Below are 144179 nucleotides of genomic sequence, written 5' to 3'. Positions count from 1 at the left end.
TTTTAGAGAGCCCCGATTTACCACATTGTGCCTATGTATGGTATATGTGCACGGGAGTAGAAGCAGATGCATCATGTGAAAGGACACATACCATGAATGCAGCCTACATAACCAAGCCTGTCAATCAATCAAGAGAAGCATCCACACTCTGCCCCTTAGCTACCAACTCCTCCTGTGCCCCATAACAGGAAGCCCAAACAATAAGCAATGCTCTTAGGCACTCTGGCTCAAGCCATCTGCTGTTCTCTTACAGAGTCTCCTACACTGCCCCTTTAAATAAAATTCCTTAGTGCCTTGCTATTTGTATGGACTGTTTCAATTCTTTGCATAAGATGCCAAGAATTTGAAAACATCTCATCCAGACAGGACCACTGGCAACAGCTTTGAGCTGTGAGAAGACATGGGTGAAGTGTCAGTGCCTATTGGTAAATGAAAGTAGCCGATCTGAAAGTGTGACACACAAACCCCAGTGAACACATACAGAAGTCCCATTCAGAGCAAACGGTAGATGGAATGTGCCCTGTTCCATTGTAAGCCGTTTCTTAAACTTAATGACCTATACCTTAACTACAGATATCAATAAAAGAAAAGCACTGTGCCTGGGTCTCACCTGTGTCAATGACAACTGGATACCTGAGATAACATTTATTCTATTTTAGTCATTGTCTCATAAGAAAGAGAAAGAGTGCTCAAGTCGATTGTTATGAATAATAAAAACAGAGCTTTCATGCTGAGAATAAACCCATAGCCTTGCATCTGACAAGCAGGAGATATATATATGTGTGTGTGTGTGTGTGTGTGTGTGTGTGTGTGTGTGTGTGTGTGTGTGTGTGTGTGTGTGTGTGTGTTTGTGGGGTAGAGGACAACCTGTAGGAACTGGTTCTCTTCCTCCACCTGTCGAATCAGGGTTCAAATGCTGGTCATCAGGCTTGGAGGCAAGTGTTTTTACCTGCTGAGCCATCTGCCTGCCCAACAGACAAACATTCCAGAGTTCTGCTACATGTCTAGACTTGAGTAAAATGTTCCAAGTTCCAACATCTTAGTACACAGAACACAACTCCATTCAATTTTTATCATTAAGAGATTTAAAGTCTCTATACCTCATTTTAAAGCAAGCTAATTATTTTATATTAGTTAACTTGGGACTTTGGTAGTGGTCTTTGTTTGTTGTGCTTTGAACCCTTACTGTATGACAAAAGTTAAAAACAAAATATCTTAAAAGTAAATCACATTGTGAGACTGGAGAGCATTTGCCATTCTTCCAGAGGACCAGGGTTCAGCTCAGCATCCACATGGTGACTCACTCAAAAATATAGGTGCATGCATGCATGTATGCATACACACACACACACACACACACACACACAACGCATGCACATGAACAGACACTAAATGTAAAAACGGAGGAGAAAGGAATTATGTGCAACAAAAACACTTCCCACAAGTGTAGCATAAAGTACTATTCTACTTTGCTTTCTGCTGCTTTGATAAAACATGAACCAAAGGCAAGGTGATGGAGAAAGGATTTGTTTCATTTTACAGGACTGAGTGTGAGAAGCCATGGCTGGGGCTGGAGCAGGAACCTGGAGCAAACTGAAGAAGAGGCCATGAGAACATATGCACTGAGGGCTTGCTTCCCAACAGCCTGCCTGGTTTGTGCTGCAGAACCACCTGCCCAGAGGAGGTACCATCCACGATGGGCTGGGCCAGGGGATGTACCATCCACAGTGGGCTGGGCCCTCTCTCTCTTCCATCATTAATCAAGAAAATGCCCCTACAGACAAATCTGATGGACACAATTCTTCAACTGAGGCTCCATCTTCACAGGTGACTGGTTTGTGTCAAGTTGACAAAAACTAGTCAGCATTCCTAAACAGAACAACAATGGCCTGTGCTGTAAGATCAAGAATTGACAAATGGGACCTCATAAAATTGCAAAGTTTCTGTAGGGCAAAAGATACTGTCAATAAGACAAAAAGGCCACCAACAGATTGGGAAAGAATTTTTACCAATCCTAAATCTGATAGGGGACTAATATCCAATATATACAAAGAGTTCAAGAAGGTGGACTCCAGAAAATCAAAAAACCCCATTTTAAAAAATGGGGTACAGAGCTAAACAAAGAATTCTCAAGTGAGGAATACAGAAGGGCTGAAAAGCACCTGAAAAAATGTTCAACATCCTTAATCATCAGGGAAATGCAAATCAAAACAACCCTGAGATTCCACCTCACATCAGTCAGATGGCTAGGACCAAAAATTCAGGTGACAGCAGATGCTGGTGAGTATGTGGAGAAAGAGGAACACTCCTCCATTGCTGGTGAGTTTGCAAGCTTGTACAACCACTCTGGAAATCAGTCTAGCGGTTCCTCAGAAAACTGGACAAAGTACTACCAGAAGATCCAGCAATAACTCTCCTGGGCATATACCCAGAAGATGCCCCAACTGGTAAGAAGGACACATGCTCCACTATGTTCATAGCAGCCTTATTTATAATAGCCAGAAGCTGGAAAGAACCCAGATGCCCCTCAACAGAGGAATGGATACAGAAAATGTGGTACATTTACACAATGGAGTACTACTCAGCTATGAAAAAGAAGGAATTTATGAAATTCTTAGGCAAATGGATGTATCTGGAGGATATCATCCTGAGTGAGGTAACCCAATCACAAAAGAAATCACTTGATATGCACTCACTGATAAGTGATATTAGCCCAGAAACCTAGAATACCCAAGATACAATTTGCAAAATACAAGGAAATCAAGAAGAAGGAAGACCAACTCATGGATAGTTCATTCCTCCTTAGAATAGGGAACAAAATACCCATGGAAGGAGTTACAGAGACAAAGTTTGGAGCTAAGACGAAAGGATGGACCATCCAGAGACTGCCCTTCCTGGGGGTCCATTCCATAATCAGCCACCAAACCCAGACACTATTGCATATGCCAGCAAGATTTTGCTGAAAGGACCCTGATATAACTGTCTCTTGTGAGGCTATGCCAGTACCTGGCAAATACAGAAGTGGATGCTCACAGTCATCTATAGGATGGAACACAGGACCCCCAATGGAGGAGCTAGAGAAAGTACCCATGGAGCTGAAGGGGTCTGCAATCCTATAGGAAGAACAACAATATGAACTAATTGTACTCCCAGAGCTTGTGTCTGCATATGTAGCAGAAGATGGCCTAGTCGGCTGCTATCACTGGGAAGAGAGGCCCCTTGTATGCCCCAGTACAGGGGAATGCCAGGGCCAGGAAGTGGGAGTGAGTGGGTAGGGGAGCAGTGCAGGGGGAGGGTATAGGGGACTTTTGAGATAGCATTTGAAATGTAAATGAAGAAAATATCGGATAAAAAAATTTAAAAAAGAAAAAAGAAAAAAACTAGTCAGCATAGCTAACTCTCTTGAATGTTTCCCACAGACTCGGGGCAGTTCATAAAAAGTAACCACCATGTGTGTGTTACAGCTTCAGGAGAGCAGGACTAAGCTTGCACATCGCCTCCTGTGAAAGAATTAAACAATCATAAACACTACTTCCAAAGGTAAGTAAATTATTCCAGTCTCTGGCTGAAGAATGAAATTTAGCTATAAATACTTTTAGCAACGTAATATCTGGAAAACTCCAAATAGCCACTTGTGTCAAAATAAAGTTTGTTTTTTTTGTTTTTATTTGTTTTGTTTTTATTGATTGATTGATTGACTGATTGATTGATTTTTGGAGACAGGGTTTCTCTGTATAGCCCTGGCTTGATTGATTGATTGATTGATTGATTGATTTTTCGAGACAGGGTTTCTCTGTATAGCCCTGGCTGTCCTGGAACTCACTCTGTAGACCAAGCTGGCCTCAAACTCAGAAATCTGCCTGCCTCTGCCTCCCAAGTGCTGGGATTAAAGGCGTGCGCCACCACTGCCCGGCTCAAAATAAAGTTTTAAGTAATACCAATAATTAAGAAAGCATGGTTGTTAGTCTTTATTAGTGCTTTCAATGAACTTTAAAAGGTAGGTAGCAATTAAAAATTCCCACAGTTCTGATTTTTAACGTTATAAGTATACTTGGTTGTTTATAGCATAACTTTCTAAAGATTTTATTATTTCACATCATCTCTGGGATGCAAGATTTGATGCAAAGTGATACCACACATTACAGAGTTGACTTTTATAACCCTGATGGGCTTCACTGAGACAACAAATTGTTCCACACTTTCTATGAACCAGTTTTTCGTAGGAAACTCAGTAAAATCCCTCTTTCAATTTAGCATTAAGACACTGAAAGATCTCATGTTTACTTACAGATAAACTCAGGAGAACTGCTAAATGTTTACAGGCCTCATGTACACATACACCATTCACATGCATGTGCACATGTGTACAACAGTGGAATATGCCACTTCAGGTCAGCATTCCATGACTTCCCTATCAGTGACCGGTCTTACTGCCTACAATTTCAAACCCAGGTTTGTATCTCAGTCATAACACAGCTTTGGACAGAGGTTGTTGCTGGTCAGCACGATTGCTCCCCTTGTTTCTTTTTACGAAGGAGATCAAACACAACATAAACCAAGCCAAACCCTGAGCTACTTCAACTCAGCCCATGGCAGGAACACAACGTTTCAACATTCACACTTTACCTCCCAGGACTGACACGGCTGGTCCTAACGTGCATGCTTCCTGCCTTGCAAATCAGGAAAAGAAGCACTCTGGTCCCCGGCAACTCCTTCCAGTCTTAGACAGAAAACTTAAAAAGAATAACAGGGAAGTCGCCTTGGCAACTGAAATCAAACTTCCAAGGCTAACAGTCATGTGCAGCAGCTGAATGTATCGTCAAGACAATGCTCTCCCATGGTGAACTCTTTTAAACATTGGCTTTTATGTTCATGATGTTTATTTATGTTATTATTTGTGTTTTATCTACTGGCTCGTTCTAAAGACTAAAGTTGGTACAGGCATTTAGAATTCTAAAAAGCAAATAACTGGACCCAAATTATTAGGAGTAAAGGCCTACTTCTGAATTCTTTAGTTACAAACTCAAAGGGTGGGGCATAAGTGGGTTCACACACACACATACACACACACATACACTTGGCATACCACACAACACCACAACTAAACAGCACACTATATGGTTTAAAAAATGGGAAGTAGCCCTTTAAAAAAAAAGTCTATATCCAGCCAGATAAATTCCATGTGGGATTTTTTACAGTAGCATTCACTCTTCTAACTGTACAAATCACAAACACCTGCATGTGATGCTTTAAGCATTTATTTTCATTATTTCAACCTAACTGCTCCATTGTTTTAGGAAAATGTCATCTAATATGGTAATGTTTGTGTGAAAATATAAAGGCTTCTCTCCAAAGAAGCCTAATGGGTTTCCACTACCTTCAGAGAAATGACTTTTCTCAAACCAAAATAACAAAAGTTTAAAAGATGGAACGAACATTCAACCCTGACAATATGTTAGAAAGCTTTGAGTGTTTTGGCTTCAGAAAGGATATAGCATGCCCTTGACATTTCAAGATAGGAGTCCTGACATCTCTGCCCACGTTAAAAGTGTCCCTCGGTTTACACTTAGTAAGGTGTCAGTGTCCCTAAGGAGCCAAGGCTTTCTCAGAATTGCACTTGCACTTCATGTCAAGGCTCCTCATGCGTACTTTCCTACACAAGTACTGTTTTCATCCAGCTCCCTTCATCTGATGGCCTCTGAATTGTTTCCATGATACTGCTCATACAACCACACGTTGGGCAACTCATACAGTAGAAAATGTACTGTCTGGTGGCTCTGGAGACTGAAACCCAAGATCAGTATGAAAAGCACTTCCACCCCTCCCTTGATGCCGAGCGCTTTGCACACTCTTCCATTCCTTCACACCTAATAGCATCAAACCATTCTGCCCTCACTGCACACACAAGTCTTGCTGTGTAGATGTCCACACTGCCTCTTTTTATACTTTCATATACACGCTAAAGACCTCATGCAGATTAAATGCACAACAACCCCATCCCAAAATAAGGTGACAAAATAAGGTGACATTAGGAGGAACTGAAGCTTCGGTCTTCCATAGATTAACCCGGGGGTGGGGGAAGAGAGTGGGTGAGTCCACAAGGCCACACATGGCAGCCATTTTCCAGTTGTGTTGTGGATTGGGTCTAATGCTACTTTCATTAATCTGGACCCCCAAAATAACACACAGGAATCTGCATGTCTGCATGTAAGATTCTACGGGTCCCTACCCCCAACTGGCTTTGATTGGTTAAAAAAAGTTGCCAGCTGCCAATGGCTAAGCAGGGAGGCAGAGGCGGGATTTTTAGGATTCCCGGGCAAGGAACACAGGAGAGAGGAGGCATATTAAATATAAGGCTGCGTGTGTGTCTTTCATTCAAGAATCCAGAGCATTGAGGCAGGACCAAGGAACTCTCTCTGCTACTGGGCTATTAGAGCAGATTAATCATCAACAGCAACACAGTTGGGAGCAATGGTAGAATATGTGCTTCCATGTAGTAAAGCCCTGAGTTTTATCCCATCAATGTGAAAACAAACAAAAAGCTACCATCTCCCAAGGACTCCCATGCCAGAGCTAACGACTGAATCTTCTATGCCTAAAACAGAATTTTGCACACAGCTCAGCTAAGTATATTGAACAAATGAGTGAAGAAATGAATGAGACTTCTTTGAAGAAAAGGAAAAAAAAACTGGAAACCAAGAGGGTGGCTAGGCTGAATCATCAGTGAGGTTGAATATTGCCTTCCTTCATGGAATTAGCATGAATTAAGATTGAGTCCTGGAAAAACCCTAAGATACTCTATGCTCTGTGACCCTCTAACAAAGAACCAGAATCACAAGCATCAGAACCTCAAAAATACCTAATAGATGTCTGTGCATACTGTGTGCTTTCTTAAAAACAATAATGAGACAAGGGTGGCAGACGACTTCAGTTTAAAAAGCTCAAGTACTAAGTACAAAACACATCAAATACAAGACCACCAGCCTGGTCCATTAGAGCATGGTCTCTCCGCAAAGCAGTGCTTCAGGTCTACACTGGGGCGTGTTCCTTGGTATAATCTTTTTAAATAACCAACCCTTTATTGATAAACCCCAATATGAACCAGACTTCATAGTAACATGAGAATCACAGGCTTCCATTTGCAGTGACACGGGTTATCTCAGCAGAGAACACCCACACGAGGAACTCGGTCTGTCCACTTCTCCTAATCAGCTCATTCCAATCCTCTCCCCGTGGATTTCCTGGGTGTGTGGCTTTAAAGTACTGTATGACTATAAACTTTAAATCCAAGCCCTGGGTAGGTCTGCATTCATTATGACAGCAGCATCTTGAAATGTTGAGTTATTACCGTCAATTTCCTCCAGTCATTTATTGTAGCTGCCAAAATGAAATGGTGCACCTTTAAGGCAATACTAAACTGAAGAGCGAGTAATAAAGTCTCTTCAATGTTTCATTTATAAAAGCTTATTTCTCCACCGTCACATTTTGTACACCATCTCAAATATATATCACTTTGTGAAGCTGACATTTTGCAGGCAGTGGTGCTGCTGCTGAGATACATAAACTTCTAGGCTTACTGGGAGAAGGGAGTAAAACCCACCATCATCTTTCCACCTTTTAAGAACCAGGGTCTGGAGAGATGGCTCAGTGCCTAAGATCACACCCTAGCCTTGGAGACCATACAGTTCAGTTCCCAGCAACACATGGCTGCTCACCACTTACTGTCTCCAATTCCAGGGGATCCAACACCCTCTTCTGGCCTATTCGGGCCCTGTGCACACACAATACCCATACACGCAGGCAGGCAAAACACTCACACAAATAAAATAAAAATAAATCATAATGAACCAGAAACTGAATCGGATGTGGTGGCATCACCTGTCCTCAGCATTTGGGAGACAGAGGCAGAAAGATTTTTCTGACTTTGAGGCCACCTTGATCTTCACAGCAAGTTATAGAACAGCCAAGGTTACATAGTGAGAACTTGTCACGAAAGAAAATGAAAGAGAAAGCAGGGAAAGGGAAGGGAGAGGGGAAGAAAGGGAAGGGAGAGGGGAGGAAAGGGAAGGGAGAGGGGAGAGGGGAGGGGAGGGGAGGGGAGGGGAGGGGAGGGGAGGGGAGGGGAGGGGAGGGGAGGGGAGGGGAGGGGAGAGGAGAGGAGAGGAGAGGAGAGGAGAGGAGAGGAGAGGAGAGGAGAGGAGAGGAGAGGAGAGGAGAGGAGAGGAGAGGAGAGGAGAGGAGAGGAGAGGAGAGGAGAGGGAAAAGGGGAAAAAAGGGAAAAGGGAAAAGGGGGAAAGGGGAAAAGGGGGAAAGGGGAGGGGAGGGGAGGAGAGAGGAGGGAACTGGCTGGATCTTGGCAGGGAGACAGATGTGGTTACAAGTTAAAGTCTATAGCTTTACTGTAGCTGCCCCTCTAATTGACAACTTCACTACTTTGGGATGTATTTTAAATTGCGCTATAACTGAGGACAGTGTTTGCTAGCATGCCTGAAGGCCTGATTCAATATCCAACGCCACAGAGAGGGCAGGGGACAGCAAATATGTCTAACTTTAACTCTGTAAAGACACAAATGTCAGGCTGGAGAGATGGCCCAGTGGTTAAGAGCACTGACTGCTAGTCCAGTGGTCCTGAGTTCAATACCTAGCAACCACCTGGTGGCTCACAACCATCTGCAATGGGGTCTGATGCCCTCTTCTGGTGTGTCTGAAGAGAGCAACAGTGAATACTCAAAAATAAATAAATCTTTAAACAACAACAAAAAGATACAACTGTCAGTGACAACTGTAAAATTCTTACTAAACAACTTATGGTTTATAGTTCCAAAACTCAAGTCTTAGATTTAGAATGTAAGGAAAGAGAAATATTCACATTTAATAAAGTATATCCACTGCATATTCACACAAGCTAGGAAGAGGCACTGAAACATCTGGACACCGTCAAGCTCATGAGTCAAGCCACTGAAACATCTGGACCCTGGACACCACTGGGACCATCTGGGCAAGCTTAGTCACTCTGCTGTGAGGGCCAGTGCCTCTTTTGCTTCCTGTTGTTTAACAAAGTCCCAACAAGCTCTTGGAATTTGTTGGTTTAAATTTAATATAACAGAATCATAAATGATCAATCCAAAAGTATTTTTTTCAATAACCTACTTAAGAAAAAAGTGTCTACCTTCAGTACACTGTTTTTAAGTACTCATGTTTCTAAACAATTTTAAAAGTTGTAGTGTGTCCACTTTAGTAACTTAAGTAGATTTTTATACTTCAGTTTCTTAAAAACCCATCTACATGTTTTAATCTTTAAAACTTTATTTAACATATTCTACTTCCCACTCTGTATCTTTGAACAAGAATTTTTAAATTAAAATATTAAAGATTTCATTTAGATCAATGTCTACATGTCTGCGATTCCTCCAATTATGTTGATTCCCAAGAAGATTAATAAAACATGCAACTAACACCGTCCCTTTCAGAACAGCATTACTCGGAATAAACTGTTACCAATAACTACTCTACACTTAATAAGTGAACCCTCCACCTTGTATAGTTCTGGCTAAGGCCAGTGAGGGTAACTTCCTATGATTTCTGGAAACTCTGAAATACTGAATTGAATCAAGACTACTGTTCCATAACGCTTCAGAAAAACAACGCAAGGGCTACAGACATCATCTCTCAAACCTAGACTTGAGCACAGTGTGTTGGCCTGTGATACACAGATAACCTAATAAACTGTCACAGCTCCTTGGTATGTTGTAATAATTATTTCAAACTCTATAATAAAATAGAACAGACTTAAAATATTTTATTTCTACAAACGCATGCTGAGAGAACTCGTTAAAGATATCCAATTCCGTGGGACATAGGCTGGGTGTTCACAAATACCTTGGTTAATTATTTTCTGCAATTGTGAAAATTTCCATTAAAAGCTCTTTTCTTTATGAAATTTAAAAAGAGAAATACAAGACCCAAGTTTCTTTGCAGCGAATAACATTAAAAATGCATTCTACAGTTATCTTCATAAAGCACTTATTTCTCTAATGAAGTTACTTTCACTATTATCAGAGAATTAAAATGGCCCAGAGTGAAATAACTACAAATGCTCATGAATGTTCTTTCACATCACAAACTATCTGATATCAGAGCTGAGACTTTCTGCATCTATTGACTTAATGTTTATGAATCAGATTTTAGCATGCCTTACAAAGTCCATCATAACTTCAGACCAGTTCCACTATCCGCTACCTAATAAAGAAATTCATATATTAAAAGTTAGTCACAGACAATTTCTACAACTCTAATTCTCAAGAACAACAACAAAAAAACCTTAGCTATCCTTGGCACTTCTACACATGACTATGTGGGCCTAGAGAAGCAAGGTTATATGAGCTCAGACATTAATAAGTAGAATTCATCATAACGAACACCCTGGAAAAATAAATCAGAATGTAAATATAATTTGATTCCTCCTGTGCCTAAGGGGCAGTATTTAATAAAGAAGATATTTCAAAACATCCACATGGCTTAGGAAATACTTAGTCAGAAAGATTCTAAGAGTGAGACCAAGAGAACAGAGAGCCGCCATGACTCATCAGCCTTCTCTACCTGGTGGAGCTGCTCACACTGCCTCATCTGGAGGGCTTGTTCACTCACGCAGTGGACAGCAAGAAGCATGTGAGCTACCCAGCTACCATACTTATTAAAAGGGAATCAAGCCAAAGCCAGTCAGGACATACAACCGTGTTTTCCATCAGAGTTAATGAGAACATTTTATTTTAAATGGAACATGAAGAATTAAAGTACAGCCTTAAGGTTTCAATTTTGTACTTTGAATATCAAGACAGCAATTACTCCAAAAAAAAAAAAATCACAGAAACATGTTGAACTAACTGAACAGAAAACAGAGTGGGTATTTAAGTCACTGTATTTCTCATCATTACTGAAAACAAATGTCCTTACACCTCCAGTCTACAGATAGCACACTTCATAATATCATTGTTCATTTCAAACACTACAAATGTTTACAGAGAACATTTGGATTTCACAACTGCTTATAGAATATCTTACAATATTAAACACATCATGATGCTTTATATGAAAATCAACAAAGACAACTTAATCTTTCTCAGCAAAAAAAAGATTCAGTATCACAAATGTAATGTGTAAATTTATACATGAATTCCAAAAGGAATCCATTTAAACACCACATGGTCACATAACTACATTGTAAACTGATTAAAAAGGATGTACTTTTTGAAAACATGTACATCAAAACCAAAAGATTAGTGTTTGCTTTTCCCTTTATTAGCCACTTTTGGTGTGCTTTTTGCTTTGGGTTCCCAGAGTGCGTTCTTGACAAATCTCGAAGCAGCACCTCTGTCCAGCTTGGCAGCCTTCTTCTTGTCTGTTATTTCTTTAACTCTGTTCATGTAGACTCTGATTCTTTCCTTAGGAAGGAAAATAGAAGACAGTCATTTCCTGAGCTGTTCAGCATCCCAGGTTTATCACACACTTTCTCAGTGACAATCAACAGTGAATCGTTATTGTCCATTAAGTCCATGGAACTAGAGAGTGCAATTGCACAGGATAAACATGTCCCGTGCTTTCCTAGAGCTGACAGTCTCGGGGAAAGGCGTATTTTATTTTCACGTTCTTTCAGTGGGCATGAGGGTGCACCCGCAATCCCAGCACTTGGAGAGCAGAGGCAAGGCTTCAAGATCAGCCGGTCTGAAGCCAGCTTGGGCTGCATATGACAATGTCTAAAAACAGCAATGACAACTAACCCAACATTTTACAAGTCTTTTGAACTCTTCCAGGAAAAAGCTCACACTAGGATATCACTATAGCAATAAACAGTAACTGGCTTATAGATGGCACTACTGTTTTAACCAACATTAACCTAAATTCTCAGTTTAACTATTTTGTATCAGAAGAGTAAGTTATAAATCTAAGTTCTCCTACACTTGTGCCAAAAAATTAACCTCTCCCACCACTTTTCTAAACAGAAAATGGGTGGGGCATTATTTATATCTATTTTATGTTACTGTCGAGTGTCATATTAAAATAGGCAAAATGAAAACATGAGATCTTTTATTCAATTTCATAATCTCGACTGATAAGTATGTAAAATGTTCTAATAAAATATACAGACTTTAAAGGTAAGGACACAGAGTAGGCTTCTGGAGCGCTTTGAATCTCCTGAGAGTATTATTCAAAATAAGTAACTCTTACACATCAAGTGCCGAAAGAAAGGCGATAAAAACTGTAATACAGTAAATGATCACTGCTTAGGAACAAACAAGTTTCATTAAAGTAAAATGTGAACATAAATTGTAAAATACAGAACCTTACAATTGCTTCATTATCAAAACTGACTGCTCCTGTAAAACCTCTCCAGTACAAGTGACCACCAAGGCAGCACTTGAACCCTGGCCCCACCCCGGAGCCTGCCCTGTTACTGCTCTGCCTACGGAGTCCACGCAGCTCCTCCCTCTCTGCTAGTCCGTCAGTCTTTCCTCCCTTCACCATTAAGACTGGACACTTTATCCCGAGACTCCAACTCACTCTATCTGCTCTGTTTTTTTTTTTTCTTTTTCCCCATAAAATGCTTTTTTAGCATCCTGCATAGTTGAGATGCGAAGTGTTTATTATCTTATTATGGTTACTGCGTTTGCCTTCATCCCAAGAGCGGCATCTGCCACACCTCTGTTTTTTCTCTGAGGCAGCATCACTTGAAAACAATGCCTGCTCCTTAGTAGCCATTCAAATGCCACTGAATAAATAAGGTGACTGTTTTCCTGTTTGTGATACATGACAAATATCAAATCGATTTCCTCTAATTGTGCAATCAATTAGTAATAATATCTGTCGCAAGGTCAAAAAAGGGAATTCACTTAAGAATGCTTTTTATTTGCTAATCCTTACCCAGAAAATTAATGTGCTCTCCATAAAGTAGATTCTGATGAAGAATGAAGATAAATGGTCTTATCCTTTTATAAACACAGTATTGAGTACTCTAACTTTATGTTGAAAATAATTTTATAAAAGGACACTAGTGGAAAACTAGACACATAGTCTGTACTTCTAAAGCTAGTAGCATAGGTAACCTCTCTTAAAATTTTTTTCACAACCGTTTTATTTAAGCATAAATTTATTTTTCCCTCAAGAACTCAAATAGAAAATATTCTAGTCTATACTTTTTTTATATTTTACATTTGAAATAAAGATGCCTCATTTTATTTTTAAGTAAATTACCTATGCTTTACTAACTGTAACTAACACACATTACTGACTACTATAAGCTTGAAAACAGAGATATAATTCCATGCGTCTCACATATACATGTATATTACATTTTATGTACACAAAGAATAAATTTATTAAAACTCTTATTCATAGAGCCAAGTCAATAAGGTAACTATTAAGTTTCACTTTTATTTTTCTCCTTCCAATTGGATGATTTGATTTAATATCTGAAGTCAGCAAAAACTCCGAGATATTAGATCCTATTTGTACTTATTTGTACTAGATGTTGCACTTATCCATCTACGTGGAATACAGAGACAAACCTAGAAGATTTATTACAGGTTGTAAATATGTCATTGATGCAGAACTACTGGACAGTATACAGATAGCTGGTGCCAAAAAAGCTTTTAGCTTTGTTGCTGAACTGAATTCTTTACTGCTGAGAAAATGAGTTAATGGAGAAATTGAAAGGTAGGAGAGAAATTTCCCCATCTCTGATAGTAAATCAACTGGAATACACTTTTAAGAATTGTGTAAGTTTTTTTTTTCCTTAAGTAGCCCTGGAGATGACTAAAATTTAAAGAATTTATAGGAAAAATAATATGAAAGCTATAACTAATTATCAGAATGCTGCCATTCCCTACTGACCAGCATGATGATGGCCGTGCGACTGACCCCGAGAGGTCACTGAGACACATAAATTGGGATGAGTGACAGGCATCTTACCAGTTCCTGCTTCACTGGATGCTCTTTGGGATTAACTCCTTGAGTTGCCAAATAAACTGTAAGAGAGAAACCGCATGAAAGAAAGTGGTGTATATAATGGTAAAAGTGTTATAGTAAAAGAAATCCTAGTTATTCAAGAGGAAAGTTGCATAGTTAATTCGACTTCAAATTATCTAAACTATGTGTAGCTTACAGGCATCCTTTATTCTGAAACATATGACCAATAAGATTACTATAAAAGACAATTCTATGTCAACTACTAGTTCTTAAAAATAAGTCATCTTTGACACAATAATACACTTTCTAATGAGCTACAAAGTAACATACATACCCCAAAACATTGAATTTAAGGTGTATGCAGAAACTAAATCCACCTTTGCTTGTTCCAATGGGTCCAACTAGTAACACAAAGAAAGAGAGAAGAGGGTGAGAGACACATAACCTCTGTGAAGCACGAGATGACACGCTCAATTGTCTCCCACTTCAAGGCAGTAAAGCATGCTTTTCTCACTCCCTGTGATTCAATAATAAAATGATCTAGAAATAATGTGCACAAAGTTTTCTTAACCAGTGATTCTTTTTGTTTACATCTGAAACTACATTTTAAATACAACCTAAACACTCCTGAATACCCTTCTCTGCTCTTCTTTGGATTCATAGGGTTTTTTTTCTCATTGATACATACAAACACCCAAATATAACAAGTGATTTAATTTTTGCTTTAAAAAAAAAAACACAACGTGCTTCTGAATATCATTTCTGAGGAAACAAGAAATTTGTACAATCCAAGAAAAAAATTATAAATTACAGCAATTTCAGATTTATAATCTGGACTTTTATATCAAAAGTAATTATTCAACATAAGCATTGAATATGACTCACTTAAATGTAAGAAGCACACGAAATGCTTGGCAACTCTAAAGCCAGAAGAAACAATTCCATTACTGTTCTTTTACTGCACTGTTTCCAGAACCAATAATATCATTAAAATACATAAAACATCAAAGATAGAATCTGCCAAAAGCAATGTTGTGAGTGTGCCTTGCTCTTCAAAGTCAAGTCCCCATGCAGAAGCTTTGTAGGATGGTCTAACTAAATGCACTCCAACACTTCACCTAAACTCCTGCAGAAAGGCATGTCAGTGCTAAGGCGCCATTTCTTCCTAATGTTCTGTCTTATGAAATTCATCTGAGATTGTAGATTTTAAAATACCTTCTGCAACAACTCGTTTCTAGAAACAGCCATCATGGTCTTCAGCATGTCGTCCACAGCACCCAGGGAGCTCTCCAGGGCTGTTAAAGACTCGTGAATTTCTACGGGATAATCTTCATTCATTTCTTCACCTGCCATTGTGACCAACTGGGGGGAAAAAAAACTCTCAGAATTCATACTGGAGACAGAGCTTTAGAAAGAAAATGAAAAGACCATTTACTTCTGAGTAAGGTAAGTCAGTGAATCTTAGCATGCAAGTCCAGAGGAGCAACCTCCCAGCCTCCCTTGACAAAATGCATGGGGAAAGAGGGAAGACTCCATACCAGCCACACATCAAGCCCTAGAGACTTTCACAGCTCTGACAACATAACCACAACACCACATATCAATACGCTAAACCCATGTTCAACTGGATTCAAAGGTACATGCACTTGGGAAGTAGAGCGAGGGGTTCCGGTCTAGGGGCCCTTAGCTATAGGCAAGTTCAAGGCCAGTCTCTGCTCCAGGAGACACAATCTCAGAAATAAAAATAAATGGGGGACGGGTACACTTTTTAAAGCATCCTGTTGAAAGCAAAGATTTTTTTTTAAATGGAAGTCTGATAAATTCATCCTATAATGTCAACAAAGTGAGTTTCTCCAAAAAATTCTAAATTTTACTTAGCTTTTTAAAACTTAGATGTTGTTCTAACCATTCCTTGTATTAAACTTAAAAAACAGAAATCCTAGATATAAAAAAATCTTTATCAACTAACACTAAAATTACTTTTCAAGCTCAAGCTCATAAATGGATGTATAGTCCCAAGCGTTTTAAAAACAGCTGAGTGACAGCAGGCGGGGCTGTTAATGGAAGCAGGTCCCTGCGCTTTCAGTGTTGCTTGGACACTGACTCTGTTACCTTGGCTAAATCATCCACTGCTCTGTGCGCTTCGAATTTTTTATTCATAAAGTAATCTAGTTGGTCTAGTTATCTGTAACATTCATTATCAAAAGTGTGGATAATTCTGTTGTGTATGAAATCGTAGATATATAATGTCATTTAAAGATATATACTGAAGGTCACAGTGAAGTCACCTAGCAGCATGAACCTATTGTAAAAAAGTAGTCTTCATAAGTAACAAACCAAAAACTTATATAGGAGCATTATAACAAGGTGGAGAGTGGGGAAGTCACACATTGAGTCTTAGAGTGGATCCAGTCCATGCAGTAACCTGCAGTATCCTGCACAGTTGCTGACCAAACACTCATAAATCTAACATAGTCAACGAAGGCTGAAATTTTGATTATATTACAAATGGCCTTCTTTAAATCACTCTAAATTCACTGGAGGAGGGGCAGGGTAGCTGCTTGGGAATTGAACCAAGGGCCTCATGAATGCTAAGTTGTGCCCTACCACTAAGCTATACGTCTAGCCTCAAAATATAATCTCCTCCATGTTTATCTGATTCTTTAAAATGTATCCACGTGAAAACCCATAGATCAGGTCTAAGTCCAAATAGAGTATACCTGCCACACAAAGGAAAACAGAGTCTCTTTGAATCAATTTAACAAACACGCAGAAACTACACTTAACTCCCCCCAAAAACAGAAGCCGGCCACTGACAAAAGAATCCAAGTAACTAATAAACATAAAAGTACTCAACTTCACCAAAGAAACCGCAAGAACGAGGTCCCACTTTTCATGTGTCAAACAGCATCGAATACAAGCAGAGGTGGCCACCAACAGGCCCTCTTCACCATCAGCAGTTTGATTTAATTAAGCCTTTTTCTGAATTTCATATTCCACTTCAAAATCAGTACATTTACTTCTCGGAAACATAATTTTTCTTTTTTTTTTCATCAAAAATGAACTATTTATTATAGGTACTAGGACTGAAAATAAAATATTGACTGGGTTTATCTATACAAAACTTCACTAACAACTTAATTATGCTTTTTAACTGTCAGTGGACCTGTGGATCTGTGACAGGTGAGGAGTTTAGCCTGATTATTACTCCTAATGGATATGCATGTAAACATTCTCTGTTGTAAACTTCTATTTCAATTTATGATTTGAATTCTATGTGTGAATTTGTGATGAACTTTCACCATGTGATCATGTACTCTGAGAGATGTAAAAGTACTGAGGACAAAGAGAAGAGTGTGAAGAAGAATTTTCTCTTATCCCCCTTTTTCATTCATTCTGATTTCCCTCTTTTCTTAGAGAGCTTTCATAGGAAACTTAGTAAATCGCTATAATGACTTTTCTTTTTTTATGCACAAAATTCTTCAAAAAATTGTATATTTTGTATACTATATTCAAAGACAAAAAAATTAATATAAAATGTGCATAGGCTATGTGCACAGGGCAAATCAAACAGAAATCAAATGTATACAAACTTGTGACAGTCACTGCAACATCTCATACATATTACAAAAATCACTGTGTTTGCCAAATTTGGAAAAATCCCCAAATCCAAAATGTTCCTAAACAGGTGAGACAAGGTATGCACACACCACCTCTCTCAGATGTGAACACAGGTGGAATAAATGTGTCATCTGTACTGTGACATAGCTCAGTGGGTAAAGTCACTTGCAGCCAAGTTTCACAGCCTGAGTTAGATCCGATCCCCAGGATCCTCACGGTGGAAGGAGTCAATCCTTCAGGTTGTCCTCTACACATGTGCACATGTACACGTGCACGCGTACGATGAACGTTATATAATACACCAATATGTATATATACACATATGCACCTTTAAAAGACAAAAGCATCTAATTTTTCCCACACTAAACTGGTTTTGCACGGTGCATTCATTGTCCAAGGACATGGAAAGGTATCACCATGATGGACAGCCTGTAGAGACAACAGTCACACTCCATGACTAGTACTTCCTTTATTCTATACATGTCAGCTCCACCAATTTGTCATTCTTTTAGTATCCATGGCAACAGAAGCTGCATCTCTCAAAAGTGTGTGCAGGTTCTGCACCATAATTCTATTCTTATAATTATGTTTTACACAGCATTACCTTAGAAAACTATAGTGAAATTTATATGTAAATTTTCAATACTACTGTCTTGGCCAAGCAACGATTCTGATGTTACCTGTAATCTTCAGTAAAATCTGAGAACACATTAAGCTTCCTTTTCTAAAGTGTGCTAACCTCTAAAAGCACATCACAGAAGTTAAATGGCTAAGTGGATAAAGCTCATGAGTACTCGCGCTCACACACACACCACCACCACCACCACCACCACCACCACCACCACCACCACCATCACCAAGCTTGAAGACTGGAATTCAGATCTCCTGTGTGTGGAGGGTACCAAAACATGGAATCCCCTAGCAGTCTAGCTGGACTGGCTGGAGTCAATGACTCCCAGCTTCAATAAGAAACCCTGCCTCAATAAACAAAGTGGAGAACAATAGAGAAAAACAGCATCGCTGGGCTTCTACGTACACACATAAGCACATACACTCACATGAGAACACACACCTGCATGAAACCACACATAAACACACAAAAATACATGTGCAAAAGTCTAGCAATAAAAATTATATAAATTACAAGGCTGGAGAGATGGCTCAGCAGTTAAGAGCACTTCTCATCTTCCAGAGAACCCAAGCTTGGTTTCCAGCAGCCAGTTTGGGCAGCTCACAACCATCTGTAAGTCCAGCTCCACTGGGTCCTCTGGCCTCTGCTGACACCCACACACATGTGACAAATACACAGAAAGAGACATGAGCACAAACACATGAATAAATAGAAACATTTTAAAGTACATAAATTACAAGGACCTGTTAAGACTGGAGCCACACCAGAATCAACTTCTAATTTAATGCTTACTTCAACATGTTTTCAAAATGAAAGAAAGAAAGCAGCAAAAACTATCTTCTCAAAAATGTGGGGCTTGTTTTTACAATTACCTCTAAAGTAATAATAATACATAAGGTTGTGATGTAGACAAAATAAATATCAATAAAACTCTTAAAGCTATACTCCATTAGTAGAATGCTCAAAGTACTAGTTCATAATATTAGTTATTATTTAAGAAAGTGGAAATAACAAAGAGGTAATCCACTGTAGACTATTCAGAGCCATACATGAAGAGTCAAATGCTTGCAAACAAGTGCTACTGTTTACCCATAGAACTTTTCAAAGTTAAAAACAAGAGAAAACTGCATCCCTATAGGTACCGGAAAGCATCCACAACATCTCTGATTTGGGAATTTCACTTCTATTACTAGAAAACAACAAAAACTGTTCACACTGTCATCTTATCTTGTAACAAAACAATTCAGTCTATCAATTCCACCATCCAGAAGTAGTTTTCTAAAGTTCAATAAGGATAGCTGTCATTTATAAATAAAAACTAACGTTGATACTTAGTTCTGTCTACTCTTAGTCCAAACAGGTTAATAATTACACCACAGACATCTCACCAGGGCAAATACACCTTTTCCAAGCCAAAACTAAATTGTAGTCAACACATTTTAAGTCATTAACGCTATCTTCCAACAGAAATTTGAGCCACGATGAAATTTTCCCAGATGACACTGAAAAATTCCTCTTAATACAATCCGCTACAGCAGAAAGCTGCCGGCCCGGCCCGGTTTCCCACGCCTTTAATCCTAACACCTAAGAGAGGGAGGCTGATCTCGGAGTTCGAGGCCAGCCTGTTCTACAGATCGAGTTCCAGGACAGCCAGGGCTATACTGAGAAACTGTGTCTCGGAAAAGAAAAAGTAAAATTAAGGAAACCCTTGTTTCAAAAGGGCTAACACTGCCACCGCAAGCATTCCGACCTTGGGCGGAACAGGAAGGGCTGCACGCAAAGTTACTTTTTCCACCTTCCATTTTGTCTCCGTTTAGATTTGGAATCAGCTAGAAGCTGATGGCGTTGGGTGTTTTACTTGTCGCTTTTCAACCTCTGAAAGGCAACGTTAACAGTGGCAGCGAAATGAAGACGGTATTGACAGAGAAACTAAAGGCCAAAGCAAAGCCCGAGAGCCGCCACTGCAGGGACTACGCTAGAAGCGAGCAGTCCCGCTCGGCTCCTCCCAGTCGGCCACAGGACGGACGTGATCCCGGGGTGCGGGAAAAGAGACTGTGACGGGAGCACGACAAGCACCCGAACGCGGTTCTGCACAATACCTCAATACCGTGGACGCCTGTCTCCGGGAAATAGGTCGCACGATGATGACGCCATGACACGGCTTCTGCCTGCCGCCCGTGCGTCTCTCCCGGTCGTGCGCGTGCGCACTTCAGTCCCGAGGCTTGCCCCGCCTCTGTCCATCCAGGAGCTAAGTGCAGTGGTCTGTCTGTCTGTCTGTCTGTCTTTCTTTCTTTCTTCTGTCTGTCTGTCTGTCTTTCTTTCTTTCCTTCTTTCCTTCCTTCCTTCCTTCCTCCCTCCCTCCCTCCCCCCTCTCTCTCTTTCTCTTTTTGACACATTTTTTAATTAACTATTTATTTACATTCCAGGCGTTACCCCCCTCCCGGTCCCCCACCCAGTTCCTCACACCATTCTGCTCCCCATCATCTATCTCCCCATCCCCCATTATTGGGGCCTCAAGACCCTTGGGAATTGGACCCATCTTCTCCAACTGAAGCCAGACTAAGCAGACCTCTGCTACATAGGTCCCAGGAGGCTGGGGAATGGGTGGCACTTGGCTCAGCCCATGTATGCTGCCTGGTTGTTGGCTCAGCCTCTGGGAGCCCCCCGGGGTCCGGGTTGGTTGAGACTGCTGATCTTCCTATGGGGTCACCCTCCCCTTCAGCTCCTTCAACCCTTCCTCTAATCCAACCGTAGGGGTCTCTAACCTCAGTCCGACAATGGTTGGGTGTAAGTATCTGCCTCTTTCTCAATCAGCTGTTGGTAGAGCCTCTCAGAGTGGACAGCCATGCTAGGCAAAGAACTTAAAGGTCTCCCGCCAAGGTGGCAAGATTGGAGTCGAAGGCCCTGGCATTTTGTCTAGATTAGGCTTCTTCAAACTGAATGTTCCTTACACCTTTGTCCATTTCTTTGCTTTGATGGAAGTTGGGTCCCTCCGGACCAAACTGTGCACCTCAGATTAATCTTTGGAGGGGCTTCCCTAATATAGTGCCCGATACCTGGTTAGGTGATAGTTATGAAAAATAGTTTCAAAAATTAAATGAGGGTGTGAAGATATGAAAAGTACAAGTTCATATTTTGTGTTGTTTTTGTTTTTGAATGGGTCTCACTGTGTGATATAGCTGACCTTGAATTCAGGATTATCAGTACTAGGGTTACAGGCCGTGCCATCATTCCTAACTGTGTTCGATAGTTTTATGTCAACTTGGCACAGGTCTCCTGAGTGGAAGGAATCTCAATTAAGAAAATGCCCCATAAGGTCAGGTTGTAGGCAGTCCTGCAAGGCATATCATTAGTGATTGACAGGGGAGGGCCCAGCCAATTATGCATGGTGCCATCCTGGACTGGTGGTCCTAGGCTGTCATAAGAAAGTAGGTTGGGCAAGCCATGAGCTCCTGCCTCCAGGTTCCTGTCCTGTTTGAGTCCCTGCCTTTACTTCCTTAGGCAAGAGCGGTAATATGGAAGAGTAAGCCCTAACCCCTTCCTTCCCCAACTTGCTTTTTGGTTATGGTGTTTCCCTGCCACAATAGAAGCCCTAAAACACTAACAAGGTTTTTTTTTTTTTAATATGTATGTATGTATGATGTTTGTTGTTGTTCTTCTTCTTCCTTCTCCTTCTCCTTCTCCTCCTTCTCCTTCTCTTTCTGCTTCTTCCAAACTGTGCCACCATTCCTAACTTACGTTTTTCGCTTTTTTTTTTTTTTTTTTTTTTTGGTTTTTTTGAGACAGGGTTTCTCTGTGTAGCCCTGGCTGTCCTGGAACTCACTTTGTAGACCAGGCTGGCCTCAAACTCAGAAATTCGCCTGCCTCTGCCTCCCGAGTGCTGGGATTAAAGGCGTGTGCCACCACGCCCGGCGTAACTTACGTTTTTTATTTATTTTTTAAATCTCTGTGTGTATGCCTGCAAGTGCATGTGAACATGCCCTACAAAGGCCAATAAAGAGAACTGGATCCCCTGGAGCTAAAACTACAGGGGGCCATGAGCTGCCTGAAAAGGGTGATGGAGACAGAACCTCAATCACAGAAAGAGCAGAAAGCCCTGTTAACCACTGTGCCATCTGCAGTCCCTAGTTCTTTAAATGATAATTTTTAGTATACATAAATCACATTCAATTGTTGTAACAGGATCAAACAGTACAAAAACTACATATCACTCAATAGTAGCAAACATGAAATACTACATGCCTGTGAAGTCACTTTAAGCAATCATCCTGCGATTCTTAAAGTTCTTAATGTGGTCATGATTTGCTTCTACTTTGCTTTGCAGTTTGCAGAGGTTAGTATATAAAATGTTCTGTTGTCACGCTGTAATAAACCACATAACACAGCAACACTGGTAGGATAAAATACTTTAAAGCTGTTTCAATACAAGGCATTTCTACCATTTGAGTCTCAGCAATGGAAATCTAGTCTTCAGGCTTAGTGATAGACACCTTACCCAGCTGAGTCATCTCATGGGTCCCTCAAATTAAACGTTCATCTAAGATGATATAACACTATATCTTCAGTATTCATCATCAACATCTATGCAGTCCGTTGTCAGTTCCAACAACATCGATCATTTAATATTAACTTTTAAAGTTACTAAATTTCATTTAATTACCACTGAATTACTTGGGGGTATTCTTGTGGATGATAATCAATTACAGATTTGGGGATGAAGAGAGTTGAGACAGGGTTTCTCTGTGCAACCCTGGCTGTCCTGGAACTCACTCTGTAGACCAGGCTAGCCTCAAACTCAGATCTGCCTGCCTCTGCCTCCTGAGTCCTGGGATCAAAGGTGTGTGCTAATTACAGATTTTACACATTGCTGGAGTCACAATTTCCTAGCATTAAATTATCTCAAACTGTTACTATTAGCATGACATTTTGTAAAGCTCCTGTATTTTGATTAAATGCACAATTCCAGTAAATATTGTACTTTGGCTTGTGGTTGTTTCAAAAGTCCATGCCAAGCCCAAAGTTGATAGATAGATAGATAGATAGATAGATAGATAGATAGATAGATAGATAGATAGAAGACTATTATTTTTTAGAATGACTTTCAGGCTGTGGTCCAACTAATCCAACAATATCTGCCTATGAATGGAAGGTTCAGGCAAGAATCCAGTACATGTCTCAACTGGTCTTCAGAATGCTGAAATCCTGAAGATGTGGGCTCTAATGCCAGTAAGGAATAGTCCTGGTAGCAATGGCAAGAGCAATGAGGCAAATATCAAAAACTTCTCAGCAGGTGTGGTCCAGATTAAAGGTGGATCGTCTCACTCCAAATGATTTAATTACTAAAACAATTCAGGCAAGTAGTGTAATCCTAGCATTTCAGAGGCAGAGGCAGGCCGATCTCTGAGTTTGAGGTCAGCCTGGTCTAGAGAATGGGTTCCAGGATAACCAGAGCTACACGAAGAATCCCTGTCTCAAAGAAAACCAAAAGGGAAAAAAAAATCACAGGTATGCCTAGTCATTTGGGCTTTAGTTAATTCTAGACGTAGTCAAGTTGACAACCAAGAATAACCTTCACACCACTCTTGGATGTACATGCAAAGGACGCTTCATGCTACCACAGAGACACTTGCTAAACCATGTTCATTGCTACTCAATTCATAAAAGCCAAATATTGGAAACAATCTGGATATCTTTCAACAGAAGAATGGATAAGAAAATGTGGTACATTTACACAATAGAGTTTTACTCAGCTGTTAAAAAAATGAAATCATGAAATTCGCAGGTAAATAGAACTAGAGAAAATCATCCTGGGTTAGGTATTCCAGACCCAGAAAGACAAATATGTCATGTATTAGATGTAGATATTGGTATGTAACAAAACTACAATCCATAGAACTAGAGGGTAGGTGTGGTGGATTGAATATTTTTGGTCCTATTAGGAGGTATGGCCTTGTTGGAGCAGTTGTGGCCTTGTTGGAGGAAATGTATCTCTATGGGGGTGAGCTTTAAGACCCTTCACCTAGCTGCCTGGGAGCCAGTCTTCCTCTAGCAGCGTTCAGATCAAGATATAGAACTCTCAGCTAGCTCCTCCTCCTAGATCTCATTAGGTAAAAAAAAGAGAACAGATAGTTACAGGTGGGGTTGGGGCTGGGATAGGAAGATAAAAGTGGGGAGAGGAAGATGAGAATGCATGAGGGAATGTGGGTGAGAAAGCCAAAACTGAGGGCCATTTGAGAGGTAACATGGAAACTGAATCAGTAAAAGCTTCCTAAAATATAGACATATATGAAGGTGATATAAATGAAAGCACCAAATAACGGGGGAGACTGTCTTAGGTTCTCTAGAGTCACACAACTTATGAAATGTCTCTATATATTAAAGGAAATTACTGGAATGATTTACAGGTTGCAATCCAACTAACCCAACGATGGGCAGCGGTGAATGGGAAGTCCCACGAGGCTGGGTATTTCAGCTCATCTTCTGTATACCCTGGAATCCTGACGAAGTAAGTTTCAACAGATGTGCTGGAAATAACTACAAGCAGGCCAAGAAAGAAGCAAGCTTTCCTTCTTGTGTAGTCCTCCAGCCGAAGGTATGGGCCAGATTAAAGGTGTGTTCCTTGAAACTTGCTCTGTCCCAGGATGGCCTTGAACTCGGGGATCTGCTTGCCTCTATCTCCTGGGATTAAAGGCATGTACCACCTTGCCTGGGCCTAAGAATTTCATGGACAGTATGCCTCAAGACCTAGATCAAAAGTCTGTGTTTCCAAACTCAAGATCTGGATCACAGATGTGCCATCCATTTCTAGATTGTAGTTCATTCCAGATATAGTCAAGTTGACAACTAGGAATCACCATCACAGGGGACAGAGCCCCAACAGGCTATCTCTTGTCACCAAATGAAGCTTCCAGTACAGGATCTGGTTACATCTAGATGAGTTGTTTGCCAAAGAAGATCCCATGGGAACCCCAAAACAACCCAGACTGTTGCCAAGACTATAACCTGTTCTCCACAAACTGAAAGCAAGGCCCTCTTATTGAAAATAACACCAACACATCTCACTGAACACAAAGATGGCTGTGGGAAGGGGAGAGTCAGCTTTCTTCAGGTAAATGTCTGGGAAAGGTTACCCATGCTTCAGTAGATGGCCTATACCAATGCACCTATGGGCAGCATCCACTAGACTTGGTGGGTTTAAAAGTAAAAGTTCATTCAAAATAAAACTTCATGAAGTTGAGAGAGAAGAGAAGGGAGGGGAGGAGAAAGTTATCAGAGAAGTGGAAATGGGAGTGGATTTAATCAAAACATTACATGCATGTATAAAATCCAGTTTTGTTTTTTAAAACCTTTTAAAGTGTTTTTAATTTATTTTTATGTATATGAATGGTTTGCCTGCATGTATGTCTGTGTACCACTTGTTTGCCTGGTGACCACAGAATCCAGAATAGGTCATCAGATCTCAAACTGGAGTTATAAATGGTTGTGAGTTGCCATGTGGGTACTAGGAATCAAACCCAAGTCTTCTGCAAGAGCAGCCAGTGCTCTTAACCTCTAAGACATCTCTTTGAACTCATGTATAAAATTACTATACAATAGAAAATAATTTTAAATTTTTTTTTATTCTAAAGAAATTGATTTTAGGGACTGAGAAGTTTTTTGGGTTTTTTTTGTTTTTTTGTTTGTTTGTTTTTTGTTTTTTGTTTTTTTTTAAAGTGCTTGCTACGAAAATAAGGATCTGACTTTGCATATGGAGCAGCTACATAAAATACCAGGCAGAGTGACTCATGTCTGTAACCTCAGCACCGAAGTAGATATGGGATCCCTGGGGTTGCTGGTCAGGCACTCTAGTCTATCAGTGAACTGTGGGTTTGATGAGAGACCTTAGCTCTAAAAAGTAGAGAGAGAAAACTGCCATGCTTCCTTTTAAGATCTCATAGGATGCTTCCCACCTAATAAAATGAAAACAAGATATTTATTGGCATAATGAAATAAAGGTATGTATCAATCAGAATGAAAATTTCTACCTCAGATAGGTCTGTGTTCTTTGCACATCTACAATGTTTACATCAAAATCAATATGAATTTACCGAAATTAAAAATTGATGCTAAAGGAAAACCAAAAAACCAAAACTGAAAATGCTTGTTCCTGGAGCTGAAGATTTTATGCCACAGACAGTGTGAGCCATGTGTGAAATGCAACTGCATACAGTGTGTCTGAGCCTATGAAATCATGATTCCTCACCTAACATTACAAGGAAAATGAGAATTGTTACAAAGGAAAGTCATAAAAGTGTGGAATTACACTAGACACTGAAAGTTCAACCAAGTGGTGGATGTTCACGTGCCCCACTGGTCCTCAGCCACCATGTGTTCACGTGGCCCCCGGGTCCTTAGCCAGTGTGTTGTTACATGGCCCACAGGTCCTTAGCCACTTATATGTGTTGCTTAGAAGTATATGCACTTATCTCCCTTCTATGCTGTTTGGGTTAGGAATGTTACTAAACATGTAAATACTCAAAATGTCAACGAAATTTTCACCTTTTTTATTATTGCAAACAAACTCGTTGTCCTCTAAACTGTGTCAATGCATGATGTTTCTAAGACATGGGTGGCAGACTGTTTTTGAAAAACCACTCAGAAGATCTCCAGTATGCCTAGACGAAAACACCCCTTCTTAGCAGTTGGTTTTTTTCTTTAAGCACCTCATGCCCCTGAAAACTCCCCAAAGCATAAACTCTGTTTATATTGTGAACCATGACCCACAGAAGAAACTGATCGGCCAGAGCTGGTGGTGAAAGGGAAAAGATCACACAGAAGGTATTATTTAAGGGATTGATTTTAGCATGAAAGCAATTTGTGAATGAATCTGAAAGTATGATTTAGACTCCCATGTTGACTTGGACCTAAGATTCATGATAAGTGAGTTCATTTATCTTGAAAAAATCCTGTAACAATTCTAGCTAGTACAGAAAATAACAGACTGGTAACTGTACAATAAAACCAAATATTAATTACTCTTGAATCCTTCTAAAACACTGTATATGTACTACTGAGCTTTTCCATATTACACATTAACTTTTTTCTAGTCCTCACACTTGTGACTGTAGTCCTCTGTTTATCTGAAAGCTAAACAACTAAAGTTGGGTAGGAAGGACTATATTTCTCAGCAATATTTTTCTATACTTTATTCTATAAGGTCGATGCTGTATTTTTGTAAACTCAAGCATATGAAATGTATTCTCCCTCTCCCTCTCCCCCTTCCCCTCTACTCCCCCCTCTCTCTCCAGAGTCTCTCTACTGAGTCCTAATTGTCCTGTAACACTCTTTGTAGACCTGACTAGCCTCAAACTCACAGAGATCCACCAGCCTCTGCCCTCCAAGTGCTGGGTTTTAAAGGCATGCAGTGGAATTTTTCAGCTTTGAGTCAACCCTCTGCTTTTCAGAATGTCCTTTTCTCTGTTATGTTTGCTACATGCATTTCCTAACCCTCAACAAACACCTTTCCTCAATTGCTAAATAAATAAACGGCACCTGTGTTTCCACATTTTAGGTTGCTGATCAATAAGTTTCATCTCTTTCTACAACTGTCGTGCACCATGTGGCATTTTCTCCCATGAAGAGGTAGTGTATATATTCCAAAGCTTTGATTCTGAGTTTGACTACTTGAATTGTTGTAGCCAATAAGATAACAGTGGGTATGATACAGGCTTATGAATCAGTGGATAATGTCTTGGGCTTCTATCTTCCCCATGAGTATGTTAGGTTCCAACAAGCACATTGCTCCAGGATGAAAGACACGTGGAAGCCAGCCCAGCCATCCACACCTCTATCAGCCCAAAGCTGACTCATAACCCATCCCCTAGCTAAATGTGTGAGTCCAGCTACAACCAACAGGTAGGACAATTTAGAGGGACTATCCTTCATGAAAAGTAAATGTACTGATGGTCCTTGACTTATGAAGAAATTTTGTTCTGATAAAACTAAGATAACACCCACAACTCAGGAGTGAAGCCTCTATAAATGGGAGAACATCTATCTGTGTAATGTATTATTAGCCTGTTCAGTCTCAGTAACAGAGGGCCAGGAGCTGGATGGTTTAAACAACAGAAACTTTCCGCATGTAATTGTAGAGACTAGAAGTCTGAGATTTTCTCCTTTACAAGTTTAAGGGAGCCCCAGGAGACACTATTTTCTCCAACTACATGGAACCATCAGCCCTCTTTCTACGAGATCAGGCTGCGTCCTGACAAAAGCCCCATTCATCTTTGAGTGAATCATCATCATGTTGTAAACTCTGCAAGACCTTAATTAAAGAATAAGAAACACGGGGGTGTTTATGAGGCTGTTATGACATGCCTAATGTGCCCAGGGAGTGTCACAAACGTGAGACCAAGTGCTTCCAGACTGCTCCTGCCCATGTGTTAATGGTCAATTAGACTGGCCTCCAAGGAGACTTTGTTATTCCAGTTGTTAGTGTTAAATAACTGTTTTGTTTGAGGGATTTGTCCCAGGCTCTGAGGGCAATAGATTCTAAAATTAAACACAGTTCATCTTGCTCACCCTCCCAAGTTATCTGGGAAAAGTTGGGCTAGAGTTTGTGAACCTGATCTCCAGGACCACAAAGCAGCAAGGGCATTTATTAAAGTACCAACAGCTGTACTGAGAAGTTTTGTTTTGTTTTTTATTTATTTTTATTTCACTTGCATTGGTGTTTTGTATGCATGTGTGTCTAAATGAAGGTGTAGGATCCCCTAGAACTGAAGTTACAGGCAGTTGTGGGCTGCCATGTGGGTGCTGGGAATGAGACCCAGGTCCTCTGAAAGAGGAAGTGGTGACTTTAACTGCTGAGCCATCTCTACAGTCCCTCCTCAGAAATTTTATAGATAGATTACTGATTATGACAGAATAGTTACACTTGAAGGAAAGCCAGGGTGTTTGAATTTTCATGTTCATGATCTCACATCACTATTCAAATGAATATTTTTCTACTCATCTTTGCTTCTTAAAACACTGGCTAGAGTTCATACATGTAGGTGAATGGAAATTGATTATATTTATCTTTAGTAGAATTGTTTAATAATAAAGCAGTGGATTCTTGTAGTCACATCATCACATAGTTTTAAATTAATACATTAAGCATAAAATGTAAATAAAAGATAAACCTTCTGAACAAAAAAGTGGGCTAGCAACCTATTCCATGTTACTCTGTGAAAGAAAACAGTCAAGAGAATATATATTCTAAACATAGAAGCACAGTTCTACCACCAAAGGAATACGAGAATGCAGATCCACAGGACAGTTTCAGTGGAGTAAAAGCCCCGAACACTCGTCAGGCAAGGTTTATTGAAAGTGGCAAGTTGGTGGGTTGGTGAGCAGGGGGAGTGGGGAGGAGATAGGGGGTTTTTGAAGGGTGTATTAGTCAGGGTTCTTGAGAGTCACAGAACTTATGGATAGTCTCTATATAGGAAAGGAATTTATTGATGACTTACCGTCTGCAGTCCAATTCCCAACAATGGTTCAGTCGTAGCTGTGAATGGAAGTCCAAGGATCTAGCACTTACTCAGCAAGCAGGCGAAGGAGCAAGAACAAGACTCCCTTGTTCTAATGTCCTTATATTGTCTCCATCAGAAGGTGTAGCCCAGATTAAAGGTGTGTCCCACCACACCTTTAATCCCAGATGACCTTGAACTCGGAGATTTAATCTTCTGGAATCCATAGCCACTATGGCTCAAGATCTCCACACCAAGATCCAGATCAGAAACTTCTATCTCCAAGCCTCCAGATAAGGGTCACTGGTGAGCCTTCCAATTCTGGATTGTAGTTCATTCCAAATATAGTCAAGTTGACAACCAGGAATAGCCACTACAGAGGGTAACCAAGAAATTTAAATAACGAAAATATCTAATAAAAATGTAAAAAAAAATAAATTTAATTAAAAAAAAAAAAAAGAAAGAAAACGGCAAGTGAGGGGTGAGTGTTTCTAGCCTGGCAAGCATCTAATTGGGTGCTTCTGTGGCCTTTACCATAATTGGCTGGTGCTGGGAGCCAAACCATAAACTTGACTTCTGCTTTCCTCTGATCGGCTGTTGTTAGACAGAGGCAGGCTTGTAACTTGGGAGTGCAGATTTCTTGGGGGAATAACCTAGAGACTGATGCTAGACATTGAATTTGTTGTTGAGGGTAACCTGGAGACTCAGGTATTGTTGGTGGGTAGCCTGGAAATTGGAGCTAGGTACTGGCCTGTTAGTTTACTTGAGTTCAAACTTAGGTCAGGTTCTCTAAGATAGAATCTGAACCCCCCAAAAAATTGTGGACTCTCACAAGACTCTGGAACACTAAGTAAGCCTTTAAATCATGTGTATGCAAGTATGCCTATTAGAGGTGGTTGTGACTAGTCCAACATGAACTCAGATTATCTGCAACAAATAATATGTTCATAACTACTGCGCTGCTTTCTAGCCCTGAAATGTTTACTATCCATGTATTTATTTATTTCTTCTGTGTGTGTTGGTCTAATATGTATCAAAATGCTCCTGTAGGGATCAGAAGACAACTTGTGGGAGTTGGTTTTCTCCTTCTACCATAAGGGTCTCAAGGATGGAACTCAAGTTGTCTGGTTTTACTCACTGAGCCATCTCAGAAGCCCTAAGTTTCAGTTTCTAAAATGAGAGTTAGATGCTCAGAAAAAAAAAATCTTCAAATATTTCCAAGCTAAGTTTGATAGAGAAAATAATTAACAACAAAAGTTGAAGTCTTCAACTCTTGAGTCAGACTCCCTGCATTTCAACCTATGTTCTAGTATCAGTTTCACAGTGTTGGTTGAATTATTTAAATCTGTTCAAGTTATCTTTTATTACCTGACGTAATCATCTTGGAGGCTTGCTGCCCCTGTCAGCTACTCTATGCCTAGTCCCTGTAACGTCTAGCTTCTGTACAATGTTATCTAGACCTAGAATGCTTTCAGCTTCTAAGAGCTGTTGCTGAATAAGCTTACCCTTTCTAGCTCTTTCTGATCCCTGGCTCGTTCAATTTAGCTGTTCTGGCTCCAATCTCTCTCCAAGCTGACTGATTCAATCTGGCTTCTCTTGGCTTCTTCTGCTAACTCTGGCAATCTGTTCTAATCTCCTGGCTTCTTCCCATTCTCTGGCTCATTCTGTCTTGTCTGTGTGTAGCTTGTTCTCTCTCTGCAAGCTGCCTCTGTACAACTGCCCCAGTAAAACTGTGCCCCCTTTCTATTCTCTCTCTTAAATAGCCTCTCTTTTCTCTCTGTTTTCCTGAGATTTGGGCATATCCTATTCTGTCAAATCTTTCTCGGACTCATCACTTTGTCTGCAACTCAGTTAGACATCACTTTCAAACAAGGATGTTTCCTTCTACAAACTAACTTTACCTTCATTGTTTGGGATGAAAGGTATGTGCTAAGAGTAGTTCTGTTCCAGCCAGGGGGATTAAAGGTGTGTTATAAGACTGAGTCACACCATAAGTAGAAACAGGTTTTTCCAGTAAACAACTCAATCTCAGTGTTCATACTGTGACCAGATATCCCTCAAAACAAACCCTTAATCATTTCTATTCCCTCACTTCTAAAACATAAACAATATCATTAACTGCCTTTGAGGTTTTTCCTAAGGATCAGGATTAAGTATCTATGCAAAATTGCTTAGCATAATTCTTGATGTATAGTATTTATATATGTATATGCTTTGTTTAATGTGATACAGGGTCTTGCTATGCATCTCAGACTGGCCTAGAACTTGTGACCTTTTGTTTCCCAAGTTTGAGAATTATAGACATACACCACCATGCCCAGCTTTTTGTACAGCTCTATATTTAAACAAATGTATAACTATGAAGCAGTGATCCTACATAGACAGACTTTTATGGCTGATCTTAAATGTCTCACCAAGGCTCATGAGTCAAAAGGCTTGATTGAGTTGATAGCACTATTAGAAATCAGCAGAAGCTTAATGATGTGGGGCATAGCTGAAGGAAAGGAATCATGGTGCTGAAGCATTGTTGGAAGTCTTGTGGAAAGGCTCTCCCAGGACAAGGAAGAACCCATGTCACTGAATCAGATCAGTACACACATGTGCAGCCTTTTCCATTCCTATGTCCTCAGTATCTATCTTAGTGTTCCGTTGCTGGGAAGAGACACATGACCAAAGCAACTCTTATAAAAGAAAGTATTTAATTGAGGCTTGCTTATATTTCAGAGGTTTAATCTATTATCACCAGGGCAGGGAGCATGGTGACACGCAGGCAGGCATGGTGTTGGAGAGCTGCAGGCAGCAGGAAGAGCTTGGCTTGTGCTTTTCAAATCCATACCCCCTCTGCCCCCGCGCAACTTCCCCTTCCCCGTAGGCTCATAGATTTAGATGAGTTGTCCCCAAGGAGTAGCACTGTTAAAAGGTATGGCCTTCTTAGAGTAGGTGTAGCCTAGTTGGAGGAAGTGTGACACTGGGGTGGTTTGGGGGTTAGAAATACTCAAGCCAAGCCCAGCGTTTCTTTGCTGCTGCCTGCCAATCCAGATGTAGAACTCTCAGCTACCTCTTGAGTACCACGTCTTCCTGAATGCCGCCATGCTTCTTATCATGTTGGTAATGGCCTGAACTTCTGAAACTGTAAGCTAGCCCCAACTGAATGTTTGCTTTTCTAAGAGTAGCTATGGTCATGTTGTCTCTTCACAGCCAGAGAAACACTTACCAAGACAGAAGTTGGTGGCTGGGTATTACTGTGACACGCCTGATCATGTTTCTTAGTGGAATGTGGACTTTGGATTAGGAAAGAAGTTAAACTCTTTTAAGTGGAGCTTAATGGGCCATCCTAGCGGGAACGTGAAAGACAGTGGTGCCGAGAGTAATGCTGGCCTAGCTCAAGAAAATTTGGACAGATAGAATATTAGTAAGTGGCCTTAAGACCATTCTTGTGATATTTTGGCAATGAATATGGCTGCTTTCTACTCTTGTCCAAAAAACATGCCTAAGGATAAATTAAAGATTTTGAATTAATGGCATTAGCAGAGATTTCAAGATAGCCTAGTATTAACTGTCCTGTGGTTATTAGTAATCACTCTTATGCCAATCTATAAAGAAAAGAAGCAAGATGAGCATGGAAAAAAATTTTTTAAATGTACAGTTTGAGGAGAAGGGGGACAACCAGGAAGTATAATGGAGCTAGGTCTAGTGCTCATGGAAATGAAAAGTTTAAAGTAAAGCCTGATGCTAAATAGAATAAGGGGAGTTGTAACCTCAGGGCAAGACCCAACACAGCAAAGCTTTCACCTTGCAAAAAGGAATTAAAGAAAAACTTGGGCAGTGAAGGAAACCATGAGGCTTGTAGAAATGCAGTTGAAACAGTCTCTCCAGACAGAGGGAAGAGGCTCATGAGACTCATAAAGGAAACAACTCAGAAGTCTCAGAACTTTCTTGAACCTATCAAGATTCACAAGGCTCTTCTACGAGGTCATAAAAACAGTAAACAACTGCTGGGATCTGTGGCCTTTTGCCAGCCAACCTGCCTGGTAGAGATTTTATAACCAGGTGCCTCTGCATGTACAGAGAGTTCCAGGATTGCCGCTTTCATATGTTGTCACCTATGCTAGTGTTGACTCTTTGCTGATGATGTTCCATCTGAGATGACATCTCCCCAGGAAAAGTCACACGTCATCCTTGTGCTATAGTTGCCTAAAAGTAGAAGTTATGAGGTGGTTTAAAACTAATTTTGCCTGGAAAACTAGAAATGTAATTATAAAGAAATATGGAAAGGAATTTGAAAGCAAGTAAGAATTTTCTGAACAGTACAGAAAGACTTCTCAAGAGTGGTAGAACCCTTGGCAGAAGAGTATAAGCACAGAGTGCACTGGGAACAGTTTAGAAGAACATGAGCATAGGACTGGTAAGAACTGAGAAAAGATGAACTGGGGCAGACAGGCGTGACGGTCAAAATTCTAGGGTCACAGCAAAATGAGTGTTTTTTTTCACCTGCTTGACATAGTTGAGTGGATTACTAGGAAGTGATCCCACATGTTAGCATCATAGCCTGCTGTCTGTTCCTAGTCAGACTTTTCCTTCAGTATTCAGAAGTTAAATCCCACGCTAAACAAAACATCAGAGTGGGCAAAGCTTGTTTGAATCCTTCCTTTTGCAAATTACTCAATAGACAGCCCTATTGCCACTTGAATGCCTCCCGATGTCTATAAGGAAGCTGGTAGTACAGTATGGCCACAGGCCCTACCATTCTTGTTCTTCCAACTCATCACAACCCTGATTTCTGTTTAATAATGTGGTGGTTTGAGTATGGTAGGCCCAGGGAGTGGCACTAGTAAGAGGTGTGGCCTTGTTGGAGAGAGTGTGCCACTATGGGGGTGGGTTTTGAGACCCTCTTCCTAGCTGCCTGAAAGACAGTTTCTCCTGGCTGCAGCCAGATCACGATGCAAAACTCTCAGCTCCTTCTCTAGCACCATGTCTGCCTGGACACTGCCATGCTTCCTGCCATGATTATAACAGACTAAACCTCTGAAACTGTAAGCTAGTCCCAATTAAATGTTTTCCTTTTGAGAGTTGCTTCGGTCATGGTGTTTCTTCACAGCAATCAAACTCTAACTAAGATAAATGACAAGATGGGAAATGAGCTAAAAATAAATAAATAAATAAATAAATAAATAAATAAATAAATAAAAACCTAGTTCCCACTGAGATTCCAGTCAGAATCTGTCTTGGAATTACATTCTTCAACTGTCACTATGGACCCCAGAAACAGTCTCAAATCTCAGTTTTGGACAGCTCTAAGACCCACACCTTTCCTCTTTTCTCCTTTTCTCCATCCTATCCCTCCCACCATTAGAATATAATGCAACCTGCTCTCCCAACTGTAGTGGAATTTTGGCTGGTTTGATCTTGTGCATGCTGCTACCACCATTTTGGGCTCATGTGTGCAAGTGTGCAGCCATGCCTGGAAGATACTGTTTCATGGCATACATTCATTCCTTCTTCCTTGATGATCCCTGAGCCTTGGGGAGAGGTAGTACAATGCAGTTGTCCCATTTAGAGCTGAACACTCCACAATTTCTTCTCTGCACATTGAATGGTTCTGAGTCTCCATAGTAATTACCAGCAAGTGCAAACAAACAAACAAAGCCTCTCTGATGGAGTTGATCAGCAATATTGTGTTGCTAAAAATTCATCCATATTGTATAGGCTAGTTGTATTTTTTTTCATTCCTATTGATGAACTTTTTGTTTCCAGTTTGTGCTATAATAATGTTTAAGTAAGCATGCTTGAACTCAGTGCAAGAATTTCATTGCAGGATGTTAGAGAATGTTGAATTCTTTGAAGTGATTCAAAATTATTTCCCAAAGTGTTTGTACCAGTTTATTCTTCATCCTGTGTAAGGGTTCTTAGCCTTGTCTAGAATAGGTATTGTTATGCTTCATGGTGATTTGGAAGCAGTGTAAATGGTACATCATTTGGTTTCCACTTGTATTTGTATATTATTGCTGTGGTGGTTATAAATCTTTATAAGATTTGGGTTTTGTTTATGTGTGTGTGTGTATGTGTGTGTGAGAGAGAGAGAGAGAGAGAGAGAGAGAGAGAGAGAGAGAGAGGGAGAGAGAGGGGGGGAGAGAGAGGGGGGGGAGAGAGAGAGAGAGAGAGTGCACCTGTGCACATATGTTCACAGAGGTTAGAAGAGGCTGTCCAATCCCTGGAGCTGGAATTACAGGTACATGGATGTATTTACTTGTTTTTCCATGAAGAATTGGGTCTCAACTGAATATTTGATACTGTAAGATATAACACTTTCTAGTATTAACTGATATTTTTATTTCAGAACCATCACTCTGAACCATAAACATTGTACAAAATAGCAGAGGTATATTTATGCCATTTTAAAGATGGGTAGAAAGTCTATTCTAGTTCTAAATTAAGTTTCACTTAATTTTATAACTTAAGCTAGCAACTCAAATAGCAACTTTTCAGATTAAACATTCTAATACAATGTAGCTCAAAGATATACCAATTTGACATTTTCATGCTGAGGAATAGTGGTAGGAAAACATTAAGCCTGTAATGTTTTCTGTAAAACAAACATTATTCTCTCTCTCTCTCTCTCTCTCTCTCTCTCTCTCTCTCTCTCTCTCTCTCTCTCTCTGTGTGTGTGTGTGTGTCTATGTGTGTATGTGTGTGTGTGTGTGTAAGGTAGAAGTATATCTACTACATATATGCAGGGAGGGATGCAGTTTCTAGGTCCAGCCCATATATGATCTTTGGTAAATGGTGTCTATCAAGAAAATCATCTATTTCAATTAGATTTTCCAATTTTGAGGTTTTGGGGGTGTAGTTACAGTCCTTGTTTTGGGGATTTCTTTCTAGTATCTCCTGTAAGGATAGATTAGTGAAAAGATATTGTTAAATTTTGTTTTGTCATAGAATATCTTGTTTTCTCCGTCTATAGTGATTGAAAGTTTTGCCGGGTATAGTAGTAGTCTGGGCTGCCACCTGTGGTCTCTTAGAGTCTGCAAGAAATCTGCCCAGGCTACTCTGGCTTTTAGAGTCTCTGTTAAGAAGTCAGATGTAATCCAGCAATACCTCTCCTGGGCATATATCCAGAAGATGCCCCAACTGGTAAGAAGGACACATGCTCCACTATGTTCATAGCAGCCTTATTTATAATAGCCAGAAGCTGGAAGGAACCCAGATGCCCCTCAACAGAGGAATGGATACAGAAAATGTGGTACATCTACACAATGGAGTACTACTCAGCTATTAAAAAGAATGAATTTATGAAATTCCTAGCCAAATGGATGGACCTGGAGGGCATCATCCTGAGTGAGGTAACACATTCACAAAGGAACTCACACAATATGTACTCACTGATAAGTGGATATTAGCCCAAAACCTAAGATACCCAAGATATAAGATACAATTTCCTAAACACATGAAACTCAAGAAAAATGAAGACTGAAGTGTGAACACTATGCCCCTCCTTAGAAGTGGGAACAAAACACCCTTGGAAGGAGTTACAGAGACAAAGTTTGGAGCTGAGATAAAAGGATGGACCATGTAGACACTAGCATATCCGGGGATCCATCCCATAATCAGCTTCCAAATGCTGACACCATTGCATACACTAGCAAGATTATGCTGAAAGGACCCTGATATAGCTGTCTCTTGTCAGAGTATGCCTGGGCCTAGCAAACATAGAAGTGGATGCTCACAGTCGGCTATTGGATGGATCACAGGGCTCCCAATGGAAGAGCTAGAGAAAGTACCCAAGGAGCTAAAGGGATCTGCAACCCTATAGGTGGAACAACATTATGAACTAACCAGTACCCCAGAGCTCTTGACTCTAGCTGCATATGCATCAAAAGATGGCTTAGTCGGCCATCACTCGAAAGAGAGGCCCATTGGACACGCAAACTTTATATGCCCCAGTACAGGGGAACGCCAGGGCCATAAAAGGGGAGTGGGTGGGTAGGGGAGAGGGGGTGGGTGGCTATGGGGGACTTTTGGTATAGCATTGCAAATGTAAATGAGCGAAATACCTAATAAAAAATGGAAAAAAAAAAAAAAGAAGTCAGATGTAATTCTGATAGGTCTGCCTTTATATGTTACTTGGCATTTTCCCCTTGCAGCTTTTAATTTGTTCTTTATTCTATAATTTAGTATTTTGATTATGATGTGGTTATTTAGTGTTGTGATTATTATTTTCTTTTCTGGTCCAATCTGTTTGGTGTACTGTAAGCTTTTTGTACTTTATATCTTGTATCTTTTTCTTTAGGTTAGGGAAATTTTCTTCTATGATTTTGTAGGAGATATTTTTCTGGCCCTTTGAGCTGGGAATCTTCTTCTATTTTTATTGTTAAAAAAATAAAATAGGTTTGATCTTTTCATAGTGTCCCAATTTTCCTAGATATTTTGTGTTAGAAACTTTAGATTTAGCATTTTCTCTGACCAATGTATCAATTTCTTCTATTGTATCTTCTTCCGTTGAGATTCTCTCTTCTACCTCTTTTATTCTGTTGCTGATGCTTGTGTCCGTAGTTCCTATTCTCTTCCCTAAGTTTTCCACATCCATGATTGCCTCAGTTTGTGGTTTCATTATTGCTTCTATTTACATTTTCAGGTCCTGAACAATTTTGTTCATTTCCTTCAACTGTTTGATTGCATTTTTCAGTATTTCTTTATATTTATTCATTTCCTCTTTAAATGCTTCTATCATCTTCATAAGATTAGATTTTAGGTCATTTTCTTTTGCTTCAGGTGTGTTAGGATAACTAGGGCTAGCTGTAGTAGGCTTTTGAGAGGCAAATGTGATAACCATTACACTATGGAAACCATACTACCCCGGGTCTTTTGTTGTGTTCTTTTTTGTTCTTATTGGGAGAGTGAAATAAATAAAAACACACAGGCTAGCCCAGCTTTATTCAGAACTAAGTTAAGGCAAAATCTTAGTTTGTGTCAACCTTTCCAGTAGGATCATTATTACTTATAGAAAAGATTAAACAAAAGCAGAAACTCGAAGTATAAATTATGTGTGAGCTATCAGGACTGGGAGGCTCTTGTCTTTCCTGGTGCCAAGGCTTCAGGCTGCTCTCGCTCTGAGGTCTCGGCTTCCTGGACACATTCACACTCTGGATAGTCTACTCTTTTGGGGTCCCTGTTACACTATCTCAAAATATCATAGCACCTCCTCGACATGGGACCAAGACTTTAGCCCATAAACCTTTGGAGACACTTGTCTAAACCAGGAATTATCTTTACTGGAGAGATTTAAAAAAAAAAACGATTTAATTATTTATTATATGTAAGTACACTGTAGCTGTCTTCAGAAGACAGAAGAGGGCGTCAGATCTCATTACGGATGGTTGTGAGCCACCATGTGGTTGCTGGGATTTGAACTCAGGACCTTTGGAAGAACAGTCAGTGCTCTTACCCACTGAGCCATCTCGCCAGCCCTACCGGAGGGATTCTAATCAACTCTCTCTAGAGACAGGCTAGCAGTTTCTCCTCTGACTTGACTCCTCTGTGTCACCCTCAGCTTCAGTAATCTAAACACAGACAAAAAGGAGTGTGAAGCTTGTCATTTCTCCAGTCTAAGACAGGTCCCTGAGCAGACCTGGAAGTTTCATTCAGGCCCTGGTGCTTCTATAGACTGTGGCTTCCGGGGCTCTTCTTGGTCAGTCTTCTCAGGGCTCTGCATTGTGATAGCTTGGGAATCCAGAGTCCCCTTCCCTGCGGGAGTCACAGCATTATGTTGGAGCATTGTTCCAGAGCCTTGATTCAGTCAGGTGTGGGTCAAATTAGGAGCTAACGGGATCCTCCTTATTACAGGATCCCGCCCCCACCCGGTGTGAATGATATCTCGTACCAGATAAGGGCTCAGCAGATCAGACACCTTCTTATCTGCAGGTGGAGAGAGCCAGAGCTCTGCTCCAGTTGCTACCTGGCTCACTCACCTCCCCTCAATGCCAGTGAGCTGGTCTTGCTTGTGCAGCTGTTCTCAGATCCTACCTACTTAAATCAAGAGGTTCCTCGATTCTCAGGGGTGAAGGACACGTTGGAATAATGTAGGCTTTCAGGGAGATCAAGAGATTTAGATCCGGGATCAGTCTATCTCCAGACAAATGAATTGGAGGGAGTGTCTCTGAGGAATCTTCCAGAGCTGACATCCACTGACAATGAGCTGAGCCAAGATAAAATAAGAAACAAAGAAGAAGACATGGTGCTGAAGTGAGTGGGAGGGAGAACTGTGTCTTCTTTTCTTTGCTTTGTTTGTTTGTTTGTTTGTTTGTTTTTCGAGACAGGGTTTCTCTGTGTAGCCCTGGCTGTCCTGGAACTCACTTTGTAGACCAGGCTGGCCTTGAACTCAGAAATCCGCCTGCTGGGATTAAAGGCGTGTGCCACCACCGCCTGGCTGAGAACTGTCTTGACTACACAGTTGTTTAATGGGTTTCATCTGAGCTGGATGGTCCACAGACCCACAGGGCAAAGTTGGGGGCTTTTAATCAAGCTTGCTAGTGTAGGGATGGCTGTAGAGAGTACGGCTCTTTCCCATGTAAATCTGGAGCAAGGAAGATGGGCAGAGATCCCAGCATCATTCGGGAAGGCAACTGATGGTGTGAAGAAGTCCTCAGTTAAAGACACTACAAAATCAGAACTTCCCAGTAGAGGAGTCTTGAGGGGAATGGAGGAATGTGATATTCATTTTGTAAAACAATTACTTGCTTTAGAGACAAACACAAGTCTTTTCCCTAGGACAAATGCATTCCTGGTGCTAGACATCAGATTGGCTCTATGTGGCAAAGATAGAGCTTTTTGTCTACGGATCCCATCACATCAGAACAAGCACAGATGTCATGAGGCTTTTTCATGAGTTTGTGTTTTAGGGAGAGATTCTCCTTAAGAGAATTTCTTGGGGTTCAGTTTGTTTTGTGTGTTTTCTGGGAATTAAACAGTGCAGATTTTCCCAGCTGGATTTAAAAGGTTAAAAATCATGTTCTTTTAATTTTTTTTAAATCAAAGGTCTGCAATGGAAAATCACCCATGAAGAGGCTGGGTAATCAGTTAAACTAAAGTTTGGGCTTCACACCATCATCTCTAAGACAGAATGTCACCAGGACACAAGTGGTGAGAGGCAGGTCGCAGCCCATTTCTGAGTATCTTGGCTCCAAAGACTCAGTGGTTATCAGAAACTTTTTGGTTGTTACTAGCGTTGAGGTGGGGAATAAAAACTCTGTGTTGTACACCTTTTAGACATCCATGAGCAAACTTTTTTTCTGTATAAATGCAAACTGCACCCACTTAAGTCACCAAGAGAAGTGAGTTCAGGCAGGTGCCAGCACATGCTGGGTTGGGAATGGCCTACGGTTGCCTTAAGATTCTTTAGTGGGTTTATGCAGTCACCAGAAGCACGCACGGTGTTCCTCCCACACTTGGCACCCGCCTTGGGACTGACTGCCCTAGTTGGGGTTTGAAAGAAAATACAAAGGAAATGTGAATTTACAAGAAAAAAAAGTTTAGGCAAAAAGGTCGTTTCCTGTCATGTTCTCTACTGCATTGGGCTTTTATCAACTGTGCACACAACATCCTGCACATCTGTCAAAGGGAAGACATAGAAGTGTGGAGCATCTGTGTTTTGTCTGCACCAGATGATAGAAAGGTCATGAAGGAGTAGTGGGTACCTAGCCACAGATAATGAGAAACCTCAAGAGACAGCACTGGGTCCCAAGCCCCAAAGTGTCTATAAAAGCACAAGCTGATACCATCCCAGGTTTTGCCCCCTGGGTGAACTCAAGCAGACCATGCTTGACTATAGCAGGATCTGTTTGTACCCCCTGATGTCCCCATCCCCTCTACCTCCACACCACACTCCTAGTTTTTTACCTACTATTTCAATATGCACTGAGCTGGTTGAAGCAGCTGTGGGCCTTTGAAGATTATACCTGGCCAGTGGCTCCGCTCCAGTCCCACTGTTTCTGGACTGTTTCCATGGGAACAGCCTCTCCCCACATGTTCCTGCTGCTATCCTTGAGCTTTTAAGAATGGTCATGATCGCCTCAAATAATAGTGTGGCCAAAGCAATGCCAATGAATTATGAAGTTGGCCATAAAGAAACACAGTTTCCACAGATTTCTCTTGAAATCTTGTCACCATAGTCAGGGATGACAATTGTCCTCCTCAGATCTATACCCCCAAGTCTGTATGTTAAGTGACAATTTATTAAAAGAAATTCCTGAAATAATAGTGAAACAGTGGAAGCAGGGCATCACTAATTGTTTTGGTCACTGTTCTGCGGCTGTGAAGTGGCGGCATGACCACAGCAACTTACATAGGAAAGCACTTAAGGGGAGCTTGCTCAGTTTCAGAGGCTTAGTCCATCACCATCATAGCAGGTAGCATGGAGGCATGCATAGTGCTGGAAAAGTAGTTGAGAGTTACATCCTGATTCACAAGCAACAGGCAGACTAAAAGAGGCTGGGCCTGGAATGTGCTTTTGGAAACCTCAAAGCCCAACCTCCTCCAACAGGCCAAACCTACTCCAACAAGGCCACACCTCCTAATTTTTTCAAACAGTGGCTCCTTTTTGACTCAAATATACAAGCCTATGGGGATCATTGTCATTCAAACCACCACGCTAATACAATTTATTTTTATTTTGTTTTTAATTTTCAGTAATCTCTGTGTGTGTGTGTGTGTGTGTGTGTGTGTGTGTGTGTGTGTGTGAGTATATGTCACGTGTGTGGATGGCTGCAGAGGCCAGAGCTGTTGGATTCCCTACAGCTAGAGTTACAGGAGGTTGTAAGCTGTCTGAGGTGTATGATGGGAAGCCAAATTGGTCTTCTGGAGGAACAACAGGACTCTTAGAGTCATCTCTCCAGCCCCATCACCAACATGCTATTTACAGAACACAGTACCGTAAGCATGACTACTAATGACTCGGAGTTTAAAAGAAATTTAGAAAACACTAAGAAATAGTTTTAAAAGAAATAAGCAAAAATTTTACGGTGAGTTCAAGGGTCAGATTCTGGAGATTAAGAAGTAGGAAGCCAAAGCCAGGGGGGGTGGCACACACCTTTAATCCTAGCGCTTGAGAGACAGAAACATTTACACAGCAAGTTCCAGCACAGCCAGGGTTACAGAGAAATCTGAGGGAACCGCGTATAGTGGCGCACACTTGAGGCAGAGTGAGATGATAAAGAGTTCAAGGCCAGTCTGGGTTCAAAACATAAACAAAATATACCCGGTACCAAAATAAAATAGTACAAACCAAATACTAGCTGATAAGAACGCACGGCAGCAACGTCATTGATGACAGCTTGTTCTTCCTCTGTGGTACTGAAAGACCCCCGAAGTGAGACCCTTACTCAGGCACTCAAGTCCCGGGACAGCCGCGTACCCAAGAAGACACTGAGACCATACATAAAATGTAGAAGGTAAGATTTAATAAAGCAGCGACATGAAAGCACACAGACCAGAGCTCTGGGGTCGAAATAAAGCAGCAACATGAAAGCACACAGACCAGAGCTCTGGGGTCGAAACTCATACACCTAGTGGTGTAGAGGAGAATCGACGGTCAGCCAAAATTTTTCACAGGCTTATATAGTAAAACTCAAAGGGGGAGAACTGGGCAGGGAAAGTACAAGTTTACATCACTAGGGAGTTCTGCCAAAGGAATCTACGTAACTAAGGAGTCATGTCCTATCAAGGAATCTACGTAACTAAGGAGTCATGTCCTATCATTTGGCAATGTACCCGGTTCATTTTGAGGTTGTTCCAGGAGGCCTTTATCTCAAAAATGTTTTTCAGATGGGAGGGGGTGGGCTCCGAGGTAAAAAGTTCATGTTCTTACAAGAGGCCAGTAATTTTTCATTCTTCAGTACAAGGTAATTCTACAACTGACATCTTAGACTTCATGAAATAAATTAATTGTTCTAGTTAAACCTTTCTCTATCATCAATAACAAATACTCGAAGCCAGATTCTCATATATTTTCTATTTTTTTCTTTTTTGAACATTGGGAGAAAAATCCAAGCGGCCTTTTTAAAGATCAATTTTATTTTTATTATATTATACTTACAACTCCGTTCCTTTTAGATGTGCTTTGTATGTGTATGTGAGCATGCTGTGCACATATGTCAGTGGTCAGGGCTGAGTGGCTGTCTCTTTCCACCTTACTATGAGTCCTCAGAACTCAGGCGTTCCTCCTTCATAGCAAGCACTTAACCCTCCACAGCACTGTTCTATAAAAGCATGTTGGGAATAGAGCTCATTGGTTTTGTAAATATGAATATTATATGTCTCTGCCCCTTTGAACTGAGCTGGGAGACACAAGGTTTATTGCAGGTATGATTAATCCAGTCCTTCCGGAGGCTCAGCTTATGATGTGGGCCAGTGAAACTAAGGTGCACTTAACAAGGAGGAAGAAGGGAACAAAGGGAAAGAATCAACGCCTCCAAATATTTTAAAAACCTGTTTATTTTAAAATATATATTTTAAAGGTTTGACAAAAAGGTTTAAAAACAAATTCAATCTTCAACGGCTCGTCATCACTTACCACAGTCAAAAGACAACTAAGGCTGGTATCTGAGTAAACGAGAGACAGCTGGAAGTCACAGTATTTTACCAGTTACACTGCTGAAAACAGTTCTCCAGGCTGGCTAGTCGAACCGTGTTCTTCTGGAGCTTTACAGAGCAAGTGAAGTGACTCCGAGTAGGAGCACAGTGTACAGAGAAAGCACAGAGCTATGCAGATACAGAACAGACTTAAATACACTTAAATAACAACTACTGACTTTGGCTTTACATTTTTTTTTAATTTAAAAACAATTTTTTTTTAATTTCTAAGAATGTGCATGTGTCTGTGGGTACCACTGCCCAATACAGCCAGAAAATGGTATGAGATGCCCTGCAACTGGACTTACAGGAATTATAAGTCACCTGATAGAGATACTGATGATCAAACTTGGGTCTCATCCAACTATATTTAAAGGCAGAGTCTCACTATGCTGCCCAAGCTAGTCTTGATCTTATGGACTACATTGATCCTCCTGCCTCAGCTTGTTAAGTAGCTGGCACCACAACTCCTGGCCCTAATGTTTCTGAGTAGAAACATGGGGAAAAGGAACAAAGCTGGTGCTGGTGTGTGGGGCCTTCACGTGCAGCAGCATGCTGGTCAGGCCAGCAAACACCCAAAGATGCTAGAGGCTGGCTGGCTGGCTTTGTGCCCATGGCTGTCACTCATCACTCAAATCCAACCGTCTTCAATGGGGCCAGAGGATGCAGAACACAGATCAAGTTACAGTTCTGTGAGCAACCCTCTGGACAATGTCAAGTGTAAAGTCTGAGTCAAATGGTCTGGAGCTTTGTAACTATCAGCACACGCACCATCTGGTCAAATGAACTACAGACGCAGAGCCCCCTTTTGTCAGGACTCCAGTCCAAACTGGAGATGGGCTGAGTAGACACGGTCACGTTCTGCAGAAGGCTGACGGAACCTGCGACTCCCATCTCCAAGCCCTCGGAATCTTTCTTTGACCGCTGAGTTGGGTATTCACTAAAAGACAGGAGCAAAGGGGTAAGAGTGAAAGCTTGGCGTTCACGGGTGGATTTTTATATGTAAGCTTCAGTGACTTTTATTTCTCAGCTGATGGCTGAAGCAGCACTTAGGACTTTCCAATATTGACCTTACACGAGTAAAGGCAGAATTTCATCCTCGGGCAACGGTGACTTTTCCTGCAAACTTCCACACAGCACCTCTTTTCAGCATCTGCCTGTGCTTCTCTTTTAATATGAATGCTATAGGTTGGACTGACTTGGGGCTCTCCATAATCTTTTGTTGTAATTCTTTCTGAAATTTGGATGGCCAGACACCAATGGGCAATGTGTGTACCACAGAAAGGGCTGTAAGCAACAGTTACAAAAGCTCATTTAACACATCCACAAAAGACTTGGTACCATAGCCACCCAGAGGCCACCATGCAGACCAAGCCTGAGTGCCCTGTCTGTACTATGCAGTGGGAGTGACACTGGGGAGACAGTTTAAAAACCACTGCTTTCACAAGAGAGAAAGTAATGCTAAGAACATCTGATTTTTTTCTTTTCTTTTTTCTTTTTCTTTTTTTAAACAAAATTTTAAGCCAAGAAGAAGGAAAGATCAGCAACTAAATAATACCTGATAGAGATCTGAAAGGTGGGAAAAAAGAAATCGCCTTCTCTCAGACACATTTTAAGGCTCTAAGGAACACCTCCTCACAGGGACCTTCAGAGCCCACTGCTTATCATGACACTCTGTGAATGCAAAAACACTGCAATCAACCAAGCAACAAAACAAACCAGACCCAGAGGCAAAGAGGCACAAAGCAATCAGACACAGTAGAAATGGAGAAGCCACAGGCAGAAAACATGCTCTCTTCCTTTTACGGCCAACATTATTTTACTTAAAAGGAAGAAAATGTTCACACTCACATACATACACATACACTCTCGCATGCAGTGGCACATATCTGATACTTTCCTCACATCTCTTAGTAAAGTTTGCAGTTATTTAGTATTAAAACATAAAGCAGTTGCTGGCCAGTCAGGGCTACATAGTGAGACCCCAGCTCAAAAAACCATAACAATAACAACAAAAGCATAAGTAATTGCTTCTACTGTCTCCGCACTGCCTACGTAAGACTTCTTTTTTTTGTGTTTTTTAAAGTCTGAAAGCTCACCTGCATCCTCTCCCGCAATGCCTGGGGAAGCACCCGTGAATGCTGACAGCCTGACAGCACTGTCAAGGCAGAGCGATAAGCACAATCCAAGCTCAAGTGCACTCTATTTCAGCCACTTCTCTCTGCTGGCAAAAGCTTCCCCGCAAAGCTCCAAAGCAGCATTTACAAAGTACACAATCACCTGCTGTGATAGTGATTGATGCTCACCCTAAGGTAACCTCCAGGAATGGGACTGATCCCTCCCTGGATAAAGTGCTTCCTCCACAACCATAAGGACTAGATTTGGTTCCAGAACCATGTTAAAAAAAAACAAAAAAAAAACCAAAAAAACAAGGCTGCCTTGGTACTGCCTGTGATCTTACTCCTTAGCACCCATTAAGATAGCCTAGCCATAACCAGGGAGCTCCCAGTTCAACAAAGAAAGTGGATACTGATCAAGAAAGACACCAGATGTTGGCTTTGGGTCTCCATATGGACACACACACACACACACACACACACACACACACACACACACACAGATACAGTGGTTAATCTTGAGGGAAAAAAGCCAAGAAATACACTTCAAATTTCTTAGTGCATATAGATCCAGCCTTATTAACATAAAGTAAAAAAACAACCTAGCTGCCACTCTGCCCACATGTGGAAGCAGTCTCAAGAAATGGGGAATCAAGGAACAGGCACAGCTTAGCTAATGAGCCTGGCAAAGCCTAAACTGCAGTGAGACTGGATTAGACCCATGAAGGAATAAAGGGCAGAGGTTCCAGGACCAAATGATCTATCTACCCAACCGCCTCGCAGAACACCTAAAACACTTTTACTGCTTCCTACTGACAGAGAGCACAATTTACAATGAGACAAGGCTTATTTGTTTGGTTTTTTTGTTTCTTCCAAGACAGGGTTTCTCTGTGTAGCCCTGACTGTCCTGGAACTCACTTTGTAGACCAGTGCTGGGATTAAAGGCGTGCGTAAAATGTTGTTTCAATCAAAAGCAATCACAAGTTTGTCAGTTAACATAGCTCCAGTTCTCTAACAAGTACTATCTGACTCAGCCCTGTATTCAGCTTTTAACAGGAGCTTAGGGAAGGCTTTGTAAACTTGAAAGCCCGAGCCAGACTGTAAGTACTGTTGTTAGGTTTTGTATACTAGTAATCAAAATATCCTTCAATTGTAAGCTTGTCATTTTCTGAATAATGCTTAACGTTTTCAAACTTTCAATTTGTTTAAAGACCTGCTTAACTGACAGCCAACCTAGCACTACTTCAGTGTCTCCTTCCTTTTATTTATTGCTTATTTTTTGAGACAGGGTCATATCCTGTGGCCTAGGCCGACACAAAATCCTCTTGGCCCCATCTTCTCTGTGCTGGGATTAACAGTGTGAACATGCCCATCTATAATTTCAAACTTAAGGGGGTATGTGTGTGGAAAATCTTAAATGTTTCTAAGTAGTTCTCATAGAGAGAAACATAACTATGACAAATACATTTATTGTGTCAGAAAAGGGCAACTTTTTATTAACTGGAAAAGAATCACATCAGTAAAAACTATTTTGAAAACTAGTTACATAACACCTAGAAAATGAGCATCCTGGCATTGAAGTAATCAATTTTTAAAGGAAAAAAAAAAAAGAAAAATTCATCAACTCCCGCTTCACATCCACAAATAACTTAAAAAGACTTACTACTTCCAGAGGTGAAGACTCCCAGCGCCTCCCGTTGTCAGAAAGATCTCCCTGTTTTGAGGCAGGTGCCGGACTTGCCATACAGTGGATTTATGGGCCTAGTTAGACATACACACATGATGTTAAAGACTAAATGGAAGCCCTGAAGAGTAGACTCTAAGACAAAGAACTGTAGCCACCTTTTCTTCATCTGTTACTAAAGAGCACTTTTTTGTTGCTTTAATTTTAGCCAGCAGTTTTGCTGAGGAGTACAGTCTGGGTTAGCAGTGGGGCCTGTTGGCACCTTCCTGACTCAAAGTGTTTCTATCAAATTAGTAGGCCTACCTTTGTAAGTGACCTGACTATTCTCTTGTGTGTTTTCACTACAACATGTCACTCAAGCTTCTCTTCCCGAGATATGCCCGGGCGTGGCTTTTCTAGACTCAGAAAACTGCCTATGATGTCAGTGAAAATGTGCTTTTGGTATAGTATTTTCTTTCTTCTACTCCCTTAATTCCATGACCGTGTTTTTTCATGGTGTCCCAGAGCTCCCTCATGTTAGACATAAAAGACCCTAAAGACTCTACCAGAAAATTGCTAAACTTAATAAATACTTCCAGCAAAGCATCAGTATAAAATTAACACACGAAATTCAGCATCCTTTCACTTTCTAATAGTGGTTTTGCTAAACAAAAACAAAAACATAAACCGCCAACTGAGTGTGGTGCAGACCTTTACTCCCAGCACCCAGGAGTTAGAGACAGGCTGACCTCTGAGTTCGAGGCCAGCCTAGTTTTCAGAGTTCCAGAACAGCAAGAATGAAATCCCCCAGCATCTCAATGAGGGGTTGCAAAAAATGAACGGAATGCCATAGCATCCAGCGTAGGGAGGGATGGGACATAGCTTCTCACTTCCTGAGAACTTGTATATTTGAATCTTAAGGAAACAGCCAACCTGTAGCTGCTTTCTTTCTTATATTCAGGCAAGAAGGTAACACATCCTGCCTGTCTCTTGTAAGACAGGATATTTCAATATGAATTTTTTATATGTACTTTATTCCAGACATCTTTTGTGTGTGTAAATTATTGTCCCTTTGTTTTTCTTTCCTTACCTGTTTTCCTAATCTTATAAACCAACCATCTTCCCCACTAAAGCTCAAGCAGAAGCTAAAGTATCAGCAAACAGAACATTGCTGGATATCTCTCACTTTCTAATCCAGTGTTCCAAAGCAAGTTCACTTACTGCAGCAAATGATAATATAAAATAAAATGATACAGTGAAAATGATGTTTCTGGAAAGTACACTGTTAGTTATTAACAGAAACAATATGTATTTATTAGAATATACCAGGCTAGGATTTCCTCATCAAATTCTTGGCATCAGCAAGGTATTTTTATTTATTTATTTAAAACTATAAAATAAGATTCCAGGCTAATCAAGATAGTTATAATAATCAGGAATTATAAAGCTGGCAACCTTTAGAAAAGTAATCTACACAAACCACTTCAGATCCCACAAGTACATGGCAGACAGAGGAAGCCGGGAGACTCATTCTAGGTACTATCTAAAACAAATACCACCCTTCTCCATAGAGAGAGTCCCTCCTAGTTACCTTTTCTGTAACAGAAGCAAAGCCCTTGGTAGGATGCTGTGTTCTCATGTCGAAGACGTGGAACTTCCCTTCTAGAGATGTAGCTACCAACTTATTCATACTGATGTCCTTTCTGTCAAATTCCAAGCTGCATACCTGAAAGCAGAGAGCATCTGTCACTGATAGGCTCTCATTCTCTTTACTTTTAAATAATGTATATGTGTTTATGGGTTTTGCCTGCTTTCATATATGTACACCAGGTGTACACTTGATGCCCAGGAGGCCAGATGAGGGGTCATAGTACCTGGAAGTGGAGTTACAGATGGTTCTGAGCCACCATGTGTATGCTAGGAATCAAACCCAGGTCCTCTGAAAGAGCATTCAATGCTCTTAATCACTGAGCTGTCTCTCCAGCCCTTGTTGGCTCTCTTAAGTTATCTGAATGGCTTAAAAATGAAAAGACCATAGAGAAGTGGTTGAATAATCATTAAACCTTTTGAGTTAATTTAATCAGTAAAGCCATCTGGGTTCCCATGCACAGCAGAAGATCACAACCCACTGTTTTCATTATTTAGCACTGCCTTCAGAAATCAGAAAGGAACCAAGTTCCTTAATAAAGCTCACAAACCAAAGTCCAAAGATATTTGGTGAAGCTTTTCCTAATCCAGCAAGAAAAAGGTCTCTTATTTACTCAATTTAACATCATCCGCTGGTCCTCAGAAGGGCAGGAGGACAACTCTGTACAAACCACATCTGATATGTGTTCACTTTCTTATACTTTGGTTGTAAGCTTAGCCTTTAATGGTTGAGCCATCCCTCCAGCTCATGAGTTTACTTTTTTAAGAAAGGATGCATGGCAGCCATTAGATTCGAGGTGGTTTAGCCCAGTAAGGTTAACTTTTGGTAGAAGACTGAAAGATGGGTTAAGAGAAGGGATCTGAGACCTCTGTTGTGCTTGGAGGTAGAGAGCAGGTACAAACATGCTCAGTGATGTTGGGAGAGGACAGAAATGCACATTACCCCATTTTTAATGTTTGTCTCCCACCGCAGTGACATGTTCCTGAGGTCAAACAGCTTGATGTCCCCATTGTCATAGCCAGCACAGACAACACGTTCTTCTTGATTATAAGCATTGCCTGGAAATCAAGATACATTTCAGGGCTTCATAAATCCAAGGTAAAGGCTGCTAGGAAAAACAATCTAATTAAAAAAAATTACACTGGGGCTAACCCCAGCCATCAGTCCTAACAGGAGATGAGGAGTACTAACTTTTTTTTTATATGCTTACTAGAAACTCTATGACAAAAGTCTACTTGAAAGTGTTCAGTGGATTCTAAACAGAAAGGAAATGCTCTCTCAGGCTCAGATATGACTTAGGGCTTCTTTGGTGAGTATGAGCTCTATAATCCACGCTGATAGCTGCAAAGACAGAGCAACTACAGCTCACACGTAGTAGGGCCTGCGAAGATAAATATGCTTATGCTTCTTCCTCATTCCTTGGTGTGGCCATATATGAATGCAAATACATTTTAAAATTATTTTGCAGAATAGTTTTCTGGTTACCCCACCTCAGTAATGAGGTGGAAAGCATTTTTAGTTGTGTAGATGACCATACCTGGAGTTTAGAATGTTTTTTAATTTCAGCATGCTTAACTCCGGGACGGTTTTCCTACATAGCTCTCACAGAATGAGAAGATGTGAGAGAAGAGGAAGGCCCTGTCAGTGTGTGGTGCTACCTGGGATACCTGGCTCCAATGTCTTCATTCTCAGCTGCCTCCAGCTTCCTCCTCATAAACTCCAGGCTTGCATTTCTACTGTGCGCTCTTGATGGTACCAATATCTTGCTTTTCTAGGTCCCAAGCTGACCTCAGCTTATTACTGTCCCACTGCTTGTGGGACTTTTCAATGAACAACGTCTTTCTCTCCATTATCAATCTCATGAGCATCTTGGACAGAATCCTTTACTCTGTTCTCCATTTGAAGTACACAAAACTGTAAATACTACTTATTCTGTATCTGTCTTATGACTCATTTTCATTGCCTTCTTTACCTGGAGCCCTGCCTAAAACTTTTCAACTCATCACCATTATGCCTTCCCCACCCCACCACTCAGCACCAGTGACATCCTGACAGCTCAGACCAGATCATACCATGCACAGACCGTCCAAGGCAGACCACTACCTCCCGGCCCCACAAACAACTATGGTTAGAGCCATCTTTGTGGCCAGTTGCTCCACCATCTCCTTCTAGGGAATTCTGAAGTTATTCCCTATGTTGCAAATTTTTCCCAATTTCAGAGACAGAAATCCTTGGAACCCTTGTTCAGAGATCAAACTGATCTTTCTCCCTCTGTGTGTCTGTGTCTCTGTCTCTGCATGGACAAACACCTCTCGCCATGTTTTATTACTTATGCTTTACACGCTAAGTAAAGCAGATGTCAGCCCTTCTTCACTAAACCATGTGCTGCAGGCCTCAATGACCACCCAGTTTCACTGCTGCATGTTCACAGTATAGTAATTAAAGCAATCCAAAGTTGGGCAGCCATGGAGGTGCCCACCTGCCTCAGAAGGCTGAAGCAGGCTGAAACAGGCTGAAGCAAGAGTATTACTTGAACCTAGAAGTTTGAGGCCAACCTGAGCAACATAGTGAGATCTCGTCTCAAAACAATAAAACAAAACAAACAAATAAACAAAAATAACAAAAGCCAGGTGTGGTGGCACATGCCATAGTCCCAGCACCTGAAAGGAAGAGGCAGGCAGATCTCTCCAGTTTGAGGACAGCCTTGTCAAGAAACCCCACAGGTTTAAAACTAAATATGGAGCTGCATGCAGCAGTACATGCCTGTTATTGTAGCTACTTGGGAAGGTGTGGCTAGCCTGGCCTCTGGCCTGCATCTTTTACAGTCAAAGACAAGCAGCAACACTGACAAGATCAATTCACATTACAAGTATATTAATACAAGGTTAATTAATTTCAGACTTATAAGAAATAATTATGTGGCCAGGCGTGGTGGTGCACGCCTTTAATCCCAGCACTCGGGGGGGCAGAGGCAGGTGGATTTCTGAGTTCGAGGCCAGCCTGGTCTACAGAGTGAGTTCCAGGACAGCCAAGGCTACACAGAGAAACCCTGTCTCGAAAAACCAAAAAAAAAAAAAAAAAAAAGAAAAGAAAAGAAAAAAGTATGCAATGGCATGGCATGACTATTTTCTAGAAAGTAAACACTATGTAAAATGTAATTTGAGATTTTTTTTTTTTAGGGTATCATCTGCATTTGAGGCTTTGCTTAACCCTATTAATGGCATTTGGTACTAAACTAGGTCAATATTATCAATTAAACTAAAAACTATTGTAATAATAGTAAATATTTTCAACACTATGCACATTCTAAGAGCTTTAGTGACATTACTTCATTGGTTCCTCAACACTATTAAGCAAATTCTATTAGCTACACTGTACATACAGTAATTTCCCCAAGGCACACAATAATAGCACAGTGAAGATAAAATCCTAGCCCGGGGCTGATATTAAGTCTATGGTACCTGACTGGACAAATCTCAGAACAGTCTACAGAACAGGCTACCGGAGCCTGCCCATAATCTCCTGAACCGTGATGAACCTGAAGTGCAGTACCTTGTCAGTAACTTACCAAATGCCACGGTCCAACAGTCTCTCTTGTTTTCTCCTTGTGCAGGTTCCATGTTAGCGACAGGATCCTCTTTTTGCCTTGGGTCCCACACCTTTACAGTTCCTGTCATAGATAAAAGGCATTGGCAAAATTCATAGTGACTGATCACACTTCCTGTTTGTTTGCGTTCTCTTTCCACAGTTATCTATATACGCGACAATAATTGTTACAACATCTGTAAACTATTCATGTTTTTTCTGACTTCAAAATGGTTAAGTTGTACTTGATACCAGACACAACTCCATGTTAGTATTAGAAATGATTCCTAAATCAGAGAAAACCCAAAAGTATTCCTAGGCTATCTGTAAGTTTTGAGGGACACTCAAAACAGGCCCTATTGTCTGGGTTAGTACCACATACATACAAACACACTTAGAATAATGGGAGTATCATTTTAACTTTGCTTTTCTTACTACACATATAACCATTGATTGGTTCTTGTCTTATACAGAAGAATAAGGGCTGTCACTACATTTTTATATGGGGTTCTAAAGGGCCATTTCAGCTGCTAGCGAGGCAGTTCATGGCAGAGTGACCAGCATGCATGAGGTCCAGTTTCACTTGTTGACACAGAAGAAGAAACAACCCCATCTGCCTCACACAGAATTAAGCTTAGCTTTCCCGCAAAAGTTAATGAGGAGGGAATATTAATAAAATTAGATTAAACTAAGTTTCAACCCTCTTATATTAATTCATATTATAGGATTACTAACTAGTAGTGTAGTTAGTAATCTACATAGTAACTAGTGTCATAGCCTACAATCAACATGATTGCATGTACTGAGATGGCTAAATGGCCTACATGTGAACATGAACAGGGAAGGGAAAAAATACCCCTGCAAGAGACCAGGGATAGAGCTGTCACCAGAAAGGCTACAGTCCTATGTGGAGGGGACTCCCACAGTTCTGACAGAGATCACCATCTCAGCTACGGGTTTGTACAAGTCATTAAGAGCTTTGTAAGTTTTCCACACTGGAATTGGCAAAGAACATAAAGACAATTCAAAACACAGAACTAATCAATACACAGGCACTGACACTAGCACACATGGAGACGGAGGACAGTGGAGAAGGAGGACAGTGGAGATGGAGGGCAGCTTCTAGTCTACAAACTCACAACAGGAAAAAGCAATGCCAACCACTTGTAGTCCCTCATCCACTATAGCTGGCCAGGGAAATGGGTACTATGGGTTATTTAGAAATACATTCTTTTTTCTTTTGTTTTTTCTTTTTAAATTGGATGTTTTCTTTATTTACATTTCAAATGTTTTCCCTTTCCAGGTCTTCCCTTCAGAAACCCCCTATCCCATCTGCACTCCCCCTGCCTCTGTGAGGGTGCTCCCTTACCCACCCACCCACCCACTCCCGTCTTACCGCCCTGGCATTCCCCTACACTGTGGCATCAAACACCCTCAGGCACAAGAGCATTTTATAAATCATAAAATATCCCCCAGGACTTACATACATCACTTCTTTAAAACTTCAAGCCTCTATCCTAAGAACACCCAGAAACCTTGGAATGGTTGTTACGGAAGCATGGTATGATGTTACGGCCACACGATGGAATGTTACAGCCATTAAGCTAAAGAGCTACGGAAGCATCTGCATCTGCAGACCTCTAAGTACGGGGGAGAAGCACAATGGCAATGGCAATGGCAGCACGATGAACTACTCGCCATCCACGTGCCCCACGGAGCTCCCATGAAAAGTCATTCTAGCACACCTCTGCTCACCAGTAACTATTAGAAAGTGATAGCTCATTTTTCTTTTATAGTAATCTTTTGAGAGCAACTGACGCATCTCCATATGAGACAACAAAACGTGGGCCCATTAGTCATCCAAGCTGGGTCTGTTGGTCCCTGAGGCCAGTGCTGGGATGCTCATGGACACATCACAGAACACGTCTTCAGGTACCTGTCAACCTGACAGTCTGCTAAGTAGTAACTGCATTTTAGAAAGAAGATGAGAAGCTGCCTCACATATCCCATGGCTGCTTCAGAAACCCTCGAAGACTTATAAGTATTTCAAACTCAGCTCATTGTTAGTTGTTGAACTAAGTCCACATTGAAATATTCAGTGCTGGGTCTCTCCCTGCAAATACACAGAAGCTGGAACTGAATGAGAGATGTGCAATAAAACTTGTCTGTTATAATGCAGATGCACAAATAAATGCAGATGTATGGTAGATACAGAGTCAAGCCAACCAGAGGATTCTGTGTGCAGAGGATATGGCAGCACACAGAGGTTCCATTAAACATTTGCTCAGTACTTAAGACTGACTCACCATCACGGCTGCCCGTCACGATTTCAGGGGCTCCTTCCCCAATTCCAAGTCCACCTACACCATCTATGGTATTTATGATTTCTTTGTGGCCCTTTACAGAATACACTGGCATCTCTGGAGCTTCCAAGTTCCTAAGCAGAAAATACATAACTGCTTATCACATGGCCTTAAAATACATAACTGCTTATCACATGGCCTTCAAACCAATTAAACTAAAATACATAACTACTTATCACATGGCCTTAAAGCCAACTAAACTAAAATCAATAAAAACAAAAAACAATGCAAAATGGACGACTTTAACCTAAGACAGAGGCTCTGAAAACACTAGAGGAAAACACACGTGATACCCTGGATGCCAGAAGCACAGGCAAGGATTCTCTGAAACGGACTCAACAGCACAGGAAATGGACCCATCAAGACAGGAATGGATAAGGTTATAGACAATGACATGTTATTCAGCCAAGACAAAATATGAAATCATGATATTTCTACGAAAGCACACGGAAGTGGGAATTGTTTATTTTTTCTATTTTGTTTTATTTTATTTTAAGTGTATGGTGGAAGAGTGAAAATGGGTCAAAAGGGAGGGATAGAGGGAGGGGGAATTTTAAGATGGGCTGGAGAGATGGCTTAGTGGTTAAGAGCACCGATTGCTCTTCCGAAGGTCCTGAGTTCAAATCCCAGCAACCACATGGAAAAAAAATACAAAATCTGTAGACCAGGCTGGCCTCAAATTCAGAAGTCCACCTGCCTCTGCCTCCGGAGTGCTGGGTTTACAGGCCTGCGCTACCTCCACCCGGTGACCTGTCTCACGATGATCTAAACCCAGCTCACGTTCCCTATTAGTGGGTGAACAATCCAACGCCTGGTGAATTCTGCTTCACCATGATAGGAAGAGCCGACATTGAAGGATGATAAAGTGACGTGGCTATGAACGCTTGGCTGCCACAAGCCAGTTATCCCTGTGGTAACTTTTCTGACACCTCCTGATTGTTCCAACATGCCAGAGGCTGTTCACCTTGGAGACCTGCTGCGGATATCGGGTAATTGTTATATTAAGCAAATAAGCCAGAACAGGGGAAAAAAGGAGTCATGTTTCCTCTTATGCATGGAAAATAAATTTAAGATTATACACACATACACATGTGTATAAATATGCATGTATATATGTATATATACACCATAAAACCTGAAAGGTTGGCCAGGGAGGTAAAGGCACTTGTCACCAAGCCTGACAACCTGTACTGACTCCCAGATCATACAAGGCGTTAAGTGACAACAGAGTCCCAGAAGTTGTCTTCTGCTCGCTCTCAAATCCTTGTTCATGGCCATGTACACACAGAGACACAGATACAGACAGACAGAGGGACATGTGCTCTCCACTTGTGCATGGACATGGACACACACACAGACACAGACACACAGAGAGACACACATGGAATAAAGTGTGAAAATAATTTCAACAACAACAACAAAAACCTTAAAAGGGGGTCAGAAGGTATGGAGTGAGCAATGGGATAAATGATGTATCTAGTCTGAGGGATGGGGGATGTCTTTAAGCTCAGCACTTGGGAGGGAGGGGCAAACAGAGATCTGTGAGTTACAGGCCAGCTTGATCTTCACTGTGAGCTCCAGGGTAGCCAGGGCTATGTAGAGAGACTCTGTCTCAAAACAAACAAACAAACACACAAACAAACAAATAAACAAACAAACAAGCAATCAATTGTAGCTGGATCCGGCAGAGAGAGAACCAGCAATCAGGGAGCAGGCGTACGAGGGCAAATAGGAGAGGGAAATGAGTAAGATCAAAGCATATTGATACATATATATGCATATACATAACTGAAATGATGAACATCTACTACTCTATATGATAAGCCCCCCAAATAATGAAAAATAAATAAAATACAGAAAGGAAGACACTGGCCTCTCTTTTTATTTCTCTGAAGCTCTACGACAAAATATGTAAAATGATGAATATGAACTTAAGAGCTAAGCAGTTAGAGAAAGGAAAATTACACTAGCTTCACTTTTATGTTATGCTTCTAAAAATAGGTAAATATATGAACATGGTTTAACTATAAAGCAGTACAATTCGATTGACAACCGAAAGGTCTTCTTAGGTGGGGTGTGGTGGCACACTCCTTGACTCTCGTCATGAGGAGGCAGAGGCAGGTGGCGGCTTGTGAGTTCCAAGCTCGCCTGGTCTATGTAGGGATACATAGTGAGTTTTAGTTCAGCCAGAGTACACATGAACCCTGTCACCAAAATAAACACCTCATATTAGAAACAAGCTAAGGAAGGAAGGAAGGAAGGAAGGAAGGAAGGAAGGAAGGAAGGAAGGAAGGAGAGAAAGAAAGGAGAGAAAGGAAGGAAGGAAGGAAGAAAAAGAGAGAGAAAGATAAAAAGAAAGAAAGAATGAAAGAAAGAAAGAAAGAAAGAAAGAAAGAAAGAAAGAAAGCTGCTGTATACTTTAAATGCTGAAAATAGATTTTCCTAAAAAGTAATTAAAGAGAAATTTGAATTCATTTAACTTTAAGTATTAAGAAATAATTCTAAGTAAGATTTATATAAAGGCATCAGACAATTCTGTGATTTATTTATTCAAAGCCGCCTTTTATGTATTGTTCAACAGACATTTTCCTAAAAGTCATGTCTAGATCTTAAAGTATTAAATACTAACCAAAACTTTAACTGAGAGTTTTGCATGGAAAAAATTAAAATCAGTGTATCGCTCTATAAAACCAAACTTCTTGCTAAAATGGCATCTATCAATTACCAGTCCCAAACAGCCTGGGGTGTGGGGGTAAGAATCGGTAACACTGTTTCAAGTTCTAAACCAAAAACCATCTTTTTAAACCTTTGTCCTTTAACTTTTGAGGTCAAATACAATTGTATCCCCCCCCCCCCAAGCCCTTTCACAGATCCCTCTTACTCTTTCACAGTCGGCATGTTTGTTCATTGCTATTACATGCATCTATGTACACCTACATGTAATGTTATACATACACATTCCTAAATGTAATATGAAGCTTAGGATTTTAAGTGGACTTTAAATATGACAGAGATATAACACAGTCCTCATGGCTTCGGTTACTTTTAATTAAAATATTTGAAGTAAGTATTTTAAAATTAGAATTCTCTTTTAGAAGACTAATAAGCCCATCAAAGGGAGTGCTTATCCATTGCAGTACTATTTAATAATCTCACCATATATGAAGATTTCCACCAAAATCTCCAGTAGCTAAGAATCTCTGCTGCAGAGATGCGGCACCAAATGTTCCACATTTAATGGGCTTGGCCTTTTCAATCTGGACAGAAAGGAGAGAAGGATTCTTTACTTATGGAAACAGTTATTTATAATCACAATGTTGACAGCTTAGCTGTAGGGGGTTATAAATACATTATACATAAAAGCAATTAAAACATTTTCTATAAAAATTATACTTCCTTTAGTCAATTTTGTATGATTTTAAAAGTATATCACTGTCCAAAGAAAGGTAGTTTTTGTTTTGAGACAGGGTCTTACTATGTAGCCTTGGCTCTGAGCTCCTAGATCACTGTCTAGGTGCGGGTAGAGTTGATTTATTTTTACTTAATGTGTATAGGTGTTTTGCCTTCATGGAGGTGCATGCAGTACCCACAAAAGCTAGAAAAGGCTATGGGCACCCCTGGAACTGGTAGTTGCCATGTGTGTGCTGGGAGTCCAAGCCAGGCTCACTGTAGAGCAGTCAGTGACCTCAGAGCTAGCTCTCCAGTTTCGGAGACAAGGTTTCTCACTTGGTTGCTCAAATCAGACATGATTCAAACTGGTCTAAAACTGAAAGACCATGTGATTACAGGAGAGGGAAGAAGAGGGGAAATGCTGCCATCTTGAACCCCATGTAGTGGCTCACTCCTGTAGCCCCAGCACTCCAGATATGGAAGCAGAAATGCAGTTGTGAGTTCCAGGTCAGGCAAGGCTACACAGTGAATTTTAGGTCACACTAGGCTACAAAGACATCTTTAATCTTCCCACTCACAATCCCAAAAGCTCTCCCATCTCTGCTAGTGCCAGGTTGGTACTGTGCTAACCTCTCAAATACAAGGGATACATCGTTTTGTGAAGGCTACAGGAACAAACATGTCCATGAGCCTCTTGTAGTCCTAGCTACAGAATCCGGTTGGTGTTCAGTGCTCTCTGAATGAGGGCATAAGGAAGCCCCCATTAGCCCTTCAGCACTAATTCTTGGGACAGCGAAGCCAACGCCACAATACTCCTCTCCCATCCTCCCTTTTCATCCTCTGGATTTTATGTGCCATGTGTCTAGGATGGTGTTTGGTGTCATTTGCTAAAGATCATGGAAACTTTACAAATACTGAGCATATGATAACATGTAGCATCAGTCCACATGTTTTTTTTTCAGAAATGAGCATCATTTTTCTTAACATGTACATTGCTGTAAACTACTAGCCGCTTCTCTTTCTGTCTGTCTGTCTGTCTGTCTCAAATCCTCACCCTTCCTCTCCCGTGTGCGTGTGTGTGTGTGTGTGTGTGAGTGTAGGCATGCACATCCATGCTGACGTCAGAAGAGGACTTCAGGTATCCTGATTTATCCCGTGTGTGTGTGCACGTGTGTGTTTGTGTGTGTGTGTGTGTGTGTGTGTGTGTGTAGGCATGCACATCCATGCTGACGTCAGAAGAGGACTTCAGGTACCCTGATTTATCCCGTGTGTGTGTGTGTGTGTGTGTGTGTGTGTGTGTGTGTGTAGGCATGCACATCCATGCTGACGTCAGAAGCGGACTTCAGGTACCCTGATTTATCCCGTGTGTGTGTGTGTGTGTGTGTGTGTGTGTGTGTGCGCGCGCGTGTGAGTGTGTGTGTAGGCATGCACATCCATGCTGACGTCAGAAGAGGACTTCAGGTATCCTGATTTATCCCGTGTGTGTGTGTGTGCGCGTGTGTGTGTTTGTGTGTGTGTGTGTGTGTGTGTGTGTAGGCACGCACATCCATGCTGACGTCAGAAGCGGACTTCAGGTACCCTGATTTATCCCGTGTGTGTGTGTGTGTGTGTGTGTGTGTGTGTGAGTGTGTGTGTAGGCATGCACATCCATGCTGACGTCAGAAGCGGACTTCAGGTATCCTGATTTATCCGGTGTGTGGGTGTGTGTGTGTGTGTGTGCGTGTGTGTGTGTGTGAGTGTGTGTGTGTAGGCATACACATCCATGCTGCCGTCAGAAGAGGACTTCAGTACCCTGATTTATCCCGTGTGTGTGTGTGTGTGTGTGTGTGTGTGTGTGAGTGTGTGTGTAGGCATGCACATCCATGCTGACGTCAGAAGCGGACTTCAGGTATCCTGATTTATCCGGTGTGTGGGTGTGTGTGTGTGTGTGTGCGTGTGTGTGTGTGTGAGTGTGTGTGTGTAGGCATACACATCCATGCTGCCGTCAGAAGAGGACTTCAGTACCCTGATTTATCCCGTGTGTGTGTGTGTGTGTGTGTGTGTGTGTGAGTGTGTGTGTGTGTGAGTGTGTGTGTGTATAGGCATGCACATCCATGCTGACGTCAGAAGCGGACTTCAGGTACCCTGATTTATCACTCTCTCCTTTGTTTCTCTGAGGAGGGTTTCTTAGTGAATCCTGGCACTGAGCTAAGCTGACAGGAAACCCCAGGGACCTTCCTGTCTCTGTCCCCCACAGGGCATGAGTCAGAGGTGAGCACAGTGCCTGGCTGTTTATATGGCTCATATATAGTTGATTTAAAACTCAGTCCTCCTGCTTGCACAGCAAGCAGTCCCTCAGCCAGGCCTGTACCCATAGACACCATTTTCAAAACGAGAAGTGATGTCTCTTACATATATCCCAACTGTCAGGCACATTTCCAGCTCTTTCTACTAAGTGAAGCTGCCTCCAGGCCAGTAGGAGATTCCAGGAAACATTTCATTACACAGTCCTATTCTGCAAGTCCGAGTCAATAGAAACATTAAAAAAAAAAAAGTCCAAAGCCCAAGAAAGTGGGGGGAAAAATCAGTGCAGGAATGAATTAAAGCTAATTTGCCTTTTCGTTTTAACCTCACTTATATTTTTTGTAAGATAAATACATAGTATCATGTTTCTCCCAGGGTTTCAGCTTTTGAATCAAAGAAGCAGAAACCTAGATGAGTTTACTGTTCAAGAATCAAACTCAAAACATACTAGGTAAAACCAATTTAAACATTCGACGTTGTCACTTGCCCGCAGTGACTCCGCTTTACTCAGGAAGGTTGGCTCAGTTGCACATGGACTTCTGAAGGCAGTCATGTTTACCCTGCTCCCAGACGTTCACAGAAACTAGTAACTGAGAAGATACTACAAAAAGCGCTGGTTTGTCCAGCTCTTTTTATACTGTTAAGTACATTTTCTGTGGAGAGATGGGTAGAATCCAATGGTTACTTTGATAGAAAACTAATTGATTAAAAGTAAAATGATATACTTGGTTAAAATTATCTCACATAAAATCAGCATATGAAATTGATAAATATTGAGTATGGCCATCAATGATACTTTACTTGACCTAGTTTTTTATATTCTTTGCCAGGAGTATACGTCAGCATGACTAAAGAAGCCCATGATCAATAATTGCCATGAGAGCTATTTTTGTTCTGTCTGTGGGCAGGTCGACTGCAGCTTGTCAGTATTTCCTCCTCCACAACCTGGCACTACTTAATTAACATGAAAAAGTATAGTTAGGCAAATGCTAGCAAGCAATGACTTTAGTAGCACCGTAGCTAAATCACCAAACCAGCTTACCACCAATTTTCAACCATGATTTCATTTTTCAGGGCTGTCTTTGTCCATATGGCACCTTTAAGTTCATTAGGAAAAAGAAAAGTTGTCTTCTAAGTTGAAGTTTCAGGTAAGGATGATGAGATGGCACTTCACTTGGCTAGACACTGGTCATGTGGCCCAACAAACTGTCCAACTAGGGAAGGAAGTGCTGCCTTCCATTCATCTTTCCTTCCTTCCTTCTTTTTTAATTTTTATGTGTATGGGTATCTTGCCTACAAATATGCCTGTACATTAGGTGCATGGCTGCTGCCAAAGAAAGCCACAAGAGAGCATTAAAGCCCCTAGAACTGCAGTTACTGACAGCTGGGAGCTGCTATCTGGGTGCTGGGCATCAAACCTGGGTCATCTGGAAGAGAAGCTGGTGTGCTTAACCTCCAAGTCATCTCTCTAGCGCCCTACCCTCCATTTTTAATTATTTGTTTATGTTTGTTTGTTTGTTTGGTTGGTTGGTTGGTTGGTTTTTGAGATAAGATTTCACAATGTAGCTCTGGCTACTTTGGAGCTATGTGAACCAGGCTGGTATCAAACTCACAGAGATCTTCCAGCCTCTGCTGCCCGAGTGCTGGTATTAAAGGTGTATGCCAAAGTGCCCAACCTTCTTCCCTTTGTTTCCATCCACTTCTTTAGCAATAAGATAAAGCACAACATGGGCAGTAGCTGATCTGCTCCTTGTATATATTTTCTTGGGTGCATAGGGTTTGGAGCAAGCCTTTGAGACAGGGTTTCTCTGTGTAGCCCTGGCTGTCCTGGACTCACTCTGTACACCAGGCTGGCCTCGAACTCAGAAATCCACCTGCCTCTGCCTCCCGAGTACTGGGATTAAAGGCGTCTGCCAACATGTGTTTTGTTTTCAAGACAGGGTTTCTCTGTATAGCCCTGGCTGTCCTGGAACTCACTCTGTACACCAGGCTGGCCTCGAACTCAGAAATCCACCTGCCTCTGCCTCCCAAGTGCTGGGATTAAAGGTGAGCGCTACCACGCCTGGCTGGAGCAAGTCTTGATGTAATCCATTATAACTATAAGTATTCCACCTGGCCCAACAGTTCTTAACTCTGGTACCCACTAAAATCAATTAGCAGAAGACCACATTTCTACAGAACAATGCATGGGTATTTTAAATCTTGTATATAACCATCATTAGCAACCAAACACAAGAACAAACCTTGATGCAGTGAGAACCAGTGATTATCGATTTAACCCACATGCTTTTCTATTGAAGCCCAAACAAATACCACATGAAATTCTGAGAGGTGCTTTGTTTCTAATATTTTACTTGGATTTTGGAGCACAGTACCTCGATGGTAGCGTCAGTAATTACTCGTGGGATGGAGAGGAAGTAGACCTTCGAAGTTGTTGCCCCCGTGGTTCAGATTACGTATTACAATTTCTTTTGTAGCCCTAGTTACATTTCCTACATGCTCTTTTAGAAACACATATTACTTTCACTAAGAATAAATAAATGAATAAATAAAACTTTGCTAGGATTCTTCAGAAATTAGAAGAGATGAAAACCATTTCACTTCAAATAACTATTACTAAACAGAATTAAAAAATTGTAATTCTTGGGAAAGCAAAAGACCACAAGCCTATTCAAGCTTTCTGGCTGAGGGCTGACTGGCATTTGCTCCTCACGTTTCACTTTAAAGTTTCTGTTAGGCCAATGTCTCCCGTGTTCAGAGTCCTTACCCCACACACTGACTGGCAATCCCTCCACCAGTATTTAAAACTGAGTTCCAAGTTCATTCAGACTCCATTCTTTTAATAAATGTGTACTGAGTGGCTGGTCCTTACAAAGAACAGGAGAAGACCCTGCCCTTGCTCTCCAGCTTACTATCTAGAAATGAGACAGACTGTTTACTTCTGGCACAGATGGTCAGTATTATAGGAGTGGAATGTACTGAAAGGTTCCTTGAGCAGAGATCAGAAGGGGCTTCCTAAATCAGATAATCTGAACTGGCCACTGGACCAGCAACAGATGAAGGACATAAGGCAAGGCAGGAAGGATCAATCTATGTTTAGAATCTCCAAGTCCAATACCTGGCTATAGAGTAGGAACTAAACCGGAAAACAGGCTCTCAGCAAAGTTCAGGGAAGGACTGTGCTCCACATACCTTGCCCTGCAAGCTTATCTATCCTCTACCTTCCCTAACCTCTTATCAGCTCTCAACACCTCCGTGTGGCTGCAATTTGTTCCATTCAACTCAAATAGAAACATTTTAAATACTGTAACGAACTATAAAACTGTTACTTTGCCACAACTCAGCACTGTGGCAGGAGACCTGAACCCCAGCCCATTGAGAGCCTTGTTTGAGGATTATCAGTTTGAGGCCAGCTGAGTAACATAGAAAACACACACACACACACACACAAAAGGAAGAAAGGAAGGGAGGGAAGGAGGGATAAAGAAAATGTCAATTATTGTCCCCATTCTGTAATTGGCTCACTGGCAGCTGGATACGAAACCTGTAATCTAGTCTTGCATTATCCGCCTAAAAGTCCTTCAGTGGTGTCCTGTTTTCCTTAAAGCAAAATGAAGGACAAATCTGTGGAATGTCTTACATATCTTGCAATGGTCATTACTTATCCCTTATGAATGTGTATTTTATTTTATTTTACGGGGGTTGTGGTTGTTGCAGATAGGGTTTCAAACTGAAATTCTCCTGCTGTTTTCTCTTGATTGCCGTGAGTAAAGGTGTGCAACACCACTTCTAGCTCGTGTTTTTCTTTTTTAAAAAGATAATAAACTACCTTCCACCATTATCACTGAGCTTTCTCACATGCTGTTTTTTGTAAGAAACTTCATACTCTACTCTAAATTTGCTTTAGTTAGTTTCTACTCGTCCTGCATCTGTTTTTACTTTTATAGACCTGCACATTAGAAAACTCATCTTGATGAGTTTACATGTATGTATGCATTCTTGGTCTGGCTGTTGGACTGTCTCCCCCAACAGAAAATAAACTCCATGATATAGCTGGCATTGCAATTCCCATGCCTGGGACTATCAGGCATTGAACTGACACTTCTTGAAAGGATGTGGTATTTACTAGTTCGTCATCAACTTTGTTGTAGGTATCCCGGTGCCTCCTTTGGTTTTGCTTGTATGAAATGTGGGTTTATTGCATATATCTACTAGTAGACTACGACAACTGCTAACAGCCTATAAGGTCCAAGAACGTTGCCACGAAATGTTAACTTCACTTCCCAGAAACCTTGCAACGGACTGCACGGAGGATGGTGGGAGGAAGAGGCTGCAGTGAGAGCCTAGTTTGAAGTATTTCTCAATCTGTCACCTCCTTTCTGTTTCTGCTGGAGCATTGAGGAATCAGACCCTAGATCACGCAAACCCAAACGGTCCAAGCCTGCACCCACCTCCCGCAGCAGCTTGAGGTCCCCGCGCTGGATCTCGTACACCTGGATAACGCCGGTGCCCCGGGCAAAGTTGCCCATCGTCACGAATTTGGCACTGCAGGGCACCCATTTGCTGTCGAACACTGTGTAGTTGAGGCCCTTTTGAATGTGGACAATGATCTGAGGCTTCTCGAAGGTGGACATGGTGTAGATGCAACCAAACGCTAACTTGGTAACCAGACTGCAAACAGATCAGGGGCAGTTTGTCCCTCCCTAGCCGCATTCTACCCGGAAGCCTTAGCAAGTTGGGCTTGGATGCCTCCGAAAATGCCGTGTGAGCTACTGAGACCGCAACAGATGCTTCTCCACACATGGCACAAGCTAATTTACTGCCGTTACCACAACGACTTTACATAGACACAGTAAAGACTGTGAATGCTTCGGCTGCGAGCGTATGAGGGCACGGAGACATTAGCAAACAGGCATATCCCAGGACAGCAATTCCGAAACGCGGACCAATCCAGCCTTAGGCCCCTGGCATGGACCCCGCCTAGGAAAAGGGGTGGTGTCTTCAAATCGATTGGTGGAGGCTGGCGCATGCGCTGTACAACCACGCACGTGTTCCTCTAGTCGTACTTGCCGGGATTGATCTTGGCCGAGATGGAGACGCAAAGCACCGGAACGGAGGACGGCTTTACTCCCGTCACGCACAGAGGGGGCCGCCGGGCGAAGAAACGACAGGCTGAGCAGTCGTCAGCGGCGGGACAGGATGGAGAAGCCGGACGCATGGACACGGAGGAGGCGCGGCCGGCGAAGAGGCCGGTCTTCCCGCCGCTCTCCGGGGATCAGCTCCTGGTGGGGATCAGGACGGGACGGGACGGGGCGGGGCGGGGCCCGGGCGTCCAGGTGAAAGGGTCGGTTCTCGGTTTTGTTTTGTTTTGTTGTTTTGGGGGGTTTGTTTGTTTGTTTGTTTTTTCGCCTAGGCCCGCATCTCTCAGTCGCCTCCTGAGTGTGTATGTTTTTATTGCAGACTGGGAAAGAAGAAACGAGGAAAATTCCCGTCCCAGGTAACAGATACACACCGTTGAAAGAAAACTGGATGAAGATATTTACTCCGATTGTAGAACATTTGGGACTTCAGATACGCTTTAACCTGAAATCAAGGAATGTAGAAATCAGGGTAAGGAAGAGGGTAGCCATTTCGTAGCCTACCATTTCGTAGTTTCAGCCTTAATAAAAGTAGACAATGATACACGGTAGTGCCTAAACAAGTGGTAATTGTAGGTACTTTCTTCAGTGTAAGTGCTCTTTTTGGAGGAAACGTGTGCCACTTAGAAAAAAATGTAAATTAATTCCTTTATTTTTTTTTCAGTAGATCTTCGGTGTCAGTGCCAAATTAATTTTCCCATATCACAATGCTTTTATTATGGTATTCTAGCCTCCTCGGCATTCCTAAGGGATAAAGGCCAGACACTTGACTAAGCCTGCCTTTCAAGTAGGAGACCCAGTTGTGTTTGTTTCCCTTTTTTTTGTTTTTTTTTGTTTTTGGTTTTTTTTTCCCCTGCCAGTATCTTTGGTGGCTCTGGTCTCTGGAGAAGGCCACTTTCTCTGCTGTCTTCTTACTTCAGTTCCAGTCAGCTTTCAAGAGAACTCAAGCTCTCTTCAGAAGTTTATACATTTCTGTTCTACTTTAGCTGCCTTGTTTACTGCAGGGTCATTGGTTTGTGTTCTTAGTATTTGCTGATACCATATATCAGATGCACAGTGATAGCTTAACGTATACCACATCATTTGTTCCTTAAGGTATGACATAGATGATATACACCCATAGACATGAGAGTGCTGGAGGATTAGGCAGGGGTGAGAAAACTTAAATCCTAGATGTTCATGGGACTTGCCGAGAGTCATACATAGGGTGAGAGCCAGAGTCTGGGGCTTTGTGGCTTTGTTCTTGTTTTATTTTTGTTTTCTTTCTTTCTTTTTCTTTCTTTCTTTCTTTCTTTCTTTTTTCTTTCTTTCTTCCTTTCTTTTTTTTTTCTTTGAGACTAGGCTTCACTCTGTAGCTCTAGCTAGCCTGGAACTTGGAGAGATCTGAAGGGTATGGGACCTAAAGGCATGTGCTGCCATGCCCTGCTGGGGTCTGGTTTTGGGTGTGAAAATCTGAACACACTTCTGTATGCTTCTAAATTTGTCAAATGTGTAATCTCTTCAAATGGACTGTGTGGGAGACCCAAAGGGATATTTTAGAAATTAGATTTGTGTTTGATTTTTTTTAGTGCCTTAATTTCCTCATTTGTTTACACTATATAATACTCAAGTTGTCAGAGTGAAGCTTAGAGCTAGATGTGTACAGCATATTATTATTACGGTGATGGGCATTCTATGAATAACAGTAGTTTCTGCAGTTCAAGTGATTACTTGTAGATAAGATTCCTACTTAAACTATTCTGATTTCCTCAGTACCAGGCATGTAAGTATTCCGAACTAGACTTGTTGATTTGGGAAACAACAGCATCGAAATGATCCTTTATGGCACAACATGTCCGGCCTGTTGAGGAGAGGCTGCCTTGAGAGTGTGCATAGAACTGCCCAGCTTTGGAGTGGGAGTAGTCTCTGGTACAAATTAAAGAGAGTGCTTTATCCCATATAAACGGGGTCTTACAATACTGGGTGAGGTTGGTTGATGGTAAAGGAAATTATAATAGAAATAATATTTCTAGTATTTGTTAGAATGCTCTCCTTTTCATCACCTCCATATCTCCACTTTTTCCAGACTTGTAAAGACACCAAGGATGTCAGTGCCCTGACAAAAGCGGCCGACTTTGTGAAAGCCTTTGTTCTTGGCTTTCAGGTGGAGGTGAGTGATCTCATGAGACTTCCAGATACTCAGTGTGGACATTTCAATGGTTGGGTCATTTTCCAGACTTTTCGTCTTTTCTTTGTAGCATCTGAGAAGTTCAGTTTTGAAATGCTATCCTTGTTTCTGCCGGGTGTGGACCTGAAAAGGCCTTCATTCCTTTTGTCTTGTAGGATGCACTTGCCCTTATCCGACTAGATGACCTCTTCCTAGAGTCTTTTGAAATAACTGATGGTGAGAACATGTGTGAACAGTCAGCCTTTGTGTTTCTCATTGCATTGTGTTGTGATTGTTGTCTGACAGCTTCAATTGAGCTGTATTACTAATACTTCAGAAAATGTATATTTAGTGTGGCTTAGTAGGAAAAGTTAGTAGCCACCTGATGGCGTGTCTTTCTTCTTTAGTTAAGCCCCTAAAAGGAGACCACCTGTCAAGGGCAATAGGAAGAATTGCTGGCAAAGGAGGAAAAACCAAATTTACCATAGAGAACGTAACACGGACACGGATTGTCCTGGCAGATGTGTAAGTATCTGTTCTTAGGGAAATGACATAATTTATATTTGATCTTATTAGTTTCAGAAAGGTCATAGCTGTTGTATTTGCTGTATTCTATCGTTCCTTCCCTCTGTTGGGATTGAATGTGGAGCCTTGTGCGGTCTGGTCAAGAAGCACCCCTGCTGTATGATGCTGCGTGCGGCCCTACTGTGGGATGCTGCGTGCGGCCCTGCTGTATGATGCTGCGTGCGGCCCTGCTGTATGATGCTGCGTGCGGCCCTACTGTGGGATGCTGCGTGCGGCCCTGCTGTATGATGCTGCGTGCGGCCCTGCTGTATGATGCTGCGTGCGGCCCTGCTGTGGGATACTGCGTGCGGCCCTGCTGTATGATGCTGCGTGCGGCCCGTGCTCCTGTTGTTGGAGCTCTGGTTCTAGGTGAATACTCGCGCTCTGTGGGCATGTGGTTCTAGGTGAATACTCGCCAGCCTTGAAAGACTGATGACTTTGTCAGTAGTCAGTTTTTCCTCAGCAATAAAAGAAATATTTAGAATCACTGTTAAAATAATTTATTACAAGGGGAGATTTTACTTTTAGACAAATCTGATAAGTCATTTTGGGAAATACAAGACGTGGGTGTTTGAGATGCCATCATGAAGCTCTCCTTTTGAATACATATCTGTATTTCAGGTAGGGGACACCTACACCCTTATAGGAAGGGGAGGTGTTGCGTGCTGGGTAAGAACAACCTTCAGTTGCATGTGACTATAAATAAGATGGTGCAGGCTCAGATGAGGATGCAGAGCCGGGAGGACCTCTCTGAGGTTGAGTTGTTCGGAGGTTGGTGTCAGATAGGTGGTAACCTCGAGCTGATCGAATATGAGGATGGCAAATTGCAGTTGACAGAGGATATAAGGATTTTACTTAATGCTATTTTGCTATAATGATCATTATCGAGGCTACATTAATGTAGACATTTTTTATTCTTAAGGGTAACTTTTGTATTATATTGATGGCCCTGTACTTGAAACCAAATGTATTATCATAGTTCTGTTCTTTTATGGACTGGGCCTTCAGAGTCTGAAACATGAGGTCTTTTCTACTAGAAATTTCAAAGACATGGAAATACAATATTTAAAATGGCTGAATGGAGCCTAAAAGACTTTGTTGGTTGAAAAATCCAAAGCTAGAACCCACTTGTAATGGACTTGGGGCTAATTTGTCATTAACTTTGTAATCCACAAATTTAAATGTCTTAGAATTTACTATAAAAGGTGTTTTAAACAGGGTATTTGTGCTCCGCTCCCATCAGTAAAATGAACCTGTCGGCACTGTCAGTCTTATGGGTTGCTCAGCATAGCTCAGTGCCGTGCAGGGTCTGTCTAGTGGGTGGCTGCGCTATGCACATTGCCGTAGCCCCGCCATGCCCACGGTGCTCACCATCAGTCCCTGGGAGTGCATCATTTAATCAGCGCTCTGCTCCAGTGGCCATTGTCTTGTCAGACTTCACAACTTGCTTGTAGCACTGATCTCCAGGAACTCATGTAAATGCCTGCCCAGTATGTATTTAGCATACTGCTTTGAGTTTCTTTGTTCTGTTGGGTACAGCAGTAGGTCCTTGTTTTTATAGCCAAGTAGCATTGTAATTACAGTTGATGGACATCTGAGATGTTTCACTTTGGAGCCATTATGGCCAATGCTGGTGTAAACAGTAATTTGTTGTTACATTTAAAATTTTTTGAGATTATAACTTAATTACATGTCTCCCTTCCCTCTAAACCCTTCAATTGCTCTTTCAATCTTGCGGTCTTTTTAAAAAAAATTGTTCCTGCCTGTATATATGTATATACACAATATATGTTCATACACATATGTTTCTAGATATAAGCTGCTCAATCTGCTTAATGTTACTTGTGTGTGTGTGTGTTTTCAGAGCTGTCCTCTTGGTATTGGATAGCCATTGGTGTGCTCTTCCCTTTGGAAAACTATGTCTCCCACTCTCAGCTTTCCTCGGTTACTTGTAGTTCTTCCTGCGGGGTTGAGGCCCTTTGACTTTTCCTATCTACTTTGGCATGCCCATTGCTGTTGTCCTGCTGTATGTTGGTGAGACTTTATGAGCCAATTCTGATGTTAGGACATGTAATCTCATAGTAACTTCCCTGATCCTCTCGCTATTACAGACTTTCTGTGTTCTTCAACTGTTTCCTGAGTATGGGGGTTTCATAGGTCTATCCATTGGACTGAGCTTCACAACTCACTGGTCGTGGCTTTCTGTAGTGGTCTCTGTCCATTGCACAGACAAGTTCCCTTTATGAGGGGTGAAGACCACACTTACCAGGCTAAGTCTGGTGTTTTTATAAAGTTGTTAGTTTAACATAGTAAAACATGAGCAAGATACAAAATTGAAGACAGTTTGCTTTCTAGATACGTTTGAAATACCAGAGGGGAGATTATGTTGCCTGTGTTTCCTGAGACCTTCATTCATCTAAACAAACACACAGGAGGGCTGGGCCTATGAGCACGTGCCGCATCCATGCTGGGCTTTTCCTGGCTTGATTATGTGCAGGTTTATGCAGGGAACCACAGCTGTTACAAGTTCATGAGCACAACTACCCGGACATGGCCAGAAAGCAGTGCTTTGTGGCAGATTTTCAGCTCTGGCTCTTATGTTCTCTCCATCTCACCTTTCTGGGTGCTCCATAAGTCTCGTGGGGAGGGCAGGTGATATGGGTGTCTGGTTCAGGGCTGAGCATTCTGCAGTTGCTCACTTGCTGCACTCTGACGAACTTGGAGTCTTTGCTTTAGGCACCATCCACTGCGAAAAGAAGCTTCTCTGAGGAGGGCTGAGAGCTGTGCACACATCAGGATTCAGGAGGTGGTGTGTTGCTCTGTGTAGGAAAATATATAGTAGATTCTCCCCAGGCTTTATGGCCTCCCTGGCAAGGTTTTGGCCAAATTTTTAGTGCCAGGTATGAGTTTCATCCTGTGCAACAAACCTTGAATCTAGCCCCATTATATTCGTGAGCCTATCATGCAGGGTTGGTCATTATTGTAAGCTAGTAGGGTTCACAGCTGAGAAAAACCTGGTGGCTTTTCTGGCCTGACAGTGTCACATCTTGTATTACTAGGCAAGCTAGTAAGTAGAGGGGACGCTTCCAGGTGATACCAGCTTGGTGTCTCTGTGTCCTGTGACCAAAGTGTGTGGTGTGTTGAGCAGTAAGATACCACCAAGGGAAATAGAGCCCCATCCAGCAGCCTCGAACTCAGGATCTCACATCTAGCACTGGGCTTTTCATTTGATATTCTTTGGAGTCAGGGAGAAACATTATATCCTAAGTATATGGTGCTGTCTAGTTTCATTTATATATAAACTTAGGAGCTTCTAAAATAGTTTTTCATAGATTTGTGCTGTAATTTTTCAGTCAGCGTTACAGTTCTGGGCACTCTGAGCATCTGCATGGTCTGAGCTTTCTTGATTTCTGTGTCCTTTCCAAATTGTGTCCTCCTCCTCCTCCCCATCCTGATCCCTCAGGATGAAATCCAGGGTCTCACACGGGAGGGATGTGTGCCTCTGAGCTACACCCCAACCCCTAGGTGTCCTCATGACTTGAAAGTTCCTTTCCTGGTGCACAAGGGGAATAATATCTACTTAGTAAAACTCCTTTGAGGGTTATATGAGCAAGCACGGAGGACTTACTGGATGGGAGCCTTTGTTTTGTTCTGTATAATCTGTGTTAGGATGAATGGGTTGTGTGGAGGTAGGGGACAGCCTGAAAGAGGAGAATTAGTTCTCTCCTTCTACCAGGTGGGCCTCCAGGAACAAACATAGGTTGTCAGGCTGGGTGACAAGTACCTTTACATAGGGAGCCATCTCTCCCTGCCTGTGACAGGTAACCTGGGAGTGGTGGTGCATACCTGTGATCTCAGCCCTGAGGCATACTGGAGGATCACTGCAGGTTTGAGGCCAGCCTGATCAGCATTGTAAGAACCTGTCAAGAAAGAAAAAGAGAAAGGAATTCTTATTTTGTTCTTAATTATTTGTATTTTCTGATAATTTCTTTTGTGGGGATATATAATTCCTATGCCACAAATCACTCATTCTAGAAGCGGTTTTAGAATGTTTAGAACACTCTCCACCATTACCCTCACCTGCAGCTCAGGGGCTGGATCTATTGTGATTTTCATTTCCCAGGATTTGATATGGACATGCCTTTTGTGACTAACCTGACTCACTTTACTTCTTTCAGGCACGTTCACATTCTTGGCTCTTTCCAAAATATCAAGATGGCAAGAACAGCTATTTGCAACCTCATCCTAGGTAATAAGAGATTTCTTTGGCATTTTTTTCCTTTGGAAAGATGGGAAACAGAGGAATTCAAGCCATATTTACAAAGCAGCTTTCATATTGATACCAAATAGAAGCTGAAGAATTGGCAAAGAGAAAAACCACTTTACTTGGATTCCATTTGTTAGAGGAGTGAAAGGGTATATTGGGAATATCATTAAATCTCTTGCATTCCTAAGCAAGTACACAGAAAACCCATTCCAAAATAGGTTCTGTAAAATGAGGGCTGCTGAACATAGCCCGTCAACTTGATTGATCTGGTTAATCTAGATCCGGAGTCATAGCAACTTGCTCAGAGGAATTGGCTGTTTTTTTCTAGTGTTCTGGTCTGTCTGTCTGTCTGGCTTGTTTCGAAATAGTCTATTTACAACTGTTTATTTTCCTTAGGAATGCAAAGTATTTGTCTTCTATGTGTGTGTTTCTATGTGTTTTAATATATTTGAATATATAATCTGCTTTTTTTCTTAAACAGGAAATCCTCCATCAAAGGTGTATGGCAATATCCGAGCTGTGGCCAGCAGATCAGCAGATCGGTTCTGATTTTCCATGAACCCTTGAGATGTTCACATAAAACCATGGGAAGAATTTCCCAGCCACTTAGAGCTCAGGTTTCTTCTCAGCTCTCAGCCAGAGCAGAAGCATAAAAGGAAGGTTTAACAGGACTTGTACTCAGCTGCTTCTAGGATAATTTAAATATGATATAATACTGAAAAGTACAGCAGTTTATAAGTGTAAGTAAGCCACACGGGCAGATGCACAGGTTACAACCCTATCAATTAGAGGTAACTGCTTGCTTACAACTCTTTGGTTACAGATTTACAGCTAAACTTATAAACTTTATATAAACTGAAATTTTTAATTAAAAATGAATCACAATTCTTGGTGCCAGGCACTGTGACTATTTCAGGGTTGAGTCATGGCAGAAACTTGCACTATTGAACTATATGTGCTCATCTTTGCACTTCCTGTACAATTTATAAAATGAAAGTCCTGCATCACGTGGCTAATAAATGTTATTTTTCAAATAATTAAAGATGTTAAAATATTTCTCATGTGCAGTAAAAGTAAAAATGTAAAAGAATTCTCCCAAGAAAACTGTTCTCCAAACAGCATATTCTACTAGTGTCTGTGTGTATGAATTTGATTATTTCTTAAATTGTTTTAGAACACATTTCATTAAACATGTAACTTAGATACTACATTCTCATGTTTCTCAAAAGCCTTAACCAAAATATTGTAATGATTGGAGGTCAGTAAATTCAAGCAATAACTAAAAGTAGCAGTCTCTTTTTCTAACATTTTTTTTAATGAGTGTTTCGCCTGCATTTAGGTATGTGTACCATGTATATACCTGGCATTCCCCAGAGGCTAGAATAGTTCATCAGAACCCTAAAACTAGAATTACAGATAAGTTTGTGAATCCCCATGTTTTCTGGGAACTGAACCCAGGTCCTCTGGGAGCTCAGTAAGTACTCTTAACCACTGAACCAGTTCTAAGAGTGTGTTTGAAGATAGCGTATTACTGTGTAGCCCTGGCTAACCTTGAACCCACAGAAACCCTGTTTCTGCCTCCTGAGTACTGGGATTCAGGTTGTATGCCTCCACATCCAACATAGATTTTATTTCTATTATGTGGACAAGTGTGTATTATGCGTGTATGCCTCCCTTGTGTGTAGATGTTCCTTCCCCTGGAGCAGTAGTTGCAGATGGTTGAGCCCCTGGTGTGGGCAGTGGGAATTAAGCTGCAGTCCTCGGGAAGAGCAGCAAGTGCTCACAACACTGAGACATCGTTCCTGCTCCTGACTTTTGAGACAGAATATGGAGTCCAGGCTGGTCTGTAACTCACCGTTTAGGCCAGCTTGCCTCAAACTTGGGTCGGTCTGGTGCCTTAACTTGGCATGTGCCAGGGTTACAAATGTGTGCCGTCATGCTGTTTAGTAACATGTACTTGTGTTAAGCTTGGGTTCCCTCTGGTTAGTGGGAGGTGCTACTGCCCAGACCTTGGCTTTACCATCTACCAACAGGACACTGCTGGAGTGTTTCACCAAAGGAGAATGTTTAGTAGTAGTATCATGCTCTATCGGTTACAGACTTCACAAGTCTGTAGAGCATTTCAGAGATACAGACCCACTCTCACTGTGCCCAGTGAGAGACTCAGATTTGTGATGTACTTTTCTGGGAAGTGAGGTCTATGTTTTTAAAACCTTTCCAAGTGTCTGAAGTGATCCATGGCTAGGTAAGTGTTTGGGTTTAATTCTAAGGAATTCTGAGGCAGATAAGAATGTAATTTTTACCTGAGGAGGTTTAGAGTCTATGTTAAATTGCAGTGTTTGTATCCCTAACTCTTGGATACAAACAAATGAATGAATGCATGCATCTTGCTGGTAGTTAATCTTAACCTGGACTAAACTCCCTTAATATCTTGTGTCAAATAGTGCAGCCAGCCTGAAAGCTGACTTTCTGTGGCACTGCCTGCTGTTGGACTCACCTGTTAGCTGTAAAGCCAGTCCTTTGGATCCTCTGCATCTGTCTTAACTCTTTTACCATGTTTTACTTTTTAATACATTGGCTGGGTTAAAAGCGAAGGGAATTTTCTTAGGTAAAGTTATGGTACAATTTAGATATTCCAGATTTGGGCTTCAACTCTCATGCTACTTAACATTAGTGATAGGGGTGGAAGTTAATGATTGTTGGGTATGTGGGGAAGACTCAATTGTACTGTTCCAAGAGCTACATTGCGATTGGGGCAACACAATTTTACATTTTCAAAGCTTCCGTAGCCAAGTCTGTAAGTTACAAAGTACCTATCATGTGTAAAATATTTGCCTTGGGGAACACCATTGCCTATTTGGCCAAAGAAACCACAATCACCAGTACTTTCAAAGACATGAGCTATAGGGAAGGGAAGGATTGCAGTAGGACTTAGAAGCTCTAAATAGATAGAAGTCTGGAATGTGGGGAGTTTTCGAATAAGGACGCCATTTTCTTTGTACACTCTGAGAACTATCAAGGAAGTAAGTCTTGTCTGCTACACCTTTCTAAAACATTCTGCACATTAAAAACGCTTAAATATAGCTTCCCTCATTACCTACTGTAATTGCTAGATATTAATACAGCTTAACTGTAATGTGCAACCATCATGCAAATGCTGTCTTCAGCAGCTCCATACAAGATTTTAACACTAATTCGATTTCTTCCTGTTGCCCTTGGCACAAACTGTTCTGTGTTTGCCTCTAGAAATGTTAGTATTCCATGGAAGTGGAGCTGACTCACTTAACAGGGCTCATCTATGTTAGAGCATGTTAGATCACCCATTCATCTACAGAATACTTGGGCAGCTTCCAGCCCTTGCCAGATGTAATGCTGCTGTGAACTGAGTTCACTAGTAACAAAGACGCGGCCCAGACCGTCTTTCACACTAATTTTCTTTGCTTTGGGGATGAGAAAGAACAGTAATGTAGCCTCATGCTTATAGCATGGATCTCACTGTGACTTGCATTTGCATTTCCTTAATGACAGTACTATTGAGCCTCATCTCCTGTGTTTTAGGAACCACTTGTGTATCTATACTAATGTCTGTCCAAGTTCTTTGTCCATATTTTAGTTAGGCGTTTTGTAGATATTTGGGTGGGATTACTAAGCCTTTTTCCTATATGGTTTACAAGTCTTTTCTTCTACTCTTAAAAGAATTTTCATTTCACTCTAAATTTTCTCTTCAGATCCTCTAAAGCAGCCACACAATTTAATGCACATGATCTTGAAACTGTTGAATACTTACCATCTTGGTATAAACATACCCACTGCCCTAAAACTCGCTTGAGTGAGGGACATCACTTACTGGGATGAGTATCTCAACCTTGTTACACAGTGCTGAACACACAGGATTTTGTAGTAAAGTGTCAAAAGTAGGTTGGGCATGGTGGTACACACTTTTAAACCATCCTAGCATTGGGGAGGCAGATGCAGGGGGAATCTGTAGTTGTCTGTAGTTCATGGTTCAGAACAACAAAACATTTATCCAAGTTTTTAAAGCCCTAAAAGCATGGACAGGATTATCAACTCTAGTAGCACATCAAAGCTGACACAATACATTCAAGCCAAGTTTCAAATATTTTATTTTCTTACTCATACAGTATGAAGTTCTCTAAAGATTTCACAACATGACATGTATCATGCAGAAGAAAATTTAAACATTCAACATAAACCATGCCCTCCCCACCTCCCTCACACAAACTAAAAAAGAAAACCCCTCATTCCCCAGTAAGGAAATAGTTTGAAATAGTTTGCACTATTTTTTTCCACAACGCCAGCCAAGATATGCACAAGCAAGAGATATAGAAAGCATTTGCTAAAATATTTGTAACAAATAATTATGTACAAAAAAATTCACAAAAGACTAGTTCCCTCTTGAAGCAGAGCACATGGCGGTTGACACTGGGACAGATCAAACCACTGGCTGGGATTGCAAGCCATGTACTGATCCAGAGGGAGAAAGTAGTTACATGGAGTGGAGATTTTCGTTTTGAGTATTAACATTTCCAAAGTTTGGCAACATCATCTTTTTAAATTATGCAGATTATGTAAACAAGAGGTACATTTTAAATTGATCTACATGCAAAACTCCATGTCATGCAGAGACACCAAGCACCGGGGTTTCTCTCACAGACAGAGCCCATGATGTGCAGCACTCAGTTGAAGGGACAGCGGTGGCAGGCAGGTAGACTCAATTTAATATTCTCTCACCTTGATTCAACCCACCCTTTACCATTCATGATTATAAAACCAATTGGTATAGAAAAACTGTGTAGGGAAGACTGCCATATAAAACTAGCCAGAATCTCTTTCTTCCGATCAACAGTACCTTTGCAGAAAAGGGAAGGGATAATGTCAAGTGGTAGGACATGACGCACTTTTATGTCACACAAATCTATTAAATCATCATCCATCACTAGTTGTACGGGCAAAACAAAAATCCATCATGTGCTATCTTGCCGATATCTGGCAGAGAAATTTTAAAGATGTGACTATGGACAAAATCTGCTCTCCTGTGGCGTGTAGATTAGCAAGATACTCCCCCATCTTAACCACAGACGGAATTTTACATAAACATGTGCTCATGAAGTATCAGTTCATTTTTTTAGGTTAACTGTGTCTTTTGAAATGCAGAAGAAAAATGAGTCCATGATTTACAGTTCAGTGACAAGTATTTCACATGGTTTCCCTTGTGTATAATGGAACAAGGATATTTTAAGCCACTGCATGATTACTTTGGGTTTTCTTCACTAAATAATACATTTAAAAAAGTCATGACTGCCTCAGAAAACTTCTGACCTTTATAAAATCACAACTGCTAATTACATTTTCTCAGGGACACTTAATAAAAATAACAGTGACTACTTAAAAAGTATCAGCCTGAAGCAGCCATAGCATATGCAGTTCTATGGACACAAGAACCCACTCTTGGCAACAGCACTGAACTAGACCTCCAACAGAGATGGATTAAACGCTGCTCAGCAATAAGACACAGTCCCTGGAAAGATAGTCAGAGATATAAATAAAGTTACAGACTCGTTACAAAAGTGTAAGGTAAATAATAGGGCATTAACAAATGCTTTATCAATCTCTCAAAGGAGAAAGCACAGAGAAAGGAAAAGAGCTGGCCTAATACCTGGCGCAAATTGTACAATCTTCTATCTACATATAAAACCGTGTGAAATAAAAGTAAGGATGGTTTATGTTCTGCTTGGCACTTTTGTACTCTAACATTTTGTTTCTGAATCAAGTATATTAAATTAAAGCCAACCTACTAAATATATAGAAAGCTACATATATCTATATATAAATATTTACATATGTATATATAGATACTTTCTTGTTATAAAAGATGAAGAAAAATAAATTAAAGAGCCAACCCCTTCCCTTTCTCCACCATACTGATATGCTCTTTCATGCTGCTGTCCTTCAAACTTTAAAGTGCTACACTGAGTTATTGAGAGAGTAGGAGTTCAATAACACTTAGTTGGCTTCATGAGGCTCATGTTGGAAAATGTGGCTTCACAGAGAAAAATACTTCCATTTAAATACACAGAGAGCATTGCTGGACGTCTTGAGCAGATCTTCAGAGATGGAGAAGAAAGCAAAAGTGTTGGGTGGTATTCTTCAAAGAGTCACACATCCACCACCATCTTTTTGTGGATATCTAGGCCACCTACGACCTGCAACAGACAAAACTGTTAAGTAAATCACGTTCCTCTATTTTTTTTTTTTTTTTTTTTGCTGGAGGAAGGGGGTCAACTTGACTCAGGCTAGAATCACCTGGGAAGAGGAACCTTGACTGAGAAAATGCCTCCATCAGATTGGCCACGGGTCAGCCTGTGGAACACTTTTGATTAACGATTGATGTGGGGGGCCCAACCCACTGTGAATGGTGCCATCCCTGGGCAGGTGGGGAGCAAGCCATGGGCAACAGACCAGTTAGCAATAGTCCTCCCAAGCTTCTGAATCAGTCCCTGCCTACAGGTTCCTGCCTTGAGCTCCGGCCCTGATCTCTCTTCACGATGGATTACAACTCAGCTTTTGATCATTGTGTGTTATTAGTCAATAGAAAAGCAGGATACTACTTTACCCAAAAGTGTAATTAAAAATATTATGTTTCTAGATAATCCAGGCTGCATGGTGGGGGGGGGGGGGGGGAATTGAGTCTCCCACTTAATTTTCATACCTTTTCCTCCCTATATAACAAAAGATGTGCAAATGCATGCACATCTGCATTTTTTGAGGTATACACACTTGCATGTGCATGCTCATGCATACAAAGACCAGAACATGATGTGGAGGCCAGAAGTTGAAGCAAGTGTCATCCGCCATCTCTCCCCAACTACTTCCTGGGACAGGGTCTCAGAGCCGGAGGGATGGAGTGAATGTGGCTGAGAGAAGGGCTCTACGTGCTGCAGATAGACAGTGCCAGCCCCTGGCAGATGGGCCTGAGCTGGGTTAAAAAAGGAGCTGAAAAGGAGCATGGAAGCAAGTTAATGAGCAATGATCCTCCAAGATCTGGGCTTCACTTCTGCCTTGGCTTCCGTGCTCCTCAGATAAAACTGAAGACACCCGAGAAGGAACCTCAGCTAAGGAACTACACCTCCGTCCATGGACTCTGGGCTTCATGCTTGAACAGCAGTGCCATCCCCATCCCACAGTAGGTGGTCCTGGTTGTATAAGAAAGCAAACACCTTGGGGAATAAGTCAGGAAGCGGTGCTTTTCCATGGTCTCTGTTTCATTTCCTGCATCCATATTCCATACTGGAGGCTCCTGACCTGGCTTCCTTTAATGATGGACTGAAGTGTTCTAAACCTGTTCTTCTCCAAGCCCATTCACCTTCTGTTTGGTGTTTTATCACAGCAGATACCAAACTAAAACAAGACCCACTCTCCCTCGACGATTAACTACTTTTCTTCCCCAAGATGTTTTCAGTCCATGTTCTGTGAGCAACAGGAAGCAGGCCAGACTACTCCAGCTTCGAAGAGGGTGGACTCTGGTTCTTACAGAAACCTGCTATGCACAACTCCCCCACAAAGGTCTACACTTCACCCTTGTCTGCTTTTCCTTCTGATTTGTAATGTTACACTCAACACATAATAGTATAACATAGTCATGAACTTATGGGAACAGGAGTAGAAGGCTATGGCTTTAAAACGCTGTTCTTGAGGGTCAGGCTGGATGGGTGAAGCTGTGCTGCTAACCTGAGAATCTCTGGGCATGCTTCTGATAGACTATCTTGTTGGCACTAATAAAGTGAGGAGCCCTGCCCCTCTGCGAGTAGCACCTTCTCTGCCTTGGATGCTAGACTACAAGAGGAAAGAAGAGTGGAGCAGCAGCTGCATTCATCTCTGTCTACTTCCTCACTGGGTGAGATGGGACAGGTGCTTCAAGATCACACCACCCTACCTTCCCTACCATGGCAGACTCTAGTCCTGAACTCTAAGTCAGAGTCAATTCTACCCTTGAGTTACTTCTGTTATTTTACTCTAGCAGAAAACTTAGTTTTAAACGCAAGATATTTTATTCCAATCACAGACAGTGCCGACTAGGTTTTTATCAATTTGACATAAGCTAGAGTCATCAAGGAAGAGCATCCTCAACTGAGAAAATGTCAGCCTGTAGGCAACACTGTGGGTATTTTCTTGACTGATGATTGATGTGGAAGGGCCCAGCCAGCCCACTGTGGGTTGCACCACTATCATACTGGTCTGTTGTACAACATTTGTTTCTTTCTGTATATGTGCAGCCCCCCCAACCCCCAACTCAGGAAGGTCAAAGGACAACTCGAGAGGGTTGGTTCTCCCACCAAGTAATTAACCAAGAGGTCAGGTCAGCAGGCTGCAGCCAGCACTTTTACCCACTGAGTCACTGCCAGTTGTTGTTCTTGAGATTTAAATTTAAAACTGGAGTGGAAGACCTTCCTAGGTAACTATCTACTGATGCCTGACAAAATTCCCAAAAATTGATTTCTCTGCCTCTATTCTAGGAGACTGTTTCTACTGTCCCCATGACAGAGTTTCTGGTGTTGGCAGCTAAAACTGACGAACATGAGGCTCTTTTTCACAGAAGCATTTCCTGAACATGTAATTTATTTTATGCTCACTGGTTATTTTGCCTGCAGGTGTGAGGGTGTCAGAAGCCCTGGAACGGTAGTTATAGACAGGTGAGAGCTGCCATGTGGGTGCCAGGAACTGAGCCCAGATCGTCTCCTCCAGAAGAGCAGCCAATGCTCTTCACCACTGAGCCATCTCTCCAGCCCCACCACCAAAGCATTTTCAAACATGCTTTGTTTTTTTTGTTGTTGTTGTTACTTGCAGTACTGGGTACAATGGTAGCAAGCGTTCTCCAAGACTTTATCGTCAGCGCAACAGGCATCCCTTTAAACAGACCTTAGAGCATGTCCCATCTGTAATTTCTAGGAGCTACCAGCAAGTAAGTTACTGGTGCTGTGAGGAGACAGCTATGTTGGTAACAAGTTGGCCATGCAAGTATGAGGACCTAAGTTAGAGTTCACATAAAAAAGCTGCGTTTGGCAGGATCTATCTGGACAGCCAGCACTGATGAGGCGGTCATGAGGTCCATGCGGCTTGCAGGCCAACTAGTACTGCAGAAACAGTGAGCTTTAGGTTCCGTGGGAGAAGAGTTCAAAATAATTACCTGCTTATGAGGCAGAAGGCTGATGACCTCCAGCCTCCACATACACAGATACTCACATTCACCCACAATTGCTGGTACCATTCCTGTAGCACATTATCAGATTGTTTATGTAACTAATTCTTGAGAATAGTAGCTTTTAATTATCAACACTTAAAGCATATTCCAAAATTTTTTTTTTTTTTTTTTGGTTTTTTGAGACAGGGTTTCTCTGTATAGCTGTCCTCGAACACAGAAATTCACCTGCCTCTGCCTCCCGAGTGCTGAGATTAAAGGCATGCACTACCACGCCCAGCTAACATATTCCAAAACTTGAATGTGGGGCAATTAGACAAAATTTCAAAGCAAAATATGCTTATAAAACTGTCTAGTAAACTGTCCTTCATGAGTGGTAAGAGTTAATAGATGAATCAGCCTATTCACTTACAGCACAGAATTCCTCAAAGGATATTCTTCCATCTCCATCCTTATCTGCATTTATTATGGTTTTGTCTACAATCTGCTGTAATTGTGTATCTTTCAGATTGTTGCCCACCATCATCTTCAACACCTGGAAGAGTTCTCCATTGGAAATATAGCCATCTTTATCCATGTCATAGATACGAAAAGCAACTAGAAAAAAAAAAGGGGGGGGGGGGAGTCATTGCAATTAAAAGGCAAACAACAAATACTTCAAATGAAAACAGTGCTATCTAACTCTGAAGATGGCACTTTCTAAAATACAGACACTACATGCATATTTTGCCTTAACAACTGATTACAAGGTTGAGCTATAGAATGAAGACTACCTAGGCCAAATAACCAGTATAGCCTCCAGCATGTGCTATATATATGGCTGGTCCCTGAAACATCCACTTTCCCACTATACCACTAAAGATGACATTATTCAAATATACTAGCTGCAAACATCATAAATGACTTCTATTATGACTAAAAGGTCTTGAAGTGGTTTTGGAAGTCTAAAATACATGGTGGAACAGCAGTTTAAGAAGCATAATACTTACACCTCAACTTCTGTTCCTTATCGCCTTTGACACTGAACTGAGACACTCCTTCAATGAATTCTAAATAAAAGTAGAAAGTGTTTACAAATCACAACTTGTAACTTTTATAAAGAAAAGCAACATTCAAAAGGCTATTTCTTATACAAAATATTAAAAGTAGTACTGAAAAATCAATAATGTCAACTTTTAAAATGTATTTATGTATATGAGCACTCTGTAGCTGTCTTCAGACACCAGAAGAGGACATCGGATCCCATTACAGATGGTTGTGAGCCACAATGTGTTTGCTGGGAATTGAACTCAGAACCTCTTGAAGAGTGCTCTTAACCACTGAGCCATCTCTCTAGCCCCCAATATTGTCAATTCTTAAAGCTCCATACACAAGATTTCATTTTATTTATTTGAACTTTTCATTTTATTTGAGTTGTCAAGATTAAACAATTTGAATTATGTGTTAAAAATCTGTAAGTCATTAGCACTCAAATACATTCTTTAAAGATATTTATTTAACCAATTTCTTTGAACTATGATAAGACAGACTGTACATTATTTTACTAAAACAAAAATCATACTGTTTCCGTTCCATATTTCCAAATCATGTAAACAGACTGCTGCAAAGTTCTTGAAAATTAATTTCTTTACTATCTGGCAAAGAGTAATTCATAAACAAAAACAAGAACATTGAAAACACTAGTTACACATTATTTAGCAGTCTAAGAGTAAATGTAAAATGATATATAAATTAATCAATACTTGCACAAAATAATTCCTTGGTGTCTGGCTAAAATAAAGCAGGCATGGGCTACCAAAACTGACCAGTTCTCAGTCTTTAAGAAGAATGTAAAGAAACAAGAAAAGTGCAGCTTTTAATATTGTTACGCTGTCCTTGAGTAAGAAGTAATTTTTTAAAAAAAGAAAACAGTCAATGTTCTTTTTTTGTTGGTAGATTACATGATAATAGATACCCTGATCATTTACCAAGCAAAAGTAAAGAGTAATTAAAATCTAGGTAACACAGATTCTCAAGTTATAGCATAATCTTTTTATAAGATCACCAAAAACAGAGACATTTAAAAAAAATTCTAGTTTCATTTTGATGATGAAGTACTGCAAGCCCAACTTTACAAACAAGATGGCCGTTACCTTTGAAGTCCACTTCTCCGTTGCCGTCTGTGTCGAATATATCTATTACCCGCTGTACTAAAGGGTTCTGCTGTAACTCAGGCAGAGACATGAACTCTTCCACGCTCAAAGAACCAGAATTGTCCAAATCAAGCTTCTTGAATCTCTTTCCTAGCCTTTTAATTTCATCAGCATCAACTAAAAAGCAAAGGAAGAAAGCAGCAAAACTTTAATTTTCAATCCGATGCTCTAGGGCAAAACCCCATCAACCCCATGGGAATGTACACAGCACAACAAATCTAGCCGTCGCCACAGATTAGCCTCGTGTATCTTTAAAAAATGCTCAGAACATAGATATGTCGATAGCTGAGTCAAATCACCTAACTCTCCAAGCTTGCTTTGTGATAGCAGAACACATCATGTAATCTGGTAAACTATGCCCAACGCCCCTGCAGCAGAGCACACTGCAGAACAGGCCGTTCACAATGGCAGCTGGGAACTACAGCGGACTGCATTGTCTAGCATTCTTCAGAGTATTAACAGAGTGTGTGTTGATGTATACACTACTTATCTAAGGGAAGTCGGAAAACTCATTTCAAAAGCATGGCACCTGCCCTAATTACCTAGAATATTTAAAGCCAGCTTGGAAAGCAAAACCATGAACAGTGCCTAGGGGAGGAGGACAAAAGAGAAAAAGAACTTTTGAAGATCAGAGAACACAAACTTGAAAAGCTAAACAGGAAATGTAGTTCTCTTAAGGCACTGAGCAAGGGAGTGTGACCACCAGCTACAAGGAAGCAGGCATCTAAGCACTGCCTCCTACTGCCTCAGAGGAGGAAGCACGCTGCAAAGTAACACATTAAACAGGACTTCAAACCTGGATCCTTTCACTACCCTTCAGTACTTAGTACAGCCACAGGTCGCTACTTTGCATAAGTACTGAAGCATGTATTTGCTTATCTGATACTACCTTTCAAAGATTCTATTCCGCCTTTAAAAACACATTAAATTAATTAAACATATTAATTAAAAAAAAACAAACTGTGGGGATGTAATTCTGCCACCTTTTAAAAGAATAGCTATGAAGACATTAAATTTTCTTTCAAAACAGAAAGATGTTGTTCTTCTGAGACAAGGTTTCACTATATAGCCTTGAGCTCAGAGATCTGTTTGGCTCTGCCTCCTGAGTGCAGATTTCTTTTTAAATAGCTTATCTATTAAATATAAATTATGGTGAACTGAAGCGACCTAAACAAATGCCACACTTATGCTAAAGATTTCTTAAAAGCAACTGATTAAAACTTCATGATTATATACTTTTAGTATATTCCAGATATAGTCTAAACTATCTTAGACCTTAAGTTTCCTTAAAAACCACTTAACATCTATCTCTGTCCCTGACCTAACACCCTACTGACCATCAGACTTGCAGCATATTAACTCAGTAGACCACTGGCTTCCAGAAACCCAAAAGCTAGAGATGTCAACAGACAGCACCTAAGACCTATAGCAATGGTTTCCCTATTTTACTGTAACCCATCTACCACAGATCCTCATCAATATATTTGGTAAAATACATTAATTTTCTAACTTTATTTCCTTTGCAGCTATGAAGAAAAGAATAGTCAATGTGTTACTTGGTATAACCTAATTCTTGGTTACTGAACTACAGTCAGTTGTGTTTGTATAGAGAATAAACTATATTCCCTTTGGAGTCAGAGCGATGATTTACATACATACATAGAGGTGGGGGGAGGGAGGAAGGTGTAAAGGGCTTGTTTCTGTCTCATTCACCCCCCCCCAAAAAAACATCAATAACTGCAAAACCCCCAAAAGACAAAAAACAGGGTTTCTCTATGTATTCCTGGATATTCTAGAACTTACTTTGTAGACCAGGTTGTTTCCAAACTCATAGCCACCTGCCTCTGCCTCCCAAGTGCTGGGACTAAAATTATGCATCACCACCAACCAGCCCTACCTACATGAGTGTTTTTGCAACCCAACTTCAGACTCAAAGGATTATCTACTTTCAGGAAATCACTCACTAGTTAGCACTGCCATGCAACCAGCGGTCTCTCTGCTTTGGAAGGTAAGTGAGGAGTTCTCCCTGTGGCTCGGGCTTTCTCTATGGTTAACACTCCCCTGTGTTGTTCTAAACAGGTTTTTTGGTTTTTCTTTGAACATGATACTCATTGAATGGTCTCAGAGAGAAGCCTTAAGGCAATATATTTCCCTCCTAAATTGTAAAAAAGTTCATGTGTGCCCCAGGAAGACACACTTACAGGCTATCTTATGATTATCTCATGATATCCCAAAATTGTGAGATAAAACTTTCAATACAGCATAGAGGATCAAAATATCCCAGGGTGGAAGCAAGGAAACTACTATAGCAGCACAGAAATCCAATCCAAACAAATCCCATCAGCTACATAAAAGGCCACAATTTTCAGGAAACAAGGTGGGGAAAAGACTAAAATGGGAACCAGAACTCGAGGATAGGAAGCATTTGCTGGGGAAAAGCTAATTAGTAGCTGATTTTATATTTTAAAGTATCATTCTACCTGGAAAGCAGCAAGCATTTAGGGAAACGGGGAATAGTTAATATCCCTGTATGGTTTACTCATTCACGTTTTTATATACTACAAGTTTCAACCGTAGGCAATCGGAAAATGGAAACAGCCAGTCTAATAGGACGTTAAAAGCAACCTAAGAAATACATTAGGAATTTAAAAGCAATTCGTGTTGTTAGCCAAGTTTCGAACTTGAAAAGAAAAGAAACACTGAGGAGCAGGAAGTGACTCTTAGAGCCACTCCTGGAGCTGGACTGAGTGAGTTCTGAGGACTCCAGCTCTGCTGTCGGTTCTCTGGCTTCCCCTCCTCAATCTCTCCTCCCTTCTTCTCTAGAAACCCCGAGGAAAAGAAAAATCTCACAGACAGACAGCATTAGATCGTCTTTGTGGGAGCTTCCGGGGAGATGGGATCTGATACCACCGCTATTCAATGAACAGAAACCCTGCTGGAAACGTCCTCCATCGGATCTAGACCCTTGGTCTGTGAAAGAACTTCAGGGATCTCGGGTTTTGTTAGAAACAAGAAATGTCCATCTGCAAAGGGATTTCCCTCTCTACTCATTAGCCCCTGAATCAAGACAAATACTAGCCCAAGTGCACACACACTTCACCTTCTGATCTCTGGCTTGCACTAGACAGTACTTAGGTTGTGATATTATTACCTTGTTCTGACTTGTGTCCTGTGTTTTTAGTTTCCTGATAATTTACTCTCCTAACACTGTTGATTTCACATAATTGCATTTATCTACTGGTGTAGCTGTTAGCCTACAAGTGACTTGGTGTGTGTGTGTGTGTGTGTGTGTGTGTACGTGTGAATACAATACGGCTTTGCCTCAGTCTACCCAGCCTTGTTTTCTTTTTCCTCACCTACTTCTACTCCTTCTAAGAAACTGGTTGTTCAACCCCATCCTAATTGAAGTACAGGCTTGAAAGCTGATTGCCAATTCAACTAGGGCCTAAAGAAAGAAACGCAAAAGAGGCACTTATGTATGCAGCAATAAGGCTTATTTAAGACAGAACACAAAGGTTTGGTTTGGCAGAATAATACATAATAAATGGGCGATCTTGATTTCACTTTTGTGAAACACAGTAGTCATTTGTAGAAGGGCAAATGGCACAGCCTGAGAGCAGGCCCCCCCCTCCCTCCCTCTCTCCTGGGAGCAGCAACCCCATATGTGGTCCTAAGCAGGCCCTGGCTCCTCCAGGCTTGTCCAGATTATTCAGAGACACCCCCCTCTGCATCTTAGGTTTGTCCTCTGTCCCCTTGTCCCCCCACTCCTTCCTTTCCACTCTCCCTCACTCTATCAAGTTCCTCTGAAGGCTTTAAAGGGAAGCTCTCTTTCACTTAAACTCCAACATATTGAGATCACCACTGTCCTGTTTGCCATGGTCTCCTTTCCCTTGACACACTGTGTCTTATGGAGTCCATTACTGCTGCCCTTCTTCTGGTGTATTTAACAACTTTAAGACCAAGGTTTAAACTTAAAAACTGGTAACAACTTGTCTTCCCTCTCTCTCCTTTCCATTTCTCCAAGTAAGTGTTCATTTGTGTTAAATGCCCCAGGAGGTCAGAGGTTAGGAGGTCAGAGGTGAGGGGTTAGAGCCCCCAGAGCTGGAATTAAAGGCAATTGTGACCTGCCTGGTTTAGATGCTGGGCATCAATCAACTCCAGTCTTCCTCAACAACAGTACTCGCTCTTAACTGCTCAGCCGTCCCTCCAGCACGAATAAAGGGTCACTGTCTTCTTTATTTTTTCAGACAAGTTCTCAGTACATACCCTGAGCTGGCCTTGAACTCAAGAGATCTACCCGTCTCTGCCTCCAAAATGCTGTGATTGAATGCATAAACCAGGTGTTTTACATCAGCACTGGGAATGTTTAAGAGCTCACTAAACTATCACAGGTATCTTTCAGTTCTAGTTTTCACAAATCTCTTTGCAACACACTTTACCCTTATGTTTTATTCCTGTCTATTTCAGTTCAAAAGAACTCTTCTATGTTTGCAGCTCTACCTCTGTACTCAGTGTTCTACTGAACTCCATCAGTAGATTTTAAGCTGCATTCCCACAGCAAACAATGTGTCTTAAAATGTTGTTTCCCCCTTGAAACCTTCTCTTGGATTGTTGCAAACTGAAAACCACTGCCTTAAAGGAAGAAAATCCCATTAGAAATAATTACTCCTACTTAGTGTATTCCTGCTAATTTCATAGTAACCACAGAATAATTTTATTGAACAAATACTTAAATTATTTGCAAAATTTGTCCTCATTACATAGAATTTTCATTGTGCCTATGATCTTTAATCTCTTCATTAGTGGCTAAATGAATGAATAGCTCAGTATGAGATCAATTTTCAAAACTAACTGGAGCTTTAAGCCTAATACTTTCATTATCTTTTCTAAGTGTAAAGCTACAGTTCTGTCCTCATAAAATAATTAACAGGTACCAGGTACTGTGAGTCTGAGGCCAGCCTGGTCCAGATAGTGCATTTCAGGCTAGCCAAGGTTACATAAAATTAAAATAATATGTAATGGGCATCCTATGAAGCTGGACATAAATGGAGAAACCATATGCTATTATAAGTACTTAGTTATTAGTCTTTCTATGGGAATTCCTGAGAGACAAAAATCTAAGAGAGCCTGAAGCAGGTGATGTCATCAATTAGAAAAGACACCACAGCAAGGAGTTCCCCGACTTCTCTGACAAGATCCCTACCGGGTGCTCCCACCCACTTTCTGTGTTAAATAACCACAGGTTTGGGCTGGCAAGCTGGCTCAGTGGTGGGGGTGTTTGCAGCCAAGCCATAAGTTTCATCCCTAGAACCTACATGGTTAAGAACTGATTCATGCATTTTTCCTTGGGTTTGTACACACACGAGCAAACATACAAGGAGGGAAAATTTGTACAGTCCTATTTCTCACCTACAATATGTGCCACCTCCCTGTGTTAAAAGCCCCAAACCTTCCGGATTGCTTTTCTACTCTGATTCCTTTATGATTAATTTATATGTAAATCTTTTAAAACAGTGTGCTTACTTAACGACAGGAACAGACCTGATCGTGGCTTTCAAGGGAATACAGGAGGCTGTCCTTGTTACCATGCTTTGTAATGGCTGGTAGGCATGACCTCCTTTTACATTAGCCAAATAAATGTTCACAATTCAAAGTTCTCTCCACTCTCAAAAGGATTCTCTGACTATTCAACATAATTTGGATTTTGGAAAAAAAATTCCAACTTCAAGATCAAACCAGTTAAAAGTTGCAGCATGGTGGGGGTGGGGGAGACAACTTGTGAGGCCCCACCCTTAGCTGAAGCTGTTGCTGGCCGGTACTGGTAGGTTCTCCATGGCCCTGTTATGAACTAACACCTACATACATATGGGTGTTACAAATGGACCTGGTAGATTAAAAATATTCATTTTAAAAGGAAGATGTGAAGTCAGGAGTTAAGATGTGTTAGGGAACATGGAAGGAGTTGGAGGGGTAATGAGGATATAAGACACTGTATGGAACTTGTAAGGAATTTTAATCAGGCACATAAGTCTTCTAAGAAGAACTCTCTTTGAGGGAATATTTCTACTTTAGATCCCAAACCACCATGGCTTCGAAAAAAAATTTGCTATGTTAAAAAAAAAAAATTATCAATAGATCTTCCCAAGTCAATACATACTGTGCTGATATTAGAAATGTTAAGCTACAACGGATGCTGAGATGCAGCAGTCAGTCTGTCCCAGCTGAAGCACGCACTACCCGTGCTTAAGAGCTGTGAATGCTCTTGTAAACCTGACTGCACATCAACCCCTCGCCTACATAACCTCTCATAGGAGAAAGCAGAGGGACTCAAAATTCCAGCGGGGAAGCCTCAGGCATGCTCAGACTTCCCCATAACTGTCACCCCGTCTTGTGAGGAATACCCAAAGCCTGGCTGGCTTTTTATCCCAAGCAGACCAAAACAACCATGTCTCCAAGGGCAACAGCTCCTGGTAAATTTATCAAAAGTGTCCCAGTGCTACACCAAGAGATATTTCTGGGGGTACTGGATCCTGGAATTTACTAAATACAATAAAGGCATACATAGCAAAGAAAAGGCTGCATGTTCAAAAATAAGACATACAGAAAACTATTTCAAATAAGAAATTTACAACCTAAGAAACCGCATCTTTTTTTTTTTTAAAGCACTTTCTTGATTAAATGAATCTTCATGATATCTAACAGTTAAGTCAGGCCTAGAAAATTTAGAAAAACACAAAACCTGTATTTTGCCAATAAAATATAAAGTCACTAAGTCCTTTTGGAATCCTTCTGACTGTGAAATAAAGATGGCTTGGCAGGTAAAGACAAAAGCCTGAGTTCTCTCCCTGGGACACACAAGGAAGGGGAACAATGATTGCCTGACCCGACCCTCTGACATGTGGGTAGACAGAGACACTGGCTGGGGTGTGCAGACACACCCACACATGAAATAAGTAAACAAATAGAAAACCAACAAGACTTGTCTCTGTCTACAAAATCTACAAATGCTCCAAGTCTGGCGTATTGTCTCTGCTCTAGTCACTAATGATATCTGGATGAGTTTGGTGGGGAGGAATTCAAAATGCTATTGCTATTGTTCAATTTGATTTATTCTGTAGCTAACTAAGCATTTACTTTTCCAAAGTGGAATCTGCTGTGATACTAGAACAGTAAGATATCTCAAATTATTAACCAAAAATGGGTTACAATTTATACAATAAATATGAATTTTCCTAAAACTGTCCATTCTGTTTGAGGTTATAGTTATGAAACATGATTACCAGAAGAAAAACTGGAACTAAAGAACTATTTCAAGGCCAGGTGGTGATGGTACTACAAGCCTTCAATCTCAGCACTCGGGAGGCAGAGACAGACAGAATCTCTTTGTTGAAGCCTTATCAAGTGAGTTCCAGGACAGCCAAGGCTATACAGAGAAACCTATCTCAAAACAAACAAAAAATTATTTCAAACACTCTGAACAGCAAACATAGATAAAAAGCTTTGCTAGATTCAGATCTATAGATAAATAGCTATAGATATATTTATCTGATAGAAAATAAATATCTAAGATGAAGAACTCAAAAAACAAAATGCCAAATACAAATATTGAACAAATAATAAGTAGGTAAATGAGATGAAAACACGTTTCAAAAGATGAAGTGAAACTCACACACACAAACACACACACAAACAAGAAAAAACTATTCAGCACCCTTAACCATGAGGGAACTCCCGACTCACACCAGTCAGAATGACTGTCATAAAAACAAATCAAATGCTGGCAACAACTTGGGGTGGGGGTGGGGCTTTTCTACACTGCTCATGGGAATGTCTATTAGTAAAGCCACTGTGGATATCAATGTGACCCAGCTATGCCACCCAAGCATAGCCCCATAGGACTCTTATGAAAGAATGAAATTACAATAGTAAGCAAAATAACTGAAACTGAGAACAAGAAAAGTGCCATGTTTCCTCTCAGTTTTGAATTTATGTATGACAGGAAAGTACAAGCAAGATAGACCGTGGGAGAGGAGAAAATAATGGGGGGATATGAATACAGCACCTTATACGCTGGAATGAAATAGATGTCTGCAAATCTGTCACTATCTACACACAAAGAGTATAATATACATCAATAAAAACAAATTCCTTATAGACCAGCAGTTTAATATTCTGCACCAAACAGATCAACTATCAAATGTACAGAAGAAAAGAAAGTTACTACCAACATGTGAAAGACTAAAGTGGTATATTATAACATGGATAGTCATGAACATTTCAGCAGTCTATTTTCTTAAACATGAAGCCTTGGTAGTTTTAAGACTCTTTAGGGCCTAAGAGATGGCTCAGCGCACTCCCTGCTCTTGCAGAGTACCTAGCCAGATTCTAGTACCCACACCCAGGTAGCTAACAACTGCATCTAACTCCAGATTCAGGGGACCAGCCTCTTCTGGTCTAACACTTGCACACAGAGACCTAGGCACAAATGAAATTAACAAAAATAAAATGGCCAGATTTTAGTTTTGAATCGTAAATTTACAAGTATTCACACGGGCTTTTGGTATTTCTAGATTAAAATTCTTAGATACTTCAAAATTATCAAGTAATAGTCAAATGGATAAAAACCAGACATCATCAATAACTCATGAACTAGATACTGACAGATGCCTGCGATTCCAGTACTCAGAATGTCAAGGCAGGAAGACCAGAGGCTGACGATTAACTCTGTATTATACATGTTCCCCAAATCTACTGTGCTCTCTAGGGTTCTACTACAGACAACTAAATCAAATGTGTTAGCTGACAGACCATAGTCTTTTGAGACACAGTTTCATTACATATTCTAGTATGACCTCCAACTCATGGCAATCCTCGTATGCTACCAAGGGAAGGAGGGGGGAGGGGAGAGAAAGAGAGAAGAGTAGAGGGAGGGAAGGCAGACTGCATTAAACTTGTAAGAACATTTACAAGCCACACTATGAAAGGGCCTATTCTAAAATCAGGAAGCTACAAAGTGAATGTTAAGCTTCTGGCTCTAGAACTTTGCAACCACACAAACAACTCTAATCCTAAATTAACATCCAGCCTTTCAAATATTAAGCTTCCATCTAATATACATATAAAGTTAAGACCTGGACTGGCAAAAATGCCTCAAGAGGGTAAAGGGACTTGAGACGACCTGAATGCAATCCCTGGACCTCACACAGAGATAAGAAAGAACAGACTCTCCGGCAGTGGTGGCACACACCTTTAATCCCAGCACTCGGGAGGCAGAGGCAGGCGGATTTCTGAGTTCGAGGCCAGCCTGGTCTACAGAATGAGTTCCAGGACAGCCAGGGCTACACAGAGAAAGCCTATCGAGAGAGAAAGAGAGAGAGAGAGAGAGGGAGAGAGAGAGAGAGAGAGAGAGAGAGAGAGAGAGAGAGAGAGAGAACGAACGAACATGAACAGACTCCATGGTTGTCTTTTAACTTCCATGCACATGCTATGGCACATGTGTCCACACAGGCATGCCATATATAAACACACAATAATAAGAGCCAGTCATGATGTGGTGGTATGAATAAGAATGGCCCCCATAGTCACTTAGATGAAATGGTTGGCCACCAGGGAGTGGCATTTTTGAAAGAATTAGTAGGCATGGCTTTTTAGAGGAAGTGTGTTACTGGGGGTAAAACCCAAGCCAGGCCCAGAGGCTCTCTGCTGCCTGGGGATGTAGAACACTCAGCTACACATCCAGCAACATGTCCTGGCATGCCTTGATACTCTGCCATGATAATGAACTAAACCTCTGAAACTGTAAGTCGGCCCCAATTAAATGCTATCTTTTCTAAGAGTCGTGATGGTCATGGTGTCTCTTCACAGCAACAGGACACTGACTAATGGATGCTTTTAATCCCAGCACTTTAGAAGCAAAGAAGCAAAGGAGAGCAGATCTCTGTGAGTTCAAGACCAGCTCCACATTAAAAGTTACAGGCTAGCAAAGGCTACACTATAAGAACAGGTCTCATAAACAGACAGACAAATAAGGGGCTGGCAAACAAACAAACAAACAAACAAACAAAAAAACCACAAAACAAAATAATAACAAACAAGACACACCAGTAAAGATGCTTGCCACCACACCTAATAAACTACCTCAATTGGATCCTATGGACCTGTATGGTACAAAGAAAAATACCAATCCCCACAAATGTCCTACTCATCTCTACTTACACTGACACTGTGGCAAACGTGTGAGCCCTGCCCCCCACATCTGTATGTAGGGATAAGTAAAATGTAGTTAAAAAGCCATCCCCAAGCTTATATAGAAACATTTACAGTAGCTGAAGTCTTTGACAACTGACTTTCACTCTAGAAATCTGCTGGTCTTCAGAGTCACCCTGACCCATTCCATCAAAATCCAAAAGTCTCAAATGTCAAAATACAATTTTCACACATCTGTTTCTCTTCTCCCTAGTTCAGGTGGCAGCTGACCCAGTTATGTGACAAGTTCTAGCCCACGAAACTCGGCTTTCATGTTTTTGCAATTCCATTTCCCCAATGATCTGGGGAATTCTGGGTACAGTTATTAACATTACAAAACAAAGAAGCCCAGATCCATGGATCAACAAATAGAAAAAAAAAAAACAAAACAAAACAGAACAAACAAAAAACATGATTACAAATTCACTTTGAAAAGAGCCCTCTTAGTTCACAGAGATTTAGGGGTTTAACCTTTAATGTTGTGTATATATTAATAATAAAATCTACTTTTTAAATATTTCCTACTTCAGTAACTTCAAGAGTGTGTGTTCCATGCCTTCTCCATTTTAAATGTAGGCCACATTTGATAAAAAATCAAGTACTCATCATAGAGATGTGTGCCTGCCCCTCCCCCCAGATTCATAAGCAAAACACATGCTTGCTCTCATTATATTCAACTTACAGTGTGAGCACATTTCCAAAGGGTAACTCGCCTCATTTCCCTGGGGAAGGAAGAAAGAATCAATTAGTTATGAGATATACCTAAATATCTTTAGAATATTAAGCAACTATTTTATCGGACAAAACAGGCAAATGAGCTATAAATTCTAAACATAAATTTATGTTCAGAATTATAAACTATACTTACTTTTTAACTGGCAAGAAAACATATCAAGTATTTGTAGCACCATAAACACACTACACAGAAAATCCCACATTTCAGAGACTGGCAATGCACGGCTTGTCTGGCTGGATGAGCTGTTTGGTTTGTTTATTTCTTTTTTGAGACACTGTTTCAAAGCTCGGGCTGGCTTACACTCCCAGTATAGGCAAGGTTGACTTTGAATGTCTGAATCAAAAGCTTGTGCCAACACATCAGGCTAACTTATTTTGTTAAAAAGCTAATCATTTCTAATTCTAATCATTTCTGCTTAGAGTTTAATAAGACTGCAATATGCGCTGTTAAGAAGAGAATCCTCATTACCAAGTACACTCATTCACTAAAACAGAACTTTAAAATTCTGTAAGATGTTAACAGCAATGTTAATAAACCCTGTACAAAACAGCCATTAAAACTTGCTTCTAGCGGGGGGTGGGGGTGGGGACCTTGCTTCTAAGTATTTCTTTATATAAGAAGTCATCCTGTTGCCTAACTTATGTATTTTCTCCATTAGAGGAGGGAAAGGGTATTCTAGAGAAAATACAGAGCCGTGTTTCCTAAAGCTAACATGTTTTAAACTTACATAAGAAAGCCTGCAGAACTGAAGTATTGTACAATATGACCACGTAATTCACAAGATCACTTGATGATGAAGTCCTCAAATAATCAGCTGCTTGGTTTTTCAGGGTAACCTATGTATTTGGTATTTTTGACAAGTCTTACTACGGAACTGTCTGGCACGGAATTTACTAGGTAGAGCAGGCCAGCCCTGAACTCATCCTGCGTCTTTCTAACATGTACTAAAGGTGTGCACTTGGAGCCCAGCAAAGAACCGTCATTATACTGAGTAAAGTACAAACCAAACCAAAAAACAAAACAACAAAAAACCCACCACCACCATCACCACCGCAGCAGATAATATCTGCCAACTAGGAGTAATGCTCCATCAGCCGTGTGACTAGTACAGAACAGGACATCAGGAAGTTGCATCAAGCAGCACTTTTCAGAAATGAGTTGCAATCACTGATATAAAAAGGAACCTGGGGTCTGCCCTTGGAGAACTGAGAAGTACAGGAACATACAGAGACCTACAATCTGCAGCACCCTGAAATCTATAGGGAGCTCCTTCCAGCTTCAGTTGCATTTGGACATCCCAAAGCCAAGGATAGAACTAGTAAGTGGACTAAACTATCTCTGATGCTCACAGAGCTGGGAAGGCTGTGATGCAAGAGGGGTGAGCAGACCACAATACACAAGGCACTGGGGTGCAGTCCAGCAAAAGAGCACAAAATTCAATGTCTGACAATGAAAAAAGCATCATATTATAATTGGAGTAAAACATTTTCAAAAAAAAAAAGCCACGCAGAGAAGACCATAATTATATTCTACCACCTAATTTATATATATAAAAAATAAAGTAAATCTATATTCTATTTTCCTATAATATTCTCTATTCATAATACTAGAGTCTCCTATTCTCTATTCATATAATATATTCTACTCTCCCATAATACATATCATAAATATGTCCCAACAAAATACATCAGGCACAGTGGTGCACATCTGTGACCCAGGAGTCAGATGATAAAGGCAGAACAAGTAATCCTCATTGATTTTGTGAGTTCAAGGCTGGCCTCTATGACATGAGACTGTCTTTTCTGGGGGTGGGGAGGTATCTCTATAGGATTTGTCCTATTTTATTGTTGGTGACGGTTTTGTCAACCTGGGGGCCCACCTGGATATCCACCCACTCTGGCACATCAAGTCTCTGGGAGGCTACGCACAGCCTCTCCCACTAAGGGCAGACAAGGCATCACAAATTTCACCCATGTGGCAGGATACAAAATTAACTCAAAGAAATCAGTAGCCCTCCTTTATACAAATGATAAACTGGCCAAGAAAGAAACTAGGGAAATCACACCCTTCCCAATAGCAGCAAATAATATAAAATATCTTGGTGTAATTCTAATCATGCAAGTTTAAGATGAAAGCTGGAAAGATCTCCCATGCTCATGGACAGGTAGGACTAACGTAGTCAAAGTGGCTATTTACCAAAAGCAACCTAAAGAGTCAGGGTAAGCCCCACCAAAATTTCAATACAATTTTGTATAGACCTTGAAAGTACAATTTTCAACTTCACATGGAGAACCAAAAAAACCGGGATAGCCAAAATCATACTGAACTATATAAAAGGACTTTGGAGGAATCACTATCTCTTACCTCAAGCTGTATGTACTACAGAGCAGTATTATTAAAAAAAAAAAAAACAAACAAAAAGAAAAACAAACAACTTCATGGTATTAGTAAAGAAACAAATCAATGGAATCGAGACTCAGAAATAAGCCCAGACACCTATGGATATTTGATTTTTGATAAAGAAGCCAAAACCATACAATGGAAAAAATAAAGCATCTCCAACAAATGGTGGTGATCTAACTGTATGTCTATACGTAAAAGAATGAAAATAGATTCATATTTATCACCTTGCACAAAACTCAAGTCCAAGTGGATCAAGGACCTCAACCTAAGGAAAACTGGATACACTGAATCTCATAGAAGAGAAAATGGGAAATACCCTGGAATGAATTGGTCCAAGAGAAAATGTCCTGAGCACAACACCAATGGCTCAGGCTCTAAGATCAACAATTGATAAACAGGATCTCATGAAAGGCAAAGGACGGTGTCAATAGGACAAAACAGCAGCCTACAGATTGGGAAAGGATGTTCATTAACCCTACATCTGACAGAGGGCTAATATTCAAAGTCTATAAAGAACTCAAGAAATTAGACAACAACAGCCCAGATTACCCAATTAAAAAATGAGGTATACAGAGACAAAATTTGGAGCTGTGACGAAAGGATGGACTATCTAGTGATTGCCATATGCAGGGATCCATCCCATAATCAGCTTCCAAACACTGACACCATTGCATACACTAGCAAGATTTTGCTGAAAGGACCCAGATATAGCTGTCTCTTGTAAGACTATGCCGGGGCCTAGCAAACACAGAAGTGGATGATCACAGTCAGCTGACATGGGTCACAAGGCCCCCAATGGAGGAGCTAGAGAAATTACCCAAGGAGCTAAAGGGAACTGCAACCCTATAGGTGGAACAACAATATGAACTAAGCAGTACCCGGAGCTCTTGACTCTAGCTGCATATGTATCAAAACATGGCCTAGTCGGCCATCACTGCAAAGAGAGGCCCATTGGACACGCAAACTGTATATGCCCCAGTACAGGGGAACGCCAGGGCCAAAAAGGGGGAGTGGGTGGGTAGGGGATTGGGGGGATGGGTACCGCGAACTTTTGGGATAGCCTTGAAAATGTAAACGAGGAAAATACCTAATAAAAAAAATGAGGTATAGAGATAACCAGAGAAATCTCAAATGTTCAATTTTCTAAGTTTATGATTCTTCCAATGTGACTTGTTTGGTATTAAGGGTTTTTTCTTTCTTGAGACAAGGTCTTAGCTGATCTGGAACACAAAGTAGTCCGGGTTAGCTTTGAACTCAGATCTCCCCCTGCCTCTGCTGCCAAGTGCTGGGATTCAAGATGTGCACAACCATTACTCTTAGCATAGACTCATGAATTTTAGGACCCTGAGCTATAATCACTTATCAATAACACTTAACCTGATACTTAAACCACTTCACATCTGGGCAGCATTTGTTCCTACTCGTTGGGTGGCCCCTCCTCCTTCCAATATGTACACATCGTTCAGAACACGTTGACCACATTACGTTTTCCTATCCTAGAGCCAGGAATCAATGATCTACTCCAAGGAACTACTCCTTTTGGGAAGAGAGCTACTTACGTCCTTAATTTTACTCTGACTTATTCATACTTTAGGTCTTTATACTATGATTAATCCCTAGCACCCTGACTCTTCTTTCATGGTATTACATCTAGGTGTAACTTTTACTACGGAAATTTACACCTGATTAAACTGATGTATGTACTAATATTCTAAGATATTTTTCTGCATAAAGACAAGAGTCCACTATTGTCCCTCCTTAACAGTACACCTTGTGAGGAAAAACAAAAGTGTTACACATATCTGCAGTATAGTAGGTCTGATCAAAGTATAAACTCTTCTCAGTACTGTTCCCCAAAACATAACTCTGAGATTGTAAGTTGTCTATGGATAGCCATGGTTTTTGTGTCTCTGTCAAGAACTTATAGAACCTAGGCTCAGGTAAAAGTCTTTCAGTAAAGATGCAACTTTGATAACTGAAATTCCTACCTAAAGGAGAGTTCATTAAAACATACTAACACCACCATGAACCCAGGCTCAGTGGGCAGGGAACCTGCCTGTGGTTCAGTGCTCAGGAGGTTGAGGCAAGAGCATCGCTTGAGCCTGTTGCTTAAGCTGGCCTATGAAACACGGCTGAGACTTTTTCAAAACTAAAAAGGAGTCAGCACAGGGCCATACACTTTTTGATTTCAACAACCAGGAGGCAGAAGCAGGTGTATCTCTGTGAGTCTAAGACCAGCCTGGTTTACATACCAAGTGTCAGGACAGTCAGAGCTACACAGTGGGACCCTGTCTCAAAACAATCACAATAAAGTAAAATTAAAACTAAAGCATCAATCAAAAAGAATAACATACAAAGCTTAAAGATTTGAAAAAGAGAAATTTGTCAACTGCAAATCAACTAAATGGGAAAAAGAAAAAGTGCGGGGGGGGGGGCACATGGGGGCTGTGGTTAAGGTCTATAATCCCAGCATATCAGCAATTGGGAGGCCAACCCAGAAGATCAAGAGATCAAGGCCAGCCTCACCTACATAAGACTATTTTAAAACAATCAAAAACAATAACAAGAAAACCCTAATCCAATTGAACATGGTTCAATGGTAGAGTTTTGAATAGTGTGTCAAATCTGCTTTATTCTATAATATTCTCATTTTATTAATATGTCACCTATTAATGGGATTCATATAATAGGATTATAAACAAATTAAGGAAAAAGTTTAAGTAGGAAGAGGTTAGGAAAGAGAGGCAGTAAATCCCATCTTCTTTTCACTGTGGATTTTCTATGACTCATACACTACAAGCAACAGCACAAAAGACTTTGATACATAACTGTAAACTATGCTGCTTGCTAGACAAGAAGAAATGACTCACATTATCCATTCCCTTCCTCCCTGTGAACTGTCTTTGGTTGGTTGGTTGGTTTGGTTGAGACAGCTTTTCTCATCTGTAGCTAGCCCTGGCTCTCCTGGAGCTCAGAGATCAACCTGCCTCTGCCTCCCGAGTGCTGTCATGTGGGTGCCAGGAATCATATCTAGGTCCTCTGGAAAAGCAGTAGGAGCCCTAACCACTAAGCTCTCCAGCCCTCATACTTTCTTATTTACCAGCCACACAAAATAAGGCGGCAGCATTCTAGGTTCCTCCTCTTAGAGGATATTTTATAGTAGTGCCCCAAGATCTTCAGTAGCAAACACTTGAATATTCTTATCAGTGAACTATGCTTTCCTAAATAGGAAACCACTAAGGATGACTTTCCAAGTGGGTCTTTCCTCCACATGCCAACCATCAATCTGTCTAGGAACATAATTAAACAAACTCAAAAAATAATAAACAAACACTACATACAGGTAATTGCTGCACAAGGCTTTAAATGTCAGGAGTTAAGAACAGGATCCAAATGTGTAAGCTGTTGGTTTAATTTGTCAGATGCAGCAAAGCTTTTATATAAGAAAGTTCACAGAGACACAACTTGCTGGCCCTCCCAACGATGTTCTTCAAAGATAATCTTAAAATGTCCTAAAATCCTTCAGATGTTCCAAATGTATTAATTTAATTACGTTTACATTAAAACTAAATGAAAACATTTTAAAAGTAAAGTAATGAGCTTATAGATAGATGTAGAAAATACTCTGTGAAGATAATTATGGATGGAAAGAGGGAACACTAACATTTACTATGAAAAAGTGAGCCGGGCATGGTGGCACACGCCTTTAATCCCAGCACTCGGGAGGCAGAGGCAGGCGGATTTCTGAGTTCGAGGCCAGCCTGGTCTACAAAGTGAGTTCCAGGACAGCCAGGGCTACACAAAGAAACCCTGTCTCAAAAAACAAAACAAAACAAAACAAAACAAAGTGAAATGCTGTTTCTGTTGATGGACCTCACACTCATATTCCCACTTATTCTTCAAGCTATCCTTCAGATAGGTAGGGGTAACAAGGTTAAGCAGCCAGCATACAACAATAGAGACAAAACGTGAACTAATTTTGAAGCTAATAAAACCAAAATACTAATACTTCTAAGTAATATAAAGGGAAGGGACACTTTCAAATTAATTTCACAAAACCAGTACCATTCGAACATCGAAACCAAATAAATTAGTTGTTCTCAACCTGTGGGTTCCCAACTACTTTGGGGGCCAAACAACCCTTTCATAGAGGTTGCCTAAGATCAGTAGAAGACACAGGTATTTATACTACAATTCATAACAGCAGATAAATTACAGTTATGAGGTAGCAACAATAATAATTTTATGTTTGTGAGGGTCACCACAATATGTGATCTATATTAGAGGATTACAACATATTAGGAAGGTTGAGAACCACTGAAATAAAGAGAACAAAAACAGAAAGCCACAGATCCATTTGCCTGAAGAACAGAGATGCAAATATCCTCAACACAACATTTGCAAACTGAATTCAGGAACACATTAAGATGATCATATATCATGACCAAGTGGACTTCATTCCTGAAATGCAAGGTTGGTTCAACACATGCAAATTTATATATATATATATATATATATATATATATATATATATATATATATATGTGTGTGTGTATATATGTGTGTGTGTGTGTGTGTATATATATATATATACACATATACATATAAATTTATATATATAATATTACATTGTACAAATAAAGTTAGAACAAATATCATGAAAGCATCACAATGGATGCAGAAAGGGTGACAGAGTTCAACAAATGCTCGTGATAGAAGTCCTAGAGACACTAAGAGTAGAAGGAACATACCTCAAAATAATAAAGAATCTATAGAACAAGCCAGTAACCAATACCATGTTAAATGGAGAAGAGTTAAGAGCATTTCCTCCAAAATCTGGAGCAGAGATGTTCCTTCCCTCTCTTCCCCTACTCAATAAAGTACCCAAAATCTTAACTACAACAACATGGAGGAGGAAGATATAAAAGAGAAAGTAACAGAAGAAATCAAAATGACCCTACTTGTTTGTAGACAAAGCAATTCTGTTTAACAGACCCTAGAGAGCAAACAAAAAACTCCGAATAACCACTTTCAGTAAAGTTGCAGAATGCAAAAACCAATATATGAAAGTCAGCAAGCGGCCTTCAGATATACAATGAACTCACTGGGAAACAAGTTCGGAAACAGATATATTTCATAATAGTTCCCCCCAAAAAATAAAGTGTGCAGGCATAAACATAACCAAGGAAGTGAAAGACTTCTACAATACAAACTTCAAAACAGCAGGATGCACTTGTTTGCTCCTGGACGACAGAATCAGTATTGTAAATGACCACAGGAGCAACAGTAATCCAAATGCAAACTGATGCCCATCACAATGCCAATGCCATTCTTCAGAGAACTAGGGAAAAAAAATCCAAGAACTCATATGGAACCATGAGTAGCTAAAACAATGCCAAGAGTATTACCTCACCCTGTTAAGAATGGCTAGCATCAAGAAACCGAACAACAAATGTAGGCAAGGATGTGAACCCTTGTTCTCTGCTAGTAGGGTGCAAACCAGTACAATGTTACAAAGATCAGTATGATGGCATCTCAAAAAATATCAGCCGGGCAGTGGTGGCGCACGCCTTTAATCCCGGCACTTGGGAGGCAGAGGCAGACAGATTTCTGAGTTCAAGGCCAGCCTGACTACAGAATGAGTTCTAGGACAGCCAGGGCTACACAGAGAAACCTTGTCTGAAAAAAACAAAATAAGTGTGTGTGTGTGTGTGTGTGTGTGTGTGTGTGTGTGTATACATACACACACACACATAAATCATATGACCCAGAAAACCACTCCTAGTTTTCCTAAACTATCACAGATATGCTTGTACATTCATGCTTCTTGGTCGTCTATTCTTAATAGCAAGGAAATGGGGCCAGGCTAGAAGGATCCTGAAGAGATCAATAGATAAGACTGTGATATACATGTGTATATTTATATATTAAGAAATTAAGCCATTTTCAGGAAAATGAAGGGATCAGAAAAGTGTTTATGCATTCGTAGTCCTCCAGATGCCATTCATGCCACCCTTGGGAAGCACTGATTTACCTCCTGGCTCTAAACACACACTGGCTATAACATGTAAATGAGAACATATACAGTAAGTAACTGGCTCTTACTTCAGCATAGTATGTCCAAGATTAATTCAAAATGGCTACATGAAACCAACACAATATCCAAGCATGGTGGCTCACCCTTGTCATCCCAGAATTTGGGAACTGAATCAGGAGGATTGCCAGTATGAGGCCAGCCTCAGATATACAGTAAAAGAATCAGTATGTGTGGTGGTTTGAATATGCTTGGCCCAGGGAGTGGCACAACTAGATGTGGCCTTTGGGTAGGTGTGGCCTTGTTAGAGAGAATGTGGCTTTAAGACCTTATCCTAGCTGCCTAGGAGCCAGTAGTCTGCTAGCAGTCTTCAGATGAAGATGTAGAACTCTCAGCTCTGCCTGCGCCATGCCTGCCTGGACACTGCCATGCTCCCATCTTGATGATAATGGACTGAACCTCTGAACCTGCAAGTCAGCCCCAATTAAATGTTGTCCTTGTAAGAGTTGCCTTGGTCATGGTGTCTGTTCAGAGCAATAAAACCCTAACTAAGACAGTATGTGTCTTTTTAATGCTTAGTAATATTTCATTATATGGCTATATCACATTGATCCATTCATCCGTCAAAACAGACATTTGGACTGTTTCCATTTCTTGCCTACACTGAATAATATTATTATGAACATTCATGAATAAATTTTCTTCTTTATGACTCTTAGAGAGAGGAAGAGGGAAGACCTGACCAATGAATAAATAAAGTGGCATATCCAATAACAAAACTGTTAAAACAATTAAAAAAAAAATACTGATTCTTTTTTGGTTTTCTGAGAGAGTCTTGACCAAGCTGGCCTCAAATTCACAAAGCTGTCCAGCCTCTGAAATGCTTAGATCATTACAGACATGAACCACCATGCCCAGCTATCACTCTGGTTCATATAACATAATTCAGCACAAGAACACTTTGCTAAAGCCACTTGCAGAGGAACAAAAGAATGACACATATGAACTGGAATGCGCAGAGCACATAGGGACTGTATGTTTAGTAACTGATGAGCTGTCTCCCAATCACAGCATTTACACTTCCACCACCAGACTTCCACATGCTTGTCATGCTGGTCTTTTTGGTCCAGCATTTTAGTGATGAGGGCGACCACAGGGGGATGGACAGCGCTATGGCAGAGATGACGAAACACAGTAAGACACTGAAAGGCAGCTGCAGGTTTCACCATAAGCTCAGCAGTAGAGTGCCATTCAGATCATCAAGCACAGGGTCAAAGAGGTAACTGACAGTGCTTTCAGGCCCAGCCTTTGGTGATATAAAATAAACTAGGACCAGGTTACAAGAACTTGACCTTCAGAACAGGAACTGGGTCTTTTTCATGTGTAAAAGAGGCAGGGAAAAAAAAAAACAAGAGACCCAAGGGAAAAGCCTACCATAAGAACTGCAGCATGGGTTTTACTAAGACAAAACAAAGTGGAGGAGACAATTTCCCACACTTTAGTGTTGGAGGTGACAGTGTGTCCCTCCTGGCAGAAGAGCTTGGGAGACATGGTCTATGCCTTCAAAAGAGGCAAATAAGCCACACTGTAACTCTGTGGCTCTTAACATTCCTTACTGTTCAAACCACCTTGATACTTGTAACCAAAAATACTGAATCGATACATTTTCTACTTTAATAATCAGTGTGCTGTGGAAACACAGGGCTGCACAGAGATAAAAGCAGATTATGTAGGCTGAAGAGATGACTCTGTGGGTTAAAAAGCTTTTGCTCAGTAGGGAGGCTCTATATTGAATGGCAAGATCCCAGGCCTCAACATCTAAGGTGCAGAGCAATCCAGGCAAAGACTCAGTGTTAACCTCTGGCCTCCAGAAGCGCACATATACCCACACTTGTGCTCTTCTGGCACACACTGTGTGTAAAACGCTAATGTCACAGGGCCTGGGAACACCTAGGAGACAACCAGTTGATTGAAGAATTCCCTTGATTAGACTAAATGAGGAAGAGCTCCTAAAGGTGTGGGCCATCACTTCCTACACTTAGGGACCAGGCTGTAAAAAGGAAAAGCTGACTATGCTCAAGCAGCAGCATTCTCTCCTGAGTAGACTGCCTGCGCCTTGACTTCTAAAGAGATGGACTCTACCTGTGAGCCAAGAACAGCCCAGTCTCCATTAAGCTGCTTCTGTTGAGGAATTTTATCAGGAACAGGAAAAGTAACTAAGATGCATAGAAATGTCAATAAAAAAAAAAAATCAAAGAGACAGACAGACAGATAGAGACAAGATTATGGAAACTAAACCTAACAGTGTTATATACTGCTTTTGAGTAGTTGGGTCCTCTTAAAAAAATGTAATAAGTTTTGCAGTTCATTAAATACATTAGATACCCAACTTACACAAACACACACACCCCTCTCTAAATCACCAAGTGGTATTTTACAGCTATAAAGGGAGGGAGAAAAGCAAAGCAAAACAAACCCAAGGCTGCTAGCATAGGTACATTACAGAGTATCACTTGAAACTGAGTGAGGCTATGGAACAGAGTGAAGTGTTTTTTCAGCACTTAAAGGATTACTTGACTTTATACACTGCATGAGTAATGTAACTAGAATCAATGTAGCAAAATTCACAAATTGCTGCATATGAAGTGCAAACTGGGCAAGCAGAGACATCAGCCTAGGAGAGATATAGCTACTGCAGTACTGTTTTCTTCTTTATTAATACTTTCCTCCTAGTGTGCTTTGACTCCTAAAATGCTATGGACGTCTCTAACACTGCCCTCTCTCTCTTTTTTTTCCCCATCTTTGTATTTGGCAATGCTTGCTCTATGTAGTAAGTGAATATTACATGTTTGCTCAATGAAATCAAAGATAGAATTATACTTAATTCGTCTTGTGTAGATAATGCAAAAACAGCTTAAATGAAAAAAATCACTATTCATAGTTTCCTAAAAACTGAGAAGAGTTTACTACTTATAAACAAAAATAACACTCATATATAACTCCTTATTCAAATACATAACAATCATTAAGCAAAACACTTCTCTAACTTTCAGAATCAACAGCACTTTCCTCTGGGGCAAATTTCCTAGTGTGCCTAACAAACAGTCTGAAGGCTATGGAGACATTTCCATATAGGAGGTGCATAAGCCAGCCTAACCAGAGACAACAAGTGTAATTTGCTTCCTGGCGTCTCTGCGTTCCATGAGAAGAAGTATTACATTGGACTAGATATATAAAAATGCCCTTTGCCCTAGAAGAACCAGAACTTAGGAAGGGCAGCTAAACATACTGTAACACAGAACAGGCTAGAGAACGTAACTTACAAATAGCTGGTCTTTAATTATCCTGGGGAATTGAGTAGTTTTTATCAAATGTCACTGGGACAGATTCTGTCAAAGAGGAAGGCAAACAAACCACACTGAGAAATCAGTACAAACAAAGCACCAAAAAAGGGAAAAGGATGAGGCGTTTGAGAAACGGACTTGGTTAAAGATCAGAATGTCAAGAAGTTAAGGGTCAGAGCACAGACACTATACAAGGAGTGTGAAGTTTAGATCTGGAAGGGAAACAGGAACTTTTAATTGACCATAGAAAGACACTAGCCTTTCTTCCCAGCACAATTGTGGCAACACGGTAAATAGTGAATGAAGAAAGAAACTAAGCATTGGCTTCAGAACAGTACAAGGTCAACTGTGACAGAGATGATGGGTAGGAAATTTAATAGCAGACCTAGATTACAGGATAGTTTTGTTATTATGACATACACTCCTCACCCCACCCCACCAAAACCCTAAAGCCTTCACATGTTCTTAAAACTATACCTTAGAAATAGCACAGCCTAGCTGAGTCAGTGCCTGCCTAGTGTGTGCAGCAGCAGGCACTTCAGTTTCCAGCACCTGGGGAGCTAGGGAGACTGGTCTTCAGGAAAGTAGACTCTCAAAATCTTTCATTCTATAGCTGGAGTACTAATAAGAACACAAATCCTAAGAGGTACAGTTGTGCTGGATAATAAATCCGATAGATAGCTTTGTAAAGGCACATATCAATAACTGAAGGGGTGTGAGGGCTAGCTGAAGCTAAGTATGCAAACATGGAGGAGATCTGCAATGTCTAAGGGAATTGTGAGATAAATCCCTCTGACATGAAAGCTGAGCCACATGGAAGAAAGTAGACTAAACAAACAGTACACTGTGTTCTTCTGTACTGGACACAGTAGCACATTCTTTTGTAGTTTGCTCTTTTCAGGTATACTGGCATACCCTGGATTCAGCTGTCATTACTTGATGGGGGAAAAATTTACTGCACTGACAATATCATTCATTTCCTTGTATTAAGCCAATCTGTGTTCCAGAAATAAGTACGGTCTGAACTGCACACCATGCCTGACTAATAGCTTAAGAACTAATGACACAGAGAAAAAGCCTTGACCAGACCATTTTACTGTAAGAGTGAGCATCTCTAATAATAACAACCACCACCACCACCACCACCAAAAATGATTCTCGAGTATTTATGTTAAAGATTTGTCTCTTTATAGTATTTGGGATTTAAAAATGGGAAAGTGATACAAAAGAATTTTGGACCAAAGGACAGATGAAAATCTAGAAACAAATACTGATGGTGGTCAGGGTGAAAGAACAGCAGCTAGAAAAACTACTCACAGAACCCAGGAGGACAGAACTCTTAAAAACTAAATGTGGTACATTCACACAATGGACTACTACGCAGCTATTAAAAACAATGAATTTATGAAATTCTTAGGCAAATGGATGGATCTGGAGGATATCATCCTGAGTGAAGTAACCCAATCACAAAAGAACACACAAATATGCACTCACAGATAAGTGGATATTAGCCCAGAAGCTCGAATACCCAAGATTCAATTCACAGATCAAATGAAACTCAAGAAGGAAGACCAAAGTGTGGATACCTCGTTCCTTCTTAGAAGGGGAACAAAACACCCATGGAAGGAGATACAGAGACAAAGTGTGGAGCAGAAACTGAAGGAATGACCATCCAGAGACTGCCCTACCTGGGGATCGATCCCATATACAACCACCAAACCCATACACTACTGTGGATGCCAACAAGAGCTTGCTGACAGGAGCCTGATATAGCTGTCCCCTGAGAGGCTCTGCCAGTGCCTGACAAATACAGAAGTGGATGCTCACAGCCATCCATTGGACTGAGCACAGGGACCCCAATGAAGGAGCTAGAGAAAGGACCCAAGGAGCTAAAGGGGTTTGCAGCCCCTTACGAGGAACAACAATATGAACTAACCAGTACCCCCAGAGTTCCCAGGGACTAAACCACCAACCAAATAAAACATGGTGGAACTCATGGGTCCAGCTGCATATGTAGCAGAGGATGGCCTAGTCAGTCATCAATGGGAGGAGAGGCCCTTGGTCCTGTGAATGTTCTATGTTCCAGTATAGGGGAATGCCAGGGTCAGGATAGTGGGTTTTCAGAGGGGAAACTAGGAAAGGGGATAACATTTGAAATGGAAATAAAGAAAATATCTAAAAACAAAAACAAAACAAACAAACAAAAAAACTTCCAGGAAGGTTCAACAGTACAATGAATGAAGAGCCAAATACATTAAATGACTGCCTACTAGACTTCCAGACAATGTACACTGACTCTACCGGAAATAGAGTTCTTCCTATTTTAGATAAAGTCTAGCCAGCTTATGATATTTATTCAGGATCACAAGGAAAACAACAACAACAACAAGCCAGAGCCAGAATCTAAATTCACATCTTTCCCAACTCCCACCCCATGCTAGTAATTATAGAGTATTGCCACCAGAAATATATAACCAATTTAGACCAGCACTACCTAAGAGAAACTTCTGCAGTATAGAACACAGTACTATGCTTGATCTTCCTTCCTAAACCTGGCTGTAACTGTCACTGCAGTATTACAAAGGACCTTAAAAAGGCATTAGGTAAGAAGCCTGCCTTCGGGAATAGATTAACCTCATTACTGTAGGTCGAGGCTCAGAGAGCTGTAAGAAAACTAACACTCTCAGTGATTAAGAGGTCCTAACCAGAATGCTGGTAGAAATATGCAAAGTTAGGCTGGAGAGAAGGCTCACCAAGCTCGATGACACACCAAGCTCAGTTCCCAGCAACCACATCAGTGCTGAGGCTCTCTTCTGGCCTTACAATAAAAAATACAAGCTTTAAAAAGAAACACACCCAGTTAAAGCCATTCTGGTGAGGTCTGAAAGACAAATGAAAAGGTACTAGAAACCAGAGCAAACGGCCATCCGTGCTACAAAGAACACAACAATGTTCTAGGATTTCATGGAGCTTGGACAGAACTGACATGAAATCGAAGCCCCAGAGCTTGAAATGGGATGTTTATTCTGTAGCTCCCAGCACTGCACTTTAGGAGAGTAAGTCAATGTCAAGAACCTGCCTTGGATGACTGCATGCTCAACTGCACTTCTACTGCTTCTAAGGAGACTCAGAGTTGGACTTCTGAGATTTGGACTTTGATGCTAACCAGGTAGAGACCTAGGACCAAGAGGGTGAGTCTGGGGAAAGGGGAGCAGAACGTCAGGATGCAGATGGCCTCTTGAGAAGTTTCTTGTGTTGAAACTTAACCAGCAAATTAGTTATGTTGGTAACATTTGAAAGTATAGCCTGTGAGAAGGCATGCGCACAGGACCCCTGTACTGGGGCTGGTGGCTTTAGAGGTCTAAGCCTCCATACTCTACTCCCCGAGATACGCGCACAGCAAGGACTGTAGCAGGCTTTCCTTCATACAACTAGGCCACACACTGTGCTGCTGAGCTCCTGGAACGCCACTGCCACGTTTCAGGAACTGAAATCAGAGTCTAAGTTTAAGTAGAATTCAACCACATTATAGCTGCCACCTCTGAGTTAGACTTCACAGAGAGGCAGTGGACTGAAGACAATAAGAAAATGAGCTAAGTGAAATAAGAAGCAGAAAAGTGTTAAAGGCAGAGCGGTGGCCAGCTACTGTACCCCAGTGTCTGAAAACTTCACTCTGAACTGGAGATAAATTTCTGTTGTTGTTATAAAAGAAAAATTATAAGCACATATAAAATTTACATATCCCCTATTAGCACTGTAAGTAATTTATATACTCCCCCCCCCTTTTTTTGAGAGGAAGTCTCTAAATAGCCCTCTCTGGGTGAGTACTATGTATATCAAGCTGGCCTTGAAGTCAGAGATGTGCCTGCCTCTCCCTCATGAGTACTGTGATTAAAAGTGTTTAATCACATGCTCAGTTTTTAATTTTTAAAAGCGGTTGTGTTGAAAAAAAAAACCCAAAATAAACAAATAAAAAAAAACCCATAAAACAAACACCATATGAAGCTCCATCCCACCCTAAGCATCTGTAAGCAGTTCAGAGTAACTGGGGCAAAGAAAATCATCTTCCTCAAACCTGTGCCTGAATAATACATATACCACCTACCCAGGCACCAAAGCAGGACCCACTCCTCTCATCTTCCTAAGTATATACACATCTAGCTCTCCTTCTCCACCTGCACTGGAAGTGCAGGTCCTAACCTATGCTGGCTAGTTTTATGACAATCTGGACACAAGCTGGAGTCATCTGAGGTGGGAAGCTACAATGAGAAAAATGTCTCCATAAGATGGGGCTATAGGCGAGCAAGACTGTAGGCCATTTAGATGTGGGAGGGCACAGCCCATTTTGAGCACTGCCGCTTCTGGGCAGAGGGTCCTGGGTGCTATAGCAAGCCATTGAGGAGCAAGCTGGTAAGCATCAGGACACCATGGCCTCTGTCGTCGCTGTTGCCCCCAGGTTTCTGCTGAGTTCCTGTCCTGACTTCCCTGAACAAGTGAAGTAGAAGTATAATCAAAATAAAACCTTTCCCCAAGTTAGTGTCATGATGTTCCATCACAACTGTGCTGGCCCTAACCAAGGCACTTCTCAAATGAATTACTGCAATTACTTTTATGTCACTGTATATGTATTACTTACTTTGACTGCATGAAAAATCTTGTAATACTTGCTCATGTGTTTCTCTCATCTTAGCCCATTCTCTTCATCCTCTTGCTGATCCCTTCCCCTCCCAAACTGTCTCCTCTACTTTCACGGCACACACACACACACACACACACACACACACACACACACACAGGCATGCGAGCAGTCATTTAAACCAGTGTTTCTCAACCTGCAGGTCGTGACCTCTTAGGGGTCACATGATCCTTCCCCAGGGGTCAAATATTAGATATCCTGCATATCAGATAGTTACACTATGATTCCTAACAGTACCAAAATTATAGTCATAAAGTAGCGTTTTATGGCTGGGTTATCACAAATTAAAGGGTTGCAGGAGGAAGGCTGAGAACCAGTAATTTAAATCTTTGTTCTACCTATGAAAGATACTTCTTGTCTACACTAGCTCTTAGTATAACATGACAAGCTCCAATGCTATCCACCATCCTAGAAATAATGATTCTATTCTCCTTTACTGGTGAATAACACATCATTGTGTATATATGAAATATACACACCACACTTTCATTACTCATCCAACTGCTGATGAAAACGCTGCAACAAACATACGTAAAAATCTTTACAGCACGCTGTCTTAGATTCTGCTATGTGTACACTCTTGAGTGTATATCACATAATTCTGTTTTTTAATGTAATGTGTGTGCCTGTGTACATGCATGCTATCACGCACACGTGCAGGTCAGAGGACAACAGAACTCAGGCAGCACACACCATTCCTCACTGGGCATTGCTACTTTTAACTCTTCTGAGGGCCTCCAGGTTGACTTGAAAAGTGGCTGCTTCACTTTTAATATAATTACTTCTGAGTTAATTCCCACGTCTACATTTACCTCTTATTAAAACAACCAAACTACAAAGTAGTCTCTCTTAAAAATAAATGTCATTCTACTGCTTAAAAAGGACGCTAATGCTTAAAACAATGGAGTTAACTGACTGATAAACCCCACCGTACATAAGTTGAAAGTATAATAAATATTAATACATTTAACAATCTAATCTAGTGAACACCGTGATCCAACCTAGCCTGCCTACATCCAAGCAAAAACCATTTACCACAAGTCTATTTTATAATAAAGTAAATGTCTAGTTTAACTTCTTGAACACTACTGGTGTGAAACAAACAATCATTAACAGAAGTACTTAAGATTTAACATATGGTTAATAAAAGTATGGCATGCACTGAACATACTCCTATAAAATTAAAAAATCCCGAGAAAACCATGTTAGGCCTGCACTTCCGGGCCCTGAACAGTTTTCTAGGTTCATGCCTCCATGACTGTGAATGCCCACTCATCCTCTGAAGACAGCTCCTAGTCTTCCAGGAGGCTGTGACTCCTCCCACCCCAATCTGAATTAAACTTGCCCTCACCCCCACCTGCTCTTACAAGCACCCCACATTTAGTTTGCTAAAGCAGGCACAGCAGGCCATAATCACAGCCTTGTTTACTCACCTTGACTCTGCTTAGAGATCATAATCAGGTCTTCAATGTTCACATTGTTAATGCTAAGTAGATTATCAGACCCAACTACAATTTAGATAAGTAACAGCCTAACCAGCACTGAATGGCTTGGCTCACTGCAGGCTGTGTAGCGTAGGACACAGCAAACTGCCAAACTAGGGACCCTGCTGATTTCAGAGCCACATTTGGGAATCAGTACTCTAAATACACCCACTCTTCCTACCTTCAGGCTATGAAACATTGCTGGGATGCCCTCACCTCTCTTCTGCAGCCCTGATAATCTTTTTAGACCTAGCACAACTCTATTTGCGAAGCGTTATCTACTTTCCAAGTCATGGTGTTCTTTGCTCCATTTCTGTCAAACTTTGGTCTATAGCATTCACGACATCCTCTTTCATAACCACTGACTGTCCAAGACAAGAAAACCGATTTTAATATTCTCTGCAGCAAAGAGAACACTTAGCAGTGACCAACAGACTGAGTCTACAGGTATTCATTGGTACGAATGAATCCCCATTGCTTTACCCAGACTAAAGTCCACAATCAGTCTTGCTTAGCTCTCCCGAAGGAGTAAGTCCCAACCCGACTTAGTCCTCATACTGCCCATCTCTCTCACGGTCAACGGATTCTTAGCTGGCTTCTGTATCTCATACCTGATCCATTTTAAGTTTCTCATCCACAATTGGAAAAAAAATGAGCGGAAAAAACTGCTTCCTCCAAATATGTATAAATCTTAGCTCTGCTGGCAATAAAATTAATTTGATGCACAGTTCATGAAAATGGAAACTTTAATTAAAAAAAAAGCTAAAAATGACTAAAATTGCTTTGAAATTTAAAATGGTCTTAAGACTTACGGAAATGTTCATATAGATACACACAAGAAAATCCACGGTACCGATTTTTGTTTATTTGTGTGTGTGGTGGAGTGAAGGTCTCATGGCAGTCCAAAGACGAATTTCAGATATCCATTCTCTCACACCATGTGAACGTGAGATCAAACTCAGGTCATCAAACTTGGGGAGAAAGGCACCTTTACCTGCCAGGATGTCTCAACAGCCCAAATCCATACTATCTAATGCAACTAAGATACAAACAACCTGACTGCGGAAAAATTCCTAGGTGTTCTGCACTCACAGATCTTATAATATACCTAATCATAATTCTTAATGCTCAACTGTTTTAAAATAGAGTGAAGGCAGGATAAACTGACTCATGAAGCAAATGGAGTTAACTATAGCCCAACTGGAGCATGCTAGGTAGACCAGGCTGGCCTTGAACTACTTAAGATCCACCTGCCTCTGTCTCCCAAGTACTGGGGTTAGAGATGTCCGCCACTATACCAGACTCAAATTAACTGTTTTTAAAGCAGCAAATAAAACACTTGTCAGAATCAGCCTTTACAGGGCAGTCTCAGCTGATAAACTGCTTGGCACACAAACATTGGGGCCCAAGTTCTGATCTCCCCCAAATTCATGTAAAAAGCCAGATGGAGCAGAGCACACCTGTAGTGTCAGTGCTGGGATGCAGAGGCAGGAGGGTCCTAGAGTTCACTGGACGGCATAGATCAAACAGGTTCAGTGAGGGAGCCTGCCTCAAAAACAAAACAAGGTGTTGAGCGCCTGAGGAAGGCACCCAACACCCACCTCTGACCTCTACAAGGCTGTGAATGAGCATACATGCAGACATATGCACATGCAGACACATGCACAAGCAGACACATACATCCAAGTGTGCATGAATACAGACAACTCCATAAGAGATTTAATACCATTTAAATTAATCAGAAAATAAATTAAAACTACAAAATCCATTATGAAAATCTAACAATTCTGTGGTATCTACTAAGAATTAGCTATTCTTAAGGTAATGAATTTTTCCAGAAATGCAGGCTTAGCTTGGAAAATTACCCAGATCACCATGAAGCCCAACATATTTTCAGTTAATCAATGTTCCATATGGCTAAACCAAGTTATTCACATGGTCTTGATACTTCCAAACCAATATGGTATGGATCACACCAAGACTGTCCCTATGTCAGGGCAGAATTGGAAAGACGGAGAATGGCAAATGTGAACTGGGAAAGTTTTAAAGGAAGCCAGAGAAAAAAACAAAACCAAACACACACACACACACACAAAACCCAAGAAAATAATAATGACCCATCAGATATTATAAAATGAATCTTAAAATATTGGGACTGACTAGGAAATAGTCACAAAAAGATAAGGAATTTAAGGGTCAGTGGGCTGTCCAATGGTGGTGGTGCATGCCCCTTTAGTCCCAGCACTCATAAGGCAAGGGCAAGCAGATGTATGTAAGTTCAAAGCCAACCTGGCCCAGGACAGTCAGTGCTACACAGAGAAACCATGTCTCAATAAACAACAACAAAAAAAGTCAATGGTCTGAGGGAACAGCCTTGGGAAAGAACATGCAACACAGATGCCTAATTTTTAGTACCATCAGTACAAATTAGAATAAGGAGAGAGAGAGAGAGAGAGAGAGAGAGAGAGAGAGAGCGCAAGAGCGAGAGCTAGAGAGAGCAAGAGAGAGCGAGCGCAAGCGAGCGCACACCACACTTACAGAAACTAGGTTTGGTTCCTGGCACCTATGTGAAATCCAAAACTACATGTAACTCAGAATCCAGGGAATCTAAGCTCTCTTCTGGTCTCCTAAAGCACCTGCACTCTTGTCCACACACCCTTCCCCCATATATACATAGTTAAAATTAATTTTTTTTCAAAAAAAAAAAATCACTGCAATAGACCCCGATCTTCAAATAAACACGTACAAAGTTCCATTAAGGCCCAAAGCTGTCAGCTCCCAAATTCCGTTACATTTCGTAGCTTCGGTTACTGTGTTGCTACAAAATATCCCAGTTTGGCAGGTTTGTAGATGATACAAGAATAAACTTCTTAACTGCCCTGAGGTACCCATCTGAAGTATAAGCTTGAGGATGGAAGAGAGGTCTATTTTGAACTTGGCCTCTTCATCAGTTACTCTGATATAAGGGGATGGTATACATCGCAAGAGCTGAAACTGAAGCAGGCCAGCCAATGAGCTCCAGAGAAAAACAGCCTCAAAACAAACAAAAAAATATTAAGTGCCATTCCTAACTTCAAAGTATTACAACTCTATTGTGAACAGACACGATCTTTTTAAATGCTCTTCAATGGTGTAGAAAAGGCTAAGTTTTATAACCTTCAAGGAGCCAAATCATCTGAACAGCTTCCTAAATAAAGGAAAAAAAAAATCCTCTACATTCCAAAATCATGAACCACTTTAATAAAGCTGCCCCTCTAGTGGGTCTTAACGATGCCAGTAAACCCGATATTTCAAATAAAAGCTGACTTACTCGAATATTTAACCTCAGTTTCTCTGACCACCACCACCTAATCGGTTTTCAACTGCAGTAAACAATGCACATTTGAAGCACTTAAATCTTACATGCGAGGGGGTATTGTACAATTAAAGAGTCTAAGTATCACAAATCCGCCTGAAATTCTTTGATATGTACTGAAAAGATGTTTACAGTAAGTGTCACAATCCCGTATCCTGTTTAACTAAATGACATATAACTCGCAGTGCAGCTATGTTTGTCTGTGAACACAATTCTTGATTGCAAAGACGAAACGGAGGCCCAGTGAAGCTACAGAACCAGTAAGGTAACAAGCTAAAGGCGTCATAGATTTCTTGGCTATGGTGACAGGCAGGAGGCACACCCCTAGCGTCAGCCAGAAATACTACATGGTGAATTCCACCTACGGATTAATAGGAAAGTAAGGAAGGGAAAATTTAAATCGCCATCGTTCAAAAACAACTACCACAAGCACCGGAAAAACAGAAATAAAAATACTAAGAAAATATTAACAAACCAATATGAGCATTTCTCTAGGCCCGGTGTCTTAGCTAATATACACGCTGGCCCTTTCATGTTCACCAACGCAGAGAAAAGCGGCCTCGGGAAAAAAAAAAATCCCCTACGGTTGCAAACAGCAGAGAGATAAATGCGAAAACGAGCGAAGAAGGCAAGAAAGTGGAAGGATCCCTGCCAAGGCTCGCTGCTGGAAAATGCGGAGTGAGTGGGAGGAAGCACAACTCTGGAGAAGTGGGTCTTACATAAAGCGCCATTTGCCGCACACTATCATTTCCACCGGATTTCAGAAAACCCAACCTGGAAACCCATCTGGGGGCGGAAAGTGGGTTTCACGTGGAGGAGGGTAGCGAGGGCGCAGCCCCCCGGGACCGGGGTTCAGAAAAGGCCGAACGAGCCAGACAGGCGACGGGGCCGGGGTTGCGCGGAGGCCCACGGGCTTAGGAGCCCGGGGGCGGCGGCTCTGTGGGCGCCCGGAGGCCCAGGGTCGTGCGGAGGGCGGGGGCGGCGAATCTCGGGGAGCGCGGAGACGTCCGGCGTTTGCAGGGGGCCGGGGGGCGCGCGGAGGCCCGGAGGAGGCGCGCAGGGGCTGGGGGGCTTGCAAGGGCCTTGCAGCGGCCCGGGAGCGCGCAGAGCCGGGGGCCGCGCAAGTAGCCGAGGACTTGAAACCCAGCACCTGCACCCTCCAGGCCTCTGGAATTTTCTATCCGAGAGGACGCCCCGGGCCCTCCCTCGCGCGACCGGGGAACCGAGGTCTCACCATCTTGCTCGGCGGGCGGCGCTGGCGGCGGCTGTAGGATCCTCGGGACGCGGCGACGGCGGCTTTGCTGTCCGGCGCCGGGCGGGGTGCAACGGGGCCTGGGCCCGGAGCGAGGCGGGCGGAGTCCCGGTTGGAGATGCGTCGGCGGGAGGAGAGGGTTGCAGCCTCACGCTCACAGGCGGCCCCGACTCGTTGCAGCGGCTCGCGCTGACCGCAACCTCAAGGCACGGAACAGGGCGCGCAGAGGGCGGAGCGAGCGCGGGGCGGGGCGGGGCGGAGCCTGCGGGAGGCTGACATCCGGGAACCCGCGCCCTGCCGTGCACACGCTCTCCAACCGGATTGCTCGCAGAGCCCCGCTAGCGCTCCGCCAGCGCTTTTTGCGTACCGTGCGCCGGGGGACATGGAGATGGGGGGGCAGACGTCTTGACGTTGGGAGAGCCGCGCTTCCTGTCATGTGACCGAAGGAAGGCCGGCAGGAGGAAGACTCCTGGGAGGAGAAAATGGGGAGAATGACAGGACCTGCCACAGGGCTGTGTCGCTCTTGGGGGGTGACACCATGTCACTATGGCGAGGCACGGGCAAGTCTACACTGTGGAGTCAAGCGCGCAGTTGGAAAAATAGGAGAAGCAAAGCTAGCTGCAGCTTAGGTCCTGGGAGCCACTGACAAGAGTGGGGGATTGCTTCCCACTCCAACAGACACTACCTCTAGGTTGCCCTGCAGCTGGTGCAGAAAGAAGCCTTTAAGAGAAATACTACGAGACAGACTGCCCTGTTGTCCATGTAGTAAGGGTATGTCCGTAATGGTGGCAGTTGCCTTACTATAGAAGTGAAACTACAGTAGGTAATAAAGTCCATGGAAAGAAGTTATATTTAAGAGGAAAAGATAAGTTGGTAGGAGAGATGTGATAAAGATAACGTATTTATGTTATTTATTTTAGTCAGGTTTTGAATAGATAGAAAATAAAGGTCAGGGTATGTCCTGCTCTACCTGTTTCATCTTCTGTAAGTGTAGATTATTTTTTAGCTTTTGAGAGACGAGCTTTGACTCCACTTTGAGGATGGGGGATGCCTGCACCGGAGGGGACACGAATGCTACTTACCATGTATCCAGTTCCACTCACAGACTGAAAATGCCTTATAGCTTGGCGTTGAAAGGGTGGCACCCTATGAATTTATCAGGGTAAACTGTAACAGCGCATAGGTTTGTTACAATTGTTTGGGAAACCAGGCACAAGAACGTGGTAGGCACATCATACCAAGAAAAGGGTGCAACGTCCTCACCTGGACTCCATAAAGAGATAGACATCTAGCACTGTGATGGCAACAACCCCTACCAATCTATCATCCGACCATCCTGATAGGCAAAGAACACTTGACTGCCCCTGAGGCTTGAACTCAGTTAAGTCCTCACTGTTGACAAGGTTTGGTCAACTGTCCATCTTTCTATTCCTCCAGCTGTACCATCCATCCATCCCTTCATCTGGACCTACATTTGGCTCTTAGGCCTCTACAGCTGAACTCAACTCTATAGCTTCCCATTTAAACCATTGACACTCCCAACAGCCTGCTCCAGCATCTTTCCTAAAGCCAAGGTGTTTATTTAGTATCAAAACAAACTACATTTCTGATGGCCAGGCAGTGGGGTTGCATGCCTTTAATCCCAGTACTTGTAAGAGAGAAGCAGGCAGATCTCTGTGAGTTCAAGGCCAGCCTGGTATTCAAAGTGAGTCCAGGACAGCAAGGACTCTGTTACACAGAGAAACCCTGTCTCAACAAACAAACAAAAAAACCTACATGTCTATCATACCAATAAAACCTTGTGAACTCTGTTGTGTCCTCTTGCTTTTTGCAGCTGTTCTGTAATTGATGTTTATACAGATATATTTATTGCATGATCTGAGAGTAGATGATATGATTACAAGATAAGCCTGAGTGTTTGCCTCAGCAATATTTGGCAGATAACTGCCATTGAAACCACAAAGTCTGATGAATTTTTTTCAATAAATGAAGACCTTGTGGAAAGACACAAATGTGTTTGTCTCTATTTCTGGCACAGTATGTTAATGATTGTACTGGCTGGTTTTCTGTGTCAACTTAACACAAGCTGGAGTTATCACAGAGAAAGGAGTTTCAGTTGGGGAAGTGCTTCCATGAGATCTAGCTGTGGGGCATTTTCTCAATTAGTGATCAAGGGGGAAGGGCCCCTTGTGGGTAGGACCATCTCTGGCCTGGTAGTCTTGAGTTCTATAAGAGAGCAGGCTGAGCAAGCCAAGGGTGGCAAACCAGTAAAGAACATCCCTCCATGGCCTCTGCATCAGCTCCTGCTTCCTGACCTGCTTGAGTTCCAGTCCTGACTTCCTTGGTGATGAACAGCAGTATGGAAGTGTAAGCTGAATAAACCCTTTTCTCCCCAACTTGCTTCTTGGTCATGATATTTGTGAAGGAATAGAAACTGACTAAGACAAATTGGTACCAGGAGTGGGGTATTCCTGTGACAACCTGACCATGTTTTGGGGGAGGACTGTGGAAGGACTTTGGAATTTTGGGCCAGAAGATCTGTTCGGTGTTATGAGCTCTGTCGAATGTTGTGTAGGAGCTTGGAAGATAATGTTGAGAACAATGCAGAAGATGGAGGCCTGGCTTGTGAAATTTTGGAGGGAAGATTAAAGACTCTTATCAGGGCCATTGAGGTGACATCTTCTGGGAAGTGTTTTCTGAGAGCACAGAGGCTGTGTTCCAGAGATAGCCATGGTTGTACCTTGTGCTGTGGCTGGACTTAGTAATATGTAAGAATTACCCAGGTGGTAGTGGTTTTGAAGGCATGAAGAGGTCATGCAGAGCAGCTGAGGCTCAGCACTGTGAGAGGCCATGGAAGGCCATTGGTGAAGGTGCAGCCTCAGTTGCAATTGATGGCCCAGGACTGAAGGGGTCATGAAAAGGAGTTGAGGCTTGGCACCATGAAGAGAGTCTATGAGAGGCTATTGTTGAAGCCAAGTTACAGTGGAAGACAGCAGCATTTTGGAGATGCCAGTACCATGAGATGACTACCAAGAACAGCAGCAGCAGTGGAGTACAGGCAGCTGGAGCCTAGAACACAAATTGTGTGCTACAAAGGGCATGGCTGGAGAAGTTACCCAAGCCCTTGGAGGAGCCCAGAAGATCGTGAGTTGGATCCCAGACATTGGATGGTTGGAGATTGAATTTTGCTTTTGATTGTGACTGTGCCATGATATTTTCCCTCTTAAAGGGGAGTTTTTTAGTGAAGCCCACAGTTAAGAGACTTTGAATTTTAAAGTACTTTGAATTTTAAAAGATACTGGATATTTTAAAAGGATTGAACTTTTAATATGAAAAGACTGTGGAACTTTTAAAGTTATTTAGATCTTGGGGATGAGTAAGAAGGTAAGGGTTGAGGCTTACTAGTGATGTGTTTGTGTGTCAAGTTGACAAGGGGTCAATTGTGCTGGCTGGTTTTGTGTCAACTTGACACAAGCTGGAGTTATGACAGAGAAAGGAGCTTCAGTTGGTGAAATGCCTCCATGAGATACAACTGTAAGGCATTTTTTCAATTAGTGATCAAGGGGGAGAGGCCCCTTGTGGGTGGGACCATCTCTGGGCTGGTAGTCTTGAGTTCTATAAGAGAGCAGGCTGAGCAAGCCAGGGGAGGCAAACCAGCAAGAAACATCCCTCCATGGCCTCTGCATCAGCTCCTGCTTCCTGACCTGCTTGAATTCCAGTCCTAACTTCCTTGGTGATGAACAGCAGTATGGAAGTGTAAGCTGAATAAACCTTTTCCTCCCCAACTGCTTCTTGGTCATGATGTTTTTGCAGGAATAGAAACTCTGACTAAGACAATTATGCATAGCATCCAGACATTAGTAGGTTTGAGGGTACTCAAGGAAGTATTCTTTGTCAAAATCAACTTGGGTCTCACCTGTAGTCGCTCTGTTAACACTAATTTCAGGAAAATGAATGTATTATAATTGCCCCTGCTTAGTATGTAAAATACCACATGACAAGGGAAATGGAGGTGCGGGATTTTGCTAAGGTTCACTAAAGGAAGATTGTTCCTGGTAAAGCACAGGTATTTAATAGATTTGTGGTTTTTATTTTTTAGTTCTTTTCAGTCTACTCTGTTACATGATTTTTAAATTTATTATTATTATTATTATCATTGTTGTTGTTGTAAAAAGAATAGGAACTGAGTTGACCTCTGATCCTGAGTGGAGACATGATGTCTGAACAGTCATGGGATTACTATCTTGCAAAAGTTTGCTTGTACTGAACAAAAACAAGCTATTATCTTCTTCTTTAAGAGTTAATTAAAATAGGTTAACCAATTACTTGGACATGAAAATGATCCTTGGGAAGCTGTCTGCTTCAGAAACTTTAAGGAGCATGACACACTTGTAAATGTGTTAATCGCAAGGACAGGAAATAGAAATGGGGTAGATTGTTTAAAGTAAGAGGACCCCAAAATTAACAATTTTCTTCTACATTGGAATTCAGAAATGTCTTTGGCTCTGTCCTACCCAGAGGCCAGAGATATCAGAAGTATTGGTGGGCTCCAAGTCCACGGTCTGGTTCCTCATGATTTTGGATTGTGTCCAGTGTCGGGGCAGCTACAGGAGAAGGTATTTGAAGCTTTGAGTCCCCGGGCTAGTTCTCTGGTAACACTAGAAAGATAAACATCAGATTTGTCACTCCTTGAGACCTGACCAAAAGAATACCTCAGGCTTTGACTAGAGACAAGACATTCTGATGCACTCTAAAGATTAGAGCGGTTTCATACTGTTATCGCCTCACTTAACAGTTCATTTATCTGGGCCAGTCAAACCTGGCCAAGAGGCTATCCCTCAAGAAAACCGGTTCACTTAACACCATGCTGAAGAGGTTGAAATAAATTACTTTGTAAATGAGATCATGAACTTCTCCCTCCCAGGAACCCTACCCTCAAAGAACCCCTTCTGAAGCTGCCTCCATGCAGCTCTAAGCCATCCATTTTCTAGGAACTCATTCAGAAAAGGATACCTTCCTTGTTGTTCTTTTCTACCTCTGAATTTCAGAAACTGGCCAAAGCCTACACTTGCTTTGTCTTGCATTTGGGCACTTTCTTTCTGTGAAGCTACCCTCCTTTTGCCTTATGACTGCTTGCTGATCTCCATTCCTAACTCAAAAGGCACGGCTCTCTTCCTCCTCTCCAACTCCCTCTTCTGATGAAGGCTTGAATAAGAATGGCACCCACAGGTTGATAGGTTAGAATGCTCAGGGTGCAGCAGTACTTGTTAGAGTAGGTGTGGCCTTGTTGGAGGAAGTGTGGACTTGGAAGTTTCAGAAGCCCAAGCCAACTCTCTCTTTCTGCTGTCTGTGGTTCCGGGTATAGACTCTCAGCTACTTCTCTGGTACCACTTCTGCTTGTGTACTGACATGCTTCTTGCCATGCTGCTAATAGACAAAACCTCTGAAACTCTAAGAAGCCCAATTAACTGCTTTCCTTCATAAGAGTTCCCATAGTCATAGTGTCTCTTCCCATAGTCATAGTGTCTCCTCACCACAATAAGTCACTGACTTAGAGAGAGAAGTTAGTACCAGGAGTCGGGTATTGCTGTAATAGGCTTTATGATGATGCTTGTCGGCACAATATGCACTTTAGGATTTTGGACTAATAAAGCAATTGAATGATTTAAGAAGGCTTAATGAGTCATAGAAGCATGGAAGATAGTGTTTCGGAGCACAATGTAGATTGTGACATCCTACCTCAACAGAGTTCAAAGGAGAAGAATATTAGTAAGTGTCCTAAAAGGCTTTCACAGAAGAGATTTCGAGACAGCCTAGTACTGACTCTATCATGTGGTTTGGTCACTCTTATGAAAAGCTGTAATGAAAAGGAGCAAGCTGAGCAAGGAAAAAATACAAAATGCATAGTGGGAGGTGAAAAGAAGCACCAGGAAGTGGAATGGAGCCAAGTCCTGTGCTCAAAAAGATGAAAATTTTAAAGAAAAGCCTGGTGCTAAATGGAATAAAGGGAGTGGTGGACTCAGGGCAAGACCCCAACCAGCTAAGCTTTCAGTTTGTAAAAAAGAAATACTCAAGCAGTGAAGGACACTAACAACAGAAATCTGATGTAAAAGTGATTGAAAAGAGGGCCCCATTCAACAGCAGAACTGGCAGCTTCAGTCATGTGGTTCTAGCTTTACAATCAAGACTGTAAGGAAGGAATTGCTGTCTCTTAAAAACTCTCCAAATAGAAAATTGTCCTTTTCCTCTTTCTTCTCTTCTCTTCTCTTCTCTTCTCTTCTCTTCTCTTCTCTTCTCTTCTCTTCTCTTCTCTTCTCTTCTCTTCTCTTCTCTTCTCTTCTCTTCTCTTCCTCTTCTCCTCTCCTCTCCTCTCCTCTCCTCTCCTCTCTTCTTCTTTCTCTTCTCTTCTCTTCTCTTCTCTTCTCTTCTCTTCTCTTCTCTTCTCTTCTCTTCTCTTCTCTTCTCTTCTCTTCCTTCCCTTCCCTTCCCTTCCCTTCCCTTCCCTTCCCTTCCCTTCCCTTCTCCTCTCCTCTCCTCCTCTTCCTCTTCCTCTTCTGTTGGGAGCCGCGCCCACATTCGCCGTTACAAGATGGCGCTGACAGCTGTGTTCTAAGTGGTAAACAAATAATCTGCGCATGTGCCAAGGGTATCTTATGACTACTTGTGCTCTGCCTTCCCCGTGACGTCAACTCGGCCGATGGGCTGCAGCCAATCAGGGAGTGACACGTCCGAGGCGAAGGAGAATGCTCCTTAAGAGGGACGGGGTTTCGTTTTCTCTCTCTCTTGCTTCTTGCTCTCTTGCTTCTTGCTCTCTTGCTTCTTGCACTCCTGCTCCTGAAGATGTAAGCAATAAAGTTTTGCCGCAGAAGATTCTGGTCTGTGGTGTTCTTCCTGGCCGGTCGTGAGAACGCGTCTAATAACACTCTTCTCTTCCTCTTCTCTTCCTCTTCTCTTCCTCCTCTCTTCCTCCTCTCTTCCTCCTCTCTTCCTCCTCTCTTCCTCCTCTCTTCCTCCTCTCCTCCTCTTTCTCCTCCTCTTTCTCCTCCTCTTTCTCCTCCTCTTTCTCCTCCTCTTTTCCTTCTCTTTTCCTTCTCTTTTCCTTCTCTTTTCCTTCTCTTTTCCTTCTCTTTTCCTTCTCTTCTCCTTCTCTTCTCCTTTCCTTCTCTTCTCCTTCTCTTCTCCTTCTCTCTCTTTTTCTTTCTTTCCCCCTCCCCTCCCCTCCCCCTCCCCTCCCTTCCCTCCCCTCCCCCTCCCCTCCCCCTCCCCTCCCCCTCCCCTCCCCAGCACTGAAAAGAAAAAGAGGTATAGTTTGAGTTCATGGGAAACCCCAAATTGAAGCTGGAAGTCACTTTAGGAAAAAAATAGAGATGTTGCAATCAACCTTGGGATAAGTTGGCCCTGAAATGTCCACTTCTATTCCTTATTCAGTGATGGAAGAAAGAAGCCAGAGATATGATTAGTACTGAGGGAAGAATAGAATTATAGGAGAAGAAAGCTTTAAACAACAGAGAGAAGGATGCTGGAAAGAAGGTGCTGGAGTAAGGGACACATGCTACTCTTTTGGAGGATCGGAGTTAGGTTCTTACCATCACACTGTGGCAGGCTCTCACTATCTGTAACTCCAACTCCCCAGAGTTCGATACCTGACACCACTGGCCCCTGAAGGCACCTCCATCCATGTGTACCACCCCTTCATACATGGATACACAATTCAAAAATAAAATAATTTTTAAAAGAAAGTGGGGAAAATATTTATAGCCATCTTTGACCATAAGCAACATTAGGTTTCAGTGTCTCCATGATTACCTCTAAATAGTAAGAAATTTCACAATACATTTTATTAGCTCTGCTTCATCAGCATCATAAAAACCTAGATGTTCCCTTGTGCTTGAAGGGTCATCACCGCCATTTATCTATATGGAATATCTGGGTTAAAGAAGAAATAGCCATTCTTGTTCTTTAAGATATTCCAGCTTATTATCCCTCCCAAATAGTCACCTTTATTCATGATTTTTACCCAACTAGAAATCATGTTTGATTTTATATGCTTGTAATACATAGAGAAAAAGGAGTCAGAACCATTTGCAGGGAATGTCTGTCTGTGGTACAGGTGTTGTCGACAGATTTAGAGGAAACACCAACTAAATAAAGCATATATCCCAGTCCAAGTACCCCAGACCTAATAATACCTTTGTACCTTTCTTTCACCAAAAATCAGGTTATAAAGTTCCCTCGAGAGTGGGTACTTATTTTGCCGGAAGTGGTCTTTGTCTTTTTTCTCAAAATTCTTTTCTGTAGGGAAGAAACACTTTGACTTAAAGTTCATCGCTTGTTCCACGGTGTGGCTGAGGAAGCCTTTCACGGTGCCAGAAGTGGCAAAGCAAATGGGGCATTCCCTCTGTACTCAGCAGCAAAGGATTCTGCTGGGTTCTAAATTCCACTCAAAACTCATTGTTCCATAGAAACCATTGCACAGAGCTGTCTCACAGACAGTGGGTTTCCTACAAAAGCCTACTTAGGCTATACAGTGGCAGATATTCCTTTTATTTGCTAAATGAAACTTGATGGTATAAATGATACTTTTAAAATATACATGAATTACCTGCGTATGGTGGTACACACCTTTAATCCATGAGGAGGCAAAGGCAGGTCAATGTCTGTGAGTTCAAGACCAGCCTAGTCTACATAGAGAGTTCCAATCCAGCCATAGTGAGACCTTGCCTCAAATAAATAATAAATGAATAATGAAATGTATGAATTTGACATGGCCATGGCCAGTCTGCTTCTTTAGATACTCCTAGCTGTTGTGTCTCTCTTAGCTACAGTAAATACTTTCTTCTGAACTATGGAGTGGTCATTTCTGTGGTTTCTTTACTGTATCCTCACTCACAGTCTTGGAAGAGTAAATACCAGGAAAAGACCTTGCTTGTGATTTAAAAGTGTATAGTTACTTTTCTTTTCACTATAATAAAAATTATTGATGAACACGTTTAAGGAAAGATGGGATCTTTTTGGTTCACGGATTGAGGGGATACTGTGTTGGCAGTGGGGACTTTGTACGAGAAGAAATCTGTGGTAGCAGAAAAAGCAGCCGTAATTGTTAAGTCAGACTGAAGGGAAAACTCTTGCTTTACACTGAGAAAGAGGAAAAGTATCCTAAGGCAAAGCCTCTTACGTTGGAGGCTCTGGCTTGTGACGATCAGATTTTATTTGAATGGAAGAAAGCCTACCCTAAATTGCTTCACTGCTTCTTAGAGACAACCGCCTAGGGAAGTGATTGCAAAGGATTGGCACACAAAAGCTCATACAGCAGTGGCCCAAGGGATACAAAGGAGCCATGTCTGGAGCTGGAAACATAACATGACAGTGTCATCCGGGAAACCACCTTTGTAGTCCTGGAGGATGCAACAGTTTCGGAAAGTAACTGAAAGTAAGCAGGCATTGTGTGGCCATTGTGTGAAACTGTGAATGTGAAGCCTGAGTTACAATGTAGATCCAAGGACATCAGAGAGCCACAGCAAGGAGCATTCACTGCTAGAAGCAGCAGGTAGGAAGTGAAGCTGGCCTAATAAAGACTGCAGCACTAGAGGGTCGAGGCTACCTAGACCGCTTGGAGCACAGCCCATTCTATTCTGAGTTCCAGATGCTGGAACACAGTGCTAGAGGGTTTAGTGTTTCTCCTGATGGATTTTTGTCTTCCTTTACTCACAATTATTCCTTGCTGTGCCTCAGCCGTTTAATTTTAGAATGGGAATGCCTATTCTGTGCCATTTTGTCAGTAGTCTAGAGCTTGTTCTTTATTTTATAGGAGCTCACAAAAAATTATTTTGAGTTTTGGATGGGATTGGATTTTTGGACTTTTGTACTGCTGAAATTGTTAAAAAACTACATAGACTTTTGAAGTCATATTTTATTTTACATTATTAAATTATGTAAAACGTTGGTAGAAAAGACTGGAAGGTTATGATTTAAAGTGATGTGTTTGGGATGGAAAGATAACTCATCAGATCAAGGTACTTACTGCCAAGCCTGACACCCCGAGTTCAATCCCTGAAACACACATGGTAGGAAGAGGAAATACACATGAGCATGCACACACACACACACACACACACACACACACACACACACACCATCTAAAAAGTTAAAATATTCCAGGACTCAGAAGGCAGCAGATGGATCTCTCTGTAAGTTCAAGACCAGCTTGGATCTCTGTCTCAAAAGCAAGCAAACAAATAATAAAAATTAAAATAATAATGGTAAAAAGAAAGTGATAGTTTGAGCATCATTATGTGGATTTGTGAACTCTAGGAAATCTGCAATCACTTAGGAGATGTGCCTCCAGATATGCCTGTGGGAATTTTCTTCTTTAGGTTAATTGAAATGGGAAGACCCTCCCACTGGAGGCGGTAGCATTCCCTAAGCTGCTGTCCTAGACTCCATAAAGAAGAGAACATAAGCAAAGCATAATTATTGCTCTCTGCTTCGTTGAATATTTTTTTAAGTTTTATGCGTTATATTTTGTTCTTTGTTGTTGTTGTTGTTTTTCTTCTTACTTTTTTCTTTTGTGCATTATATTTTGATCATGGTCTTCCCTCTCCAGCAGCTGCTCTCTGCTAACTGTGGTTGCAATATGACCAGTGGAGTACAGCTCCTGCTCTATTTCCCTAGCATGATGGGCTTTATGCATCTCGAGATGTGGAACAAAGCGAGTTGTTTCTTTAAGTTGCCTTTATCCAGGTATTTCATCATAGTAGAAAAAAGTAACTAAGTCATCTTCCGTTTTAGCTCTTTAGGCTTTACCCATTGTATTGCTTCTTTTAAGCTGATGTGATAAGATACCTTAACAAAGCCAACTTAAGAAAGAAGGAGTTCATTTTATATTTCCATCATGACAGAATCCATCACGGTGGAAAAGGCATGGCATGACAGTGATCCGGAAGCTGGCTGTTAATAATGGTATCCACATCCAGGAAGGAGAGAGTGAGGTAACAGAAAGTGAAGTGGGGTGAGGCTATTAACTTAAAAGTCTGCCTCCAGCGACATACTTCTTCCAGCAAAGTTGAACCTCCTAAAGGTTCTAGTCTATATCTCACCCAAACAGTAACACCAGCTGGGGAGCCAAGTACTTAAACACGTGAGCTTATGGAGGATGGGGCATTCCTCATTCAACCCTCTATAACTGCATTTAATCCACAGCCATGGTGTGTGTGTGCGTGTGTGTGTGCATGTGTGTGTGCACATGTGTGTGTGTGTGCATGTGTGTGTGTGTGTACACATGTGTGTGTGTGTGCACATGTGTGTGTGTGTTACAATCTAGCATATGTACATGAGAAAGAACATGTACTTTGTTTGTCTTCTGTGTGTGGGTTACCTCACTTAATATAATTTCCTGACCCACCTATTTTCCTGAGTTTTTTCATTTTTTTCTTTGCAGTTGAGTAAAATTCCATTGTGTATGCACCACTTTTTGAAATTTCCATCTGTCTCTTGATGGACATCTGGGATGCTTCCATTTCTGCACTATTTTGAATAGAGCAGTAACACATAGACGTGCTACTATCTCCGCAGGTAGCATATCTTCGGGTGCATGCTCAGGACTGGAAGAGCTGAGTCATACAGCATTTCTATTTTTATTTTTTTAGAGACCAAAACCAAACCAAAACAACTGGATTCCACGAAGCACTGAAAATAGCAATAACAGTGAATTTACCCAAGAGAAAGAGGTTAGATTTATTTGGACACTGCAGACAACAAAAGTACTTAAGTGTGATTGTACTGTCTGCAGTGCTGGAAGAATCCTTAGATATGATTGAGCAAGATTTACTGTGATACTGCTGAATAAAATAAAAAGTAAAATATTGATCACCACAATGCATTGCAGTTTGCTATTTATTGTTTACCTTTCTTGACGTTACAGAAGTAACAACTTTTGTATGTCTGGGAAACCTAGAATCGCGTGACTATATCTCATATTTTGACTTTTTCTTTTTCTTTTTCTTTTTCTTTTTCTTTTCTCTTTCTTTCTTTCTTTCTTTCTTTCTTTCTTTCTTTCTTTCTTTCTTTCTTTCTTTCTTTCTTTCTTTCTTTTGAGACAGGGTTTCTCTGTATAGCCCTGGCTGTCCTGGAACTCACTTTGTACACCAGGCTGGCCTCGAACTCAGAAATGCGCCTGCCTCTGCCTCCTGAGTGCTGGGACTAAAGGCGTGTGCCACCACACCCAGCTGACATTTTCTAAATAGTGTGGCAACATAAGACATTCTCAATGGTACAGTGTTAAAAAGAGATTACGTAAGATGAAATGTATTTTGCAGTAGAATTTGTTACACTTAAATTTGTAAATATTGAAAGCTTAATGGATAATTTCTATGTGGAATAAGGCCTCTCATCCATAAGGTTATTAGAGCTATTGGGGGATTAAGAAGAGGCACACAATAAGGTGATGCCCCCCCCCTTAGTGTGTGTGTGTGTGTGTGTGTGTGTGTGTGTGTGTGTGTGTACACTGGAGGACAACCTTGAGTGCCATTCTTGATCACTTTTTACATGGTTTGAGACAGAGTCTCTCGTTGGCCTGGAGATTCAACAATTAGGCTAGATTGCTTTGCCTCCAAATGGAGAAGAGGGAAGAGATATCTGCTGTTACTGAGGGGCAACAGGCAATTAGTCATTAACAGGCTGCTTGCGAGACAAGACTGGAGGACATCAAAGAGGAGCTGCAGAGGCTGAGGGAAGCTCAGCGTACTTCACAGCCAACCCTAGTGACCTCCAGCTGTTTTGCCATGACCTACCTGTGCTGTGGTGACAATGCACTTGGCTAATATCCCTGGCTACCTGGTTCCTGCTGCAATTAGTGACCTGGGACACCCTAACAAGAAGCACAGAGAAGTTGTCCTCTCATAGAAATTCTAGGGAGGCAAAAACACAGAAACCACTGTGCAGCTTCAAGTACAGAAGAAAGCAATTTAAATCTGCAGGGACTCCTGGAGGTGGCCTGGGTCTGAGGATATTAGGATGTGGGCTTCGTGGCCTAGGTGGAGTAGTCTTCCCACTACTTTGTCTGTGGACATTCTGCTGTTTGTCGCCTCATCAGAATGAACTTTGACAAGGCAGCCTGGGGCCCTCAAGGCCTTAGCACTACCAAGATGCCACCTTGCCCATGAGCAGAACAAAGCCATGCCCCATTCCCTACCTTCCACAACAAGGAAGAGAAGGAGGATGAAAATGAGTAAGGATAGAAGGAAGGGAAGAGAGCAAAAATGAAGAGAGGAAACAAAGTAAGGTCCAATTGTGCAGTTTCATTAGCTTTTTATAGAGAAGAAAGGTCAGATCAGGTCATGGAGACAGATTCATAGTCACAAACGCACTGTTTTCTCATTTAGAATGTTTGGGCCATATATAGAAATAGCAGAAATATACTTTTCTGTTGTTTCCTAACCTAACGTCCCTCTTCATTAGATTATACCACGTATAGTTTGTAATGTAGACACTTCTCAAGTAGCAATTTTGTTTACATGAGCCTACGGTACACTGGTCACAGATGTGTAAGGAAGCAGTTTTGTTTATTTGTTTGTTTTTGAGAAAGGGTCTCATGTACAATGTAAAATCTCGGGACTGCCCTAAACTCACTATGTAGCTGAGGATGACCTTCAACTATGGATCTTTCTGCCTCTACTTTACCCCTAATGGGATTACAGGCATGTGTTGCTATGTCTGACATAAGAAAGTGAATTTTTAAACCATCTTTTAAATATTTAACTATAGACATGTTATGGATCTATTGTTTGAACATTTAGTCCTCCATAATGTCATTTTATTACTATATCGTATACTTGGAAGGTTTTTTTCTTTTGAACAGGGTCTCATGTAGGCCAGGTGAGCTTTAAACTTGTTATTTGACCTTCAGTTCGTGATCCTCCTGCAGCATCTCTCAAGTGCTGGATTATAGGTATGAAGTACTCCGCTCAACTGGCATTTGGATCTACATGAAGTAAGTTATTAAAATACAAAGTGGGGAAGCATAGCTGTGTAAAGGAGAATCTGAGGCAGAAACACTTGGGCACACATGTGTGCACACATGTGGAGACAGGTGACAAGCTCAGGTGTTATTTATTTTCAGGCACCATCATGTTGTTTTTTGAAATGAGTCTCCTAGTGGCTTGGAAAATATCAATTAGCCTAGGCTGGCGGGCCAGCAAGTGCTAGTGACCCGCCTGTATCTGCCTTCCCATACTGGAGTTATAAGCATGCACTACCATGCCTGGCTTCATATTTATTTAAACATAGGCTAAAAGTCATGGTTGAAGACCCTGGCTATGAGCCCCAGAGCACAAATTTGGGTCACAGAGACTTGATATCATAAAATGTATTGCCATTTTGAGTTGTGTGTTTCAAAATTATCATTTTTTTCTTCTTCTTTTTTCATTTTCTTTTTTTTTTTTCTTTTTTGGTACTGAGGATGGAACCCAGGGTGTTATTCATGAACGTTAGGTAAGTTCTCTACCACTGAGCTAAGTCCTTACTGCTTGAATGCTTGAATTTCATTTGAGTTCTTGAATTGAATTAAATTTCTTAAATGCTCCACAGTCTCCAAAAGTGACATTTTATGCATATGCTGCTCTGTCTCCTGTATATAGATTGAATAAAACACCACAATATTGTCCTTAGAATTACACATTAATCCCAGCACTTGGAGAAGGGGAGCAGAGGCCATAGAAAGAATTACAGCAAATTCAAAAACACACAGTCTACATGGCAAGTTGAGGCTGGCAAATACTACAAAGTAAGACACTACCTCATCCACACCCCAGGATAAAAGAGTCACACAATTAAGAATGTGATAATTGTTGGACAATGTGTAATTAAAGAGGAGCAATGAATGGACCTGATTTTATAGGACAGAAAATAATGCACTTACCATATCTTATAATTATAGATATTAATATATATTTACTGGCATGAGTTGCTATAGTGAGTTTACTATAGGAAGAATTCTCAGAAGTAGTTATAGAGGGGCTAAGAATGTATCTCAGAGGGTCAGGAACTGAACTAGTAAGCATGAAGTCTTGGGTTCCATTCCCAACATCACATAAAATGGGGCACATGACAGTGCATACTTGTAGTCCAGTCACCCTGGGGGTGGAAGCAGACGGATCACTCGTGTAATGTTATCCTCAGCTACATATTTAGCTAGAGGCCAGCCTGGGCTATATGAGACCTCTTGGGAACCAGGCTGACTCAGAATTTTCTCAGAGGTCCCGATGAAAGTACCAAAGAAACCTAGATCTGTGTCCTTGACCATGGGTAGACTTGGCAAGGTCCAATCTGGGGCTGGGGCCAGAGCCACCAACGGAGTTAAGGTTTTAGTTCTTAGGAACTTGTCTCCCCCTACTCTTACCTGAAGAGACCAGAGTTTTCAGCCTCAGACTGTGTGTGCTCAGTCAGGTACACTTGAGACATTCTTTGTCCCCATTGTTTAATTGATTAACTTCCTTACTATGTCATCATATTTTATGATGGTTTTCTGGTGACTGTCCCATAACTTCCACCCCAAATAGCATATAAGAGGCTGTATTTCTTAATAAACTAGCTTAGCATAAGCCATCTGCTTGCACAAGATGCCTGGCCCCAACTTTCCTGTATTCTTTGTTTTTTTTCATCCTCAATTCTCTGCCTTAGAACTGAAGAGCAACCCGATGGTTCAGGTCAGACACCTTACATCAAAATCTTACATAAAAAAGTTTATAAATAGTGGGTGAAGATCAATCCTAAGCATCTTTAAACGGGGATTTAATATTTTAACAACCATTCTCAAACCTGTTTTCCTGTTCAGCTTTCCTGAATGAATGTGTTTTGATTAAAGACATTAATTGTTTAGTCAAAATGAAAATGACTAAGTCTTGAAGCAGTTCAAGACTTGAGACTGCTATCCTCCTGTGCATTCAGCCTGTTTGTTTAACCTGCTCTTAAGACAACAATGTAACAGTCAACCTTACTAGCCTGGGATTTCCCATGCGATCACCCACCCTTTACAACCTAAGATGATGCATTGCTGTCATCTTAAGTTATATGCTCTTCCATGCCCTGATCCAGATAATGTATGCTTATCATTTGCTGAAAGTATCAAATACAGTGGTTGGAAGCAACTTCCTAAAAATCTACCATAAAGCACCAAAGAAACCATTTAGGGGTTATTAACTGAAAAACAATGATGTTTGCTCTCTGAGACAGTTGGGATCAGTTGGAGTCAATGACAATCTTGTAAAACTCTGTTAGAGATTTCTGTAAGTATCTCATCCTTCCCCCATGTGATATATTCTATGTTGTTCAATAAAGAAAAAGAAAAAAAGATACAGAGAATGCTAATTCAATCCTATAATGGTAAATGTTTTAGTTAGGATTTGCATTGCTGTGAAGAGACACCATGACCAAGTCAACTCTTATAAAGATCAACATTTAATTGAAGCCAGCTTACAGGTTCTGAGGTTCAGTCCATTATCATCATTGCAATAAGCATGGCAGCATGCAGGCAGGCATGGCGCTGGAGCTGCTGAGAGTTCTACATCTTGTTCTGAGAGCAACCAGAAGACTGTCTTCCAGGCAGCTAGGATGAGGGTCTCAAAGACCATCCCTACAGTGACATACTTCCTCCAATAAGGCCATACCTCCTAATATTTCTACTCCCTGGGCCAAGCATATTCAAACACATGAGTCTATGGGTCCAAACCTATTCAGACCACTACAGTAACCAATCCTATATTTGTGAATATATGTTCTCTTTCCCTAGAATATATGTATCATTAAATGAAAACCTTAGTGCCAGACCTGGGATACCCTCAACCAGTTATTAGTCAGGGAGACCCCCAGAAATATCCAAAACAACACAGCCTATTTTATTGCTCATACCTGTGCACCACAAGTAGATGCTAAGATCCTAATGATGACTTTCTGGAGAAATAACTCATCAGTTACATAGAGAAATCAAACTGAAGAAAGCTAGTCTGAAAACTTACTTTCATTAACCCACTTTCACAGTTCTGGAAGGTGTTATGCAGGCCATTGGAAGAGAAAAATCATCAATGAAGCAATATTGCCCTGTGGAAAAGCCTGAATGCTATACTTGACTTTCTAGGCAAGATGTTCACAGTAGTACAGTAATGGAATGAATGTTGGATTGTAAACCCACACCACAGCAGGAAGTCTGTGCATTGTGTTATAAACTTGGTCAAAAGTCCAGGACTAGGAAGGTCGTAAGACCTGGGATAGAAATCTACTACTATTGTCTTGTTAAATAGACTTGTCCAACTGTCTCCTAAATATTTATGCTTATAAACATAGATTATTATTGTCCTTAACTTTAGCCAGAGAATCTTCTCTCTGTAGTAGCTAGAAGTTAACACAGAGACTCATAGCTGGCCAAAGTGCTGAGACCAAGTGACTGAGAAAGACTTAGGCTTAAGTGGGACATCTATATCACATCTACCCCCACCCTCACCCTTACCTCCAGAGCTCAGGGAACATAATGGAATTGAAGGAAGAAACAAAGGTAAAAGCTGGCAGATGGGCAGAAGTGCTGGGAAATGCTGACTTCTGGACATGACACAACCATTGAACCCACAAACTCACTGCAACTGTGTTTAGCTGCACAAGACTTATGAAAGATCAAGCAATCAAGAACAATATTCCAGCAAGCAATGCTAATGGACTGTGTAGGTTCCACAGACCAAAAATCAAGCAACAAGAAAAGAAAAGAAAAGAAAAGAAAAGGAAAGAAGAGAAGAGAAGAGAAGAGAAGAGAAGAGAAGAGAAGAGAAGAGAAGAGAAAAGACATAAGGTAGGAAGAGAGGTATGTTGGGGGTTTCTGAGAGGAATGGAATGGGATGAGTTTGGGGGTGGAAATGATCAGGGCATGGAAGAGCATATAACTTAAGATGACAGCAGTGCATCATCTTAGGTTGTAAAGGGTGATTGCACGGGAAATCCCAGGCTAGTAAGGTTGACTGTTACATTGTTGTCTTAAGAGCAGGTTAAACAAACAGGCTGAATGCACAGAGGAGGATAACAGTCTCAAGTCTTGAGCTGCTTCAAGATGTGTTATTAACTTTGGTTCAGAGGCCAAGCAAAAGTTCCAGTCTCATATACTATAAGAATATAACAGGTATCTATAGAAAATCACATCACCACAATATTGGCTGCATGTTTGTCATATGTAGCATTTCCATGTTGAGACATCTTCCTTCTGTTCTGGACTTCTTCAGAACTTTTAATGTGACAAGATGCTGGAGTCTGTCTAAATGCCTTTTCTGCATCTATGGAGATGACCCTGTGTTTCTATTCTGGAGTCTCTTGAGATAATTTGCAACATTGATTGGTTTAGGTGAAGGCAGCCTTTCCTGAGGCTCTGGAGTAAACTCAAGTTGATCATAGTCGCATTCTCGAACTCAGTTTGCAAGCTCTGGGGAAGTTTTAATGCCCACATGTCTCCTAGATGTCTCTTTAAGTTTTATTTACCTATAAGTATATTTGAAAAGGAAGGTTCAGCCTCCAGGACACTGGTCCATGTGACTTAGCTGATTAAGATGAGGTTCTGAAGTAGAACAGTTAAGAAGAGGCTCTGAGAGACGCTAGGAGGAGGCTGGGGAGAGCTGGACTTGACCCTGTCTGGAGAGTCTCCTGCGTTGAGGAGCACTCGTGGAGCAGAAGTTCTGGTGCTTAATCTTTACCTAGTGGGAGACTGTAATTTTATAGACAAGAAAAATGCGCCCCACAAAGGGATTATGTTTTAAAGTAATGTATTTCCTGATTGTCTTTTGAGACAGGGTCTCGTGTAGCCCAGGCTGTCTTCAAACTCACTGTGTAGCCAAGGGTGGCCTTGAACTCTTGAACCCCCTAGTTCTACCTCCCAAGTGCTGTGATACAGACATGTGTTTGTATGCCCAGCTGTATGTATTAATTTAAAGCCATTTTTTTAACATTCAAATTCTCTTAACAACATTTATAGCCTACTAAGCAACTGAAACCCTTTATTTGCCAGAGACAATATTCCAGCAAGCAATGCTTATGGACTCTGTAGGTTCCACAGAACTGAAAAACAAATAGCAGCAAAAGAAAAGAAGAGAAAACAAAAAGATAACGTAGGAAGAAGGCTGTGCTCAGAGGAGCGGAATGGGATGAGTTTGTGGGTGGACATGATCAAAATACATTATTTATATGTATGAAATTGTCAACTGATAAGAGATATTTTATTTGAAAACATTACAAGAGCAAAGTGATTTTATAAGATAAAAATCCTTATCAAATATTCCTTACTCATAAATTACTTATATTCCTGGACATAAGATAAAGCCTTCCAAGACTGCATTCAATGAAGCCTTTTTCAGTTTCAAAAGACCCTTATTTCCACTCTGATGATGTAGCCATTAGAATTCTGCCGAGAGCATTTTGTTTTAGAAAAAGAAAAGCCATTAGTAGATTAAACCGGGATGTTTTAAGAGATTCTTTGGCGTAGAAATAACTTACCATGTCCAGAGTGTTAAGAGAAATAGGGACATATGGGAGGAACTTGAAAACGTTCAAAAACAAAATCTGATATGTGTGTATGTAGTATTACACATGCATGTACATAGATGTAATCACCAGCGATAGAGAACATGCTAAAATTTTATGTCATTGTTGGAGGTAGCTAGAGGTTTTTGTCCTTATTTACTTACAGTACACTGTGAAAAATAAGTGTAAAAAATCAAACCCGCAACCTAATCAACCAGTGTCTGTGGAGGAATTAAATTTTTTTTTTAATTTTACGTTTATTTATTTTATTTCTATGTGTATGGTGTTTTGCCTTCATGTAAGTCCTTGCGCTGTGAGGGTGCCTGATGCCAAAGGAGCTCATCAGAGGTGTCAGGTCTTCTGGAACTAGAGTTACGGGTGGTTGGGGGCCAACTTTGTGGGTTCTGGGAACTGAACCCCAGGTCTTTTGCAAAAGCAAACAGTGTTCTTAACTGCAAAACCATCTGTCCTGTGTTTTAATTGGGGGTAACTGCTTAGGATTAATGGCTGTTAGAAATGTGTGTGTGTGTGTGTGTAGAGGGGGTGTCTCAGAAAAATGACCATATGATTCAAAGCAAAGTTGCCTCTGCCTAAGAGTGCTGTGTCTTAAGTGTGATTATAGAGGGAGTTAGGCACACCAAAAGAAGTCCCACTGGGGTTTTATTCCTAATACTCACGGGATTCTGCTCTTGGTTCTGCGTGCTTAGGTTCCAACTTTCTTAACGTTGTTTGCAAAAACAAAAACCTTCAAAGTGGCACAGTTGCTGAGTAACATCAACTTTTGAGAACAAGATACAATCTTGAGCCACAACTTGATTATAGACACATTAGTTTATGAGCCTGTCCAGCGTTTACAGCCCCCGGGATGACAGTCTCTTGTTAAAAACAGCAAACCAGAGAAAGTAAGTGCAAGTTGCAACTGGCTATTGAAGCCTCTATTGTACAGTTTGAAAGCTTAACACCTTTGAAAGAAATACAGTACATCTTACATGTTTCCCATAAACACCAATATACAAAGCCTTCTAGTTTGCCAGCAACCAAAGTAATTACTGCAGCACATCAGCAGAAGGTGGCCTTGAAATTGACACTGCATGTGAATGTTAACTCACCCACGGTCTCCTCCTGAACTACACCCCCGTGTGTCCTGTGCATGCAGAGCTCTGTTTAAAGCCTTGGAGCGTTCTGTGTGTGGGAAATCAGCTACATTGCATAGAAAGCATATGGGTAGGAGTACAGAGGATGTTAAAAGTCATTACGTGTTTATAGTCTCTTTATGGAGTACTTAGCCAATAATAAGTCCTGAAACCTGCATTTCTTTTCACATTTGATCCCTTTTAATTGTTTTCAACCTACTTTTACCAAAAACGAAAAAAAAAAAAAAAAAAGGAGGAATGGCAAAAATAAGGAAAGAAGGCAGAGGGTTGGGAAAAGAATAAATCACCATGAAGCTTTTAGCCTCCACAGGGAAACAGGCGTATAAACCCACAGATCCAGAACTGTGAAGCAATAGAGCTGTATGTTTACAAGTGACAGATTCAATTATGTAACTAGGCAAATTAAGGAAATCTAGTGACTTTATTCAGGGTGGGGAACCTATGCTTTCTAATCAGTCAAGAGGTTTCATCTGTGCAATAGGTTTATATAAACTTTTATTTTCAGCTGTTTGCAAACTAGCTCTGTAACATGACTTAGTGGGTCTAGGCACTTGTGACCAAGCCTGACAACCTGAGTTATGTCTCAGGGACTCATATGTTGGAAGAAGAGGCTGAGTACTACAAGTTAGCAGTTGACCTCATATGTGTGGCTCCATCTACATGTCCGCACACGTACAATGTTAAAAAATTAAAAATAGTATTTGCATGTAAATGATAATTCCTCATTATTATTAACAGTAGATGTCTTAAAATGCTCTCTTGTGATGGGAGTTATTCCAACAACATGCACTTATATAGAATAGCCTTTTTATCTGCCATCCTATAATTTCTCTGATTTAGCAAGGAAAGAACTCGTTTTGTAACTAATGGGTCAATTCTAAGAAATCTCCTCCACGATTTATCCCACAAATTCCTCTTTTGTTGGTGATTTATTTAAGGTTTTAGTCTCAGGAATCATATTGTGCTTATAAAATGAAAACAGTTAAAATATTTCTATGTCAATAAAATATTTTATTTTGTGAAAGTGTATGTGTGTATGAGTGTGTGTCCGCGTGTTTGTGTGTATGTATCTGTGTTTGTATATGTGTATCTCTCTGTGTGTATTTGTATATGTGTGTGTGTGTTTGTGTGTTTGTGCATGCGCAAAGGTGCTTGTGAAGAGGTCAGAGGACAACTTGACAAAGTCAGTTCTCTTATGTCAGTCCGAGGAACCCACAGCTGTTGAAGCAAGTGTCTGTCTTAGTCTAGTTATTACCAAAAGCAACCTGGGGGGAAGGGTCTACTTCATGTTACACATATCAGTTCATCGTCCATTACTGAAGGAATTCGGGTTAGGAACTCAAGGCAGGAACCTGGAAGCAGTTGAAGCAGATGCCATGGAGAAATGCTGCCTATTGCCTTGTCTTTCATGACTTGCTCAAGCCTGTTTCTTATGCAATTTAGGACTATCTGCCCAGAGGTACAGCATAGTGTGCTGGGCCTTCACATATAAGTGACACACCTATAAGCAAGTAGGCAAGTCTTTGTTTGTTTGTTTGTTTGTTTTTTGTTTTTGTTTTTTGGCTTTTGTTTTTGGGTTTTGATTTTTCAAGACAGAGTTGTTCTGTGTAATAGCCCTGGCTGTCTTGGACTAGACTTGTAGACCATACTGGCCTCAAACTCAGATATCCACTTGCTTCTGCCTCCCAAATGCTGGGATTAAAGGTATGGGCCACCACTGTTCAGCTAGGCAAATTTTATGGAGGAATCTTTTCAACTAAGACTCCTTCATCCCAGATATGCCTATGTTTGTGTCAAGTTGACAATATTCATACTCCGGAGCCCTCTCACTGGCCCAGAGATGTTTTTAAATAGAATTAGTGTAAAAACTTCAACTTTGGGGGCTGGAAAGAACACTTGATGTTCTTAGAGAGGATCAGGACTCAATTTCCAGCGTTTGCATGGTGGCTCACAACTTTCTGCAACTCCAGTTCCAGGGGATCCTCTTCTGGCCTCCATGGGCACCAGGCACAAATATGCATGCACGCAAAGCAACCATACATATAAAATAATTTAAGTGTCTAAAAAGTGTGTACCCTAAAGGAAAAAAACTAGAAAATAAAATATTAATTCATTACTTGGCCTACACTAAATTTCATAGTTACTCAACAAAACTTTTAAATGTTTTCTGTTATTTTTACTATCTTCCACTTATATTTAATATGGTCTTAATATATTTTTCCTAAAATATAAATGATAATAAAGGTTAAAATAATACTGCGTTTTTTCTTTATTTTTCACACCTCCTTAATTGAGGGGAGTTTCATGTCACAGCACATGTGCATGGAGGTCAAAGGGCAGGCTAATTTCTCTTTTCCAACCAAGCAGTCTCAGAGATCAAATTCAAGTCATCAGCCACAACGGCAAGCACGCTCACTAGCCCAAATCCTTTTCTCTTTCTGTTTCATTTCTTTCCCTCTCTACCCTCATTTTCTTTTCAGCACCGAGTATTGAATTCAGGGTTGAACCCAAGGCCTTGTGCATGTAGGCAATCATTCTACTATTGGGACACATTCTATCCTGTTTTGTTTTTTGTTGTTGTTGTTGTTGTTGTTGTTGTTTGTTTTTTTAACCTTCTATTTTGAGGATCTCAGTAAGTCATCCAGGCAAGTCATGAACTTGCAATTTTTCTGCCTCAGCTTCTCATGTAGCAGGGAGCATAGGCTTGCCTCAGTAAATACACCAGGTCTGGGGTAGTAATTAACATTTGATAACAAACTAAACCCAAATTGAAGCTGAAAGATCAGCAACTTCAAGGGACAATCTTTTTCTTTGTTAACCTGTTATTCAATTGGGTAGGTTTTGTGTTGTGTGTGATACTCCCGAGGGAGTAATCCGAAGGGAATTGTTAGAGAATTATTATGTTTTTCACCAGGCAGACAAAAGCACTGAATTCAGTCCCCCAGGAGCCTTCACAGGGTGTTTTCTGCTAATGGTGCTAGAAGATCGGGAGTGAGCCTCCCAGCTGGGACACAGTCCCAGAAGGCTGTTCGGCTCTTGTTCCTGCTGTGCCATCATCAACCCCGAGAGTAGGGATTACATTTTAAGTTAATCTCGGAAGGCACACAAGGAATAGCTTTTAGCTTTTTGTTATTGGCAAAAGGCAGAGTATTCTGTGGACTTACTCCCCTTTTCTAAGTTAAAGACAGTGCTGAAACTGATGGACTGGAGAGAAAAAGGTGATCGAGTCGAGTACAGTAAAAGCGCTATGCTCAGGAAGACTGAACTCAGTTAGTGGTGTAGTTCATGTCCAACGAGACCATGTACAACTGTGTTGGGAGGTTTGACCTCTACCAACAAAGGTGGGTGTTGCGCGCTAGGTGACGATCCACCACTGAACAGTTAGTGAATGATAAGCAGATCATGCTTCTGTATTAAGGACGAAGAGAGCCATCAACTTGGGTCAGATTGGTTTGAAGTTGCCCTCTCTGTACTTTAAAGACACACTGACTTAGAAATAGGCAGTTTATGTGAAGGCTGATTGTGTGAGCCAAACCTTATACATCTACAATGTGAATTAGAATCTTCGTTAAAAAGTGATAACTTCTCAGCTTGATAGTCTGTGCCACTCCTTGGAGGCAGAGAAAGGAAGCTTATCACATATTTGAGGCTAACAACGTCTATAGCATAAGTAGTTGCAGGCCAGCTGCAAGAGACCCTGTTTATTAACAAAACAAAATAAAGTAAAACAAAACAAAATAGGATTTGGAAATATAGGTTCATTAGCAGTATTGTATAAAACCTAAGGGTCAATTGTTAACACTTAAAAATATGGCTGATAGTATAGAGCAATGCCTATCTTTAAAAAATTTAAGATTGTCACGTTTTTCTGCTGTTTGCCTGAAGACATAAAGCATATCATTGTCATTTAAAATGATGTCAGAATTACAGTAATACCCTATCATAGTATTTCATTTTAATATTAAGATCAATTTTTCTAGGTGTTTAGTATATAAGCTAATGTATGCAGAGAATGCAGTATTTCCTATAACACATTATTCTGAGATGCAAAATGAAAACCATCCCTATTTTTTAAATTGCAAAATGAAGCAGAAGTGGTATTTAGACATGTCCAAAAACACTGTACTCTTTTGATTTTTACTTTTTTATTTTAAAGAATAATTTGTTATTCACTGGCAATTTTATCCAAATATGTAATGTATTTTGGCTGTAGTAAGCTCTGCTTCAGTCTCTCTCATTTTCTTCCAATCCTTCTAGAACCCTTCTTCACAGTAAGTTTTCTCTTACTTTCATGTCTTTTTAAATGACAAAAATATCATGATTTTAATTAGGAATTCTTGCATGAACATGGGCATGGAACACAGGTGTTATGGTTTGGATGTGAAATGTCCCCAGTAGGTTCACTTGTTTGAATGCCTGGACCCCAATGGTGGCATTGTTTGGGGAAGGCTGCAGAATCTTTAGGGGATGGAGCCTCACTAGAGGAATTGAGCCACTGGGGAAAAGTTTTTTGTTCATTCTCTGCTTCCTGAGTGTGACTGCAATGTGATGTGTTCTTACCAGCCTTCTGCTTCTACCTCTGTGCCTTCCTTCTCTGCTGATATTATCTTCCTGGCCAGGATAAGTGTATCCCCCTGGAACTGTAACCTAAAATAAATCTTTTCTCAGCAAATTTGCTTTTGTCAGAAGATTTTATTGCAGTGGTAGGAAGAAAACAAATAAAGAACCTTAGACAATGGGAAACTTACAGTGACATCCTCCTCCAACTAGCTATTAATTGTCAATAGCTCCTTAGCTAAAGGTGGAGCCTTATAAACTTCCCCCATTGATGCTGGTTTGCTATTGTGCAGGTCTTGTGCAGCTAGCCAGAGCTGCTATGGTTTCATGAGTACAATGGCCATGTTATGTCCAGAAGACAGTGTTTCACAACACATTCTCCCACCCTGGAGCGCTTACACTTTTTCTGACTTATATTCTGTGATGTTTCTTGAGCTTTGTGATGAGTGATGTAGATGTCCCATTTAAATCTGAGCCCT

General features: G+C 41.2%; 4 protein-coding genes across 5 annotated transcripts; 1 reads left to right on the top strand and 3 right to left on the bottom strand.

The window, feature by feature from the left end:
* Nucleotides 1-8795: 8795 nt before the first annotated feature.
* C1d (C1D nuclear receptor co-repressor) lies at nt 8796-20425 on the bottom strand. 2 transcript variants are annotated; one of them, NM_020558.4, is made up of 5 exons: nt 20314-20425; nt 15178-15324; nt 14297-14363; nt 13966-14021; nt 8796-11441 (listed from the first exon to the last, which is right to left on the bottom strand). In NM_020558.4, the coding sequence occupies exons 2-5, from the start codon at nt 15313-15315 to the stop codon at nt 11277-11279; spliced, it is 426 nt and encodes a 141-aa protein (NP_065583.2). In that variant the 5' UTR covers nt 15316-15324; nt 20314-20425; the 3' UTR covers nt 8796-11276. The 2 variants fall into 2 exon arrangements, with proteins under 2 accessions (NP_065583.2, NP_001317578.1); NM_001330649.1 differs by lacking the exon at nt 20314-20425 and adding an exon at nt 19965-20284.
* Nucleotides 20426-42771: 22346 nt separating this feature from the next.
* Nucleotides 42772-66079, bottom strand: Wdr92 (WD repeat domain 92). The gene is made up of 8 exons (NM_178909.4): nt 65826-66079; nt 58858-58958; nt 55645-55775; nt 53322-53423; nt 50696-50811; nt 49697-49831; nt 48106-48203; nt 42772-45265 (listed from the first exon to the last, which is right to left on the bottom strand). Exons 1-8 carry the CDS (start codon nt 66006-66008, stop codon nt 45058-45060), a joined length of 1074 nt encoding a protein of 357 aa, NP_849240.1. The 5' UTR covers nt 66009-66079; the 3' UTR covers nt 42772-45057.
* Nucleotides 66080-66382: 303 nt separating this feature from the next.
* Nucleotides 66383-74774, top strand: Pno1 (partner of NOB1 homolog). The gene is made up of 7 exons (NM_025443.2): nt 66383-66659; nt 66835-66984; nt 68578-68661; nt 68835-68895; nt 69066-69183; nt 73401-73471; nt 73971-74774. The coding sequence occupies exons 1-7, from the start codon at nt 66465-66467 to the stop codon at nt 74036-74038; spliced, it is 747 nt and encodes a 248-aa protein (NP_079719.1). The 5' UTR covers nt 66383-66464; the 3' UTR covers nt 74039-74774.
* A 2817-nt stretch (nt 74775-77591) lies between these two features.
* Ppp3r1 (protein phosphatase 3, regulatory subunit B, alpha isoform (calcineurin B, type I)) lies at nt 77592-118674 on the bottom strand. The gene is made up of 6 exons (NM_024459.2): nt 118430-118674; nt 95826-95865; nt 84839-85015; nt 83696-83755; nt 83119-83303; nt 77592-79713 (listed from the first exon to the last, which is right to left on the bottom strand). Exons 1-6 carry the CDS (start codon nt 118430-118432, stop codon nt 79666-79668), a joined length of 513 nt encoding a protein of 170 aa, NP_077779.2. The 5' UTR covers nt 118433-118674; the 3' UTR covers nt 77592-79665.
* Between the last annotated feature and the right edge of the window lie 25505 nt (nt 118675-144179).

Source organism: Mus musculus, chromosome 11 (assembly GCF_000001635.26).
Source record: "Mus musculus strain C57BL/6J chromosome 11, GRCm38.p6 C57BL/6J".
In the NCBI taxonomy this organism is placed as follows: domain Eukaryota; kingdom Metazoa; phylum Chordata; class Mammalia; order Rodentia; family Muridae; genus Mus; species Mus musculus.
The sequence above is the reverse complement of the archived record's forward strand: the minus strand, read 5'-3'. Positions and strand labels throughout refer to the sequence as shown.

What these genes read in the sequence shown, in the direction of transcription:
- C1d (NM_020558.4), bottom strand. Translation starts at nt 15,315, where the DNA reads ATGGCAGGTGAAGAAATGAATGAAGATTATCCCGTAGAAATTCACGAG. An exon ending in GAAACGAGTTGTTGCAGAAG is followed by an intron (nt 14,364 to 15,177) that starts GTATTTTAAAAT and finishes TTGTGTTACTAG; the next exon opens with TTGGACCCATTGGAACAAGC. An exon ending in ATCCAGTGAAGCAGGAACTG is followed by an intron (nt 11,442 to 13,965) that starts GTAAGATGCCTG and finishes TTCCTTCCTAAG; the next exon opens with GAAAGAATCAGAGTCTACAT.
- Wdr92 (NM_178909.4), bottom strand. Translation starts at nt 66,008, where the DNA reads ATGTCCACCTTCGAGAAGCCTCAGATCATTGTCCACATTCAAAAGGGC. An exon ending in AGACAAACATTAAAAATGGG is followed by an intron (nt 49,832 to 50,695) that starts GTAATGTGCATT and finishes CTCTGCTTTCAG; the next exon opens with GTATGCAGCTTGGAATTTGA. An exon ending in AGTCTTCACCTCTGGAAGTA is followed by an intron (nt 45,266 to 48,105) that starts GTAAGTCTTTTT and finishes CCTGTCTTTTAG; the next exon opens with TGAATACCCAACTCAGCGGT.
- Pno1 (NM_025443.2), top strand. Translation starts at nt 66,465, where the DNA reads ATGGAGACGCAAAGCACCGGAACGGAGGACGGCTTTACTCCCGTCACG. An exon ending in TCTCCGGGGATCAGCTCCTG is followed by an intron (nt 66,660 to 66,834) that starts GTGGGGATCAGG and finishes TTTTTATTGCAG; the next exon opens with ACTGGGAAAGAAGAAACGAG. An exon ending in TATTTGCAACCTCATCCTAG is followed by an intron (nt 73,472 to 73,970) that starts GTAATAAGAGAT and finishes TTTCTTAAACAG; the next exon opens with GAAATCCTCCATCAAAGGTG.
- Ppp3r1 (NM_024459.2), bottom strand. An exon ending in TTTGGAAATGTGCTCACACT is followed by an intron (nt 85,016 to 95,825) that starts GTAAGTTGAATA and finishes TTTGCTTTTTAG; the next exon opens with TTGATGCTGATGAAATTAAA. An exon ending in TAAGGAACAGAAGTTGAGGT is followed by an intron (nt 83,304 to 83,695) that starts GTAAGTATTATG and finishes TTTTTTTTCTAG; the next exon opens with TTGCTTTTCGTATCTATGAC.